The sequence below is a fragment of the Poecilia mexicana genome, unplaced genomic scaffold (genome assembly GCF_051168715.1).
Source record: "Poecilia mexicana isolate PSO_F unplaced genomic scaffold, ASM5116871v1 scaffold_4, whole genome shotgun sequence".
NCBI lineage: Eukaryota > Metazoa > Chordata > Actinopteri > Cyprinodontiformes > Poeciliidae > Poecilia > Poecilia mexicana.
This window is the reverse complement of record NW_028263373.1, coordinates 31412302-31533944: the sequence shown is the minus strand read 5'-3', so window position 1 is coordinate 31533944 and position 121643 is coordinate 31412302. Positions and strand designations below refer to the sequence as shown.

General features: G+C 41.0%; 3 protein-coding genes and 5 long non-coding RNA genes across 8 annotated transcripts; 3 read left to right on the top strand and 5 right to left on the bottom strand.

The window, feature by feature from the left end:
• The first annotated feature begins 3726 nt into the window (after positions 1 to 3726).
• Positions 3727 to 87710, top strand: slc5a9 (solute carrier family 5 member 9). Its single transcript, XM_088005205.1, has 14 exons — positions 3727 to 5552; positions 7057 to 7175; positions 27104 to 27175; positions 29003 to 29107; positions 34064 to 34228; positions 34325 to 34430; positions 52357 to 52437; positions 52621 to 52826; positions 56871 to 57006; positions 57258 to 57365; positions 66016 to 66166; positions 66599 to 66767; positions 83469 to 83684; positions 86643 to 87710. The coding sequence occupies exons 1-14, from the start codon at positions 5531 to 5533 to the stop codon at positions 86949 to 86951; spliced, it is 1965 nt and encodes a 654-aa protein (XP_087861331.1). The 5' UTR covers positions 3727 to 5530; the 3' UTR covers positions 86952 to 87710.
• On the bottom strand, positions 17124 to 18089 carry LOC148160048 (uncharacterized). Its single transcript, XR_015762779.1, has 2 exons — positions 17528 to 18089; positions 17124 to 17431 (listed from the first exon to the last, which is right to left on the bottom strand). It is a non-coding gene; the product is annotated as an uncharacterized LOC148160048 (long non-coding RNA).
• LOC148160047 (uncharacterized) lies at positions 19865 to 20382 on the bottom strand. Its single transcript, XR_015762741.1, has 2 exons — positions 20247 to 20382; positions 19865 to 20172 (listed from the first exon to the last, which is right to left on the bottom strand). It is a non-coding gene; the product is annotated as an uncharacterized LOC148160047 (long non-coding RNA).
• On the bottom strand, positions 24816 to 25341 carry LOC106914469 (uncharacterized). Its single transcript, XR_015762739.1, has 3 exons — positions 25200 to 25341; positions 24966 to 25125; positions 24816 to 24896 (listed from the first exon to the last, which is right to left on the bottom strand). It is a non-coding gene; the product is annotated as an uncharacterized LOC106914469 (long non-coding RNA).
• LOC148160046 (uncharacterized) lies at positions 70823 to 72260 on the top strand. Its single transcript, XR_015762742.1, has 3 exons — positions 70823 to 71166; positions 71259 to 71411; positions 71488 to 72260. It is a non-coding gene; the product is annotated as an uncharacterized LOC148160046 (long non-coding RNA).
• Positions 75170 to 76895, top strand: LOC148160045 (uncharacterized). Its single transcript, XR_015762740.1, has 3 exons — positions 75170 to 76146; positions 76239 to 76391; positions 76468 to 76895. It is a non-coding gene; the product is annotated as an uncharacterized LOC148160045 (long non-coding RNA).
• Positions 87711 to 88120: 410 nt separating the features above from the next.
• On the bottom strand, positions 88121 to 94140 carry LOC106916760 (uncharacterized). Its single transcript, XM_014985262.2, has 5 exons — positions 93599 to 94140; positions 92208 to 92447; positions 91021 to 91154; positions 90399 to 90722; positions 88121 to 90295 (listed from the first exon to the last, which is right to left on the bottom strand). The coding sequence occupies exons 1-5, from the start codon at positions 93816 to 93818 to the stop codon at positions 88862 to 88864; spliced, it is 2352 nt and encodes a 783-aa protein (XP_014840748.2). The 5' UTR covers positions 93819 to 94140; the 3' UTR covers positions 88121 to 88861.
• Positions 94141 to 95112: 972 nt separating this feature from the next.
• Positions 95113 to 110078, bottom strand: LOC106909340 (desmoglein-2-like protein). The gene is made up of 7 exons (XM_088005300.1): positions 109882 to 110078; positions 107068 to 107193; positions 105099 to 105254; positions 98503 to 98641; positions 97015 to 97184; positions 96577 to 96711; positions 95113 to 95238 (listed from the first exon to the last, which is right to left on the bottom strand). Exons 1-7 carry the CDS (start codon positions 109936 to 109938, stop codon positions 95113 to 95115), a joined length of 909 nt encoding a protein of 302 aa, XP_087861426.1. The 5' UTR covers positions 109939 to 110078.
• Between the last annotated feature and the right edge of the window lie 11565 nt (positions 110079 to 121643).

Genomic DNA, 121643 nt, shown 5'->3' with positions numbered 1-121643 from the left:
TTTAGGTTGTCTCGCTGCGTCTGGTGTTAAAGGTTTGTTTTGGTTTGCTGTGTCTTTCTCTGTCTCCATAGCGCCCCCTCTGACCGGTAACTTCAGCTACTGCACTTTGTTTTCCTTTTGATTTTCTTTGTTTTCCATAATAAAAAAAACTGGTTTTAAAAAGAATTTAATAAATGGTTTTTGTAAACTTTAAACTGTCTCAATCCTTCGCATAATCTAACCTGTGTGCCTTAAATAAAAGGTAATATTCTCTGGGTGAAATTCCCAGGGTGGTGGTGTTGAGCAATCTATTAAAACTAAAATTCCACAAAATCTGAGTTTCATCTAGTGTCGCCACAGTTGAATATAAAAAGAGGCTTTAATGTCAAAAAATGATCACCTGTTACAAGCTGCACAGGTCATGCAATGGCACAGATGCAGAGTTACATTCACCGTCCAGTGCTGGGTGACACTTGGTATACCTTACAAAGATTGTAGTGTGAGTTTAGCTTTTATTCTTCTCTGCAATCTGTACCCTCCCTAAAGGGTAGTCTAATCAGTTTCACTCTGACTGGCAGCAGTGGGATACATGGTTTTATAAGCTGCAGTGTGTATGCAGATAAAAGAGAGAGCAAAACACAGAATCCATAACACACAAATGCAAAAGATAGTTGTAAAGATTCTGAAGTTGTATTTCAGAATATTCAAAACCATCAGAAGTGACAGCCTCTTGTACACTCCTGTTCCCTTGGGACAGTGGCGCAAAAAGGGGGTATGCAACGCATAGGGGCGCAGCACCAGAGGGGGCGTCAAAACCCAGTCTGGAGGGGGCGGCGCGCCGATTATGTTTTCCCATACACTTCAGCGCGCCTTACGCTCCTTCACCTTGTGCACGTCACAAGGTAAAAGTATCGAGTTTTACCCTTCACGTAGCTTCATCTCGGGGGGGTGGGGGTTAGAGCGAGAGTATGTTTTCCACGCCCCTTCAACCTTCCTTCTGGGGAGAGGGGGATGGGGGGTGGGGGGGCGATTTATGTTTTCGCATCCTCCTGAATAATGTAGTTGCGCCACTGCCTTGGGAAGTTCTGTGAAAATGAGTGGTATGATGGACAGTGGATTTATGGCCTGTAGTGAATCTGCTGAAGTGGAGTAATAACTGTGACAAAATTGATGTTGATGTAGTTCTTGTGGGATGTGGAGGACTGCGTGTCAAAGCTAAGTGTGCACTCAATATAGAAATGGAAATATATGGCTGTAAAATTTTAGTTCCCACATTAATTGTACAGGGACAAAATGACGACCTGAGGACAAATGTCATTAATCACATCCTTCATCAGTCTAAACTGTGTGATCCATATTGGAAAACTATTTCCACTCCCTGCTCAGTGTTGGACCCTAACACAGAGTTTTCTGGCCATGCTCTCTGGTTTGAACCCTTAGAAGGGATCGAATAATCCTGACAAACTTGATACTGTGAGGTGCAACTCAGCTGTCTGTCTTGACCCAGGCCATGAATACTTTCTATGGGGAAAATTGCCTAAAAATGCCACAGTTTCCCCAGATAGTACAGTGATGACAGAACCTACCACCTCACATTCCGTTCCCTTGGTTGCAAAAATCACAACTTGTCTTTGGGGTGAGAGATGGGTCCCACTGAAACTCATTAATACCTCTGACGAACCTGTGTTCTTACATTGCAATGCAGAATTGACAGTTGTTTACTCCTGTTTAGTACTGAAGGACTTGGAAGGTTGCGACCATTCAGAGACGCTTCTTACGAGTTGTTGCCAGTCAACCTAGCAATGCTTCTCAGATGCTACTGCAAAAGCAAAGCTTGCTTCTGTTGGCTTAGTAATATTGATGTTCATTCGTGAGACATCTGAAATGGTAAAGTGAAAATGACTAGTCTTGTTTTGCAGTATGAGGACATCTTTTCATGCCATCGTCTTGACTGCAGAGAAGCTAAGAACTTTGTACACTGTATACACCTCTCAGAAAGAGATCATTCACACTACCTTACAGGCTTGTTCCACCAAGGCAGTGCCAAAAGTTAAAACAGGTTTTGAGTGAAATGGAGGAGAGAGAAATTATCCGGAAATCCACTAGTTAGTATCCTTTACCATTGGTGCTTGTGTGGAAAAAGAATGGAGGCTTCTGGATTTGCACAGATTTTCACTGGCTAAACAAGAGGACAGTGAAAGACGCTCACCTTCTCCCTCACCAAGCTGATTGTTTAGCGGCACTGAGGGATAATTGCCTCTTTTACACTATGGATTTGACATCTGACTTCTATAACATGCCGCTTCTTGAGAATGATAGGAAGTACTCTCCGTATACCGCAAAACACTTGCAACATTTCTGCAAGTGTTTTGCGAATTATGACCAACATTTTTGAAGACCAAAATTATTTGAATTTGCTGCTTTTTGGATTATCTTTTGATGTTTGCACCTGATAAAAACCCAGTTTTGCTGAGACTGCAAATGGTGTGAAGACTGTTCAGATGAGCATGTTAAAATTGTGACGCTTTTTATGGGTCAAATAGACTCAAAAATTGTAACAGCAGCTGCGTGGGGGGGCCCAAACAAATTTTTGTCAGGGGGCCCATGATTCCTGGCTGCACCAGTTGCTACATGCAGTTGGAGGTGCGAGTTTGACCTTTTGTTGGGTGAGTGTTGGTTCTGTGTTCATCAGGTTGATTCCTCCTAACATTTGTCCTAGCTTGTTGTATTTTATTGGGTTTTTAAAATAGAAGAATAAAATTTATTTTTAATGTTGTAAATAAATAAAATATATTTTGTATACAACTTCTGTTTTGTCATTTGAAGCCAGACCTACCTGGGTACTTTTAATATGGAGACCCTAAGTTATCTAACATAATTTGAGAAATCTACCAGTTGGCTATAAGGCCACGTCCTCGGTCACAATCTGGTTTCTTCCCCCGTGTTACACATGGTTGGTTTTAGACAAAACATTTTTTGAAAATGTGCATAGGGTGGCGGGTTTTGATATGGGCTTCATGGGCAGTTGTCCTTGGCGGTATCATAAAAGGGTGGGGCATCCAAGAACTCGAAATTAAAATAGATCTAATAAAATACATCTTATCAGTTGGCTCCTGAACAAGTTTGATACCACTTGTATGCATGCATAGTGGAGTAAATTTCTCTTAGTTGCTATTGAGTACAGGAGACTACAAATGCAAGATAATTGCTTGGATTTTAAATTGTTGGTGTGCAGCAAGAGGGGTTTGCACAGCTGTGTGCATATTTATATTTCAAGCTTACAAATTTAGGCATAGTGATTAATTGTGATTAATCAGCTAGTGCCAGATTCTGCCATGGGCGACCGCCCAGGGCGGCATCTTGTGAGTGGTAACAAGACCAACTCCTCACCTTTCTCACCGCCCCAGATATTCCAATTGTCTGTGTCTCACAGTAACTTCCATCCTTCTGTCCATAGACTAATGGATGAAAAACATAGTAAGATATTGCCATCTCACTGTATCTGCCATCCTTAGGGTCTACAGATGCAGGTACAGAAGGTACATTCTCTGTGTCTCTGTCTCCAAACATAGTATATGGATAGAGACAGCGGAATGTATCTGTCTATGGAAATGTCTCTCTGTACCTGAGTATTAAGTTAAAATTAACTCTAATATCACTGAACACTGTTATTTTTCAAGAAACTGCATCAAGTGCCCAAGCAGGTCCAGTAGCACCTTTTGCCACCTAGAGTATTTTTTCATAGGTGAGAAATATTTCAGTAATACCTTTACAAAACATATTTGGTAGTTCACAGGGATCTAATCTAAAAATGTAATATGTACTTAAAAAACCAAAAGGGTCATTTTAAATAGTCTCCCATCTCTTTCTAGGCGATTCATAGGCCTCAACCCAGAAAGCGTAACAAAAGCTGGATTTATGATAACAGGTTTTCTGCTCATTGGAATTGGCGGGTACCTGGCATATCGGAAATTTCGGAAGATGCTGGCTGCTGTTTTGGCAACTTCAAGGCTGAGGGTCCGGTTGATGGGATCTGCAGAGCGATCAACAATCAGACTGAGATGATACGGGACCTGAGCTGCAGACTGGGTGCAATCCTGGAACAGGACCGTGGCTGGGCAGCGGATCTCGGACTCAATGGATATGGTGTGACCTTGAAGAACATTGCTCGCACGGATCAGGCGGGAGACCCTAAATTTGACTGTTTGGATTTGCCATTGAGAAACACCAGCGAGACTTTCAAGGAAGGCAGAAAATTGATGTGAGCCTGACCTAAACAAATTATTGCTATTGGAATCCGGACCCCGGGCTGGCCTTGGCCAGCTGTCCTCCCCTGGTTGCTATATCTAAAGAAGATTCTGTTGCTGCTGTCAACCCAGTTGTCCTATGTAGTTGTAGCTCAATGTTGATACAGTTCATTGGGGGTGAGTGTAACAGAGTCAAAAATGCACTTTGTTAAATTACAACTTTACACCACTATTATTTATTTATCTATCTATCCATCTATTTATTTACTTAAAATAAATAGATAGTTTAGTTCAAGTTTTCTGTTCTACTTGTGTACTTAACTTCCTCTCTCTCACATTGTCGGTAAGCTTTGTGAGGGTAAGTTACATTGTAAAAAGTTACTAATATTTTGTTACGTCTTTTACAAATATTTCCTCTTTTGAAATAAACCAGATTGTAGATTGCTTAATAAATATTCTTAAATGTTACTATAATACTTTATTTATTTTTTAATGGTCGTTTTCTTACAGCCGTAGAAGACAACTACCACAAGACATGTGATTTGTGTCTTTCTTTACAGTCTTCTACAAGTATGTGTAACATTTTAAATGTGTTGATGTTCAGACATGAACGTTCTAGCTGTTTGTTTTTGTATATTTGTTTGTCCACTAGGTGGGTGGTACTGTTGTACTAAAAAGGCCAGTAATATTATTTTCTGTTTTTTGTGGTGGGGACAAAATAATTTCTTTCTGCTTCTAAGATTTTATTTGGGGATAGAAATTTGTATATTTTCATTTATTTATGTATTTGTTTGTATATATGTTTTTATATGTGTGTATGTATTTATTTACATATTTGTTATATCAGACATAAGAAGATAACACTTCTTACTTCACATTGCTGTTAAGCTTTGTGAAGCCATAGAAGACAACTACACAAAACCAGAACACATCTGATTTGTGTCTTTCTTTACTGTCTTGTTCTCAATGAATGAAGGCATCATTTGAAAACCATTCTACTTATTCAGAATATCCAATGTTAGCATTAGGTTAATGATCTAAAATTAATATACTGTTTGCCAAACATTCTTTAGTTGCCACTAATATTCAGAAAACATCTGCTGTGTGAAAGACACATTGTTAGATATCTTTGGGCTAATGGGTAACTTGTGACTTTTGACTCTCTCAATAAAAGCAAATTAATCATTGACTAGTTACACATAGTTGCATTTTACCAAGTTTGTCAGTTGAACAAAGCAAGTTTTTACTCAGACAGAAGCAGTGATACAACAAAAAAAGGATCTGCATCTACTGGAAACCTCAACATGGCAGCCAGTACAGCTACAGGTCTGAACATTTGTTTTTCCAATTTTATTATTATTATTATTATTATTATTATTATTATTATTACACAGCAATCCTAAACAATGAACCAGAGCTCTTTAACTGCACTGGATTTGTATGAACATTTTCATGTGTAATACACACTGCAGTAATTGTTCAGGGAGGGTTACTCTGGTGAAAAATGTGTATACTATAGTATACAATAGTATATTTTAAATATACTGTATTTTTCTGAAGTACATTTTTAGTATGCCATCAAGTGGGTATAGTTATTAAGATTACACGAGAAGTGTAAAAATAAATACATTCTTAACAACATGCTTCTAATACTCTAAAAATTTATATTTGGTACAATTTCTAAAAGTATATTTTTTCTACAATATACTTTAAATTCTACTGAAATATATTACTAAAATTATACTTTGGATAATAATTTTAAAAATAGACTTTGCATGTAGGCTATTTGTACAAATGTATATTTTAACTGTACATTTAAAAAATATATTGCAAATATATACAAACAATACTTTTCTGAAGTTCTACTTTTACTAAAATAGGTTTTGTGTATATTTTAGCAAACCTTAATAAATCTCAAAATAAATACATTTCAATAATATTTGTAAGTACTTTGTAAATAGTGTCTAATAATTAGACTCTAATTATATTTCAATTAAACACTTTCATTGTTTACATACATGGTACTCTATGCTATGAAAAGCAGGGGTCACCAACACGGTGCTCATGGGCACCTGGTAGCCCGAGGGGACCGTGTCAGTCACCCGGGGAGAAGTTCCAGAAATAGCCCTCGTCTTAAGGGAGCACTGACAAATAAATATTCAATTAAATGTTTTTACCTTGAAATAACATTTGTTTATTTTTAGAATTTTTTCCCCCTTTTTTTTAAGTGAATTATAATAACGTTTGAAGTAAATTGCTTTATGTACCCTGGTGAAAATTAATATACTAAGCATGTTAAATTTTTAACATACTTGAGCATACTTTAAGTCAGACTAATCATGAGTATACTTCAAGTTCACTTAGGATTAGTTAACTTAAAGTGTGACATTTTGGAACAACTAATTTTGTGCTTAGTGTATTTTAATAGTATTTGAATTGTATTAAAGCACAATTTAAAGTATACTAAGTGTACTTCAACATACTTTTTTGGACAACTTAAGTTACATGACATGTTCGCATACACCTGAGAAAGTATTTAGTTACGCCCCTGCACTGAGTGACTTGGCAACAGTTCACCTCACATAAGAAGCAACGTCCCTCTATAGATGCAGCAAAATGAAGCTGAAATCAAAGCAACATGGAGAAGAATTTGCCTTTGGGGTTGCCAAAGAATGTGTAACAGTTCTAATCATTTTAAAAGCTATACGCACAACCCAGGAGAATAAACAAGCCGTTTTCTTAAGCTTATTTTTTTAATAATTTATCAATATTTTAGTTATAACAAGGTATTACAAAGTGAAGTTATTTTTGTTTTTCTTTTAATATACAGCCTGGAATTCCATTGGATTTACCACAGATGCTCCCCCAAGCCACAGTCTCAGTGTGGATGCTGCAGACATTGCTGTTGTTGTCATTTACTTTATTATAGTCATGGTGACTGGAATATGGGTAAGATGAGCCACAGAACATTTACACACCTAAATTTAGTTTTTCTGTGTGTCATTCTGGCATTGTAATGGTTTTAATGGTTTTGTTGTTCCGATAACTTTGAGACTTTAAAATTGTCTTCCAGTTCTCACATGAAAACTAATTCTTTTGTCTTAAGAAACAAAAGCAATTGTGCTGACAAGTGTTCAGGTTTAATTCTGCTTAGCTCTTTAACATATGGTTCAAACACATGTTTATGATATAAACTAAGGTGAGTTAGTATTCAGATACTAAAACAAATCCCAAATTTATTGAATGTACTGATGAACATAGTATGCCAGTACATTATTTCTATGTGTTTAACTGTGTATTCACTCCTGACACTTTTGTTCTAGTTTGAATGGATCAGAGTTAGTCTGGGCCTTTTGTGCAGATGTGAATACACTCAAACAAACCCTGGTGCTGAAACCCACTTTTTGAGGTGATGTTGGTCCTCTTTCAAATTCTCATCCGCACGCAGAGCTCACAGCGAAAAATCTGGATTGAGTGAGCTATTATTAGCATTCAAAATGCACTTTCAAGCTTATTTTTTTCTGGGTCTGTGTTGTCTCATGCCCCCATCATTTATAGGAGCACTGATTATGCATTGTTCCTATAAATGACGTGCATTAGGGTTAGGGTATTAATTAGGACATTGGGGTAAAGCAAACCACAATGGATAAAAAGACTCTTCTGGTGTGAAGACACCCTAAGTGAGGGATAAAATTTGGTATTGATATCATTTGGTATCAATATCAAATGCCAAATTATATTGATAGTGATTTTGGGTCTAAACTGAGCTGCTGTAATAATTCATGTGTGACGGGGTTCTCTTATGCTTGGACAAACAAAAAATGACTGCCCAAGGCCAGAGATCACTTTAGTGAAATTTATTCAGTTCTTCAAGTGAGCAAAAAGGTGGCAGGTGAAGAATATATATACAGGGACGTCCAGGCAGGTTAAAAACAGACAAAACAACAGTACCTTCAAGAAAAGAGTCCATCACCTTCACTGTGATATGGCAGGAGTCTAGCCACAGACTGCCTCCCTGTGGCAGAGCCCTGCTTTTAAAGCCACAGGCTCCGCCCACAGAAAGACCAATCAAGCAAACAAAACAATTACTTCTAACTCAAATGAACTCTTAAAGAGTACAAAATTATAATAATAAAAACATACAATAATCAATTTAATAGAGAACACTCGGTATGTTCCGATGACGTCATCACCCGACTCCTGGCGCGCCACACCCGGAAATGACTCTGCTTGAAAACAAAACTAGTAAAATGTTTGGAAATGAAAACAAGTTAGGATGATGCCAACCGAAGCAGGAACACCACGTGTGCACCCACGATGAACCGCATCAGTCTAAGCTGGAACAGAAGTTGTTAGTGATTGTGTAGGTTTATGTATATATGTGTACGCATGTTGACACGGACTCATAATTAAGTCCCAGCTCGTGACGGCTCCTCCATCACATCATGGCTTGTATAATGTTGGAGGGATCAACATTTCCACTGATCTTTCAAGGGAAAAACCAGCAGACATTTACATTCCTATCAGTCCAAGTGTTCTGTATAGTGCGGAAAGAACGTCGGACCGTCAGGTGCAACTGGATCCATCCGGACCGAGGCATGCCCGAATGGCACTGCAACATGGCTTGCCGACCCCTGAAGTTGTTGCCGCTTCAAGGATACTGGGACAATGAGGTAATTTACTCGGCTCCGCATAGATCCTCAGGCTGCAAAGCTTGGCTCCCAAAAGGGGAGTTCTGGGGAGATTATCATTTAAATTGTGAAGAGGAGGTAGTGGACACCTCGACGCTGTTCAAGAACAGGAACGCCAGCAACGTCACTCGAACGCAACCGACAGTGCTGCCTGGGCTGGTCTGGACAAACATTACAGCCTTCTTAATTAGACAAGGACCCAGACGGTTCATGTATCAGCTCGATGAGCTAGAATGCTATAGAACTAAGTTTAATCTGTTGAGTCCATGCCTGTGGAACAAATATTACATTTGCAACAGCCAAAATTACATTGCTTTGGCGCTGAAAGAGTATTGGACACTTTCATGGGTTCGTCTGAGTGCAGTGCGCACGGAGATCGAAACTTGGCTGAATGACTCGTTCCCATGGACTTATGTAATCGATAAACAAGTATACTTCAAGGGAGATTTCCCAGAAGGAGCTGTCCGCTCCCCTGCCGGGTTGAAAGGACCACATGTGGCCGACATGCGTGTACAGCTTCTTCCAACTCCAGATGATCTGCTGAATGCTCCAAAAGATCACTTTGCAAAAATTGACAAGTGTGTAGCCAAACGAATTTTTGATAGCCTTAACGACACTGATTGGGTGAAGACTTTGTCCTCTCCGCGATGCGACCTTTGGCAAACCAGTAACACCTTTTACTCCACCTGGAAATATCATTGCCCCAATCCTAATACCTTCCCTACAGCCAAGTTGGTTCTCCGAGCTTGGTGGGAGGACTACTACCGTGCGTGGGATTGGGAATGGTGGGGACTCCAAGAAGAAGAACTACAAGCCTGGGTTATACCTTGTCTCACTGAATCCGACAACTATTGGATCAAATACCAGTACATTGCCACAGTCTATTCCAAAGACCGGGTGATTTGGCCGGGGATTTTTTGGAGACCCGACAACTACGTCGTCCCACGGCCTTGGCGCATGACGTGCACACGTAACAACACGGAGTGCATTATTGGGCTAGCCAGGGAATCCTGTCACCAGCTTCGAGGTTGGGGTGATTACTGCAAGGAACACTATGCAGAGGAGTATGCAACCCATGCTTCAGAGGTTACGTGGAGGAAAATTCAGGGCAAATGGCGGAGAGCACTCGTGAGCGGAAGAACCTGCACGGATGCAATTCTGGGATATCACCTCCAGAAGCGCAAAAGTATCCTCGACCTTCCAATTCCTTTTATCCCTGACACCCTCATCGCCCTAGCTGAAGGACATGCGTTCCGGCAGAGTCTGTGTGATGGGGTGGTGGATAATGGATTTGACTGGGTGGGACCTAACCTCCTTTATTCTAACCTTACATGTAATATCTCTAAGGAGATCTGGCAAAAGTGTGGGACAGGCCTCCAACGACATGACTGTCGCTGGTATGAAACCTTGGGCTCCACCTTAACAACCACCGTAACAACCGTAGTGGAGGAAGTCACGAGCGTGGTAGGTGGGGGCCTTGCCATTGTTGAGCACTGGTTGCTCAACGCTCTGAGTATGTTGTGGCCATATTTGTTGGGCCTCCTAGGCATAGCCGTAACCTTAATAGTAGGCAAGGTTGTCCTAGAGGTGTGGCTAAAAGCACTTTGTCGTTGCAAGGGGAGGGATCACAAGCCCCTCCCCCCAAAGGAGGAGCCTGAATCTGTATAAAGGGACGCTGCTGTGTGCCGACGAGCCAGTCATCGTTCGTCAGAGCTGCTGTCAAGACCGGATTCAAACCAAGAACTTACCAGGGGAACATCATGTCATCCAACTCTACGACCAACTCCTCTGCTACCACTCCAACCTTTGAGCCAATCCAAGTGAGTACCCTTGAACAAGTCGGGTTCATCCTCGCCTGGGTGGTCTACTGCCATACCGGGTCTTGGACCATTGGGCAACCTTTAAGAGTGCTCGTCGTGCTCCAAGGATATGCAAAGCTCCTTCTACGACCCATCCTCATGCGAAGATGGGAGCATGCCCCTTCCCTTTTTGTCTGTTATCTGATGGGGCGAACCCTCATCAACTGGCGCAGAGGAGCTGTGGCGTGTCTTTGGCTTACCATCGACACGACGGCCTTAATAATGGAGCTGGTCTGTGGAGGAACCCATGCTGACCGCGCTGCACCACTGAAAATTCTCACCGCCATCGTCGAGGGTCTTCTGGCGACGTCCATCCTCATCTACTTGGCGTACCAGGCTTTCTCCATCAAAGGTCAAGGCAAACGCCGTTGGCTCCGAAGATGGGCGATCTTAACCATTTGGGCGACAGGGTGGGGAGTTTTAGTGATTCTCTACTGGATGAAGAAGACGTCCACTCTACCCATCGTTGTATGGTTTATGACCCATGCGGCGATATTTCATGACACATCTTCTGGGCAGAATCAGGACTCACAAGTGTCGGAGAGTGTTCCCCCTGTGATACGTTCCCCATGGCTAGCAGCTCAAAGAGGCACACGAGTTTAGATCAGCTCCCTTTATATGCTCTTGCTATTGCTTTTTCACCCCTTTTCCCCATTATGAGTAAAAGCTAATCGATAACTACTAATTATAAAGTTACCTGGGTTGCTGTTTCTCTTCAGGCACCGATCTGCTGCGTGGGATGTGGAACGACCGCAGAATCCTCTGGATTCATATGGGTTGCATCGTCTACCCGTTGGTGTCACGACTGCGTACACCTTGAAAATGTAACGGCAATCCTCTGCCTCCATGGACGGGAGGACCTGCCTTACATTGCGGCTTCTACGTCTAGATCCCTGGAACGGGACCATAAAGTCGTGTGGACCTCTGCGTTGGGCCAGACCGATGACGCACTTCAGACGTCGCCTTTGGAGAGTGGCCGAGTGTTACCCATTGTTCAGAAGCTTTGGGAGAATCAGATCACCCGTCAGTGCCTTTTCACTCTGCACCTTATGGACGGCAAAGTAGTGGCGGTGGGTGATCCCATTCCACCAGTTTGCCCGGCATCTCCAGATACGTACGTGGACGTCGGATGTCAGACCAGCATTGCAACTCACGACCAGGGCACCCAAGCTGAGTTTCTCAGTTCATCTCACCAGGCATGCCAGACTGAGGATATACCTCTCGCCTCACACGCGGAACAAGGGAGTCAGACAGACTCCACCACCACCTGCATTTGTCAGATACAGTCTCCTTCGTTTGCTAAGGATTTTCAGGATCTGCTTGAGGAGTTGGAGGCATGCTGTGGTTTCCCAGCTGCCACACAGCCAGATTTGGAGGTGGGCGAATCCACTCCACCTCCACCACCACTGTTGGAGCAATGCGACTTATCTGAGCCGTGTAGCTCCACAGTGAATGAAGTGCTGGATGCAGAAACCTGGATCTCCCCGCCATCGAATCTGACGGAGTACGAGGTTGTTGACACGTGGACACCGTCATCTTCGCCCGTCACCTGCTACGAAAGAGACATTCTGACTATCCACAGTGGGGATGTGTTGGAATTATTTTGATCGGGCTTTTCATTTTCTGCGACGCACCGTTCGATCTCAAGGAGGGGGTGTCAAGAAAACTGGCATGGACTGGTGAGATCTCTCTAGGTACACGCAGAAAGCAGGGTAAAGGCCTGGGGAGTAACAGTAATCTTGTATTGATTTAAAGAATGATTAAAGAAATGAAATACAAAATACATAATTGTGTAATAGTTGAAATGATTGATGTATTGTAATCACAATGTCTGTAATGTATAATTGAAATGTGTAATCTGTATTCATGATCTGCAGTAACAGTAACAACTTAGTTGTTATATACGATTATATGTTTTGAGATGATTGTGTTTCATGGTACAGTATAAGGAGATTGTAGAGTTGAGCACAGGAAAATAGAAGAGTGAGTCATGTCACGAGCATTGAGCTGGCTGGGCGGAGGCCTCAGAACAAATAGCCAAAAAAGGTAATAACTGCCAGATGACCAACAGAAAAGAGAGAAGTGTTGCAAAGAGGTTGCAACAGCCAGACGCCAAAGAGGGAGGTTTGTGTATTACCAGATCCAGGGTGGAGCAAGGTTTGGGCAGGACGGGTACTTTTCGATGAGATAATCGGAAAGGGTGAGTCATAAGACCTCTCCCATATGCAACTGGGGACCAAGAGGGTTTAAAAGACAGCGAGCTGAGGAGGAAGGGGTTCTTAGTCCGCGGCGCTGAAGGAGAGTCAACAAGAAGACGCAGTCGAAAGATCAAGCAGAGGACCACACCCTGGGACCGAGGGAAAAGTTGAGACTTCTCGCCGCAAAGAAGGACAAGATCCGTCAGCCCCAGCCCTGGCCCCTGAAATCCGACCGTTTCCTCTGCCTCCACCCTACATTTCTATTCGACCGCAGCCGACTTGGGGAAAAGACAAAGGTCACCAAGTGATGAAGGTTCTGTTCGTCTGAAAGAAATTGGACAAATCTGCTTTGCTGTTTTTCCGAAGGAGCACTTTGCCCTATCAGGACAGAGACTCTGACCAAGGACGACTGAGAGTTTCGGCTGCCAAGATCAACCAACAACGGGTGTGAGTTGCCCTGCCCCTAAAAGCCTCGCTCAGTGAGAATAGTGACACAGGTTAGGGATAAGAAAGAAGATAGGAAATGATTAAAATTATGATTTGTGATTGTTATTAGTTAAAGTCTTATAATTTCTTCTTAACTGAGTTTGCTTGTCATTTACCCCTGCTAAAGCTTGCTTAATAAAATATATATAATAAAATAGCAATAGAAGTTGTGGACATTGAAATTAATTGAGTCATTAATTATTGAGAGTTCTCCTGGTTTTAAGTAAAATCTACATGCATGATTCTAGAAATATGGTGGCTTCGTACTTTCCTTTGGTGAGTAATAAATAATGGCCCTGGGACTTATGTCTAAGTCACTAAATCCAATCTAGCCGATAACAAGTGCACGTTATTTTAAGGAGAAAAGCTACCGTTAACAGGAGTGGTTGTTGAAACTAAGCGTCAGTGAGGGCTACTCTGGCGACTGTTTCTCAACTGAAGAGGGCCGCAACTTCTGGAACTGAAGGTAGTTAGAGCTAGACGAGTTTTCTCCGCCGCCAGTTTAAACAGAACTTCCCTAGTGGACCTATGAGAGGGTAAGACCCAGGTTTTTAGGGATTTTCCGGACCTGTTAGACAGAGAACTGGTCAGTAGTCAGTCAGTGGTGAGGATAGGGTGTGGCTGGCTATTGCAGCATAACGAACACATGCTGGCCATGGAAAAGACTTTGAACCTTTGAAGACAAATATTCAAGGAAAGTATGAACTGCAAACAATAAGTCTAAATTTTTAACCATTAAAACGAGAGAAAAATCACAGAATTAATAATTCAAAGTAGGTTTCTATCTAAGGAAGCCCAGCAGATTGCATCGAGTCATTGATTCACAGCATTCACTCCTCCTGGACTAGCATGTAGTTCTTGTGTTGTATCATTGACTTTACAGCAATCCCTCATACCAAGCATGAAGGATTGCTGTAAAATCAACAACACAATGCAAACAAACTTGAGAAATCATTATAACAGTGTGTGACTTCTCTGCAGCTTGAGAAGGAACATAAATCCAAATATCAGTGGGGTGAGAAAATCTACAGTAAAATGTTATTCTTAAGTTAATTTAAAATACCTGAAGTTATGTGTCACAGGTTTGAGTCCCGGCCGTTGACCTTTGCTGCATGTCTCAAAATACCAGTGCGTGTGCAACACTGGATTTATAATACATGTAAGAGTCTTTGTGTGTAACTTTAAGAAGTTGTATCTGTGAAACATGATTTGTAAACTGCACAGTAAAAATTGCTGGGTTATTTTCATAACCCAATTTCTGGGTTGAAGCTGATGGGCCATAGGTTGGGTTAGTTTGACCAAATATTGGATCAAAATTCATAACTCAAAAGTTGGGTCAGAAATTTACCGGAAGTCTACAGCTTGGACACTTCTGTTGGATCAGGGATTGGGTAGATTTACCCATCGGTTGGGTTAAAGACGAAACTTGGAAGAAACCACGCTCCTCTTCACAAGCCTCCATTTTCAACACGACTCTGAATGCTGCATATTGGACTTCTCCTTTACTTTGAAATAAGACATGGCAAGTAAAAAGAAGATAAAGTTTCAACGTGAACAGGATTTTATAAATAAATAGATTTTATTTTTATGGTTATTTAAAATGTTTATTACGGTAGGTTGCTCTGACAAAGAACTTAGGTCTTGCTACCACACGGCTGTTGAAAAAATAAAAAGATGAAGGGGAAGGCACAATTTGTCAACCTCAATCATATTTCTTCTTAACAGTCAAATTTTAAAAATCGATTTAATTTTAAAAGAAAAGATAGTTGACGGTTTGTCCCCTGACTTTTGCGGGCTTAGTTCACAAGCAGGATGCAATATGTGCACGCATCCTCACCCATCTCCTCTGGGTATATCACAAACAGCATTTTTTTGTGTGTAACTCCAGGTCCTTGTAAATATGTGGTCAAATGCATACACAAATATTAAGAAATTACAAATACAAGTACACACTGTTGTTGCGCAACACCCACCTGCCCTTCCCTCTCTCTACTTCCCCTTGTCAGAGGAGGGAGATGTGCTACCAGCTCTCCATCTAACGGGTGAATTTAGTTTCCTAAATCTGCCGAGATTTACCCTGTCCAGAACTGAAGTAAACTCTGATTAAGCTGGCGTCGAGAAAGACCAGCCTGGTTTTTGACGACCTTCATCCAGATGTCCCACCTTCTTCCCCCTGTGAATTAGCCAGACTGAGCAGCCTGCAGCCAGCTAGTTTCACAGAGCACACCTGTTAACGGTCGCTCTTTCTCTTTATTACAACTTGCACTTGTTACTGAACCAGGTTGGTTTTAGTGACTCGGGCGAGTCCCAAGGGTGTTGTTTTAGTTTTGGGCTAAAAGCAACCTATAAAACATTTTCCACCTTTTCCTCCCAGAATCAAACTTCATAGCTATTTTACAACCATCAAAGAACTTTAAGGTGACTCATTAATTGAATGTCCACAACATCTTTTAGATTTTCTTAATACTAATTATTTTATTAGTAAGGCAATTTTGCAAGGGTCAGGTCAGCTTAATTAACCTAATCCTATTCGCCTGATGATGAAGAAGGTGTTGCAGCAGCAGGAGGCTCACAGCGCTGATCATTGAGGACAAACGTCCCTACAGGTCTGATGAGCTTCCATCTCTGCTTCGATGGTGAGATCACACAGGACTTGGGTGCTGGCAGGAAGAGTACTGACTTAGAGCGGCAGGTCTGGGATCTTAGGGTGACTTCCTCATGCGCGTAGTGGTCCTCAGCTTCTTGTCCTACAGCTCTGTAGCTCCCTTCTCCTCGTCTTACAATCTTTCTGATTCGTTGAGATGTAGACGAGCTGGTCTCATGGAAGGAACACACCAGTTCTTCCTCTTTGCCTTTGTCTTTATCTTCATCTTTGCCTTGGTCTTTTTCTTTGGGGTCTCGAACCCAGCTGATGAGAGAAATACAATTTGAAGCCACATGTTGCGGGGCTAACGGGTTGGTCCCCATGTGCAGAACAGTCTTTGGCTCTGTGGCTCCGGCTCTTCTTCAGCTGCAGAGTTCTTTGTCCATCTCGATCTTGGCTCGAAGCTGCCTGGAGGATCCAACCAAAGATTCCTCTTTTGCACTCACCTTATAAAGGGTTTATCCACCCTTTTGGTGCATTTACATTGGCTAGCTTTGTTGCTGTGCCTGTCTCATTGGCTGACTGCTTGGACAGATGATCTCATATCCATCACTGTCTTGGAAACATGACATGATGTCTGTTCTAATGACCCCGGGTTCCTCAACAGTCCTACGTCTGTTGCCTGCCCAACCTTTTCTTAGGAAAGTTAAAGTTCAACAATAAGGCCTTGGTCACCTCTGCTCTCCCATCAGTTCCTCTTTTCCCCTGACCTTACACCTACACAGTAAAAACTGCTGGGTTAAAAATAACCCAATACGTAACCCAGCACTGGGTCAAATATGGACCGACCCAACGCTGGGTTGTTTTAACCCAACTGGGTTGGGTTGAGGGTTTGACCCAGCACATTGGGTCATGGCAACTAACCAAACGTTGGGTTAAATTGACTTGTTTAAATTGGTTAAACTGACCCAAAATTGGGTTGAAATTCATAACCCAACACAAGGGTTATTATACCACTATAGTTGGGTTAAAAAAAATATTTTAAATTTCACTATATAAAAAATGATTAAAAGGCATATGAATTTAAAGCTTCTTTTATTTCCACATGATACAAATATAGAGCCAGCAGATTTCATTTACAAAAGTTACAAAACATAAGTAGTTAAATCACTTCAATTCATTTGGCTACAACTCCAGAAGTATCTGTTACTCCACATTAGAAAACATTTAATGCAAAAAAAGTCTGTCTTAAAGCAAACTACAAGTAAACCTTTCAGCCATTAAACAAGGAGCATTTTTAACGACACTTTAGCATTTTGCCTGTCTCCCTGCATGAGGACATACAGGTTGTCACATTTTGTAGATGCACCACCAGGTTTGTCCCAACCTGATGGAGAGAAGACAGAAAAAACAGGCCATTAGTGATGAACTTATATAAACAGCAAACAATTTGAGCATGATTCAGAGATGAATGTTGACTTACAGGCTGGATATCAATGAAACCTTCTGAACTTCCAGGTTGATGGGTCTGAAACTCTACTCCCAAATGTGTAAGTAGGGAGGAGTACTGGCAGCAGCGTCAGGGCTACATCATCTTCTGTATCAAACATAAGTTAGTGTTAAAATGTTGCAGTAACTAGAAAGCATGAAAACATTTTAGAGAACATTTCTTCTGAGCTTCAATACCTTGAGGGAGCAGACTCATGTTCTTGGTGATGCAGAAGGTCTTCGTTGAGAACAATGAGTTTGGGTTTCGCTTAATTCTCCTGAAGATCCTGGATGTAAAATTACAAAATCTATCAGAAAAGACAAAATCACAAATCAAACTTTAAGAATGACTGAATTCAATCTTATAGCTGTCTCAACTGCAAATAACTTGTAATTAGCCAGCAATTTCAAATGTTCAGAGTAATTTTATGTTCCTAAAAATAAATATAGCACTTAATAAAATAAAATGACACATATAATTTAATTTAGAAGTAAAACTTAACACAAACTAACTTTCAGCACCAACTTTAAATAAATGTATTTGTAATTAATAGTAACAATAATAATAAAATGAGCAAACATTAACATTAGATATTGTCTTAGTTTTGCTTTTAATTCGTTGCCGAAAACCAGCGGGAGTTTGAAAGCAATGTGCCGGAGACGGTCGTTCTCTCTCGGCTTAACGAGCCGCTCCGCCCGGTCAACTGACGGAGCGGGCGAGACGAGCCGGCGGCTGGAGGGGAGCGCTAAGTCCGAACACGTCCGAGAATGTTTGTAATTAAGCTATATGTTAATAAACCGAGCGCATAATTCAGGTTTACACAACTAATTTATCGCCTAATAACTTTGCAAAAGTTATTTTATTTTCAAAAAGCATAATTATACCCACATTTACCACCATCTACCTCCAACACAACATCAGTGATCTTTAATTACAGTTACACATTTTACACCATTTCCAGTTCAATGTCAAAATTACATTTATAACCTTTTAGTTTCTCTGAATCAGCATTCATTTATTATAATAACCATAACTTATTAGTTACTCTTAATCATAATGTGAGTTAATACTGACACTTCTGAAAAGAAACCAGGAATAATCTATTATTCTAATTATTTGATACCAAGTTACAGTTACTTCTTCCACCTGTAAGTACTTCCACAAGTGTAAGAGTAAGTATAAATATTCTTATAATCAAACCAATATCAACCATTGGTTAAACCAATATTAATTATTGGCTTAACTATAAGTTATTAAAGTATTTTCCTCCAGGTTTTATCCAGTTACTCAAAATGTTTAGATTTTATTCTTTAAACCTTTAATGCTTTGAAATAAGGAGTAGTCTGAACTATTTTTATACATATGCAGGCTGAAAACTTATTTCCTCTTTCTTCAGGAAGCCTGCTCTTCCTGTTTCATGACTATGAATTTTTATGATTAAGTAGAAAAAAGTAGAATTAAAGTGAAGTTTAAAGGACACAATAACAACCAGATTAATTTTATTACCGTCTGACTCTACTGTTGGGTCTTGATGTTACCTACCTGTGTAATCAATTTTAAAGGTAACTTTATTTATTGTTACTATTAAACTAAAATCTCCAGCATGGGGAAGTGGGCTGATCTCGACTTTTCTCGACAACACACACAATTACAATTTCTACAAACATAACATTTTTACACACAGATTTTTTTAACTTCAACCTCACAAATCTGATAATTATGAATTCAAACTTTCTCCTACACATGTTAAATAAGTATGCACGAGTTCCCTGATACACACAGACAAAACTACATTTACACACAGATCCGGTTACGAGTGCAGGAGGATTTTTGAGACTCATTTCATGCTTCCAACCGCCTCAGATTTGTGCGTAAGTGGTGTGTTTGAATGCTGGTGGAAAGCTGGGTCATCTGATATTTGCTTGGAGTCTAGTGTTTTTATCCTTTAATATTTTTATATGTATTTCACCACATATTTACAAGTACCCAGAGTCACGCACAATTTTTTTGCAGTTTACAAATTATGTTTCAAAGATACAACTATCTAAAGTTACACACAAAGATGCTTACATGGATTACAAATCCAGTATTACACATTCACAAGTATTTTGAGACTATGGCTACGTTCACACTGCAGCCTTAAGTGACCCAATTCCAATTTTGTTGACATAATGCAATCTGTATCTAATCTTTTCATGAAAGTCTGAACAACACATGTTGGATTTTTTTCGAATGCGACCCAGGATATCTGATACATATCCGATTTAAAGGTGTCATGTTGGTGTCGAGTTTTCTAACCCACATGCAGAAACACTCCAGAGACAGGGAATACAAATGTGAGATTTATTTACAGTGAATGTTTAAACAACAAAAATGGAATCCAGGGTTCGTCTGGCTGGTCACAGGGAAACTAGGGAAGGACAGAGATGATTAGTCCTGATCCAGGGAATAGTGGTTTGGTGGAGATCGAGGGTTCTACCTGTTCCAGGAGAGTTTTGGGCCCGGAGAGGATCTTGAGGATCCAGAGGCTGGTCAGCGGGTTGAGGACTGAGGACAGTGGAGGCGGCGGCAGAGGACGGACAGGCAGACTTTGGGCGACTCGAGGGTGGTCGTAGGCCTGGAAACTCAGTCCAGGGTAGCTGCGAACACAGAGACAGGAGGTGGTCAGAATCGGAACAGGTCTAGGGTCAAATTGCTCACGGTAAGCCGGTACCATTACTGGCTAACACTCTGGCAGAGAAGTGTCAGCATCCTCCTCCACTTATACTCCTCTAGATGAGTGATGGAGAACAGGTGTGCAGCCGCTGACTCATCTCAGGCTCCCTCTGGTGGAGAAAAGCTGACAAAACCTCAGGATCCCGACAGTACCCCCCCCTCAACGACCGCCACCCGGCGGTCCAGACGAACAGGAGGGCAGAGAAGAACGGTAGTCAGAGACCAAGGAGGAATCCAAAATAAAAGAACCCGGAACCCACATCCGGTCCTCCGGGCCGTAGCCCTCCCAGTCGACCAGGTACTGCCAGCCTCGGCCCCGACGACGGGAGTCCACGACCCGGCGGACAGTGTAGGCCGGGTGCCCATCTATCTCACGGGGGGGAGGAGGGGGGTCGGAAGGAGGGCACAACGGGCTGGACAGAACGGGCTTAATCTGAGAGACGTGGAATGTGGGATGAATACGGAGAGAGGGTGGCAGATGTAAACGCACCGCAGAGGGACTGATAACAGACTCAATCTTGTACGGGCCAATGAAACGAGGAGACAGTTTTCGTGACATAGATTTCAATGGAATGTCTCTGGTGGACAGCCAAACCTGCTGTCCCGGCGTGTAGGTGGGTGCTGGGCGTCTTCTCCGGTCTGCAAATCGGCGGTTTAGGTCGGATGAACGATTCAGAGCCGCTACTGTCTTGTTCCAGATCGAGCGGCACCGGCGGATGTGGTGCTGGACTGAAGTGACCGAAATCTCCTTCTCGTCGGCCGGAAACAGGGGAGGCTGGTATCCTAGCGAGACTTCAAATGGGGACAGACCAGTAGCAGATGAAACATGCGCATTATGTGCATACTCCACCCAATGCAAAAACTGACTCCAGTCAGAAGGGTTGGTGGAAGAGATGCACCTGAGCGTTGACTCCAGCTCTTGATTCATACGCTCAGTTTGACCGTTAGACTGGGGGTGGTAACCAGAAGTTAAACAAACCTTTGCATCTAGGGCAGCACAAAAATGTTTCCATACCTGGGCAGTGAACTGAGGCCCTCTGTCGGAAAGTATCTCTTGTGGGATACCGTGCAGTTTGAAAACGTGCTTAACCAGAAGCCGAGCGGTCTGAAGAGCAGTGGGAAGTTTCCTAAGAGGAATAAGGTGACAGGCCTTAGAAAATCGATCAATGACCGTGAGTATGGTGGTCATGCCCTTGGACGCAGGTAACCCAGTCACAAAATCTATAGCGATATGTGACCATGGCCGTTTGGGAATGGGTAAAGGATGCAGCAGACCTGAGGGAGGTTGATGAGATGCTTTATTCCGGGCGCAAACAGGGCAGGCCAGGACAAACTCCTTAATGTCTTTATGAAGTGATGGCCACCAGAACCGACGGGAAATCAGGGCCACAGTTCTACTGACCCCAGGATGAGCGGAGAATTTTGTGGTATGCATCCAATGAATTAATCTCGCCCTCACCGAAGACGGAACGTATGTTTTATTAGGCGGGCCCGTGCCTGGATCTGGTTCGGAGGTCTGTGCTTGATTAATTAGGTCTGAAACTTCCCAGGTGACTGTGGCTACAGTACAACTAGCAGGTAAGATGGTGGCTGGTGTTTCAGGTTCATCAGAGGCGTGAAGTCGGGACAGAGCATCTGGTTTAATGTTCTTAGATCCTGGGCGGTATGAAATGATCAGGTTGAAGCGAGAAAAGAATAGAGACCAGCGGGACTGACGGGGATTTGATCTTTTGGCAGATTGAATGTAGGAGAGGTTTTTGTGATCTGTCCATACCAAAATGGGATGCTCGGCGGCCTCCAACCAATGCCGCCATTCCTCCAAAGCCAATTTAATGGCGAGAAGCTCTCTATCTCCAACGTCGTAGTTCCGTTCGGCTGGGGTGAGTCTGCGGGAGAAAAACGCACAAGGATGAGTTTTCTGGTCAGATTCAGAACGTTGAGATAGTACAGCTCCCACCCCGGAGTCGGATGCATCCACCTCCAGGATGAACTGTTTGGAGGGATCAGGTTGAATGAGGATAGGTGCGTTAGAAAACAGAGTTTTGAGTCTTTTGAATGCTGCATCAGCCTCCGGTGACCAGTAAAATGTCTTCTTAACTGAAGTTAACGCTGTCAGAGGTAGGGCCGTTTGACTGTAATTTCTGATGAACCTTCGATAGAAGTTGGCAAACCCCAGAAACCTCTGGAGTTGTTTCCTGTTTTCAGGAGTGGGCCAGTCTAAAACCGCCTTGATTTTATCCTCTGATGGTCTCACCTGCCCGCCCTCGAGCACAAATCCCAGAAAGGTAACAGATGAGCGATGAAATTCACATTTTTCAGCTTTGACAAACAGTTTATTTTCCAAAAGTCGCTGAAGAACTAAGCGAACGTGTCTCCGATGTTCAGACATGGTCCTGGAATAGATCAAGATGTCGTCAAGGTAGACGAACACAAACACGTTTAAAAAATCCCTCAAAACGTCATTCACTAGTGCCTGGAAACAAGCGGGTGCATTAGACAGACCGAAAGGCATGACTAGATATTCAAAATGTCCCAGGGGTGTTTTAAATGCCGTTTTCCACTCGTCTCCTTCACGGATTCTGAGGAGGTGGTAAGCGTTTCTTAAGTCTAATTTGGTGAAAACTGTGGCATCCTGAACCGGTTCAAAAGCCGAAGCTAACAAGGGCAACGGATATTTGTTCTTGATGGTTATTTGATTTAACCCCCGGTAATCGATACAGGGTCTCAGAGAACCGTCTTTCTTACTTACAAAGAAAAAACCTGATCCAAGTGGAGAAGAAGATGGTCGGATGATTCCTGCCGCGAGAGACTCGTTGATGTAATTTTCCATGGTCTCCCTCTCCGGTTTAGAAATATTATAAAGCCGACTGTTAGGCAGTGGCGCTCCCGGGAGGAGATCGATGGCGCAGTCATAAGGGCGGTGCGGAGGGAGAGATAGAGCACTAGATTTACTGAACACCGGAGCCAGATCATGATAGTCTGGTGGAATGGTAGAGAGGTCGGGCGGGTCAGCCTCCTGACGATTTGCCGGCGACCGACTCGGAGGGGCGGCTGAACGGAGGCAGGAGCTATGACAAGGAATGGACCAGGACTCTACATGTTTCTTAGACCAGTTGATATGTGGATTGTGGAGTTGAAGCCAATCAAATCCCAGCACTACAGGTGAGCTAGCAGCAGGAAAAACAAAAAATGATATAGTTTCTCTATGATTTCCAGAAATTAAAAGATCTAGAGGTCTGGTCTGGTGCGTTATGTGGGGTAGTCGTTTACCATCCAACGCCGAAACTCTCAGGGGATTAGTCAGGGGAGAAGTTTCAATGGCTAGTTGTTTGACCAGATTGGAGTCGATTAGATTTCTCTCACAACCTGAGTCAATCATGGCTGACAAAGTGAGGGACTGATCTTTATTAAACAGAGTTGCAGGTAACAGTAGACGAGGAGGATTTTTAGTTTTAAGATGGTCCGCCAGTCTCCTCACTTCCTCTGGCGGACCCCTGCTTTTACCTTAATGGGACAAGTGGACACAAAATGTCCAGGTTCGCCACAGTATAAGCAGAGGTTTTCTTTGAACCTCCTCTGTTTTTCTTCGGGCGAGAGTCGGGTGTGACCGATCTGCATCGGCTCTGCTTCAGCGAGATCTGTAGACGAGGAAACAGCTTCATTAGATTTCTCAGGTAGCATTGTGACTGGGAAAACGCGGCTCTTGGATTTAGCCTTGGATCTGGCACGCAGCCGATTGTCTAAGCGGATAGTCAGTCGAATCAGATCTTCCAAAGTGTTCGGCTCATCTAATGTTGCCAACTCATCTTTTATAGATTCATTTAGGGAATGAAAATAAGCGCTCTTAAGCGCCGTTTGTCCCCAGCCTGAAGCAGCCGCTTTAATCCGGAACTCAATAGCGAAGTCAGCCACCGTCCGGTTACCTTGCTTGATTTCTAACAACCCACGGGAATCTGCTGTCTTATCAGTATCTTGGTTGAACGCTTGTTTAAACTCCTTTATGAAATCATCAAACGTACAACCATAATCCACTGTGGATGAATATTTAGCTTCCGCCCACTCCAATGCTTTACCGGACAGGTGAGATAGGATAAAAGAAATCTTTCTTCCATCCTGAGAAAAGCTCTGAGGAGAGTGATTGAAAATTATGGAGCATTGAAACAAAAAGCCTCTGAACTTACTTGCTTCACCTGAGAATCTCTCGGGCAGGGATGGGCGGAAATCAGAAACTGTGGAGTGGACTGTGTTCTCTGACCTGGAAGGAGGATTCGGATCCAAGGCAGGAGCCGGAGTGGCAGCAGGCGCAGCCGGATCAGCGGGAACGGCAGCGGCAGCCTGTGAACTGGATCTTTGCAAAAAACCTGCGATCTCATGCAGAGTGCGATTTGTCTCGGCTTGGCGTTTACTTAGCTCTTGTAAGGCGGCATCATGATTTTGAATGAGAGCATGCTGCTGCTCCAAAGCCCTCCGGAGTGAATCTGCGGGGCTAGGCTGTTGGCCAGAGTGTTCTGTCATGTTGGTGTCGAGTTTTCTAACCCACATGCAGAAACACTCCAGAGACAGGGAATACAAATGTGAGATTTATTTACAGTGAATGTTTAAACAACAAAAATGGAATCCAGGGTTCGTCTGGCTGGTCACAGGGAAACTAGGGAAGGACAGAGATGATTAGTCCTGATCCAGGGAATAGTGGTTTGGTGGAGATCGAGGGTTCTACCTGTTCCGGGAGAGTTTTGGGCCCGGAGAGGATCTTGAGGATCCAGAGGCTGGTCAGCGGGTTGAGGACTGAGGACAGTGGAGGCGGCGGCAGAGGACGGACAGGCAGACTTTGGGCGACTCGAGGGTGGTCGTAGGCCTGGAAACTCAGTCCAGGGTAGCTGCGAACACAGAGACAGGAGGTGGTCAGAATCGGAACAGGTCTAGGGTCAAATTGCTCACGGTAAGCCGGTACCATTACTGGCTAACACTCTGGCAGAGAAGTGTCAGCATCCTCCTCCACTTATACTCCTCTAGATGAGTGATGGAGAACAGGTGTGCAGCCGCTGACTCATCTCAGGCTCCCTCTGGTGGAGAAAAGCTGACAAAACCTCAGGATCCCGACAAAAGGGATCCACGATTAGTTATAAAAATAGACCTCATTTGGGAAATATTTATTTTAGATGTAAAAACAATACAATAATAATGCTGTACATTATTTAGTTTTTATAAATTTTAATAAAATATTTTCACAGGAATGTCATCATGTTGTTCACACTGCAATGCATTCTGGGTAAATGACATGTAACGGTCCAATTGCCTAGGTCCTCCAGCCAAAACAGTGATTATTAAGCCTTTTTAATTTGAACCGGAGCACACTGAAATCAATCAGAATGTAGAAATCACAAGAGGTGATGAAGATGAGGAGGACCAAACAGAAGAGGACAGAGTTGGTCTTAGGAGCTGGTGTTTGCTGCTGCTGCCTTCAGCTTCGGAAATGAAACAATGAAAAAAAAGAAGGGAAAAACAGCTGATCTTAGTAGATGAGAGCTTTCCCATGTCCTCTGAGCATATCACAAACAGCAATATTTTAGGTGATAGGAAAACTGCAACATATTTAGGCCAACATGTTCAACTAGTCCTGGATCCTTTCAAATGTGACCTAAAGTCCAGGTCACATTCATCTGACCTGAATGTGAGTGATACGTGTGGCACCCGAGTGGTGTACCAATAAATGACTTCAGGAATTGTGAACAGTTTCTAAACAAACCCGTAAAGTTACAATAATTTATTTAAAAAACAATAATCCAAGAGAAGGAGGTGCAGGCAGTCCTTGACAATCAGTCAATAAACAAGTCTATAATTGTCCTTAGCTGGATAAAGAAGGAAGGGCACGGTCCTCCACCACGTTCAGCCCCCTCTTGGCTCGACCCGGCCAATCCTCCGATTCCTGGCGGACCTCGTCTAGGATCCAGCCGCCCGCTCCTCAACGGCGACCAGTCTCTCCGTATAGTCCGCCGATCTGCATGTACTGTCCTCCAGCTCCAACAAAACCCGCTCACCCAAATCCGTCTACTCCTTTTCTAGCCGCGTCTCGTCTCCTTCCTGTCCTTCCCAATCTCCATGCTAGTTAAGCCGATGCATAGCACCTGCGCCGGTGCAGTGGGCCTCTCTGGGTATCCGGGCACGTGACCTCAAAAATAACCAATCAGAAAAACATGCAAAACAGTAACTCAAAAGTTTAACTCAACTAAACCTAAAAAAATACAAAACTTCAAAATATAAGCAATCAAAACAATATAAAAGAAAACATAGAACTCCAAAAAAGGAAAACCGAGGTCACATTCCCACATACGCTACAAATGTCACTATTCTGTGTCCTCATATGCCCAAGCAGGGAGAAAAACAACCATGGCGGACTGTAATAAGTGTTGAGTTGTTCATGTGCTTACTCTGGCCAGATAACTTCAAAATCGTAAGATACGTTGCTCCACCATAAGCATCCATGCTTACTTCCGCAAACACTGGGCACTACTTTTTTATGGCAGTTGCCAAAACACTGAGAATGCTCTCTGTGTGTGACATTATTGCATCCTCTACTGTATATGCAGGAAACTTTCAGGTTGTTTGCAGTTCACGTTGCAGATCGCATACAAGTCGCATATATTTGGAAATATGAAGGGCAACGGCATAAAAAAATCTGATTTGACAAAAAAATCGGAATTGGGTCACTTCAGGCTACAGTGTGAACGTAGCCTATTTTTTTTTCATGTTCCCCCCCTCTCACAACCCACTTCCCTCTCACACCACTCTCAAATAAAGGCCACGAGAACTGGAAAAATGTATTACTAATCTAATGTATATCTTTTTGTTTAACAGTCATCAGTGCGAGCTAATCGGACCACGGTGGGGGGATATTTTTTGGCTGGTCGTTCCATGACCTGGTGGCCAGTAAGTACAAACATTTTCATGCAGAGATAGTAAGTGTTCCCTCCTGGCTTGCTCATATTGTAAAAAAATTTAAAACATGGAAGTTTCTATTTTCCTCTTTTGCTTATGATATTAAATTCAAGTATTATTTTCACACCCCCGACTACTTCCATACAAGCCTGGTACATTTTGCTTCAGGCTTCTGTGGAACCTCTGGAGATGATGGTACAAAAAGGTTTTTATATAAAATCTATGGACATATGGACAACTCTAACCATCCTCTTCATCAGACTGTCTTAGAAAAACAAAGTGTCTTCAGTCAGAGGCTTTTACAAATTTGCTGTAATACAGACTGCTACATAAGACCCTTCCTGCCCACAGCAATCGCCATCTTCAATAACTCTTTAAGACTCTTGAAGAATCTTGAATAAATCTTAATTACAACAATTAATTTAACTCTGAGATCAATAAAATATTTGAATTTGAAAAACGGAGAAATCACAGACAACACTGCCTATGAAATGCAAATTTGCTCTTTTATTAACAGCATTTAAACTAAACATTTATCAATCACATTTTATTTGTATAGCACCTTTCAGCAACAAGACAGTTCAAGGTAGTTTACATAATTAAAAACACAAAAATACAAAGTCATAGAACACACATTCAACAATTGAAACATTACATGTTGTCAAGTGTCAGCATTACACATCAGAATATTAATTAAAGTTTCATTGATTATGTTTCAAATGCAACTTTTACGATGGCCGACAGGTGCAAATGCGCAGCAAAAGAGAAAACATGCAAACAAAAGAAAAGACACCCCCCGAATGAAATGCAGCAAACAAAAAAGAAAACACCCCCGAATTAAATGCGGCAAACAAAAAGTGTTGAAAACGGAAGTGCTCCAGACCACTAGGGGGAGTCTAACAAAAAATAGCTGTGTCCGAATTCAGGCTCTGCATCCTTTAAAGCGGGTGTTCAGAAAAGCAGCAATGGCGACAAAATAATTTTTGCTGTATTACACTTAAAATTACACAAAATTATTTTTTACAATGTTTTTAGGCGAGAATGTAGATGTATAGATCTGAAATATCTGCTCGGTTCATTAATAAATCACCTACTTCCAATATTGCTCCGACGTTTTCGGAGATGTCTTCTCCCGCTGCATTAACAGCCAGCTTCACTCGCAAGCTGTCAGCTGACCGGGCGCTCCATGTAGATATTAAGTTAGGTTAAGTAAAGTATTTAATTTATTCCTGAGCAAATGGGTTTGACTGATTAAAGTTAAGCCTTCAAACATAGTTTATTTAACTGTAATGTCTTACTACCTGAGATCTGGAGAGTATTTGAAAATGAATAATATCCCTTGTATACATTAAACATTTTAGAATCAGACAGATTTTCTCTTTACTATGGAACAACCTTTATTACAAAAGGTGAAGAATAATACAGAAATAAAGAGTAAAAAACAACTGAGTCCGTTTTTTTTCCTTCGCACGGTTGCTGCATTTAATTCGGGGGTGTTTTCTTTTTTGTTTGCTGCATTTAATTCGGGGGTGTTTTCTTTTTTGTTTGCTGCATTTAATTCGGGGGTGTGTCTTTTCTTTTGTTTGCATGTTTTCTCTTTTGCTGCGCATTTGCACCTGTCGGCCACTTTAGACATGTTCTACCTCCAGCAGACCCAAGTTTTTTCCAGGTTCTACTTAAAAGCCTTGACATTGACTGTGCATGGAGAATATATCCACCAATAAAATACAATCAACCTGATTAGACTGGCAACCAATATATTCAATTAAGCTAACTAAAATGTTCTTGTTCCTCTTTATTGTATGATTTTACTAACAGATTGGAGCCTCCCTGATGTCAAGTAATGTTGGGAGCGGTTTGTTCATTGGACTTGCAGGAACAGGAGCAGCTGGAGGCATTGCTGTGGGAGGATTTGAATGGAATGTAAGTGTCATAAAATGCGGAGGCGATGTGGTGAGGTAGATGCAGCGGACCCAGGTTTAGGAAATGAAATGATAATTTTAATAATAATCCAGAAATACAAGGTCCAAAAACCAGGCAGCACAGAGAGAGCGGAAGGCTAAGGCTCAAAAACTGGTAGCAACTGGAATCACCATAGACAAAGCAACTAGACAGCCAGACTAGATACGACTGACAAGACAAGGACCCGACAAAGAACAAGGAACACAGGTGGGTTTAAATACACAGGGAGACAATCAAGAGAAACAAGGCACAGCTGGGAACAATCAAGAGGGAAACAGGACAACATGGAGACTCCACAGAACACAGAAACCTAAATAAACACAGAAAAAACTCAAAACCTCACAGTAAGAAGCACAACTCATAAAAACATAAAACAGGGGAGGCAGGTGAGGCAGAGCCTCAAGTCTCATCATGGAAAAATAATATATAATAATAAAATCATTTATTGCTATTTTCACCCTGTGGTTTGTACTATAAAGTATCTATTTTTTACTTAGCTTAACCAATTCTGATTAGTTTTTTCTTAAAAATCGCTGGATTTTCGTATTTTCCCATTCAAATGCTCAGAAGCGAAGCCGGTGAGGCAGCAGGAAGCTGAGCCTCACCTGGGATTGATCAACCTCTAGCTAACTGCACTGGCTGCCATTCTATGAGAGCAAGTTCGTCCTGTCTGTACGCCAGCAATAAAATGGCTAAGAAACATTTAATATATGGACTGATTTTCCATAATTTCGCTTATGTATATAATGTACAGTGTTTTTTTTTGTCACTAACTGTGCGTGTATTGTGTTTTGTGTGCTGAGGAGCGATCAGAAACGGCAGAGAACAGACTCGAGGTGAGGCAGGCAGTTCTCTTGCCTCATCGCTGGGGGCGCTCATGATCCCAGATATTGTGACTCCACAACTGCAGAGTAAGACACAGTGAGCTAGCTATGGAGCTAGCCACACAGTAAATAAGTAAAGTACAGCGATATATTTGTTTTCTCATCTCTTCTACGGAGGCCTCCAGGGGACATGGGAAATTTTTTTTTCTTTTGTTCCCTCGCAATAATCTATTGATCAGTTCATGCGGCATAACTGAATACTGTAAGCCTTTTTACAGTGGTCGCTGTACTTTCTGCTTTAAGGTTTTTCCATGGACTATTGAGTTATTATCGCGGGGTAATAAGTCATCTGATTGTGTCTCTGTTGTGTTTGTAGTCCTGAATGGTTTAAAGGGCTGCTTTCAGTGCCGTTCCATCTGAGCCTTAACAGACATAAACATGCAGTAAATAATCGATTTTCAATCAGCTTTTTGCACAAAAGCGTTAATAATAATAAACACGTTTTATTATTATAAAACACAGCAAACTAATGGTGGTAGACGGCCGCACTGGGTTAACTCGGGGAATCTCATCTGTCCGTGTATCAATCAACTCCTAACCTCTTCTTTGTTCTGTCACAATTATCGATTTATTTAATTTTTATTATCATGCTCCAAACTTTGCGAGGACTGACCACCCAGCTCACCCGCTTCCTCATACACACAGAGCCAGCAGCGTCACCTTCCCAATAATACTTCATGACAGTCACGCCCACATCGACACGCCCACCACCAGTTGTCAAAGCCGCTGTTCCTGTCATATCAATAATTACTTATTTCATTCATATTGCTCTTACAGAAGAGCCTCAGTGAAAACGTGTTTATTATTATTAACACTTTGGTGCAAAAAACTGATTGCAAATCATTTTATTTACTGCATGTTTATGTCTGTTAAGGCTCAGATGGAACGGCACTGAAAGCAGCGCTTTAAACCATTCAGACACGAACACAATGGAGACAGAATCAGATGGCTGATTACCCCGCGATAATAACTCAATAGTCCATGGAAAAACCTTATAAGCTTGTATTAAAGCAGAAAGTACGGCGGCCACTGTAAAAAAGGCTTACAGTATTCAAGTATGTCGCATGAACTGATCAGTAGATTATTGCGAGGGAACGCAAAAGAAAAAAAATTCCCCATGTCCCCTGGAGGGCTCCGTAGTACTCTTCCGACGTCAACATGAAAGACATTTCTACACTTAAACAGTTTTCTAAAGTGGATTTTCAATTGAAGCAGGAAATAATAACTAAAGGAAGACCAACACCGGAGCTGAAAGTTTTGCTTTGAGACAGTTTGATGATTCTCAAACGGAGTAGAAAAGACATGCCGAGGATAGACTTGGCTTTGGATGAACGGATATTTTTGTGCAGAATTAGCGGTGCATGGATTTCATTGATACAAAAAGGTAAGGCAGTAATAAAATGTTTTTGTTTAGTGTTTTAATGAAATGTGCGTTTTGTGGGCTACAGTTTATGTTTAAATAATTCAGTAAAGTAGAAGCGGTAGCTAATCTACCACAGCAATTATTTATTAATAAAACATTAAGCCTAAAACGTACTACAACAACATACTGAATGTTCTGTTCTGTGTACAAAATTCTTGAATGTTTTTTGGTGTTAAATCCTAAAACATGAAGTGGTATTGTTGTCAGTTGCTATGGCAACGAGTCTGCGTAGCTTGACGAATACAGATCACTTTGCTGTGGATCATAGCACGAAATCAATACCTACATTTCTAAGTTTCACTGAGTTAACGCGGCTATGGATGACATGTAAAAGGTTAGTCTTTTTGCCCTCCAGCGTTGTTTGCTTGCGCTAAATTTCCGTACGTCCAATAACATGGATGGTGTATAAGTCATAAGTCAGTGGCTCACCAGCAATGAACCTCACCGCACGTCACTGATACAAACACAGTTGGTGACAAAAAAAAACAAACAAAAAAAAAAACACTGTACATTATATACATAAGCGAAATTATGGAAAATCAGTCCATATATGAAATGTTTTTTAGCCATTTTATTACCGGCGTACAGACAGGACGAACTTGCTCTCATAGAATGGCAGCCAGTGCAGTTAGTGAGAGGTTGATCAATCCCAGGTGAGGCTCAGCTTCCTGCTGCCTTACCGGCTTTGCTTCAGAGCATTTGAATGGGAAAATGCGAAAATCCAGCGATTTTGAAGAAAAAACTAATCAGAATTGGTTAAGCTAAGTAAAAAATAGATACTTTATAGTACAAACCACAGGGTGAAAATAGCAATATAAATGGTTTTATTATTATATATTATTTTTCCATGATGACAGGTGAGGCTCTGCCTCTCCTGACCGCACATCACTTATATATATAATATATATATGGGTGATTCTATAGTTGGAGATACATTTGGAACTTCAAGAAATTTATTTTAATATACCACACCAAAAATAATGACTCTGGACTTCAAATGTATCTGCAATTATAGAATCACCCATATATATATAAAACTAACAGCAGTATTTTAAAGTCTATTCTCTGGGCTACAGGGAATCAGTGTAGGGACTTTAGAACTGGTGTGATGTGGTCATCTGTCTTACCCCAATGACTCTGCAAGATCCATATGGCCACTCAGCATGATGGTGTATTGCAATAGATTGAGTTTCATCAGGAACGGATGGCTGCCCAAAACAGTGATGGACCCGTCTCTTCATTGTCATTATTCTGCAAGAGCACATCTCTCTGAAACGGATGGATTGGTTTTATATCAGGACTGACTGGTGATTCCTGCTGCACAGAAGGCTGAGGTATTTTCATATCTGCATAAAGGACACCAAGGACTAACAAGGTGCTGGGCATTCACTAGGAGGTGTGTGGTGACCAGTCATAAGTCCTGAGATTAAACATATGTGTTATCATGCAAATTCTGCATTTAAAAGAAACCAACCCACAGGCGTGAACCTCTCCTGACCTCAACCCTACTAGAGGGCCTCTGGCAGCGTATAGCTGCAGATCTGTGTGAGTTAGAGAGATAGAATTATCTCATTGTGATCTACTATTACTGCAGAGACATTGAAAAAGCTCACCTACCTTCTGTATCTAGCCATGATGTCATCAGTTAACTCAAGGGCATGTTTGTGAGGTGGGAAATTCCACTGGAACTGGTCAGTGATAATGTAAAAGTAAATAAAAGACTTTTAGATTTGTTTTATTTGATTGATAGGAACAGCAACTATGGAGGGCAGAATAATCCCGACGTTGCTGTAGACTGAAGGCAGTTTACCCCTAGCTTAAGTATTTCTACAAGGTATCCATGAAATGTTAAGCATGCATGTTTCGCTGCTGGAAGGGGAAGATGTAGCGATATGTCAAAAATAGGCTTCTGTAGCCTAAGTGTACAGCACTTATGAGCATGTGCTGTACATCCAGACACGCCATTAAAAAAAAGCAGAATTCTACAAGCTGCACGAGTTGTCCATGTTTACGTCTTCATAAAGATAGTCATCTATGACAGGTCTAATTGATTTAAAATTTAAAAATTTGTCATGTTTGGTATAAATTATCGGTAACACTTTATTTGAAGGGGTGTGCATAAAACTGACATGACACTGTCATAATCATGACATAACATCTATCATGAACATGAAGAAGTCTTTATGAATGTTTATGACAGTTGTCATGAAGTGTCATTCGGTAAATAATGACACTTTTAATGCAAAGTTGCTCTAAAAGTTGCATTGAAAGTCCATTAAAAATGCCAACTTTGCATTAAATAATCAGAATTTACAAAAATCATGCAAAGTTGGCACTTTTAATGGACTTTTAATGCAACTTTTAGAGCAACTTTGCATTAAAAGTGTCATTATTTACCGAATGACACTTCATGACAACAGTCATAGACATTCAAAAAGACTTCTTTATGTTCATGACAGATGTTATGTCATGATTATGACAGTGTCATGTCAGTTTTATGCACACCCCTTCAAATAAAGTGTTACCAATTTATCTTTTATCTCTGGTACTGATTTGAGTTAATTGAATGCAGTAGTGATTAAACATATCAAAATGATATTATCTTAATAGGCAGCATGGGTTCTGGTGGCTCTTGGTTGGATCTTTATCCCTGTCTACATCTCTGCTGGTGTGCTGACCATGCCTGAATACCTGGCCTTCCGTTTTGGAGGCCGTAGGATCCGCATATACATGTCTATTTTATCCCTGATTCTCTACATCTTCACAAAAATATCAGTAAGACATCTATTTACTTAACATATGCTTACATGGCTGATCTTTTGTCAGAGGTTACAGTGTTGTAGTGTCTTTGATCATATGTGTGTTTGTCAGACAGACATGTTTTCAGGGGCGCTGTTCATCCAGGTGTCACTGGGCTGGAATCTCTATCTGTCTACAGCCATATTGTTGTTGGTTACAGCTGCTTACACTGTGGCAGGTACACACACACACACACACACACACACACACACACACACACACACACACACACACTGATTAAGATGTCAATTTCAAGTCCTGTATGTCATGATATTGGTTAGTGAAAAGCAGTGATGGGCCAGATGACACCGAAACCTCGACACGTGCTGAGCAAACGAGATGAATCCGTGTCGGTGCGCGTATCATTTAAGGAAAACCACGTGACCGATACAGTTCCCGTGTCGTTTGGATGTGACTGCGCCAAATTGTACTGATGAGGGAGAAACTGTGTAAATACATTTGTGGGTTTTGTTGGATGGAGATACTTTGTGTTCTTTGCTTTGTGTTGGTTTTTGGCTCGTATTTGACTACCGGCATGGATCAACAGAGGAAGAAGAAGTTTTCTCCCGTGTGAGATCATTTTGATCTTATAATTTAAAACAATTATTCCGTTTTTATTTCACTTTTCATCATTTTTCTTTCGGATTATTCAAATTCCTTTCCATGGGATATTTGAGTTAGTTTACATGAATTAACTTTTATTTATATTGTAGGTGAAAATTGTAGGATTTGCTCCCAAGATTTGTCTTACTGTAAGCAGAGCACTTCCACAATGCTGAGGCATCAACATGCCCAGCATGAGGAGGATGAACTGGTTAACACTCCCTTTATTGAATTTGCCTGCAATAACTTTCTAAATCCAGCGGGTGTCACTGTAACACAGTCTCAGCACACTGTGGACACAGTTTGGTAAATGTGCCACAGACCCAGTGAGGCCTCATCTGCCCATCACTAGTGAAAAGTTGGACCCCGAAGTGGTAGAGTTTATAGATTTAATGGAAAAATGATGAAAATAAGAACAAAACCAAATCCAAAAACATCCCACCAAGAATCACAAGGGAACACAGAAAATCACAAAGGACTGACAGGAGTAGACGTGAAAATCTGATGAATAATGGGAGAAAATAAGGCTTAAATACTGGGAGGTAGAAAGCTAGACAAAACCAGGGCTAATGAGCTAATTGACTGCAGGTGAGAGTGGTGAGCAGGAGTCAGGCTGAGGGGTGGGGCGAAGGTGGCACAGGAAACTACATAGCTGTGACGTGCTGTGAGGTTGATGGCTAGTGAGGCACTGACTTAATCAAAATCATAAGACCACCTACAAGTTATTGTTTACATACACAAATTTTTTGCATGCGGATAACATTGAAGGGCAAAAAGACTATACTTTCACATACCATCCATAGGATTTGGATGGTATCCATGGATACCATCCATCCATCCTATTCTATTATTTCTATTATTTATAATTCCGTTAACTCAATGAAACTTGGAAATATAGATGTGGCAGACCCCCACCCCAAATGAAGGATTTTGGCTTTACTGATGAACAGTGAGGTTTATTGTGAGTAAACCCTGAGTTTCACCATAAGAGCTGTTTAAACACACAAAAAAAGACAGCGTAAGCTACAAACCACGCTCTAAAACAGTAACGTTTGAAAACTAAAAATAACGTTCACTATTACCAATATGAACTGATTCAAAACTATACCGTATTTGATTACAATAAAGCAAAAATCACAACTCCAATTGATCAATATTAGAAATATCCTATTTACAAAATAAACATACCTTGTGCCTCTGTCAAGGGGGCAAAAAAAAAGATACATTTTATAACAGTGTCGTAACTTATCTTCCGTTCCTTCTATTGCCAAGCTGCCGCTGCACAGCATAAACAGCTGAAGTTCTCTTATCAAAATAAAAGCATTAAATTCAAAAACCGGAAGTCAACTAACAAAATAAAGACAACGAGCAGTAAAAAGGAACACAACAAATAAGGAGCTTAACCTGAGGTTATTTAAAATAGATATTATTAACTTAGTGCTATGCTTTACAGCAAAGGGGAAGAAAACCCGTTGAAGTACAACTCAAAACCACTTCTTTCTCGCTCAAGCTATACGTAGACTCATTGTGTGTAGCTTCACTTATTTACTATATGGCTAGCTCGCTGTCTCTTATCCTGCAGACGCTGAGACACAACACCAATGTCTGGGGTCATAAGCGCCCCCTGCCATGAGATAAGAGAACTGCCTGCATCACCCCGAGTCTGTTCTCTCCCATTTCTGATTGCTGTGTGTATAACACGAATCACGTTATACACACAGTTGTATAACGTGATTTGTATAGATAAGCTAAATGATGGAAAATCAGTTTATGTATTAAATATTTTTTAACCACTGTATTGGCGACGTACAGACAGGAAGAACATGCTCTGAGTGGCAGCCAGCACAGTTAGCGAGAGGTTGTGCAATCCAAGGTGAGGCTCAGCTCACTGCTGCCTCACCAGCTTCGCTTCTGAGCATTTGAATGGGAAATTGTGAAAATTCAGTGATTTTGAAGAAAAAAATAATCAAAATTGGTAAAGCTAAATTAAATATAAATACTGTTCGTTATTCTGCAATAGCCAGCCACGCCCTAATCTCACCACTGACTGACTATTGACCAGTTCTCTGTCTAACAGGTCCGGAAAATCCCTGAAACTTGGGTCTTACCCTATCATAGGTTCACTAGGGAAATTCTGTTTAAACTGGCGGCGGAGAAAACTCGTCTAGCTCTAACTACCTTCAGATCCAGAAGTTACGGCCCTTTTCAGTTGAGAAACAGTCGGCAGAGTAGCCCTCACTGCCGCATAGCTTCAGCAACCACTCCTGTTAACGGTAGCTTTCCTCCTGAAAATAATGTGCACTTGTTATCGGCTAGATTGGATTTAGTGACTTAGATATAAGTCCCAGGGCCATTATTTTTATTACTCACCAAAGGAAAGTATGAAGCCACCAAATTTCTAGAATCATGTGTGAAGATTTTACTTAAACCAGAAGAACTCTCAACAATCGGTGACTTAATTGAATTCAATGTCCACAACCTCTATTAGTATTTTTATTATATATTTTATTAAGCAAGCTTTAGCAGGGGTAAATGACAAGCAGATTTAGTCAAAGGAATTATAAAATTGTAACAAGTAATAATCTCGAATTATAAAATTAACCATACCCTATCCTCTTTCTAATCCCTAACCTGTGTCACTAATCTCACTGAGCGAGGCTTTAGGGGCAGGGCAACTCACACCCGTTGTTAGTCGATCTTGGCAGCCGAAACCTTTAAACGTCCTTGGTCAGAGTCTCTGTCCTGGCGGGGCAAAGTCCTCTTTCAGAAAAGCAACAAAGTCAATCTGTCCGATATCTTTTAGACGAACAGAATCTTCATCACTTAGTGACCTTTGTCTTTTCCCCAAGTCTGCTGCAGTTGAACAGTGATCGTAGGGTGGAGGCAGAGGAGACGGTCGGATTCAGGGGCCAGGGCTGGGGCTGACGGATCTTGTCCTTTCTTGCGGCGTGAAGTCTCAACTTTTCCCTTGGTCCCAGGGTGTGGTCCTCTGCTGATCTTTCGTCTGCGTCCTCTTGTTGACTCTCCTTCAGCGCCGCGGACTAAGAACGGTTTCCTCCCCAGCTCGCTGGCTTTTAAACCCTTTTGGCCCATAGTTGTGTATGGGAGAGGTCTCATGACTCATCCTTCCCGAGTATCTCATCGGAAAGTACCCGTCCTCCCCAAACCTCGCTCCACCCTGAATTTGGTAATACACAAACCTCCCTCTTTTCTTGTCTGAGTGCTGCAACTCCTTTCCAGTACTTCTCTTTTTTCTGTTGTTGGCCATCTGTCAGTTATTGCCTTTTTTGGATTTGTTCTTGGACCTCCGCCCAGCTCAGTGTATTACTTTGTGACACGACTCCTTTCTCCTTCTCATGTACTCAAATCTACAGTCCTCTTATAATGTACCATGAAACACAATCAACTCAAAGCATATGATGTACCATGAAACATAATCAATTTGTTTTGTCATTATCTGAAATTATTGGCAATATACAACAATTAAGTTGTTACTGTTATTACAGATCATGAATATAGATTATATATTTCAAGTATACATTACAGACATTGTAATCACATAACATCAATCATTCCAACTATTACACACATATGTATTTTGTAATTCATTTCTTTAATCATCCTTAAATCAATATACAAGATCACTGTTATTCCTCAGGCCTTTACCCTGCTCACTGCGTGTACCTAGAGAGATCTCACAAGTTCATGCCAGTTTTCTTGACAATACTTTATAGTACAAAACACAGGGTGAACATAGCAATATAAATTATCTTATCATTATTTTATTCTTTCATGATGACAGGTGAGGCTCTGCCTCAACTTCCTTCCCTGACCGCACGTCACTGCTACATAGATATACAGGGGAGCACAGAGGGAGTCAACATAAGGGAGCTGATAATAATTCTAACACTAAAAGAAACATAATAAAGTAGAAAAAGACAAAGACGAAGGGAACTATAAAAGAACCAAAATAGAAACAAGGTAACTCTAAAAATAAGAACTAAGGAACACAGAGCTAGAGCAACTAGAGCAGGGTTGCCCAAAGTTGGTCCTCGAGGGCCGGTGTTCTGTCAGATCAGCATACATTGTCAGATAGTCATATGCTTAACTCAGACATGTATACGCAGTCATTACCATATGATTTTATTTAATCTGCAACATAGAATCATGACGTAGATCATCATACACTTTATTAACAGCTGTATGGCATCCTGACTTAGCGGTTAAGTAGGTGTTGAGATGCTTTACCAAGGCCGAGAAAGAGTCACACGTTGTTAGACAAAGGGCCCATAGTAAAGAGTTACATTTTTGATTCTGTTAGACACCAAGGTCCATTTCTCACGAGAAACAGAAACTTATCAGGCCACAGAGACATGGTGTGATTTCAGGGAGTGTCTTCAGTTCATATAATCAGCTGCCCTCCTCCTTCTCCTCAGACGCTGCACAGACTTTTTTAGAAACTCTTCTCGGATGTAATGGTAAAGCGTCTCCTTTCTGTCATGGTGTGTTGAGGAGAGCGGTGAGAGAGACGCCGGGGAACCCAGGTAGTCATGATGATAAGATGATTTAATGTCAAACCAGGAGAAACAACTGAAAATCACTGGCAGCACACGGAACAGGACACAGACGTGAGACGAGGGTGATACACGACGAGGATCCGACAAGGAACACTGACAACAGGTGGGACTAAATACACTGGGAGGGTAATCACAGGAACGACACACAGCTGGGATCAATCAAGACAGAGACTCAGGGGAAAACAGGACTAGACAGACAGAAACTACACAGAAAACACAGATCCTAACAGTACCCCCCCCTCAAGGGCAGCTACCAGATGCCCAACAGAAAACAACAAAAAAACAACCCATCAGGGAGGGCGGAGGGGCGACGGAAGGAGGGCCAGAGTCCAGAAACCAAACCAAAAACAACCCAACAGGGTGGGCGGGGGGGCGACAAGGCTAGAGTCCAAAACTAAATCCTCACAGGAACAGAAAACAGTCCGGTGCAGGAAGCGGACCCCCTTGGGCGGGTCCGGCGGTCTCCTCCGCCGACGCAGGAAGCGAGGAGGCGGGTCCGGCGGTCTCCTCCGCCGGCGCAGGAAGCGAGGAGGCGGGTCCGGCGGTCTCCTCCGCCGGCGCAGGAAGCGAGGAGGCGGGTCCGGCGGTCTCCTCCGCCGGCGCAGGAAGCGGACCCCCTTGGGCGGGTCCGGCGGGCGTCGTCGGCGCAGGAGGCGGACCCTCGGAGGCTCCGGTGGGCCGGCTGGAGGGCCGGCTGCAGGCTCCGGTGGGCCGGCTGGTGGGCCGGCTGCAGGCTCCGGTGGGCCGGCTGGTGGGCCGGCTGCAGGCTCCGGAGGGCCGGCTGGTGGGCCGGCTGCAGGCTCCGGTGGGCCGGCTGGTGGGCCGGCTGCAGGCTCCGGTGGGCCGGCTGGTGGGCCGGCTGCAGGCTCCGGAGACTCGGGAGGAGGGCTCGGAGGCACAAGGAGCTCGGAAGAAGGGACCGAATCAGCAAACTCGGGAGGAGGGGGCACTAGAAACTCTGCAGGCTCAGGGGGCGGTGTCTCGGGGGGAGCAGGCTCAGGAAACTCGGGGGGAGCAGACTCAGGAAACTCGGGGGGAGCAGACTCAGGAAACTCGGGGGGAGCAGACTCAGGAAACTCGGGGGGAGCAGACTCGGGAAACACTGGAGGCTCGCACGGAGCAGACTCGGGAAACACTGGGGGCTGAAGCAAACGCCGCCTCGGCGCGGGAACCGGAGGCAGCGGGGACAGACGCTGCCTCGGTGCGGGGACCGGAGGCAGCTGCAGGCGGGGCCCAGGGGCTGGGACCTCCGGCGGCTCAGGGCTGCGGCTACGGCTTTGCCCAGGGGCCGGGACCTCCGGCGGCTCAGGGCTGCGTTGACGGCGTGACCCCGGGGCCGGGATCTCCGGCGGCTCAGGACGGCGTTGACGGCGTGACCGCGGGGCCGGGATCTCCGGTGGCTCAGGGCGGCGGAAATGGCGTGACCCAGGGGCCGGGATCTCCGGCGGCTCAGGGCAGCAGTAACGGCGGGGTCCGACTCCAGGCGGACAAAATGCCAGCCGAGTTCCCACCCAGGGATTCTGGCTGGCTGGAGCTCCGCCACAGAACTCCTCCGCTCTAGGTCCCCGCCGCCGCCTCCGTCGCGGCCCGCGTTGCCTGGGTGCGTCGAGGTCAGAGGCGAGACCAAGTTCCTCCAGCAGCAGCGGAGAAGGCAAGATCTCTACGTCCTTGTAGAGATCCCGTTGAGCCAACTCCAACTGCTGCTGGAACCAAGCCTCGCTACCCCACACGCTGGCGTCCTCACCTCTTTTGGGGTCGGATCCTACTGTCATGGTGTGTTGAGGAGAGCGGTGAGAGAGACGCCGGGGAACCCAGGTAGTCATGATGATAAGATGATTTCATGTCAAACCAGGAGAAACAACTGAAAATCACTGGCAGCACACGGAACAGGACACAGACGTGAGACGAGGGTGATACACGACGAGGATCCGACAAGGAACACTGACAACAGGTGGGACTAAATACACTGGGAGGGTAATCACAGGAACGACACACAGCTGGGATCAATCAAGACAGAGACTCAGGGGAAAACAGGACTAGACAGACAGAAACTACACAGAAAACACAGATCCTAACACTTTCAGCGCTGAAAGTGAATAAAATAAGTAAAGTCTGAATGCTTTTCTTGGCTGATTTTATGCTCCGTGTGTCGATACAAATTATGATTCATCGATTGAGATTCTCATTCTCAACATAGGTTAATGAGTTTTATACGGGGGTGTGTTGTAGTTGACTGCAGCTGCAGCCAGAGTGGCTTTAAATACACTTTGAAACCACGACAACGCATGTATATCTATATAGTTATCATATTATATGATATTATAAACAATTTAATGACTTATTTTCGTCATAACTTGTTGCGTATGCTGAACTGACAACTCCACTGATGGGCATGCGTACTCACTGCATGTATGCTATCCTGACAGCGTATGGCTATCTGATAGAACACCGGCATCCTGCATGTTTTAGTTCTCTCCTTGGTGGTAGTAACAACCTTCTCAGCATGTGAGTGTGAGTTCTTAGGCCATCATTTGATCCAGGTGCATTAAACCAGGGAGAGAACTAAAACACGCAGGATGCCGGCCCTCAGGACCGACTTTGGACACCCCTGAACTAGAGGGACTAAACAAAGAAATAACCTAACTAGAGTCATTAAAGAAAAATGGACATAGATTCAGACATAATAGAAGAACTAAACCCAAAGCAGTGGTGCCCAAAGTGGGACCTGGAGGGCCGGTGTTCTGATTATCTGTCATATCCATAAATCCAAATTTGGTCGGGATATTTTGTACCTATAGCTAATCTACCTTTTTAATATCTTAATACTTCTTTAGAAAACTGCACGGAATAGGTCCTAAAAAAGCACATGAATAACGCTGGATGCTGTGTTAGGCAACAAGCAGAACAACACCTCTTTCGGGACACTGCATGGAAATAACTAGATTTTTCTTATTTTATTTTTTTTATTTAACGTAAACTCCTGAGAAATAAAACACACAAAATGAAACTTCTACAGGTATGATGGATTTATAAGAAACGTAACATTGATGTGCGCATGCACATTGCCACAAGGTATGCTGAATTTACGAGGTATGACAGTCAGAACACCGGCATCCTGCATGTTTTAGTTCTTTCCCTGGTGGTAGGCCGTCTAACGAGCCATCATTGGATCCAGGTGTGTTAAACCAGGGAGCGAACTAAAACGTGCAGGTAGCAGGCCCTCCAGGACCCATTTTGGGCACCAAAGTGGATTCTTAACTTGTGACCTAAAGTAACAAGATAAGAAAACTAGAAACACTACGACAGAGGCTGAAATAAGGAATAACTAGAAAGACTAAACAAATAAATAATCTAACTAGAATCGCTAAAGAAAGATACCCAAGTAAAAAAAAAGAAGTATACTTTAGTATATTAAATTTTAACATACTTTAGCATACTGTATGTGAATGGACTTAAACTGTGCTATTTTGGAACAACTTTTTTTGTGCTTAGTATATTTTAATAGTATTTAAATAGTATTAATTTACAATTTTTAGTATACTTCAATGTACTTTTTTGGAACAACTTCAAGTAGTACTTAGTATACTTTAGTGTTCAAGAGCTTGATTAGTATATTTTGAGTGTACTAATTCTGTCATAGAATTATATTAAAAATATACTTTGAAGATACTTTATATATATTTTAAATACGCTACTAATATATTATTAATGTATTTAAATTACACTTAATTTTTATTTTTGATTTACTGCTATTGCTAATAAAGTACAATTTTAATTACTCATAACTACACTACAGTAGTTACATTGTTTTAGGCTTCAATTACATGGAAAGATTAATTATACAAGATGTTCAAGGTAATTCAAATATTTTGTTTTATTACCAACATTTTAAAATTGTCCAATTTTACTCACAACTTTATGAACTTTACATAAATTATCAGTTTACAAGTCAGAAGTGAACAAAATGAACATGAAAATTTAAGTGTGACTAAAAAACAAAGTTATTACTTTAAAGAACAAAAATCAAAGAACTTTTAAAATTCAAAAGCAGAGAATTAAAATAAAGGAACATTTTAATGTGAACATCTCATTTCTATTTTTGTTTCTCAATGAAGTGTTCGTTGTTACATTTGCGACGGACAGCTATGTGCACCTCAGAAGCTGTAGAATTTGGATATTCCAGTAGAGCATCATCTGCAGAACAGAACAAAAACATTTTCATCAATATTGACTGTGTTAGACTATCTAGCAATGAACCAAAAAACCAACATGTTACATTTTGTATTTCAACAATATATATATATAAATTCTTTGAGTGACATTATATTAGAGTACATTTTTTTAAGTTTAATTACCACCCATTGGTGCATGTGTTAGTAATGTAATTCAGTGCCAACAAATAAACCTACCATTCTCTGACTGGATGTTGATTGCAAAGCTTGGTCACCAACATTAGCAATATTGACAAAAAGCAAAAACAATACTACAGTTTAATAATTTAAAATAGAAATTAATATTGTTAGAGATAACAATGAACAAAAATGTAAAAATTAAGATTATTATTTATGAAACCAATGTAAGTTTGTATATTTACTGCACTGTATATAATTGCTTATTTAATTATAGCAAACTTACCATCAACTAGCAACACGTTAGCAGCCTTCGTCCCTTCGGGCTCCTTTTGTGACCCACATTTCATTTCCATCGGTTGTTGTCCAGTTGTGTTGTTGTCTAACTCGGACTAGGACGTCACCAGCTTGAATTAACCAAAATTACTAACTATTATCAAGGCCCTCTCTACTTTTAAGGAAATATTATGCAAATAAAAATGGCGAATTTGAACAGCGTCTGTTATCCTAGGAGTAGCATAGACATAATATAAGGATAGACCCTCATGCACTGCTCTCGCCTATTGTCGCTGATGAGATTTAGGGCGGCCATCTTGGAGCGGTCCACCATTCCACTCAGCCTTATGTGTTTAGCAGCACAATGACGTATCAGCGGATTTAATCGATCATAACACACTTTTTTGTTACTGTAAACCATATTCAAACATCTATCAAAGCAACATTTATAAACAATTGTATTTTTTAAGTATGTTTTTAATACATAGTTCATCATATTTAAATATGCTTAGTGGCTATAACAATAGAATAGGAATGGAATATTCTGATATCGATGTATGAAGAGCATATTACAAAGCACACAGCCGTTCATAATTTATTTAATAAATTATTTAGTAATATCAATACATATTTATATAACTATACAAACACTAATAAATAAAGATTAATAATGGCACAAATAAATAATGATTAATACTGATATATATATATATATATATATATATATATATATATATATATATATTGTTGTTGCACAACACCCCCCCCCCCTTCTCTCTCTCTACTTCCTCTTCTGAGAGGAGGGAGATGTTGCTCCCAGCTCTCCGTCTAATGGGTGAATTGAGTTTCCTAAATCTGCCGAGATTTACCCTACCCAGAACTGAAGTAAACTCTGTTTAAACTGGGTGCGAGAAAGACTAGCCTGGTTTCCAACGACCTTTGCCTCCAGATGTCCCACCCTTTTTCACCCTGTGAATTAGCCAGATTGAGCAGCCCGGAATCAGCTAGTTTCACAGAGCACACCTGTTAACGGTCGCTCTTTCTCTTATTAAAACTTGCACTTGTTACTGAACCAGGTTGGTTTTAGTGACTCGGGCGAGTCCCAAGGACTCGCCCGAGTCCATAGGTTGCTTTTGGGCCAAAAGCAACCTATAAAACATTTACCACTTTTTCCTCCCAGAATCAAACTTCATAGTTATTTTACAACCATCAAAGAACTTTAAGGTGACTCATTAACTGAATGTCCACAACATCTTTTAGATTTTCTTAATGCTAAGTATTTTATTAGTAAGGCAATTTTGCAAGGGTCAGTACAGCTTAAATCAGTAGCAGAAATAATCAAATAAGTAAAATCAATAATCTAGTCTATCTTTCCCTAATGCTGACACTGTGAACTAAAAAAGGAAAACTTTGAGAGAGACGGACGGTGTTTGGCATTTTGAACCCCAGAACTGGCCTGATGATGGAAAAGGTGTTGCAGCAGCAGGAGTCTCCCAGTACAGGAAGAGTACTGAGTCAGAGCGGCAGATCTCGGGCCTCAGGGTGACTTCCTCATGCGCGTAGCGGACCTCTCCTTCTTGTCTTGCAGCTCTGTAGCTCCTTTTTCTTCGTCTCACGATCTTTCTGGTCCTTCGAGATGTAGAAGAGCTGGTCTCATGGAAGGAACACACCAGTTCTTCATCTTTGCCTTTGTTCTTTGCCTTTGTCTTTATCTTCATCTTTGCCTTGGTCTTTTTCTTTGGGGTCCCGAACCCAGCTGGTGAGAGAAATGCAATTTGAAGCCACATGTTGCGGGGCTAACGGGTTGGTCCCCATGTGCAGAACAGTCTTCGGCTCTGTGGCTCCGGCTCTTCTTTAGCTGCAGAGTTCTTTGTCCATCTCGATCTTGGCTCGAAGCTGCCTGAAGGATCCAACCAAAGATTCCTCTTTTGCACTCACCTTATATAGGGTTTATCCACCCTTTTAGTGCATTTACATTGGCTAGCTTTGTTGCTGTGCCTGTTTTATTGGCTGACTGCTTGGACCGATAATCTCATATCCATCACCATCTTTGGACATGACCTGATGTCTGTTCTAATGTCCCCGAGTTGCTCAACAGCCCTCTTGTGTCTAACCTTCTCTTAGGTACGTTTAAAGTTTAGCAATAAGGCCTTGGTCACCTCTGCTCTCCTATCAGTTCCTCTTTTTCCCTGACCTTTCACCTACCATCTACCTCCAACACAACATCAGTGACCTTTAGTTACAGTTACACATTTTACACCATTTCAAGTTCAATGTCAAAATCACATTTATAACCTTTTGGTTGCTCTGATTTAGCATTCACTTATAATATTATAATAACCATTACTTATTAGTTACCCTTATTATAATCATGATGCGAGTTATTACACACATTTCTGAAAAGAAACCAAGAATAATTCATTATTCTAATTATTTGACACCATGTTACAGTTACTTCTTTCACCTGTAAGTACTTCCATAAGTATAAGAGTAAGTGTAAATATTCTTATAATCAAACCAACATCAACCACCGGTTAAACCAATATTGATTATTGGCTTAATTATAAGTTATCATTATTAATTCAAGTATTTTACTCTGGGTTTTATCCAATTACTCAAAATGTCTAGATTTTATTCCTTAAACCTTTAATGCTCAAAATGAGCAATCTGAACTATTTTTAAACACTGCAGGCTGGAAACTTCCTCTTTCTCCAGGAAACCTGCTTTTCCTGTTTCATAACTCTCTTTCTGCCTGACTATGATTTTTTATGATTAAATAGAAAAAAGTAGAATTAAAGCAAAGTTTGCAGGACACAATAACAACACACACAACCAGACTGATTTTATTACCATCCGACTCTACTGTTGGGTCTTGATGTCACCTGTGTAATCAGTTTTAAAGATAACTTTATTTATTGTTATTATTAAACTAAAATCTCCAGCATGGGGAAGTGGGCTGAGCTCGACTTTTCTCGACTATATATATATATATATATATATAGATATAGATATAGATATAGATATATATAGATATAGATATATATATATATCTATATCTATATATATATATATATATATATATATATATATATATATATATATATATATATATATATATAGATATATATATATAAATTCCCTTCTCACCCTCTGCAGGTGGTCTCTTTCATCCTCTGAGCTCGGGTCCTCTACCAGAGGCCTGGGAGCTTGAGGGTTCTGCGCAGTATCTTGGCTGTGCCTAGTACTGCACATTTCTGTTGTTCCTGGGATCTGTTTCAGCCACTGCTCCAGTTTGGGGGTGACTGCCCCGAGGGCCCCGATGACCACAGGCACCACTGTGGTCTTCACCTTCCAGGCCTTCTCCAGTTCCTCTCTGAAGCCCTGGTATTTCTCCAGTTTCTCGTGCTCCTTTGTCCTGATGTTGTAGTCCAGGGGTCCCCAAACTTTTTCCTGCGAGGGCCACATAACTGTTCTCTTTTCTGGTCGGGGGCCGGTCTTAGTTTTTCGAGAAAGAAACCTTAGAAAACTTTTGTTGATGGGGGGGGCTGGATTACTGCCAACAACATTTTCGCGTTTGTAGATAGATTTTTACCCAGAATGCAAATGGAAAAAAAACGTGAGCGAAACGGTGACTGGTACTGACTAGTATATATTCCATTGAGGGAAACTAAGTTTCATATCTGCTCAAGAGGCCCCCTGGTGGTTGAAGAAAAATCCACATATATATGAAAAAAAAAACACTGAATGCTCTCTGGTATTGTTCAGGGGGCTGGACCAAATGAGGAGGCGGGCCGGATCCGGTATTGTTCAGGGGGCCGGACCAAATGAGGAGGCAGGCCGGATCCGGTATTGTTCAGGGGGCCGGACCAAATGAGGAGGCGGGCCGGATTCGGCCTGCGGGGCGTAGTTTGGGGACCCCTGTTGTAGTCACTTGGTATTGCTACATCCACCACAACGGCTTTCCTCTGTTCTTTATCCACCACCACAATGTCCGGTTGGTTCGCCATTACCATCTTGTCTGTCTGGATCTGGAAGTCCCACAGGATCTTAGCTTGGTCATTCTCCACCACCTTTGGGGGTGTTCCCCACTTTGATCTCGGGGCTTCCAGTCCATATTCTGCACAGATGTTCCTGTACACTATGCCCGCCACTTGGTTATGTCGTTCCATGTACGCTTTCCCTGCCAGCATCTTGCACCCTGCTGTTATGTGCTGGACTGTCTCAGAGGCCTCCTTGCACAACCTACACCTTGAGTCTTGTCTGGTGTGGTAGATCTGAGCCTCTATTGCTCTGGTGTTTAGGGTCTGTTCCTGGGCAGCCAGGATGAGGGCCTCTGTGCTGTCCTTGAGTCCAGCTTTTTTCAGCCATTGGTAGGATTTCCTGATATCAGCCACTTCAGTTATTTGTCGGTGGTACATCCCATGTAGAGGCTTGTCCTCCCATGATGGTTCCTCCAGCACCTCGTCCTCTGTTCCCCATTGTCTGAGACATTCGCTGAGCACATCGTCCATTGAGGTTTTCTCCTTGATGTATTTATGGATCTTGGATGTTTCATCCTGGACAGTGGCTCTCACACTCACTAGTCCTCTGCCTCCTTCCTTACGGCTTGTGTACAGTCTCAGGGTGCTGGATTTGGGGTGGAACCCTCCATGCATGGTTAGTAGCTTCCGAGTCTTAACATCCGTGGCCTTTATCTGTTCCATTGGCCAGCTAATTATTCCGGCAGGGTATCTGATTACTGGTAAGTCATAGCTGTTTATTGCATGGATCTTGTTCTTGCCATTGAGCTGGCTTCTCAGGACTTGCCTTATTCGTTGGAGGTATTTGGCTGTGGCTCCTTTCCTTGTGACCTCATCGAGGTTGCCATTTGCTTGTGGTATTCCCAGGTGCTTGTAGCTGTGCTCTATGTCTGCTATTGTTCCCTCTGGGAGACAGACCCCTTCTGTGCGGACGAAATTCCCTCTCTTTGTAACCATCTGGCCACACTTTTCTAGTCCGAATGATATCCCAATGTCAGTGCTGTAGATCCTGGTGGTGTGGATCAGTGAGTCGATGTCTCGCTCGCTCTTGGCGTACAGCTTGATGTCATCCATGTAGAGGAGGTGACTGATTGTGGCCCCATTCTTGAGTCGGTATCCGTAGCCAGTCTTGTTGATGATTTGGCTGAGGGGGTTCAGGCCTATGCAGAACAGCAGTGGGGACAGAGCATCTCCTTGGTATATGCCACATTTGATGGACACTTGTGCAAGTGGTTTGCAGTTGGCTTCAAGGGTGGTTTTCCACAGCCCCATCAAGCTTGCAATGAAGGGTCTTAGAGTACTATTGATGTTGTACATCTCTAAGCATTCAATGATACAGGTATGTGGCATTGAGTCATAGGCTTTCTTGTAATCAATCCAAGCGGTGCACAGGTTGGTGTGTCGGGTTTTACAGTCTCGGGCGACTGTGTGGTCTACAAGGAGTTGGTGTTTGGCTCCTCTGCTGTTTATCCCGATGCCCTTCTGTGCCGTGCTCATGTATTTATCCATATGTCCTCTTATCTTAGCCGCTATGATGCCTGATATGAGCTTCCATGTTGTAGAGAGACAGGTTATTGGCCGATAGTTAGATGGGACTGAACCCTTTGAGGGATCCATCTGTATCAGGATTGTGCGCCCTTCAGTTAACCATTCAGGGTGAGTCCCATTTTGTAGCAGCTGGTTCAGTTGAGCTGCCAGTCGCTCATGGAGGGCAGTGAGTTTCTTCAGCCAGTAGGCATGGATCATGTCAGGTCCTGGTGCTGTCCAGTTTTCATACCTGAGATTCTTTCTTGAACATCTGCCACAGTGATGGTTACTGGGGCTTGTTCAGGGAGGTTGCTGTGGTCCTCTCGTAGAGAGGTTAGCCAAAATCAAAGGTCAGATGCCGGCTATAAAATGTATTATTCCCAGAATTAAATAATTTCTCTCAGTCCTTCATACCCACGGCAACTCGATTTTAGAGTGCTAGAGTAGGGTGATTCAACCCGTACCAAAGTAAATAAGTATTCTCAGTCCTTCAAGGTGATTCAACCTGTACTAAATTAAGTATTCCCAGTCCTTTATACTCTTTGGCAACTCGATTCAGGGTCCCAGAGAAAGACGATACATCCAGTAACAGACTTCTACTTACGGCGACCCGGTTCAGAGAGCCAGTAAAGGTGATTCAACCTGCTATCAGTCCTTTTTCCACGAGTGATGCAACTCGATCCAATTAACTCAAATATATCCAATTAACCCCAAACCAGTCCAATTATTAGTCCACTGGAGATGAGTCGTAATCTCCGGGTTGATACAAACCCATGCTAAGTAATACACAGACACCCAAATTCTTTTAAAGAGGTACGGGACGACTCTCAGGGCAAAGAATTCAAAAGAAACCCAGCTTTAGCAGAGGGAGCGCAAAGTCCTGCTGCTTGGAACAGCCACGAACCCCCGTATATGTGTATTTATTCAAATCCTTAAACTACAGAGTCTTTTAGGAGGGATTTTATATACCGCTGCAGTTTCCAAACTCTGTGAGGCCGCACACACCAAGAGCAACCAGCCCCGGTCCGACCTCACAGCGCTTCAGACAACCAAAACAATTAAACAGTGTCTTACCACACCGAAGCGTCGGGCCGAAACGGATCAATCAGGACCAAACAGCCGCCCGCCGAGACTCCAGAACCGGCACGAGCCCCCAAATGTTAAGGAAGAATTTTCTAAAATAGTTTAACTTTGGTAAACAGTTTGGCTCTCTCTCTTCCTCTGGATCCCAGGTCCTCTCGGCAGGCCACGTGTGGCCACAAGAAAAACAACAATGCGTGTTGACGTCACAGAATTACAGAATTTAATCCAATAAGAAACAACTCATGAATTAACAACAAAACTGCAGAACAACAGAAACATACATTGATTACCTGAGACAAAAAGATAGAAAAGATAAGGCAAAGAGTCTTTGGAGAGAGCTGGTGCAAAAAAGGCAAAATAGTAGCAGCTATCTGACTCATTACTCCCTGGGCACGAACTTTAATAATGTAGGTGTGTCTTTCTTTTTTAATATATTCAATTAAGGCGTACCTCCGCTTGACCAACTGGAAGCTACCTTGGACACTCAGAAAAACTTAGAACTTCCCCTAATTTACTGCTGTGAACAAAGGCCATTTGCTCTTTTGTTTAACAAACGAAGAGGAGAGCCTCATCCTGAACTCCTGCGGTTTTAAAACCATCTAAATAAAAGATATACAGAGAAAAGGATTTCACAGATATGTGTGAAAGCCGGAATCTCTCCCGCTATCTCTCCCTACATAGATTCTCAGGAACAGACTTAAATTCTGTAATTAGTTTAAGGAAAGTTTATGTTAACAAACCCAGTTTTGCTCCTCTGCACTCAGCACCCCAAAAGATTGAGTCCTGCCTTAAACCAAAAATAACACATAAAATCAACAGAACAAAATGAGGTACAATTCCTTTTACTAACCTATGAAACATAATATTCAATCCTAAGTATACAGGTTAACACAATCATTTTCCAAAACCCCATTTAGCATAAATCCTGAGTAATTTTCTAATACTAAACAAAACATTTTCATTTAATTCTAACATTCAGAAATAATACAGTTTTCAAATCCATTTATCATCGTCTAAATTAATTCTAAAACTAAGTAATACAATTTTCAGTCAGAGCATACCATCAATAACTAAGAAAAATATCTTGTAAATAAATGTTAGTGGTTCAAAATCTTCACACAACCCAGATGTTCACAGAAGAATTCTGGTCTCCTGTGAACTCTGCAAGTTCCTGTTTCCCAAGGTAATTTAAATGATACTGGCCTCTACCTTCCTGCATATGTTAATCCATGGCCTCCTGTCCTATGTGTTACAACCACAGGGGTCCAGGGAGAAGCTCTACAGATCACCCCATTTTCCTTGGTATTTTTGAATACTTACCCAGCCATAGTTTAATTTTAAATCACTAACAGAAACCTGTTCATAGTTTAAAAATTTGTTCAAAAAAGATTAAACTGTATTAAACACTAAAAATAATCATATTTTCTCAACACTATATAGCTCCAAGGGTCTTGCCTAAGGACCCACACTGGATAGCTCAATTTCACTGTTGTAACTTTTTGCCCCAGCCTGGATATATATATATATATATAAGTCGACTCAACATAGTTTTTATTTACTGATGATGGAGACCCAACTGCAATTGCTTTTATAAGGTTGCATAATGATTAAATTATTTTCACAAAATGTATTATACAGTGCGATACAAACTCATATCTGTATATCTGTAGGTGGTTTGGCAGCGGTCATCTACACTGATGCACTCCAGACTTTGATCATGGTTGGCGGAGCCCTTTCGTTGATGTTTATGGGTAAGGCGGGCACTGCTGCCTCTCGCTACATGCTTTTTTAAATAATAGTTATAGTGCAAAATAATACATGCAAAAGATAAGCTCATTTAGCAGATGTCTTATGTGAAGACATGGTAATTTTTAGAGAGTACTGTACAGTATGCGATTCAGAAAAGTTATTGTCTTTGGTATCTGTTTTTTTAGCTTTCGCTAAGGTGGGCTGGTATCAGGGCCTTGTGGATCGCTACATGTCAAGCATTCCCACAGTGACGGTTGAAAACACGACTTGCCATATTCCTCGTCCTGATGCGTTCCACATGTTCAGAGATCCTGTGTCAGGAGATTTACCTTGGCCAGGGTTAATCTTTGGCCTTACCGTGTTGGCTACATGGGTCTGGTGTACTGATCAGGTAACAGCTACATCCCTACATAGCTGAAGTTCATAGAGACGGCTTGCTAAGGGACGCTTTAATGAGTAGCAGGTGGTGTCATAGTGTGCAGATGGTTGTTGTAGGACCCAAACGCAGGGGACAGAGGTGTCCAGTGAATTAGAACATTTAATAAAAGAACATGGAGAAACAAACTTACAAAAATCCAAGGGAGCCACGTCAAAAACCCATGGAAAGAAAAGTAGCGGGGGGAACACAACATGAAGCAGAACTAGAAAGTGACAGAAGACAAAGATCTGGCAAGTAATGGCTGAAAATAAGCAGCTTAAATACCGAGATTGAATGTTGAACAAAATAGGGCTGTAGTGATACAATATTCTGCTCACGATACATATTGCGATATTCAGGAACGATGCAATTCAATACACTTGCAATTTTCTGAAAGATTTTATAGGGACAGAGTGATTTTAGTGATATTTTGTGACTGAGACTTGGATTTAATTAATTTAACTGATTAAAAACACCAACTACACAATACCTGGCTCTGGTTGGACATGGACGCAGACTTGAAGTCGACAGCTGGCCAAAATGAATCAAAGTGGTGAGAAAACATGTTTTTTAGTTGAAACAGTACAAACTGTAGCTTATATGCATTTGTAAAGTAAATGAAGTGCACCAAGTACCCTGCTCTGAATAGTTTGATACCTTTTTAACCTTAACACTTAACATCTGAAGGAACCACTCTAAGCACTTTGTAAGTAAACAGTAATACTTCTCCAAAACAGTCTATAATTCAAGTAATGAAGAACGTTTAACTTCAAATGCACCCATCTTAGAGCAGCTTATGGGCTGTAGATAGACCCTGACTAATAAGTGAACTCTAAACAGAAAGTCTACTCTGCAGACCAAGTGAGCTACATTCTCCTCAGATTTGTTTAGAAATAGAATCTGATCGACGTGCTCTGGGAGAAGTGCACTTCTCTGCGCAGTGATGATATCTCCAGCTGTGGAGAAGACTGAGGATACACTGGTGCCAGGGATGCAGAGGTACCTTTTAGCAAGGTGTGACAGGAGTGGATAATCATATTGGTGCTCCTCCCACCAAACCAGTGGATCCTCTTACTTCCAAGAGATCTGCCTCCCTGTAGCGGGTCATCTGCTCTTTAGCCTCATCCTCTTGTCTTGGTCGTGCTGCACCACAATATTCGCCACCATTACACTGCCCGCACTTCTGTGTAAATCAAGCATCTGCTAGGCAGGTAGCTTGGCAGAAATGCTCTACAGCAACACTAGTGGCTGGATGAGCCACTCACTCGCCCGGCAATGCAAGCAGCGAGTGTCCAGGGTGACAGTTGGATATTACGATACATGCGGATGAATATCTATTTTTCTAAGAAAATATCGACATTGCAAAATCAATATTACACAGCCCTACAAAAGAACTTAGCTGATAAGCCATCTGATTGCAGGTGCAAGTAGAGGAAGGAGGAGGCAGACCAGGGAGAGAAAGTGACGAGACAAGAGTACATAGGGGATCAGAAAATTAATCCAACACTGAAGATTCTTCAATTTCAGCTTGTCTTTCCTAATTTAATTAGGAAACAAATTAGAGTGATAGAAAAATCAGAAACAAGAAATAAACATAACTAGAATCACTAAGAACTACAGTGAAAACAAGGTAGAACCATTAAGAAAAAAAAAAAAAAAAATCCAAAACCAAACAACCCCAGATCCTAACAGGTGGAAACTAAATCTGAATTCTCAAGGTCCCAACTTATGAGTAATTTCCCCCCCACCGAGTTAGTCACCTCATTCATCACTTGAAACCTAGTATCTGGCAAAGCTCCCATTAACAAGCTGCCAAACACCCTCACTCTGTTCTTTTACTGCTCTATATATAAAACAAAAACCCACCTTATAATGCATCTGACCAAGCTTGAAATCCTAAATAAATTTTTACTTTAAGTAACTGACCCAACTGAAAAAAGATTCACAAGTTTGAAAAGAGAAAGCATCTTAATAGTTGGCTCACTGTCGCCACGTTGTAATTTCATCAATACAATTGTGACAAAGCTTTCCGTAAAAAAATGAGTTCCTAACTCACTTAATATCTGAACTACTTTTTGTTCAGCTTCTGTCTGGTAGTCTGTCAAAGAAATTAAGCAATGACTAGAAAAATAACTAAAACACTATAACAGCTTAGTGTGGCACCACAAGGGTATGAATTTTGATACTCAGCCCCTCAAAGCAGGGCAAGCAGGAGGCGTCAACAACGCCACCTTGGGAATTGCACCTAAGGAAATAGATCACCAGTAAAGCACTTGAGGTTCGTTACAATGAGAACAAGACTTTATTCCACAAAATAATGCACTTTATTGTTCCATGGTTTTAAAAGACAATTAAAATTTCAGGAACCACAATGGGAAGGGAAGTGAACAGTACTGAGGCTTACCAGCAGGGGGAGGAGCGTCCAAATGTGGGGAACTGGTATTTAAAACAAATAAATCAGCTGTGAACAGACAATCGTGAAGAAATCCCAACACCGGTCACTCATACAGCACACAGGTCCAGTCCCCCTCCCCTAACCCCCAACCTTCAGCCTGAAGACAAGTGTGGGATTAAACAAAGCAAAAGCCAAACACTACAATTTAGACATGGACAAGAGTTAGAACGAGGTTACCCCCAACCTTGGGCATAACCAAACATTAAAAATCAATACTTTAATTGAGCAATTTAAAAGAGAACCCAAAGCTGCCAATCGCAGCAAGGCCAGAGGTCACACAATAGAATAATCCAAAACAAACAAAAGCACAAAACTAAGAAACCAAACTGAATATTTAGGAAACAAAGCAAAAAAAAAAAAAGAAACAAAACAAAAAGACAAAACAAAGCAGCAGGGTCTCCAGCGAGCTGCAGCAGCTTTATGTCTGAAATTAAGTTGCAAGTTAGGAGGTGATCTTAGAAATGATAGAAGGCAGAGGAAGCCATTGTCACCTCCCACAGCTGGATGACTCCACCCCGACCAGAGAGCCCCTTCCGGCCCAACAGCAGGAGGATCCACTTGCCAGTACTTTCTATTCATAAATAGGTGTCATTTTTGTGTGCTATGGGTGCTGCATGGGTGTGATAAAATACATACCCGTTTTATGTTGCTAAACTGCACTGGGAGGTAGATTACAGCCACACCACAGTAATAAGCAAGAGACTCCAGGCAGTTTCTAAATTTAAACAATTTGAAACAACCACTAAAATTGCAGAACTTATACAGGAGGAGAAACATTACTTACTGATGGAGTTATGGCCACTGCAAGTGACCCAAACAACCTTCCCCCTGCAGCATGACCAAATGCAGGCATGAAGAAAACAGGTGAGAGAGTCTCTCTTTATACTCCACACCCATTAGGAGGTAATTAGGGGCCAGGTGTCCTCAGTCTTGGGGCAGGCTTCATCCTGCTACATTCGCATTAATGAAGTGAACTAGATCAGTGAAATAGATCAGGGACTGCAATCTGACAACAAAGGGTGAGGCAGCTGTAAGAAGGTTTTTGACAATTTTTGAGAAAAATCTACAGTGAATTCCCAGTTATGTAAAATGTGGCGATTTGGTGATTCTACATCAATTTCCACTGTATTTCTGAAGAAACTGGAGGGACTGATTGATACAATTTGGCAGTAAACAGATAAAAACTGCATTGACTTGATTGATAACATAATATTAAAGCACACTTAAGAGTTTAGACTAGAATCTAGAGGGCCACATAAAAAGTTTGGCCTGCCAAGAGGAAATACATTATAAACACCGTGTTTAACCTAAGGTGTTTATATAAGGTGGGAAAAAATCAGAACTGTGTGAATTATCTACTGTCTAAACTCTAAAAGGCTGCTTTTTATGACAGAAAAAGCAACAATAGAAATACAAAGATTAAAAAGTTTAAAACCTGGACATGAAAATAAGTAATCAGAAGATAAATGAAGTAAGGAAATAAAAATCTGAAGTTTAATGATTGCTTTATGGTGAAAGAAATATGATTCTAACTTTATGCTGATGCATGTTTGAATGTGTAGGTCATTGTTCAGAGGTCACTGTCAGCCAAATCCTTGTCTCATGCCAAAGGAGGCAGTGTTTTGGGAGGGTACCTAAAACTGCTGCCCATGTTCTTCATTGTGATGCCTGGCATGATAAGCCGAGCACTCTTCCCAGGTAATTCTGTCTGCTTCTCTGTGCTAAACTTTTATGCCATACACCTGTTTTCTTCTTCTGGTTAATAAGACTTGGCATTGGACAATTAGTTTTAGACATGAATGTGCTAAAAGTAGTTACTCAAAGATTAAATTGAATTCCATCAGTGGAAATGAAAGTTAATTTAGTTAAGTTGGAAAAAAATACCCTTAACAATTTATTTATTTATTGTTCATGCAAATATCACTATATTTCCTCTTCTCTGTTGGTAGATGAGGTTGGATGTGTGGATCCAGAACTGTGTCAGAAAATATGTGGAGCATCCGTTGGCTGCTCTAATATTGCTTACCCCAAACTAGTGGTAGAATTAATGCCTACAGGTGAGTCACAGAGAAACACATGCACCTCAGATACTGTCTATGACAGGGGTGTCCAAGGTCGGTCCTCGAGGGCCGGCATCCTGCATGTTTTAGTTCTCTCCCTGGTGGTAACAACCTTTTCAGCATGTCAATGTTCCTCTTAGGTCTTCTAACGAGCCGTCATTTGATCCAGGTGTGTTAAACCAGGGAGAGAACTAAAACATGCAGGATGCCGGCCCTCGAGGACCGACTTTGGACATCCCTGGTCTATGACTTCAAAATGTCACTTAGTAACAGAAAACTTAATTTTATCAAATGCTTTTGTGTTTAACAATCAAGAGTATAAAAAGTCAAACAGCTAGAGAATCTGTGTATGACTGTCAAGAGGAGGACGTGAGACACCAAATCCAACAATGTAAATGACCTAATGAATACTATTGAAGCCACCTGGGCTTCTATTACACCTCAGCAGAACAACTGGCTCATTGTGGATAGGACTGACTCCATGCTATGCCGCATGTTGCCAAGCTAACCCATTTAATACCAAGTTTTTCCCAGATATGAAAATATTCAGGTCAGATGTAACTGGTTGTCATTTGAATTAACCAATAGTAAATACTTTAAAAATTTTGAAAATATTGGTGTGTTTTATGCACCAATCACATTGTGACTGGTGGCATAATATGTGGTGCTCTCACTAAGATGAGCTAAAAGTGCTTTTTGTTAAATAATAAAGATAATATGTAAATATTGTTTCTTTGTTTGAATATACCTTGGCAAAGCATTACTTTAGAGCAACATTGATGATGCAGGACTACGAGCAGAGCGTGAAAGTTCCTACTGAACTGAACCTGCATGATGAGGTTAGCGCTGGTTCGTTAACCACTAATGCTCCGGTCAACCGGGAACACATACTTTGCAGGGAAGACAGAGCCACATGCTGGGCAGCGTGTTGAGACATAAATGCCGCATATAATTCTTTGTTCCCGAAGATAAATCATTCTCACCACTTGCTCAACGCACTCCTCTGAAAGGGCGACTAGAACTTATTCCTGTGGTTCACATAGAGCTGCGCAACCAGAGCTACGTTTCGTTCTTCTTAAATCTTTGGCAATTAATTTATGTAGTTTTTTCTCAATACATTCCTTGCAACCCTGTTGACTATTTGCAGCAAAACATTTGTTTCTGTGATCATGCCTCAATATCTTACCAATTTCAAGAGTATTGTGTCCCTCTGAAAGACTTTTTACAATTTTGGACTTTTCAGAGTCACTTAAATCTCTTTTTTTGGCCCATTTTAATGATGGACCATCTGAATCCAGGCTTCAGGCTTGTACCGAGTAAAAAGGGGGCGTGGCCGATGAAGCCCCGCTTCGAGGCTTGTGTTGTCTTGCTGAAAACCACGTGACTGACAACAAACGAGGCCTCGCATTGCATGGGTCACGTGACTGCTTCATTTTGCGTGTCGGTTTTCAAAATAAAAGCGCGATGAGCCTTGCTGTGTCATGGGTTGTTGTCCATTTGGTCACGCATCAGACGATGATATTTGTCTTCAGTGGCCAAATAAAATGAACATTGACCAACATAGTCGATGTGTATTCATGGCACTCATCAAAATGTATTGTTTGTTACTGGTTTTCTCTGGAGTGAAAATAGTCTCAAAATATCTGTGCGTGTGTAAAATGTTTTGTGCGTGCGTAACAGGATTTGTGCGTGTGTAAAAAGATTTGTGTGTGTGTAAAAATATCTATGTGTGTGTAATACTCGATTTGTAAAATTTAAAAATAAAATAAACCTTCTTCTACGCCTATACATGTTGAAAAAGTACACACAAATCACCTGGTACGCACACACAAAACTGCATTTACACACAAATCCGGTTACGAGTGCACAACTATTTTTGAGACTCATTTCACGCTTCTGGCTCCCAGATTTGTGTGTAGATGGTGCGTTTACATGCTAGTAAAAGCTGGGACATCTGAGTTTTGCTCGGAGTCTAGTCTTCTGACGTTTCTCACTGTGCTTGTGCCGAAGTGCCAAATACGATGGTTCGCTGGAAAACGGTATATCTCAGCACTTCCTTATAATATCCTAAAATTATTTATAGACATATTGTGCGTTTTGAACGGTACAGGAGACTAGGTGGTCTGAAAAAGGACCACTGGGTGGCGGAATGATTCGCTGGACGGAAAAATAGCCAGGCAAACCCAGAAGCAAGACGGAGCGTCCCGGTGGTCTGTCCTCTGAAGTAAGTAGGAGCTAAACCTGCAGGCTTTGCTCTCCGATTATAATGAGACATGGAGTAATTATAAACGATTTCAGATTACGTTTTATATATCTGGTATTTTGATACTCTGCCCTCCTCATGTGTTTCTGTTAGCGGGAGCTAAAGTTTATGTCAGCTATGCTACGTTAGCTGTTTCGAGCTAAGTGTGAATTTTTATTCTCTCACTCTGCACAGTTTGAGTCTTTAATGCATAAAAATTATCTGTGTGGTTCTTACAGTATCTGTTTTGCCCAAAAGGTTCCAATCAGATTCCTAAGTCATGTTGCTGACTGATATTTTTATCTATAGTTTGTGAGATATTCTGATTTGCCTTTTACTTTATTCACTAAGTGAATAAAATTTAATGAAATAAATTGCCTTTCGATTCTAGTTTATTGAGTTTCTATGTGTGTAAATAACATTTTATATTCATCTCTACACAGGACGAAACAGCTGACTGATTGATCGGGTTCTGGTGTTATTTCACTTTCTGGAGCATCAGGATCTTTCAGATCTGGTTCTGATCCGATGGAGCTGCTGCAGGAACACACTGATCCTCTAACACAGAGGTTCCCAAACTGTGGGGCGCGCCCTAGGGGGCGCCGTGTCATTGCAGGGGGGGCGCAGGAAGCCGTCTGGATGAAAATAAAACAAAACATGAACACTGTATGCGCTGGGTTTTTACCTTAGAATGGCCAGCTCTCTGTTATTCCTATGTCAATTTGATACAGTAGAGGCTTCCACACTTCCCATATTTGAGTCCTCTGTCACTTTTATCAGCAGTTAAAACTGTTTAATCCGTTGTTAACATGTTGTAAACTGTTTTTCCGAGCCGCCTTTAAACGCAACATGAGCGCCATTTGTAATCCATGGGGGGGCGCAGAAGAAAAAGTTTGGGAACCACTGCTCTAACAGGATCCTCAGATCCAGGCATCGATGTCTGGTGTCCTGCAACATTTAGATACGTCCTGGTCCAGCACGCCTGAAATAAGTGGCTGCTTAGGACAGTCAAGTTCTCCAGAGTCGTGCTAATGACCTCTGACCTCATGATTTGACTCAGGTGTGTTAAAGAAGAGAAATCTAAAGGTTGGAGGACACCGACCCTTATGAACTGGAGTTAAAGCCCTGCTGTACAATTGTCATTCAATCGTAATCACATTTACTTGTATACAGTGGAAACTTTACCCGTGTTGAGGTAGATGAGTTTACATAGCATCTTTACTTTAAAACCATTTTGGTTTCCATTTGTTGAAAGTAAATTACAAACATTTAGCCTGCTTTATGACAGAAACAAAGTTTGATGTCACAAATATATGATTTTAATAGAGGCATCATTCAATTTGTACTGTAGAAAGAAGATGACAAGTGTTTCCTGAATTAACTTTGATGTTCATTTCACTGCACACAAAGGACAGATTAAATATTTAAGAATACAACAAATCTGTTGAATCTTTAAAATAGGTTCAGATTAACATGGGTGGATTCACAGCTACCTAAAGTTAACAATGAAATGTCTTAAAACTTACATGGATGTTCAAATATTTACTATAATCAATTAACAAAGGAAAACACCATAAAGCTGTTTATTCAGATAAGACCAGTGTCAGTCTGTACAGATTAAGAATATACCATAACATCTACCAACAGAGCAGGTTAACTACTGTAGTTCTTTGAAAGGCATCTTGGTTCAGTTGACGGCTCAGTTTGAAGCTTCAGGTTTTGGTGTTGAACCTCCTAGAATCTCAGCTGCTGCAGATTGTCTGAAGATGCAGAGAAAAGTACAAACAGATAGTGTTAGAAAAATTATGTTGATTTTCCTGAACAGGTTATATAAATATATAGCAGGTTTGTCCTGGTTTGCAGACGAGGTATATATTTGTTTAAGGGCCGATGAAATGGGGTCCAGACACAAACACAGTTTAATCCGAAGATTCTGGAGGATGTATGAATAGGTCTGTCACCATGAAACATTTTACTGTATGATAAGTTGTTCCAAAGTTCTGAACAAACGATAATATAATTCTTTTGAGGCCATTTTTTAAGTTATACAATGGTAATGATGAAATAATAATGCAACACAATCTTGAATTCTAATGAACATGTTGGATCTGGAAGATATTTTTAATATCCAGAATAAATAAAACTAATGAATTTTGAAGTATTTTTAAACAAAATTCATTTTCAATATAAGGTCTAATCGAGACCAAAGTACCAAACTGAAGACTTTTATTATCCAGTTTTTGGTAGAGAGAAAAAAAAGAGAAACAATAAATCAGGCCAATGGAAATGGTTGACTTTGTTTTAATTTATCATTCGATTAATTGATTATTCTAACAGGCCTATGTGTGAACATTAGACTAAATCCTTAAGTATGTTGAAAAGTCAACATAAATGAAGTACCCATAGACATAATATAAGGATAGACCCTCATGGACCGCTCTCGCCTATTGTCGCTGACGAGATTTAGGGCGGCCATCTTGGAGCGTTCCACCACTCCACTCAGCGTTATGTGTTTAGCAGCACAATGACGTATCAGCGCATTTAATCGATCATAACACACTTTTTTGATACTGTAAACCATATTCAAACATCTATCAAAGCAACATTTATAAACAATTGTATTATTTAAATATGTTTTTAATACATAGTTCATCATATTTAAATATGCTTGGTGGCTATAACAATAGAATAGGAATGGGATATTCTGATATCGATGTATGAAGAGCATATTACAAAGCACACAGCTGTTCATACTTTATTTAATAAATTATTTAGTAATATCAATATATATTTATATAACTATACAAACACTAATAAATAAAGATTAATAATGGCACAAATAAATAATGTTTTTCAGCCGACGAATCCAAAATCCGATGTGAGATTCATCCGTGCTGCAGTGAATCCGTCTCTCTTTATAGATTTCTCCCTCTTCTTCCTCACATCGTGTCTTTAGGAAACTTTCAAAACAAAAACGGAGGATTTAGGATGTATCTTACTTTTGACAGAGTGAAAGAATATAAATAGTCTTTACCACCTGTGTAAACTTTGCCGGTGAATGTTATAACACATAATATAAGTTTTATAATATGTGTTATATTGTTTCATTTCTAATATAGGCTCTTGTGTCAGATAATCTAAGTCAATGTTAGAGAATAATTAATTTTTTTAGATTTACAGAATCTCAGTTAGCCTTCATAGCGGGGCTGAACCCGTATTACACCAAGCACTGTAGCTAATATTAGCTGGCATCTCACCGGTGGACATAAATACAGTAAAGTAATATTCTAATCACAAAATATACACAATAAAATGTCCATCTTACTTGTGAAATGTTGTCTGTGGAGCCCTCACATCAATAATCCATATATCCGAACAACAATATCCCTCAGTACTGAGGCATCTTCTGCTGTTTTGATTGAGCAAAGTAGGAGGGTATACCGCTCCAAGATGGCCGCCGTATTTCCTTCGCCGGAGCGGCCAATGCGGTGTCTACTCTTATATTATGTCTATGGAAGTACCTTTCAGTTTGTTCTGGTGAGTAAAGTCTAGCAGCAGATGATGTTCCTGCAGGTCCAGATCTACCTTCATTACTGCTGAAGCAACAAAATACGGTTTCAGTGATAGTGACCAGCATCCATAACTGCCATAATCTCCAGAAGATGCTTGCCGACTTCGGCATCATAAAACTTAATCAAACTTAAAGTTAAAACTGAAGACAGACGATCAAACTGCAGAGTTAGAGAATAAAAATCCACGCTTAGCTTGAAACAGCTAACGTAGCATAGCTGACATAAACTTTAGCTCCCGCTAACTACAGGGGTGTCAAACTCCAGTCCTCAAGGGCCGCTGTCCTGCAGTGTTTAGATGTGCCATAGGTAAAAAAACAGTGGAATGAAATGGCTTAATTACCTCCTCCCTGTGTAGATCGATTCTCCTGAGCCTTGCTAATGACCTAATTATTCTTTTCAGGTGTGGTGCAGCAGAGGCACATCTAAAAGTTGCAGGACAGCGGCACTTGAGGACTGGAGTTTGACACCCGTGCGCTAACAGAAACACATGAGGAGGGCAGAGTATCAAAATACCAGATATATAAAACGTAATCTGAAATCGTTTATAATTACTCCATGTCTCATTATAATCGGAGAGCAAAGCCTGCAGGTTTAGCTCCTACTTACTTCAGAGGACAGACCACCGGGACGCTCCGTCTTGCTTCTGGGTTTGCCTGGCTATTTTTCCGTCCAGCGAATCATTCCGCCACCCAGTGGTCCTTTTTCAGACCACCTAGTCTCCTGTACCGTTCAAAACGCACAATATGTCTATAAATAATTTTAGGATATTATAAGGAAGTGCTGAGATATACCGTTTTCCAGCGAACTAACGTATTTGGCACTTCGGCACAAGCACAGTGAGAAACGTCAGAAGACTAGACTCCGAGCAAAACTCAGATGTCCCAGCTTTTACTAGCATGTAAACGCACCATCTACACACAAATCTGGGAGCTCCCAGAAGCGTGAAATGAGTCTCAAAAATAGTTGTGCACTCATAACCGGATTTGTGTGTAAATGCAGTTTTGTGTGTGCGTACCAGGTGATTTGTGTGTACTTTTTCAACATGTATAGGCGTAGGAGAAGGTTTATTTTATTTTTAAATTTTACAAATCGAGTATTACACACACATAGATATTTTTACACACACAAATCTTTTTACACACGCCAAATCTTTTTACGCACACACAAATCTTTTTACATGCGCACAGATATTTTGAGACTATTTTCACTCCATAGTTTTCTCAATTGTAGATTATGTTGTTTTTTTAATAACTATATTTTTGTGATTTTATGATGTAAATCTCTTTGAACTGCATTGTTGCTGAAACGTGCTACACAAATAAACTTGATTGTCTGAAATGGAGCCAGCAAGAGGAAAATCTGACATCTGAGAATACTTTAACCTCATAATAAAATTCTTCTTAGATAACAATAATTAACCCTCCACCTCCCAATTTCTCACCTTCTGCAAAGTTCCACTATTATTTGTAGTCTGATTAGCAAAGATATATCAGTCTTGCACAGCAGAAACAGATTTAAATTTGTTGCAGAACTAAAATTCAACATGTCGCCAAATATGAGGGATCAGAGCCAATTAGAAATCCAAGAAAAAGTGAACGCCCCGACAGACACTGCACTCTCAAGACATTAAAACATCAATTGTCTTTATTGTCAAATCCATCTATGACATAAAAGAAAACCCGACACAACCACTAACGTTCAACATAAACCAGGATTAGATTGGCTACAAATAATTGTAATAATTAAAACATATGACAATTAAATATGGTTTCATTGATTATCCTGCTACTAAACATGAGTTTGATGAAAACTTTGTGACAATATTGCATTTAGTAATTTTTGGAAGTATGATCCAAGTGAGTGACAAGGCTGTTACAGTTTCACAAGCAGATGTCACTATAGAGCAATGAATGAAGCATCGAGTAACGAACCTTTTTGCAAAGCAAAGGGCTGGAAAGGTTCATTGCTTCATGAGGCTTCATTTGCCCATCACTAGCCCATTTTGCCTGAGGAAAAGAAGCTGCCTAATAATTTTGCACACCTTGATATAGGGTGTTGATCTCCTTAGGCCCCACCCTCCCTCATTAAACAAATACATATCAGCTGATATGTTTATATTCAATAAGCATTCAAGTTTATACAGCTTGGAGTTCAAAAATGTGCAAATATGAATACTATGTGGCATAAAAGTTACTAAATGTATTTATATATATACAACTTACTACACACGCACACACACACACACACACACACACACACACACACACACACACCCCTGCATACTGAGGAGGTAATTCAATCATTTGGCTGAGGTGGACAAAGGATTGTACTATGAAATGGTACTTTATGCCTTGAATGTGCCATGGGTCTATTTATCTGGGTCTATTTCTGAACATGTCAGTCTTAGTCTTTCTGTCTTTATTGGGTTTTCACAAAAATCCTTTTAACTGCAGAGAAGTAAATTATTTTTCTAGTAACCCCCAGTTATGAGATGCGTAAAACAGAAATCTTTACCTCTAACAGAAATGTAAGGTCATGTTGCACTAGTTGGATGGGCTCATATATCTGTAAACTCCAAAGTGGAAAATGGGCTCACGCTCATTTCAGGAATGCATAGTAAGTGATGGAGTCCTAGTAACAATCCTGTGGTAGATTTCAGCATGTTGACGTTTTCAACCTTCTTAAAAAGTGTTATTTATTAGTCAAAGGCTTTATTGTTTTTCATTATGTACCTTAAAAAATTGTGATGTAAATTTTGATGTGTGTTATATATGTGTGCTTCTCAATTCATTTTTAAATAGTTCATCTTGACAATGCAAATGTTTTTTTACAGGTTTACGTGGTCTGATGCTGGCTGTAATTTTGGCTGCCTTGATGTCATCTCTGACATCAATTTTTAATAGCAGCTCCACTATATTTACTCTGGATCTCTACCACAAAGCAAGACCAAGAGCTTCAGAGATGGAACTTATGATTGTTGGAAGGTAGGGATGAAAATTACACCTCAAATTCAGAAAGTAAATTTGGACAAAAGAGATGAAATGTCAGTGTCTAACTTTCTATCAGAAAACAAATTTTCTCCCTACATTCAATACTTTTGTGCTCCACAAATACAGTGGTAAATGTTTACTTATGCACCCCATGTCAGTGACATGTTGAATTGCATGATGAGGTGTATGTTGATATAGGAGTTATGGGAAATAACACACAGTTTATTATTTATTTATTTTACATTCTTCTATAGGCTTTTACTGATAAAGCTTAAATATATATTTAATAATCAGTACAACTAAAAGAAGTCAAATGGTTATTATCTGTCTGGTGCCCAGGAAGATTTTATGCATGCTGGATCACACCTCACTCTCATTTTGACTTCAACCGAAATGCCACAATAACAACATTATGTGTATGTTCAGGATTTTCGTCCTCGTCTTGATGTGTGTTAGTCTGTTGTGGATTCCAGTTGTCCAGACAGCCAACAGTGGACAGCTTTTTGAGTACATCCAGTCTGTGACCAGCTTTCTAGCCCCACCAATTACTGCTGTCTTCATAATGGCAATCTTCTGGCCTCGTGCCAATGAGCAGGTATGTCTCAGATAGATGTTCACATCAAACAAATAATCACAAACAGCACTGAAATGCTGTTACCTCAGGAATGTCCAGTCCAGTTCCCATGTACTGATACTTTGCATGCTTCCAAAGTGATTCTTTTGTAAATCCCTTAACTCAACATAGTACAGTCTAACTCAGTGTTTCCCAACCCTGGTCCTCAAGGCACACTGTCCTACGTGTTTTAGAGGTTTTTCTGCTTTAATGTGCCTAATTCAACTGATTGCAGTTCAACAAATGCCTGTCACTCATCGATTGAAATCAGCTGGACTGAAGCAAGGAAATACCTAAAACATGCAGGGCAGTGTGCCATGAGGATCAGAGTTGGAAAACACTGGTCTGACTCATCTAACCCCACACCAAACCTTTAATAGTGTTATCCTTGTAGGATTCTCCTCTTGTCCTGGCAGGGTTGCAGATGGGGGCTGGTGCCACAATCTCCAGCAGTCATGGGGTTATACTCTGGCAAAAGATTGAGCAGGGTTAGTTGGAGTAAGAGGGCTTTAAGTTAGCCCTGCTGAAAAGAATGTCTGTTATCAAGAAGAAACCATGTCATAAATTAACTCTGGCACACAGGCAGCGGAGGAGACTTCTCAAGTTATCTCCCACAGAGAAACACTAAAACTTAAGGAAAAACAAACTAACACATAATATTTTTAATAATTGCAATTTATTTAGTAGAATACCATTTAGTTAAAATTAACATGACTGGAACTAATTTAATTTGTAGTTTTATATTAACAACTACTTGGAGTCTCTAACCTAGGCCAAATGTAATATCAGTCAGTTAAATATAATCAAAAGTAGCATAACATTAATTAAAAAATGTTTAGAATGAATGTGTTTTTATTGAAACTGTTCTATAAGTGTTTTAATTTTTAAAATCTGCGCTTTGATCTGATGGAGAAGTTCTGAACCACCAGATCAGTATTTGTAGGAATTTGCCTGGCAGGGAAATAAAATAGGTTTAAAACAAGTTAACTTTTGGTTGAACTCTGGTAAAAGACTAGAGGCTTAGTTGTGAATTAGGAGTAACATCACATTTCAAACTGGCATGAGAAGAGCTTGCTCTAAAATGACCTTTGGTCTCCCTTGTCTAGATAGAGAAGAGCTGTAGCCCTGAAATTAAACAGTTCTCAGAAGGCAATAAAATTGCTTCAGATGTCCCAACTTAGTAATTTGAAACTGGTTGTAGCTGTACAAGGAAAACAACACGCCTTAATCGCATAATTGCATACATTAAAGAAATAAAACACCCTTTTTGAATAAAAGTATGGTCCCCAGAGGAACGAATAAGATTTGCTATTTGCAGCCGCATGACAATCTCCAAAAAACGCGTTTTTTGCCTTTTTCCTGTTTTCCTATTTTCCTACTTTTCTACTTGTCTCAGGAAAATGAATGTCTGTTTTAGTGTGTTTGAAGTGTCTGTGTTGTCGATGTGATTTTATACTTTTAAATGTTGGAATAAACTCTGAAAATGTATGACGTGGAGCGCTGATTATCTCTGTGTGGCTTTTGTTTCCACGCATGGCATCATTGAATCCGGGAGGACAAGAGAATATAACAAGCCAGAAGTTAGCTGATTTTATTCTCTACAGTTTAAACAATAAATTATTAAAATCATGAAAAAAACATCGGGTTTTTTCATGGTATAAAAAACACTGGAAGGAGTCAGATTTCAGTGTATTTATGTGAGATCGACACTTTGTAGATTGATATTGTTCACAGAAAAGGTTTGCGTGGTTGCTGCATATTTTCACACCCAGGGAAAAAGTGTGCGTATATTTATGCAACATGTGACGCAAAGTTAATTTTTATATATGCCGACTTGTGTGTAAAATATGGCGCCTCACATTTTTTGTGTGTACTCACGCTTTATACATGAGGCCCCAGGAGATTTGAGATAGCCAGCCAGCCAAGACAGACATAAGGGAACCAGATTAAGAATAAAGATTCTCTTTAGATTGGGCAGACTTAAATCTAGACTGTGGCGGCAGCATGTAAGTTAGTCTGTGTTACCCAGAAAGCAGTTGGTCACAATATCGCAACACCAACACCGTGAGTGAAACAATGACTGGGGCAGCCTACTATATTAAGTACTCGGGGACCACTTATTTGTTATTACGTACATACACATTTGTAGAATACGGAACAAATGGCATCATGTGTCAGTTCCATACGGGACGGTTCCATATTTTACGGTATGGGTACCAACCCTACAAATCCATCACAAATTTGTCAATATGCCAGGTATCCACAAGCTCCAAACAGCAGAAATCCAAATAAATATGAGTTCAAATAAATCCAGGCTATATCCCTGTGGGTGTGTTCCTGCAGGACAAGTGGGGTCTCCTCTGCCCATTCTCCTTGCTGAGAAAATTTGATCAATTGCGAGAGACCAGTTAACCAGATCCATAATTTATAGATTCGGAGGGAAAGAAAGAAAGGTTCCAAAAAAGCAGCACAAAAACAGAGCAAGCAAGGTGAGAATGAGTAGAGAACGGGACAGAGGAAAAAAGCATCTGCCTTCACCGAGAGCTAGAGACAAAAACCAAAAAAACTTCACCTTTGCCTCACCCAGACATTTTTCCTGACCCAAAAACAACACTTCTCCTTGTGGGGCTCAGGTTTTGCTTTGGTGCCTACACATGCTAAATATTAGGAAAATAGTCCTCACAATTTATCACACACACACACACCCCTAAGAACAACTTAGAGAGACCAATTAACCTAACCAGATCTAATCTAAAAACAAACAATCAAATGAAATGCTTTAGAGCAGGAACAAATGGGTACCAAAAGACCAGGCAGGGAGGGAGAGTTTGACAGTGTGAGGATTTGAGTTTTGTTTGTGTTTGTTTAGGTTTTCTGTGTCTATTGAAACTCCTTGTTGTCCTGTCTACCCCTTGATTGTCCCCCAGGGCCGGCCCAAGCCTCCGTGAGACCTAGAGTTTCCACCCGTCCCATAAAATATGGAATCGTCCCATATTTGGCTGTTAAATGTTGCATCCCGTATTGAACCGATACAGGACGCGATTTGTTCCGTATTTCTATAAATGTCCGATAGACACGCCTATCACACACATATCAACACTAAGTGTAACTGTTACCGGCACCAGATCTAGGGGAATCTGGAGCCAGTATCAAGTGGTGCACAGGCAGATGAATCCTGTGCAACCAGATCTGTGGATCACAGAGGAAGCGAGCTGTAACAGTGTATCTCCGGCAAGAGCTCGTTTATTCTGAGCCGCGCATACTCAGAGCCAGGAGACTCGTTCTCCCTGTAAGACCCATAGACATAATATAAGGACAGACGCCTCATGGACCGCTCTCGCCGGCCATCTTGGAGCGGTCCACCACTCCACTCAGCGTTATGTGTTTAGCAGCACAATGACGTATCAGCGCATTTAATCGATCATAACACACTTTTTGATACTGGAAACCATATTCAAACATCTATCAAAGCAACATTTATAAACATATTCTTTAAGTATGTTTTTAATACATAGTTCATCATATTTAAATATGATTAGTGGCTATAACAATAGAATAGGAATGGAATATTCTGATATCGATGTATGAAGAGCATATTACAAAGCACACAGCTGTTCATACTTTATTTAATAAATTATTTAGTAATATAAATACATATTTATATAACTATACAAACACTAATAAATAAAGATTAATAATGGCACAAATAAATAATGATTAATACAGAATAATATATATTGGATACATGAATATATATATATATATATATATATATATATATATATATATATATATATATATATATATATATATATATATATCATGGGCGTAGGTTTGGGTAGGGATGGTAGGGACATGTCCCGACCAATATTCACGGGATATGAAAAAGTCCCGACCAATTTTTGCCATATTGGCTCAAAGAACGTGGATCTACGATCTTTGATTAGCAGCAACAGGCGGTGCGCGGAACGGAAGCTTCTTAGTTTGACATTTATTATGAGCCTCCGAGACCGTGTCGGAACGGTGCTGTCGGGGGTGGGGGGGGGAGGGGGAGTCAGTTGAATCGTCGGACGTTCTTTGATTAGCTGCAAAAGGCGGCGGCTAGCTGGGCACACGCGTCTCCTTCCGAGTCTCCGAGATCATGTCGCCACCAAAAAAGAAAAGGACAGACATTAGAAGTTATTTCTGTTAGGTACCAGGCAGGTGGGTCCGCCATTTTCCTTTACAGATCATCCACCAGAGGGCGCCAGATGACAGCAGGTTCCTGGAGGCATGCCCGCAGGTCCTAATCAGACGCACCTGTAGGGAATTGCCTTCTCCTGGAGGTGTATATAAGCAGCTGGCTGCCAGCACGTCTTCGCCAGAGTGTTTGCCTTGACTGGTACACCGAGCCCTCAGAAGTCACGCTGAGTTTCATAGTTGTTCCTTCGAGTAATCTAGCGACCTAACTTACCTCTGTGATCCTTTTTCCAGGACGCCTTCAGAGCTTACCAGGAGATCTCGAGTTTCCCACCTCCAGGATATCCATGCTGTCTGGAATTACCTGTTCCGCCCTCCAACTCTCTCAGAATACCCACCGCCTGATGCCTGACTTACCCTTTCCTATCCAAATCTACACCACCTAAAGTAAGATCACCTGATTCATTATTCCTGAGCCGTACACCTGTCATCACCCAAGACTCATCATCTCTTTCTCATACAGTGAGCGGTAGCACCCGGATCCCTTTGTCGTGGAGGAGGACCTGACAAATCTGTTTAACTGAGTTTTGTGTTTAATAAACCTTTGGACTTTTCACTAGCCTCTCCGCGGGTGTTTCTGCATGTGGGCAAAGAGTATCAAACCCAACATGACAGAACACTCTGGCCAAACGGTTGACCCAGCAGAAACAGTCCGCAGAACACTACAACACCACGAGGCTGTACTTCAGGATCTGGGTAATCGGCAGGCAGATACAAATACTCGGTTGGCTGAACTAACCAGTTTTCTCCGCAGTCGCTTCCCTCCGACATCCGCCGCAGAGCCCGCTCCAGAGCCCGCACAGTCACCTTCGCAGACTCCAGATCCCATTCCCGGAGCCCAGTCCACGTTTTCCGACTGTCAATTGCCAAGTCCATCCAGGTTTGACGGAGATCCTCAGAAATGTAGAGGATTTTTGATGCAATGTAATATTCAATTCAATCACTCACCACACAGATTTTCCCAGGATTCAGCAAAGATATCTTACATTATTGCACATCTCACTGACCGCGCTCTAGACTGGGCAGAAGCCAAGTTTTCCTCTTCCTCTGAGTATGGCTGTTCTTTTGATGAATTCTTAACAGAGTTCAAACAAGCATTTAATCAAGAGACTGATAGATCCCTGAGTTCTCGAACTCTGTTGAAGATGAAACAAGGGCAAAGATCTGTGATAGATTTTTCCATTGATTTCCGCATCCAAGCGGCTGCCTCGGGGTGGAACGCCCCCGCACTAAAAAGCGTGTATTCGGATGCTTTAAATGATTCTCTAAAGGACGAACTGGCAACATTAGATGAGCCCGGTTCTCTTGAGGATTTAATAAAATTATCTATAAGATTAGATAATAGAATTCGTGCACGAGCTAAGGAAAGAAACAACCGAAGCACGGGACCCAGATCGTTTCCTGCTCCCCGCCTCTCGGTCCCGGTAGAGAGAGAGCAGAGCTCTCCTGATCCAGAACCAATGCAAATTGGCCAAGCCAGATTGACGCCTGAGGAGAGACAGCGAAGGATGCGGGCAAAACTATGTCTCTATTGTGGGGGGGCGGGACACTTCCTTGCCGACTGTCCCACACTGTTAAAAGCCAGGGTCCGCCAGTAACTACGAGGGAACTGGCGGACCATCAGATGAGAACAGACTCGCCTCGTTTATTGTTGCCCGCAACCATTCAATTTCAAGACCGTTCTTTAACCCTTTCAGCATTGTTGGATTCCGGCTGTGAACGCAACTTACTAGATATCAGTGTTGTTCAACAGATGGCCATAGAAATGGTTCCCCTACGCACCCCTCTTCGTGTTTCCGCTCTCGACGGTAAGGCTCTGCCGCAAATAACCCATCAGACAAGACCCATGCAATTAACAGTTTCTGGCAACCATTCGGAATCCATTTCTTTTTACGTCTTTCCCATGGCTAACTCACCATTAGTGTTGGGTTCGAATGGTTGCAGCAGCATAATCCGGAAATAAACTGGTCCGACAGACACATTGAATCCTGGTCTGTTTCGTGTCATTCTATCTGTCTCCGCTCTGCCGTCCCTCCAGGTCCTCCCCCCGCTAACGGCGATGAGGCGGATCCTCCTGATCTTTCTGGAGTTCCGGCAGAATATCACGATCTAGCGCAGGTGTTTAGCAAGGCTAAAGCTGCGTCCTTACCACCTCACAGACCATACGATTGTGCAATCGATCTCCTGCCTGGAGCTCCGTTACCCAACAGTCGTCTTTATAGTATTTCTAAACCTGAGCGTGAAACTATGGAGAAGTACATAAAGGAGTCGTCAGCAGCGGGCATAATCCGACCGTCGTCTTCACCTCTGGGCGCCGGGTTTTTTTTGTCAGCAAGAAGGATGGTTCTCTGAGACCTTGTATTGATTACAGGGGATTAAACCAGATAACGATAAAGAATAAATATCCTTTACCATTACTCTCCTCTGCTTTTGAACCCCTCCACGGAGCAACCATTTTCACCAAGTTAGACCTAAGGAACGCTTATCATCTGCTCCGAATTAGAGAAGGAGATGAATGGAAGACGGGATTTAAGACTCCCTTAGGCCACTTCGAGTACTTGGTAATGCCTTTCGGCTTGTGTAACGCTCCGGCTTTTTTCCAGGCTCTCGTTAATGATGTACTGAGAGATTACTTGAATGTCTTTGTGTTTGTCTACTTGGACGACATCCTGATCTACTCCAAGAACTTACCTGAACACAAGAACCATGTCCGTCAGGTTCTCCAACGTCTCTTGGAGAATAAACTGTTTGTTAAAGCAGAGAAGTGTGAATTTCACCAACAGTCAGTCACTTTTCTGGGTTACCTTCTTGAGGGCGGACAGGTCAGGCCAACTGATGAAAAGATTAGAGCGGTCCTGGAATGGCCCACCCCAGAGAACCGTAAACAACTACAAAGGTTCCTTGGCTTTGCCAATTTCTACCGCCGTTTTATTCGAAATTACAGCCAAACTGCCCAACCTTTAACCGCCTTGACCTCCACCAAGGTCCCGTTTAGCTGGTCCCCTGAGGCGGAGGCAGCCTTCTCACAGCTTAAGACTCTGTTCGCTAATGCTCCCGTTCTCATCCAACCAGACCCCACCAAGCAGTTCATCCTTGAGGTGGATGCCTCTGAGACGGGGGTGGGGGCGGTTCTATCTCAGTTCACAGCGACCGATCACAAGACCCATCCTTGTGCATTTTTCTCCCGTAGACTTTCTCCGGCTGAGAGGAATTATGATGTGGGCGATAGAGAGTTGCTAGCCATTAAATTGGCATTGGAAGAATGGAGACACTGGTTGGAGGGCGCCGAACATCCCATTCTAGTTTGGACTGATCATAAGAATTTATCCTACCTAAAGTCTGCTAAGAGACTTAATCCCCGTCAGTCACGATGGTCACTATTCTTCTCTCGTTTTAATCTCTGCATTTCTTATCGCCCAGGTTCCAGGAACCTTAAGCCTGATGCACTCTCCAGGTTGTATTCACCTACCGATTCTGAGAAGCAGCCAGCTCCCATCCTGCCATCTAGCTGCTCTGTCGCCATGGTTACCTGGGAGATTGAGGATTTGGTGAAGCAGGCCCAGCAAACTGAACCCGACCCTGGCACGGGCCCAGACAACCGGGTCTATGTTCCCACGTCATTGCGAGCACGCCTGATCACCTGGATGCACTCCTCTAAGTTCTCTGGTCATCCAGGTATTAGCAGGACTATTGCCCTGATTAATCGACGGTTCTGGTGGCCGTCCATTCAAAAGGATGTCAAGGAATATGTGCTAGCCTGTCCAACTTGCGCTAGAAACAAGGCATCTCATCAGCTTCCATCTGGTCTCCTGCAACCTCTGCCCACACCAACACGCCCCTGGTCCCACATCGCCATCGACTTTGTGACTGGTTTGCCAGCCTCTAAAGGTATGACCACAATCCTAACCATAATCGACCGTTTTTCTAAAGCCTGCCATCTGATTCCTCTGAGGAGACTCCCATCAGCTTTCCAGACTGCACAGCTACTAGTGAAACATGTTTTCAGACTGCATGGGATTCCGCAAGAGATCCTCTCGGATCGGGGTCCACAGTTTGCTTCCCAGGTGTGGAAGCATTTTTGCTCGGCCCTAGGGGCCAAATGTTCTCTAACCTCTGGCTATCACCCTCAGTCTAATGGTCAGGTGGAGCGGATGAATCAGGAGTTGGAGACCACCCTTAGATGTCTCTCATCCTCGAATCAGACTGACTGGAGCCTCTACTTACCATGGGTTGAGTATGCGCACAATTCTCACCTCTCGTCTGCGATAGGTCTGTCTCCATTCGAAGCCTCATTGGGCTACCAGCCCCCACTTTTCCCTGCGGAAGAGAGGGAGATTGCGGTTCCCTCCGTTCAACGCCATATCCGCCGTTGTAAGACCATCTGGGACCGAACGGCTTCCGCACTCAACCGGACGGCTGAACTGAATCGTCGCTGGGCCGACCGTAAGAGGCGACGGGCCCCCACTTTTGCTCCGGGCCAAAAGGTTTGGCTATCGACTAAAGATATTCCGTTAAAGTCTGTTTCTAGAAAACTGTCCCCCCGTTACATTGGCCCCTATGAGATTGAGAGGCTGGTCGGCCTTTCTGCCGTCCGTTTGCGTCTGCCGCCCTCTTTTCGTGTCCACCCCACCTTTCATGTGTCCCAAGTCAAACCAGTCCACTCCAGTCCCTTGTGCCCTCCCGCTGAACCCCCACCCCCTCGTGTTATTGGTGGCCATCCTGCCTACACGGTCCGCCGTATTGTGGATTCACGCAGGCGAGGGCGGGGTTGGCAGTACTTGGTGGACTGGGAGGGTTACGGTCCAGAGGACCGCATGTGGGTGCCTGGTGCTTTTATTTTGGATCCTTCCCTCATTGATGATTTCCGTTCTTCCCTGCCTTCTACATCTTCTGGACCGCCTGGTGGCGATCATTGAGGGGGGGGTACTGTTAGGTACCAGGCTGGTGGGTCCGCCATTTTCCTTTACAGATCATCCACCAGAGGGCGCCAGATGACAGCAGGTTCCTGGAGGCATGCCCGCAGGTCCTAATCAGACGCACCTGTAGGGAATTGCCTTCTCCTGGAGGTGTATATAAGCAGCTGGCTGCCAGCACGTCTTCGCCAGAGTGTTTGCCTTGACTGGTACACCGAGCCCTCAGAAGTCACGCTGAGTTTCATAGTTGTTCCTTCGAGTAATCTAGCGACCTAACTTACCTCTGTGATCCTTTTTCCAGGACGCCTTCAGAGCTTACCAGGAGATCTCGAGTTTCCCACCTCCAGGATATCCATGCTGTCTGGAATTACCTGTTCCGCCCTCCAACTCTCTCAGAATACCCACCGCCTGATGCCTGACTTACCCTTTCCTATCCAAATCTACACCACCTAAAGTAAGATCACCTGATTCATTATTCCTGAGCCGTACACCTGTCATCACCCAAGACTCATCATCTCTTTCTCATACAGTGAGCGGTAGCACCCGGATCCCTTTGTCGTGGAGGAGGACCTGACAAATCTGTTTAACTGAGTTTTGTGTTTAATAAACCTTTGGACTTTTCACTAGCCTCTCCGCGGGTGTTTCTGCATGTGGGCAAAGAGTATCAAACCCAACATGACAATTTCGCTACGTCGGCTGTAAGTACAGTGAGTGGACCCATAAGTTAGATATCTATCACGCAACGCATTTGTTGTAAAGTCCGGTGTTTAGTAAGGTCAGCACTGAATGTGAGGTAGAATAGGTCTGTTAATTATGTAATATTTTTTCTTTTTTATTTTATTATTGATTTCTTCTTATCTGCAATTGTGTTTGCTGTATCCAGAGGATATTTCTTTTGATCTTACTTGTAACGTTTGCTGAATTTTGTAAAGGAAAAAGTAAAGTGTTCTTGAACTGATCTGCTGAGTATGACTGTATCTGGTTGTATACACAAGATGTATGATATGGTTATGGTTGGGGGGAGGGGGTTATTAAGCCAGTGTGGTTTCCCCCCCTTCTCAAAAATGTTCGGTGCTCTTGGGCATTTCACTGTGCTGCCGGGGGTGGGGGGGGGGGTGTCAAGGTCCCCACCAAAACTTAGACCGAACCTACGCCCTTGATATATATATATATATATATATATATATATATATATATATATATATATATATATATATAATTTTTTTTTTCAGCAATCTCAGATTCAACAGCTGAGATTGAGTCCAAAATCCGATGTGAGATTCATCCGTGCCAGTGGTGCAACTGCACATTATTCAGGTGGATGCGAAAACATAAATCGGCGACCCCCCCCCCCCTCCCACCAGGTAAGGGTGAAGGAGCGACGCTGACCAACCCCTAAGGCGATGATACGTGAAGTGTAAAAATCGCTACATTTACCTCGTTATGTGCGAGAGGTGAAGGAGCGTGAGGCGCGCTCATGGGAAAACATAATCGGCGCGTCGCCCCCTCCAAACGGGGTTTTGGCGCCCCCCTCTGGTGTTGCGCCCCTATGCGTTGCATACGCTGCATACCCACTTTTTGCGCCTCTGGTTATAACACATAATATAAGTTTTATATGTGTTATATTGTTTCATTTCTAATATAGGCCCTTGTGTCAGATAATCTAAGTCAATGTTAGAGAATAATTAATTTTTTTAGATTTACAGAATCTCAGTTAGCCTTCATAGCGGGGCTGAACCCGTATTACACCAAGCACTGTAGCTAATATTAGCTGGTATCTCACCGGTGGACATAAATACAGTAAAGTAATATTCTAATCACAATATACACACAATAATATGTCCATCTTACTTGTGAAATGTTGTCTGTGGAGCCCTCACATCAATAATCCATAGATCCGAACAACAATATCCCTCAGTACTGAGGCATCTTCTGCTGTTTTGATTGAGCAAAGTAGGAGGGTATACCGCTCCAAGATGGCCGCCGTATTTCCTTCGCCGGAGCGGCCAATGCGGTGTCTACTCTTATATTATGTCTATGATTAGACCCACAGCGGCACGAGAGCGCCCCCACTGGCAAGACACATGCACATGACAAATACGTCTACAATGAACAATAATAATAATAATAATAATAATAATAATAATAATAAACCAAAAGACAAGACCAATTCTGATTGAAAAAAAGGGTATATTCATCTCTCTCTTTTTTTTTTACTGTTTCTCAACACACTACATAACAATAATGACCAAAATAAAACATAGGAAATATTAAGGTCAACTAAATTCTCGTTGCGGGCATGTCTATGGTTGCGGGAGCTAAAGGACCCCAGAACACTACGGATCATGGTTGCCTAGAGACGGACACTACGCAGCCGCGGTGAGCTGCTATCAGCCCGCATCTTTTTAAAACGTCCTCGATCCGATTCTCCACCGTCCTTAGAAGTAAACCTCTCGTAAAGACACAGACGTGAGAAGGAAAACGCAAATCCCAGGCTGAATAATGTTAGTGAGGATAAACACAGGCATTTAAAAAAAAAAAACAAAAAAAAAAAACTGTCCATCATGGCAAGTGCGTTACTAGACAGAATCAGGAGAGGAACACAGCAGACCCTGATATGGTAGCATTTTGCTAAGATTAAGTTTCTTATTGTGCTTTTAGGTAGACTATTTTGGTTTGATTATTTGCTTATTTAATATATAATATCAGCCAAAATAATACAAATAATCATTTAAAGAACAAATCATACATTAGATCAACAGTAAATGCATAAATACTTCCTACTTTAAAAAGGTTTGTTAGGGCTTTCTGTATGTTTTATTTTGAAATGTTTATATATTTTATGAATTTATTGTTCAGTGGTCATTAATGCACCAGACCCAGACCTGTAGCCATGGGTGGTTCTAGATGGGGGCCAACGGTGAACCAAAGAAGTTATAATAAATAAATGTCTTATGTTAATACTCAGTGGATTTTTTTAACCTTCACAATTTTACCTTAACAATGAATTAAAAATTACAGTGCTGCACTTTTAGCTGCTGTATAGGATCACGCTTTCTATCTGCCAGAGATTTGCAACCTGAATCTCTGGAGACACAAGTGGGTCTTTGGCTCACTTATATCAAATGATGAAATATTGCTGGTTTTTTTGTTGCTGTTGCCATGGAGAAACACTGACTACCCTGGCCTCTGTGGTAAATCTGATCTAGAACCAGCCTCCAAATCTAACTCATTATTTATATAAATATTTTGGTAATATTCTGTAAAATACCAGAATGCTCACATAACTTTTATACTTTTAGTTGTCCGAGGACACATTTTGATCATTAAATCAGGTGTTATTGTCAGTTACTAGGTGGTTTACCAAATACTTTTTACACTTGCTCAATTAAACATATTTAAAGTATACATGTGATTGGAGTACAGTTTTGGGATACTCTAACCAACCTCTATGCATGAATGATTGCTCTATGGATCACTTTTTAAAAGACAAAAAACATTGCCATAAAATATTGTCTATCACTCCTTGAGAGTAGGACGACACACGCTGTGGTGGGCGTCCCTTATTTGGATTTCTGAAAAGGTGCAAACCTAATGGGGCTCTGGTTTTGGGGCCCTCTAGTTCTGCTAACAATGTGGACTGGCTGCAATCAGCAGTCCGATCATCAGATCATTCACACACCTGCTATAAACTTATTGCATCTCTGGCAATGCTGTTTACATTATATTCATGTATAATATAGGACACATTTATTGGCCAACTGATGTGATGGTTCGTTCATTACTGGGGCTGCATACCCAGTCTCTGGGGTAGTTGTAGTTAACTCCCCCCTGTACTGACATCCAGGCTCCTCCCCCTTGCCGTAGCATTTGTGTTGTACCTCGTCAATCTCAAGTTGTGATAGCAGTTGCCGTTTGCGGATGTTGGAACACTGAGCTACTAGTTGTTTAGCAGTCATTGTAGACTGGGGATGTCGAACTAACCATTTTTCCCTCATACTTTGCATGTAGCCCCTCTGACTAGGGTTACTTGAGTAGTAACTTTCCAATAGATCCAGGTTTTCACCTCTCGCCCATTTCCGTCTTATTCCAGTAGCCCATTTGTCATCAAGGTGCTCTGGTTCCCCAGTACCTGACACAGACCTTGTTTGGCCGGGCGACGTCTGAGCCGGCATATTATGCATGTCAATGTCTCTCATGGTATGAGGTAGGCTATATAGCTCCAAGGGTCTTGCCTAAGGACCCACACTGGATAGCTCAATTTCACTGTTGTAACTTTTTGCCCCAGCCTGGAGATATATATACCTATATATAAAAAAAAATTCCCTTCTCACCCTCCGCGGGTGGTCTCTTTCATCCTCTGAGCTCGGGTCCTCTACCAGAGGCCTGGGAGCTTGAGGGTTCTGCGCAGTATCTTGGCTGTGCCTAGAACTGCACATTTCTGGACTGAGATGTCTGATGTTGTTCCTGGGATCTGTTTGAGCCACTGCTCCAGTTTGGGGGTGACTGCCCCGAGGGCCCCGATGACCACAGGCACCACTGTGGTCTTCACCTTCCAGGCCTTCTCCAGTTCCTCTCTGAGGCCCTGGTATTTCTCCAGTTTCTCATGCTCCTTTTTCCTGATGTTGTGGTCACTTGGTATTGCTACATCCACCACAACGGCTTTCCTCTGTTCTTTATCCACCACCACAATGTCCGGTTGGTTCGCCATTACCATCTTGTCTGTCTGGATCTGGAAGTCCCACAGGATCTTAGCTCGGTCATTCTCCACCACCTTTGGGGGTGTTCCCCACTTTGACCTCGGGGCTTCCAGTCCATATTCGGCACAGATGTTCCTGTACACTATGCCCGCCACTTGGTTATGTCGTTCCATGTATGCTTTCCCTGCCAGCATCTTGCACCCTGCTGTTATGTGCTGGACTGTCTCAGAGGCCTCCTTGCACAACCTACACCTTGGGTCTTGTCTGGTGTGGTAGATCTGAGCCTCTATTGCTCTGGTGTTTAGGGCCTGTTCCTGGGCGGCCAGGATGAGGGCCTCTGTGCTGTCCTTGAGTCCAGCTTTCTCCAGCCATTGGTAGGATTTCCTGATATCAGCCACTTCAGTTATTTGTCGGTGGTACATCCCATGTAGGGGCTTGTCTTCCCATGATGGTTCCTCCAGCACCTCGTCCTCTGTTCCCCATTGTCTGAGACATTCGCTGAGCACATCGTCCATTGAGGCTTTGTCCTTGATGTATTTATGGATCTTGGATGTTTCATCCTGGACAGTGGCTCTCACACTCACTAGTCCTCTGCCTCCTTCCTTACGGCTTGTGTACAGTCTCAGGGTGCTGGATTTGGGGTGGAACCCTCCAACAAGGAGTTGGTGTTTGGCTCCTCTGCTATTTATGCCGATGCCCTTCTGTGCCGTGCTCATGTATTTATCCATGTGCCCGCTTATCTTAGCTGCTATGATGCCTGACATGAGCTTCCATGTTGTAGAGAGACAGGTTATCGGCCGATAGTTGGATGGGACTGAACCCTTTGAGGGATCCTTCTGGATCAGGATTGTGCGCCCTTCAGTTAGCCATTCAGGGTGAGTCCCATTCTGTAGCAGCTGGTTCAGTTGAGCTGCCAGTCGCTCATGGAGGGCAGTGAGTCAGGTCCCTTTCCCATATGCCTTTCCAGTATTGTTCAGTCTCCAGCCTTGGTGGGTCTGCTCTGTTGTTATTACCCTGCCATTGAGAGTACACTTTAGCTGGTTGGGTGGAGAAGAGCCGGTTAATCCTCCTGGCTTCATTCTCTCTTGTGTATCTCTGTAGGCGGCTGGCCAAGGTTTCGAGTGCTTCAGGTATGGGCATCTGGCTATATCAGCTATATATATATATATATATATATATATATATATATATATATATATATATATATATATATATCGCTGTATTTCCCTCAGCCCACTGGCTGCAATGTTAACACCTTGAGATGCCATGAGACCTAAATTCTGAACATCATGGCATGGAGTGCATCCCAGTTTTCCATGTCTGGCGCCTCCTCACCCTGACTCTCATACTGACAGGAGGAACCACAGAGCTCTGTTAAGTTAAAGCTGATCTTCTGAAGTTGGGATATTCACTATTAATTCATTTGGAGTACAAATATCTAAATTGACAGAGGTGCGTCAACTGTCGTAAGTGGATAATATAATCCACAACCGCTCTTCTTTTTACCAATACTTAAGTAAAATTATTATTCCCACGTATTCGACCATTTACCACGCAGCACTTTTGTTTACTGTCTCATCTAAACACGTTCTGACACGAATATCCACATCAATTTCATTAATACATTCTTCTAAACGTCCAATTCGACTGTTAACTCCCCACAAACATAGATGCCAACAATTTTAACCTGACTGTAGATTTTAACCACAAGATCATTATATAATCTATGTGGATAAGAGCAGTTAGAACCCTCCGGAGGAAGATAACATAAAATCAAAGCTAAAGAGTATTTTGTCTTTACATGCTTTAACTGAATGCAAACAATACCTGTGAGTATTTGAGTTTTCTGTGTTTATTTTTGGTTTCTTTGTCCAGTGTGTTTTCCTGTCTTCCCCCTTGATTGTTCCCAGCTGTGTCTCGTTCCCTGTGATTACCTCCTGTGTATTTAAGTCCACCTGTTGTCCTTGTCTCTTGTCGGTCCGTGTCTATTGTTGTTTGTATCTTGTCAGTTGTCTTAGTAGAACTGTCAAGTCCTGAGTCGACTAGCTTGCATTTATTCAGTGCTGTTTCTGTTGCTACCGGTGCTGAGCCCTAGCCTTCCACTCTGCCGTGCTGAATTGTGTACAAGCTGATATTCTTCATTAAATCTTCATTTATCTTCTACAAGCTGGGTCTGCCTGCGTTCTCCCTCACCATCATCCACCCACACATCATGACAATACCATCAATACATTTATCAACAGAAAAACCATGACATTGCAATATGTCACCAGCCCACCAGAAGCCTTCTTGGCTCTAATATGCATCTACATACTTCCTCAGTATTAACTAAGTTCTGAGTTCGTTTCAGTCCACCCATTTACATTCCAATGTACAAGAGTATATTGAACATAACTTACAGGCTGAGCTGGGGAACTTCAAACCTCATCTGACTGTGACGATTCCATGTTGTTACCAACAGCAGCAGTTCAACCATCAGCTCCATTGCCAGCTCTTGTTCGGCTCTCACCCATTCCAGACTGTCCTCAGTCATTTTGTTGCTTTCTGACTCTGCTGTTTCCGGAAATGTAGAACTGATGGCTACAGGGTAGCTGATCCAGTAGCGTTTTAAAGTTCAGTAAGCTGTTCAGTGTGCATCTTAGCTGAACGAATGTAAACATATTTGTATTTACCCTTCCCTCTAAGCAACTGTTTCTTCTGTAACTATCCAAGTTCAATATTTAAGGAGGACAGATAGAGCAAAATGTGAATACATTTCCAATTCAGTTGAATTTTTTTTTTTGTCAGATTGGTATCTAATGTATTTGTTGATCTGCACATTTGTTTCCTAGGGGGCATTTTGGGGTCTGATGACAGGCCTGGTGATGGGACTGGTCCGCATGATTCTGGAGTTCTCCTATACAGCACCTTCCTGTGGTCAGCCTGATCATCGGCCCTCTGTTTTAACTGATGTCCATTACCTTTACTTTGCTCTCATCCTACTGGCTCTTACATGCCTAGTAATTGTTGCTGTCAGCTTGTTGACTGCTCCAATACCAAAAGAAAGTGTAAGCTGCATTCATTAATTTTATTTTTAGATGTGAAAACTGAAGATACAAACAAACAACATTAAACAAGACATGTACATCCAGTGATTTTCAATGTTCTTCTGGGTGGAAGAACATTGAAAATCCAACAAGCACTGTCTCCAACAGTGCTTGTTGGAGACAAGCACTGTTGGTGCTTGTCTCCAACAGTTAGCGCAGTGGTTCTTAACTTGGGTTCGATCGAACTCCAGGGACACTTATGTAAAGTCGTGATGACGCCCCGCTTTGCCATCACTTGCTGCAGAGAATCACGTTACATTGTTTAGCCAATCAGTGCTGCGGAGGAGCAGTGATTGAAGGAGCTCCACTCTCAGCATGGATTTGAACTTGTGTCTTTAATTACTTCAGCAAAGCTCACAGTTTTTACCAAATTCTGTAGCTTTCAGTGTACAGTGATCCCTCACTATAACGCCTTTCACCTTTCGCGGTCTCGCTGCTTCGCGGATTTTTTTGTGCAGTTTTTTCACCGCATTGTGTTCTGCGTCCTGATTGGATAAACAGTCTCCGAGCCCGAATGACCTCGGAGACTGTCTACCTGTTTGCCAATAACGTTACGGTATTTAAATATAAGTAATACAGCTTGGCCATTCAGGAGATGAAAGCTGAAAACTTTGAATGCCTGCTGGAAAAATCTGTGACCAGAATCAGCGCAAAACCCGACCGGAGGCTCGCTTGACGAGATCCATCGCTCTGCCGTAGATACAGCTGTGAATCTCGCAGGGCAAGTTGGAAGAGACGCTTTAATGACTCGACTCCGGATCACATTAAGGCCCGATTGAGGAACAGGTTTTGTTCTTTGTTTCAATGTAGAGTATTTAATTATGCTGTATAATAGCAAAAACTAAAGGTAACTACTTCGCGGATTTCACTTATCGCGGGTTATTTTCGGAACGCAACCACCACAAAAAACGAGGGATCGCTGTACTTCTAAATCTGCTCCTTAGTCGCATCTTTTCGGGGTTGCTACTGCCTCTGGTGGCGTGGGGTGGTAACACAACTAATATAATTACTACATTTTTATTATTAATTTTTCATTCTCTTAAGAATGTAGAGCTAATTAATTGGTCTAAACAAGACCTTAAAGTGGTTCCAGTTTCTCTCAATGGCCAACTTGTTGAAACTGTGGCAAATTTTAAATACCTTGGGTCGTTCCTGGACAGTCAGCTCAACTTTGCTGAAAACACTGACTATATCTTTAAGAACTGTTCTCAGAGACTCTACCTTTTAAGAAGACTTAGTGATCTTGGGGTGACCCAACTAGACTCTAGTTGGGTCACCCCTATGTCTTGAATTTGGAGAAAAAAAATCATATTTTATTTATCAATACAGAAGGGTTCAGTGAATGCGCATATGAAACTGGTGGGTTCAGTACCTCAAAAAAGGTTAAGAACCACTGAGTTAGCGGCAGAGAGTTGGAACTGAAATGTCCCCAGCTGATGACAGGGAGATGCACAGGACAAACAGTCATGAGTGCACACACCATCATCAGACAGAATAAGCCACTGGCTCAAATGACCCCTGGTCAAATTGCTCAACTTATCCCAAACCTGCCATTTCAACTTTATGTCCAGAGCTAAAATAGTGTTTATGAACTCATGTTGTAGCTCATACATAGTACAATTGATATATAAAACATTTTTTTAAATATCTATTATAATCTAAACACAATTCTTACAAAACTCATGAAACACTAAATGTACTTTCAAGAGTGAAAGAGAATTTTTAAGAAATAAAAGTCTAACCACTTTATTCATGAGGTTCTTTCCTTCACAAGATTCATTAAAAGATGCCTTCCTCCTAACTATTTGGAAACTGTAAAAGCATCCCCAATGTTGAATGTTAGAAGCAAGGGATGGCTCAACTTACCACCTACCCCCCTACATCTCAGTTAATCCTAGTTATCAAAAAGTGCATTAAGCTCAGTTTAATACTCAAATTAGTTTCAAAAGTTTCTATCGAAGATCATCTGCATTGTTGGTTGTGGTCTCTCATCTTTCTCTTGACAATACTGCATAGATTCTCTACGGGGTTCAGGTCAGACCAGTCTGCTGGCCAGTAAAGCACTCTAACACCAGGGTTATTCAATCAGCTATTGATGCCTTTGGCAGTTGGGCCAGTACCAAGACCTGATGAAAAATTAAATCAGCATCTCCATAAAGCTTGTCAGCAGAGCGAATCATGAAAATGTCCCAGCATTCGGCTGCATTGCCTGTGGACTTTAAAAAACACCGTGAACCAACACCAGCAGATGGCATGGCACCTCAAATCAAGGCCACAGGTTCTGGAGGTGGGACCCACAACTGGATGCTCCAACCATTAAATTGTGGACATAATATTTTTTTCAAAATGGGACCTGTTTATGTGGTAAAATATAAGCCTTTTTTCTTTCAGACTCAACTTCTGACTTTGAGTTTATTGTGCCATTCCATTAAAGGATAAAATGCTGCAGACAAATAGAGGAAATTACACAGCTTCAGTCTGTCCCTATTCACTGGCTCAAGCAGACTCCAGCACTTTGATGTAAAGAAATGTCAGCACAACATTTTTGTGATGTTCATATTTTTTGAACAATACTTGTAGAATGAAATCTTCCAAAAATGTTCATGTAAAAATATATAGAAATTGCTAGTGTTGTAATCTCCTCAAAAATACAGAGAAGTGTGAAAAACATGCCACACTATTTGCTTAAGAACAAAGTCTGACTGATAACTTGATTATGTACCAAAAGGTCTCTTCTATTTGTTGAAGTTAAGGTATTATTGGTTGGATCAATCCCCGCCTAAAGATGGATAACTTTGTCCTGAATATCTCAAACTTCTTAATGATACATGTTTTAATTTATTATAAGCATTAAAACAGAAACCTGCTCTAAATGTCTTTGGTTCTGCTCATTTCTCACTGTGCACCTTTCCTGTGCAGCTCCACAGACTAACCTGGTGGTCCAGATTTAATCTTGAGCCTCGCATCGACCTCACAACTCCTCAAAGGTCACCTGATCCAGAGAACTCTGTTAGCTCAGAGACTGAACAGTCTCAACCACCTACATGGAAAAGAGTTGATATGTGGCTCTGTGGCCTGAGTAGTCCAAGCTCACAATCTGCACCACCAAATACGCAAAGCAATGATCTGAACTTTCTGCATGAGAAACCTGTTTGGAGGAAAGTCTGCAATTATAACGCTGTGCTGCTTCTGGCTTTTAATGTGTTTCTCTGGGGATACTTTGCATAAAGTTGTGCTTAGAACTTGTAGCATTTATCTCAGTATCTGCAGAGGAGTGCTCTCTAATGTAAAGATACATTGTAAGGTGGAACTAAAATTATTGTCTTATGTCAGCAAACTAATATGTGAATATGATGTTTCAGTATTCAAACACTTGAAAAGCTGAAATGTATGATTAATAAATTCAGTGTATACAGACATTATGAATAAAATCAATTCTATAGATGTATAATAACAGTATAATTTACATGCTCATCAGAAGTGGTACTGCTCATTTTTGGTTTGAAAGTTCACCTTGAAAATAGCTTTTAATAAATTGTGAGACCAAATCAAGTTCCCCTTCTCCGTCTGCCATTGTGGGCATAATATAAAAATTAATTTGCAAGTATTAATGTGTGCAGAGCAGATTGCTCAGGACTTCAGACGTCATTGTGGACCTTTTAGCCACTAGTCTAGGAGAATTGGACAGCTGATTGATTAAAAAAGACTGTTCCATTGCCATGTAGTTTAATAAATGTAGTCTTACTTTACTTGATTTAGAAAATGTGAGCATATTAGATTACTCCTGTCAACACATAGACATCTAATTTTATGAAACATAGACGTGTATGGGAATTTTTGCAGCCAAGAGAAACATTACAAACAAAGAGAATAGACTATTGGAACAGTTTTTTTATTGGTCTGGAGTAATATTCTAATTCTAAATGCCATGTTTTTAGAAGCTGTAAGCACAAACTCAATGAACAAGAATAAAGGCTTTCAAACACCCATCCGTGTGGAATTCATCTATATAATCTGTTTCAATTAAAGTTCCTGAAATAAATGGATATTGCAAAATTATCCAAATTTATTGAATGGGACTGTATTATTGTTCCAGAAATTTCACATAAAAGCCAACTAAATGATGATAATGCAATTTATTTAAAAAGGAAAAATGTCAAACTCAAATATCACTATTTGATGCGCAGTACCAGATTTTAGCAAAAAAAAAGAAGCTCATTTGCATCTGCAAGCTATTTTTTTGGGAACAGCATTTTAAAATACACCATGTTTAGTTGCTTTCTTTTGTAGTCAGTCCACAAATTCGTGAAGGTGCTGAAGCTCTGCCTAAAGTGTTTTTTTGTTGTTGTATTTTTAAGATACTATTTTATTTGTATGTAAAATGAGATAAAACAGAATCGAAAGTAATTGTTTATTGGAAACAATATAGATGTGATAAACATTTCATACACCACTCTGTCTCATGTTAGTTTCCAATGAGCCTATTATAATGCATATAAACTTCAGACAGCATAGGATAGTGCACACTACAGCTAAGATGTTGTCATCCACAGAAAATAGCATTAAGAAACAAGAAGCAGCTCTAAGTCCACATAATAATAAAAATAGATCAGTAAAATTTTAATTCCAAACAGGACCAGGATCCTGGTCCAGGATCACCACCTGGACCAGCACTGCTGTACTTGCTTTAGTCAGATTATGTGCTCACCCAGTGATTTCAGGTGACTGCCATAATTTTGAGAAATTTTTTCACAGATAGTTCTTCTATCTGTGAAAAAGAACTATCTTTTTCTTCGGGCATAATTTGGCCATGGTCAAGATGAAAATGGTTTGAAGCACTCAAAGGAAGAACACAGACTCCACAGCTTAAATAGCCCATCTCCTTGACTGAGAGAAACAAAAAGTACACCATGCACATACCTGATAGTTTAAATTTAAATATTTAAACTATTAGAGTGCTGCTTGACACTGAGAGTCTAAAGCAGGTCTTCAGTTTAAACACTTGAATCAATTCTAAAAACAGAACCTTAATGATCAAAAATCTATTTTCTATGTCCAGAAGATAAAATTACTACAGCTCTAGACTGCCACCACCATTCTGGGGTCAGATTTTTCTTGTAGATTCATTTAATAAATTCTCAATATGTATAAACTGAAATTGCAACATGTAAAGAAATATAATAAAAAGATAAATGCATTCTAAATAAAGATATTTCTGATGCTTTTCGTTTAGAAGCTTTTGTACAGGTATTAGCAGCAATTTTAAACATGATTATCTCTTGAAGATTCTTCTTTTCTGGCAACTTCTTTTTAATTATTTCTTTATCTGCATTAGCAGTCTTTCTCTTATAAGGACAAAAAATAATGGTATTGTTTTGAACTTCTATTGACAGCTCTTGTCTATATGATAGGATACAAGAGGAAGGATTTGCTTGGTTAAGCTGACAGCTTCTATGGAAAATGTTAAAATTTAATTCATCAACTCTTACTTTACACAACCAAATCCACATTGTTTGCTGCTTAGTGAGATATTTCAAAACACTGAAAGACCCAAAGCTTATCTCCCCTTTCACAATAACACCACCACCACCATTAGCCTTCTTAACTAAAAAATGACAAAATGAACAAATAAACACTTTCTCCTGGGCTGCCAAGCCTAAAACCCCCTGAGGGGGAGCAGCCTTTTTTACCAGGATAGCATCTCCAGGCAAAATGCCTTGAGGTGAACCTGGGCCCCACTCCTGTACCTCATCCTTGAGTAACACATAATTTCCACCAAGATTTTGCCCATAGACTGTAGAGCCTTCCAAAGAGCCCTGAGAGAAAGATGGACTAGGCAGCAACACAGTGGTTTGAAGTGAACCTGTGGGGCTAACAGGACTTATAGGACTTCTAAGGCCCTCAGTGTCCTGGATAACAAGCCCTGAAAGGGAGCTTTGGGTTCTTCCATAAACCAATCCAGACGTACTCTTTGAATCATTGATAACATAGAGGCCTGGAAACGTGTTTGCATGGGTTCCATCCTCCAGCACAAATGTGTTCTGTACATTTGGTTGAACTATGTAATGCATTGGTTGTAGTACAGGGCTAGCGGTATAGTAAACTGGTGGCTGCTGTAATACAACTGTCTGAGCTGGGTAAGAAAGTTTAGCAGAATGACTAATGTTAGTACTACTAGAGTGAGGGAGAGTTGTGGTTGTCGACTGTTTGGTTGCTGTACTGACATGAGATTGAACAAACTTTGCAGATGATACTGTCTTTTCAGCTTTAACATCAACATGCTTTGCCTGAATTTCATGGTTAAATTTAGGTTTAAAGACAGGCTCAGCGATGTCAGTGGTGGTTTTGACAGATCCTGATGCCTTTTGTATCACCATAGTTTTTGATGTTAGTGTAGGAGGTGAACAGATCTCAGCAAGTGTCCTGAACTTTGGTCCAAGGTCAGTGAGAAAGTTCAGGTCATTGTCAGGTTCTAAGATGCTGCAGCTCCCCACCGAACCAGCAGAGGAGCCCTGGCCCTCAAAGTCATATTCCAAGAGGATGTCTTCAGATGGCACTGTAATTGTAGATTTCTGTTTGAGGAAGAGAAACAGAACAAGGATTACTGACAATGTTCTCAAATAAGTGTGTTTATTCAAGAGATCTAATGAGATCAAAATATAGTCAGTAAGTTACCTGGGAGAAGTAATCACTGAGAAAAACATCAGGAAGGCCTATGTCCTCAAAGCAACCTATTTGATGAATACTTTGTGTTTTTCGGCTGAATGAGTCAATTTCATTACTTGGATTGTAAAACTCAGTTGAAACCCTATAGTCTATGTCAGCGTTCACCATCTTTGTGGAGGTCGGCTGAAATATTTGGTCCGATTCATAGTAGGTTTCAGTCTTAAGTGTTTCTGTGAATGCTGCTGAAGAACCAGTATTGAAATTTGGTCCTGGTGCTGCCTCAGTTTTTTGTTGGGTACCATACATGACAGGCACCAAATGAACAGGAACATCCTAGAGAAATAAAACAACTCATGAACATACAAGATATTTTAACAAATTTTAAATTGAATAGCGTGATCACCAGTGTGTGGACCACAGTTTGAGAAAGACTGCTCTAAAAAATGAGAACAGATATACCTAATATTTTGGCAGATCTCCATAATATATTTAACTACAGGAGAATTAGTTAATGATACCAAACATTTGCATATCTTGTTTGTACAACTTACTGCCCCACAGTAGCAAATTATAAGTAGTGGTACATGTATCACTTGACATGGAAAGAGGATTAGTAATGATTCCAACACACCTTATCCTCTCCTATGCATTCAGTTTGATAGTTTATTAGGTGCTCTTTAGTGTCAAATGGCAGATCACTAAACTGGTCTGAGAAGATGGTGTTTGCCCCTCCACACTGACAAAACACCAGCAGCAGAGGGATCACTGCAAAGAGAAGAAAAAGCTTGTGATAAATGTAAAAACTTTCTTGATAGCCCATAGAAGAATGAAAATCAACAGATCAACAGTGCAGTATACTCAACAATCCCCATATGCTTTGATTTTGTGTGAAAAACTAAAGCTTTGAGTGGCACCGGTACAGTAATAGAGCGGCCCATCGGGGAATTCTCCGGTCGCCCCATGTGCCAGTCCGCCCCTGTGGGGGTCTGAGCCTCTCTACTTAGCTGCTGCCCCAATGACCTGATCCCAGATCAAATGGAAGATCATGGATTGATAATGAATATTTTTAGTCATATAACACGTTTTTGTGTTGAACCTGCAATGACAGAGCTGTGCTATTTATATTTTTTTGTAAAAACATTCAGCGTCTAATGAATAGACGTGACTTATGTCATGAAAGTTAAACAGGTATAATTCTGGCTTTATACCAGTCTTTCATGCTACTGAAGAGACAGGAGCTAAATGGCTTTTTGAGTATTTCTTTAATTCATTCAGTAAGTTCCAGGATTGAGCCTGTTTTCAATTCTGAGCTTTGAGAGCCTATGCATTTGTAACTGATTTTGGGTCAATGTGTGCAGAAAGAGTTCAGGAAAATAACTTACTGTAACTGATATTATGAAATTTCAACCCCAACACAATAAAATAAAAATGAGTAAATAAGTTTAACAGCATTGGTAACTTTAACATCAAGTCTCTTTAAAAAATTCTTGATTTTGACTAGTTTAATTTTTATACCAGATATGCGTCCATCACTTTTTAAAGACGATTTTAGAACTCCTGACCCTGACTTCTGATAATGATTGAGTTTGATGCTCTAAACTCAATCATCAAGGTCAAACCCACGGTTTCCAGAAAAAGCCATTTCCAGCAGCCTTTTGAGTGTTTTTATTAATAAACTATTACTTTGACACCTTGTAAATCAGTCTATTCTTTATTTTTCAAAAATATTTATTAATTTATTTGCTGTATCCCTTGAATCTGCCTGTTGCCCTTGTATTTGTTCATATAATTTTAGTGTTAGTATTGAACCAAACTTACACATCAATAAGAACATAGCTGTTACGACTGGACCAATGGCACGTCTAGAAAAGTCAGATGAACGGGCGTCTCCCCTAGATGCCTTTAATCTGCAGTCTTCTTTTCCCACACAAGTACAGACATCCACAGTAAACACCTGTTCCTCTTCACAGGACAGACCCTGAGCATCTTTCACCTCTACTTGCAGTTCATATCTGCCAGGCCACAGTGCTTTGGCTGAATGAAGAGCAGCTGTTGTATCTGGAGACAAGAATGTCAAACACACAATTTGTTTTCTTTATCGAACTTCTACCACCAAGTTTGATCACAAGGTCATCTCATTTCACCTAAAACAGTAACCTACTTGGTAAGAGAGGCTTTTAAATTATATTCTGGATTAGGACATGTTAGTATGTATGACAGGGGTCCCCAAACTTTTTCCTGCGAGGGCCACATAGCTGTTCCTTTCTCTGGTTGGGGGCCGGTCTCAGTTTTTGGAAAAAGAAACCTTAGAAAATTCTTGTCGACGGGGGGGTTTGAACGACACATTCGCGCTTTTAGATAGATTTTTACCCAGAATGCAAATGGAAAATACCGTGAGTGAAACGGTGACTGGGACTGACTAGTATATATTCCATTGAGGGAAAATTAGTTTCACATCTGCTCAAGCCCCCTGGTGGTTGAAGAAAAATCCACATATAAACCAGAAAATACAATAAATGAAAAAAAACACTGAATGCTCTCTGGTATGAGGAGGCGGGCCGGATCCGGCATTGTTCAGGGGGCCAGACCAAATGACGTGGCGGGCCGGATCCGGCCCGCGGGCCGTAGCTTGGGGACCCCTGATGTATGACAAGCTATAAGAAAATATATGTTAGTGTTAATATTTATTTCATCTAAGTTCTTTGCCACTATTCATTAAGTTAATAGCATCAGGCGTGTACTTTTGGCCAAAATTATTTTATGTATGGTACATTTATGCAGCCGCCACAGCTTTTATTTCTGATGCAGTTATATGTTCTAATGTGATGACAATTGTTAATTAGGGTTATCTGAATGAATTGCAAGACTCCTGGAAGAAAAAGTATATGTGTATAAAAAACTTCTGCCAAATATTTAGGCTAGTTTTGCAACAAGCAGAAATGAGCACTGTGCAACCGTTGAGTTGACCATGATTTATAATGTTTTTCAAAATATTCAAGAGTTAAAGCAGCAGTATGCAACTTTTATTTAAAAATATTTTAAAACTGTCACTATGTTGTGACAGTATAACATGAGACATCTTCGAAAATATCAAGCTCCTCCACTGAAAAACTGTGTACTATATGTTTTATGTCTACATGCATTTCCTTGATGATTTGACACACATTTTTTGTTGTTATTTTCTAAATTTAATTATTTTGTTTACTTACCATTGATGACTTCTATTTCCCAGTTGCCTCGAGTACCTTCTGGTATAATTTGAAAAGTGAATGGAGCAGCATTTGGACTGACATCTTCATCAAATGCAGTAACATACACAGTCTTCTTATCAGAGCACAGACTGTTGTAAGTAGTGGTCAAAGTGGGACAGTGGTCATTGGAGTCAGTGACTTGAATGGCTATTGTTCCAGTGGCTGTCTTTGCTGGCATGTCTGTGGATGACAAGAGCTTAGTGTAATATTACAAAGAAGAACTGATCACTGTTCAGGACTTGCTTTCAGAACAGCATTTTGTACACAATGTGCCACTTCTCTTTATAACATCTTAACATATGATGAACAAAGCAAATGGCATCAGTAATATGTTGAGAACTGACTGCTGCCCATCAACACAAGCAAGATCTGGGACTTCAATGGACCTCTGCAACATAAGTGCCAATGTAGTTTCAAGACACTTTTTTAAAAAAAATTGCATGAAATGAAAGAAAATTCCACTTAAAGGAAATTTATTTTTTTTAATGTATTTTTTTTTTACCAAGTAGATGCACTCACAGGAAATGACAAAGGACTTTCAAAAAAGACACATTAAAAGGAAAATATTAGTCGATTTAGGAATACAGACCGTTATCCCCTTCGCAGTACAGACAACTCATAGAGTTCAGTTAAAAACACAGTACAACAAAATGAACAGGCACAAGCATTTTGTTTTTGCTCTTTTTGTGACACTGAAATGTTTAAAGAGGTTCAAACAGAACTTTATATCAGACAAGATGAAGAGTAAATACAAACTTGTCATTCATGTCTCTCACTTATTGTATCATGAACCCTGACCTTAGCTGTGGCACGTAAGACCTATAGAGGCACACAGGGGCGCGGTAAAGGGGTGAAAAGTGATGACGATTCTAGGGGCCCTGACCAGCAGGGGGCCCTCCACAATTTAAATATTTAGATTTTGTTCATAGACATAAAATAAAAAATTTGGGGTTCTGTCAAATACCAAATTAATCATATTGTATTTTCAAAGATTGTTTTTAGCAGTAAAAATCTAATGTTGCCCCTCCCAGACCAAAAAACACACATCCGTTTTTGCCCTGAACCCCCTATCTGTGTTAAATGGTTCGTTCCTGCTTGGAGCCCTTAACAGTGATGTATGGAGCGACTGTCAGTAGAAGCTGCAGCTGAATGCAGCAGCGACTGTGGCAGTTACCACGTTGCTAAGAAAAGTTATAAAATCAGGTTTTCAAAAACAAAGTAGAGAGGGAAAGATAGAAAAAGTACTAGTGTTAATTTATAACCCAGTTTTTCTCCAAAAGAGGTGGGTAATCTGTGTGAGATTATCAACCATTTAGCATAATTAGCTTAGCTATACACTACTGTTTGCCTCATTTTCACTAGCATTTAATGAGTTATGGAAAAAAATTACCAACATATTCATATATTTAACTTGTTCCCTGTGCCTTTTACCACTTAACAGGTGAATGAGTGAGCAGAAGCTCTAACCCACGTCAATGGGTTCCTTGGGCAATGGTAAATACAGTCAGCCAGTTGTTTGTGTGTGGAAGGTCTTTGTCCAAAGCTTTGATTCTCATCACAATTACATCAGCAACATTTTCATCCACAGAGCCGGCGTACTGCCAAACAACCAGAACTTTGTTATGAACAATTTTGGTTGAATCTATTATTGTGACAACAAATTAAAACTACTTTATTTATAAAACACATTTAAAACAAACAGGATTGACCAAATGATGCGCAACAAATCCCAATGTAATAACAAACCATTAAAATCATTTACAAAACATAATAAAAAAAGATTAATATAAATATGAAACATAAGATGCCAGCGGTACTAGATACCAATAGATACATTTCTTTAAAAGCTAGAACTATGAACTCTGATCAGGTGTTCTGCTCATGATCATGGGAAAGTTGTGAACAAATACCATCTTGCCTGTAATGGGTAACGCTCTTAAAGTTTTCATCTGATTAGTTTCCATGGAGGCTAATGCTAACTGCTAGTCAGAGTGAGCCCAATATTAATGGAGAGCTGCCATCTTAAAGTGGCTCCAATCTCAAATCTGATTTCATGTGAATGCTGTTTTGTAAATCTTCAAATTGATCACAGTGATGAAGGCCGATCACCGATACTGATCACATGGATTACCTGTTAATGTTTTGATTTAGGTATAAACGTCCAGGTTTTAAGTGTCTACGTATATTAGTTTTTAAAGTAGAACAGATTAAAGACACCCAAGGTAGTGAAAATTAGGTGGAATCAACATTTAGTCATTTCCTAAATCGGAAGCTGCAATCGGAAGCCAACTTCAGCTTTGTTCCAGACAGGTAGTTAGGAATGCTGCCACAGCTAGAGGATCGGCCTGACGTTTCCTTCTGTGCAGACTAATTCTGTTTAGGATCCTACTCAGAGTGCAGATACTATTAATGGTTTCATCCACAATGCCTTGTAGCATCAGTATGTCCTCATGTTTTAGACCAACAATGAAGGAAAACTTCATTCTTGGTTATTGCAGGAAGGCAATCACCGTCTTCCTGCACTACAAGCATACTACTGCCACCTTCTGGATCTACAGAATCATCTTGTTTATACAAAATAATTGTCACGTTTATATAATATATTATCATATTGGTAATTATCACACTATAATGTGACTTCAGTACGTTTCCATAGTAAACTAACATTTAGAGGAGGATGGGTTCACATTAGCTGGTTAATTAGCCTGACATGGTTAATTCATCTCACCAGAGGCACGATATCAGGCTGTTGATTAGAACTAAATACTGTTGTGATTGTTTATCACACTTTTTTTTTATATTTTCATTGGCAGAAGTTGGGGGTATATGAAATAGGTTATACTTCATACTAAAACATAAACAAGAGTTGTTTCTTGTTCCACAAAATCAACAATTTATTTGATTTGGTCTGGCTTAGTTTCAAAAATATTTGTTACCTCTGATTTTTCTAGAGTGGGGATGTTGTCATTGATATCCGTGACTTTGATTTCCACAGTTCCTGTCCCTGTTTTCCCTGATGGTGCACCTCCCATATCAGTTCCTTTAACAATAAGCTTGTAGGAGTCATGTGTCTGTCAGAAAAAAACAGAACATTAAATATATGAAAGTTTATATAGTTTTTATTTGAAGCATTTACAGACCATAAACATTTTCTTATTATTTGTCATAATAAAGTAACGTTTATTGACCAAAATATTTCTAAAAGGTTTATGATGTAGATCACAAAGACTGATCATAACTTGTAGTCAGTATAAATGTTGCTTTACACATTTACATGTTATACAGTTATAGATGTTTTCAAATTATGTTGTTTTAAAACATAAAACTGAAGCAAGGGTACAACTGTGTTTTACAAAGTGAAAAGTAAGTGTTACCTCTCTGTCCAGAGTGGACTCTTTAACAAATAATTTTCCTGTCTCTTTGTCTATAGAGAACATGTGACCTTTGCCAGCTGGTTCTTGACTGATAATGGTGTAGACGATCTTTGAATTTATTGTATCAGCCTGATCATCATCCTTACCTTCGATTTGCATAACAAATGTTCCTGCAGAGTCACAAATGCACAACAGATTACATGATGTAAAATGAGCAATTTTGGGTGAAGGTAAGACAGGAGCAGGGAAGCAAAGATAAACCATGCAGGAGAAAGTTAGCAGATACTGTAGATGACCAGCAAAGAGTATTCAAAAGTTAATAACTGGGACCAATCAGAGAGCACACTGAAATATGTATTTTGTAGTAAAGCAAACATATTGGTCCTAGGGAGTTGGTTTCTACCTAAACTATGAGTTATACAAGCAAGCTTCCAATATAACAAATAACACTTATTTTACAAGAGTTTAATTTAATTTTGTTATTCAGCATTCTTTAAGTATAAAAGATTTATTTTATTGCTTTGGTAGAGCTGATTTATTTTCTACTCTGTTTTTTGGCTGACATGAGTAGCCCTTTATATATATATATATATATATATATATATATATATATATATATATATATCCTGGCCGCCCAGGAACAGGCCCTAAACACCAGAGCAATAGAGGCTCAGATCTACCACACCAGACAAGACCCAAGGTGTAGGTTGTGCAAGGAGGCCTCTGAGACAGTCCAGCACATAACAGCAGGGTGCAAGATGCTGGCAGGGAAAGCGTACATGGAACGACATAACCAAGTGGCGGGCATAGTGTACAGGAACATCTGTGCAGAATATGGACTGGAAGCCCCGAGGTCAAAGTGGGGAACACCCCCAAAGGTGGTGGAGAATGACCGAGCTAAGATCCTGTGGGACTTCCAGATCCAGACAGACAAGATGGTAATGGAGAACCAACCGGACATTGTGGTGGTGGATAAAGAACAGAGGAAAGCCGTTGTGGTGGATGTAGCAATACCAAGTGACCACAACATCAGGAAAAAGGAGCATGAGAAACTGGAGAAATACCAGGGCCTCAGAGAGGAACTGGAAAAGACCTGGAACTGGAGCAGTGGCTAAAACAGATCCCAGGAACAACATCAGACATCTCAGTCTAGAAATATGCAGTTCTAGGCACAGCCAAGATACTGGACAGAATCCTCAAGCTCCCAGGCCTGAGAGAGAGAGAGAGAGAGAGAGCATGCGGAGGGTGAGAAGGGAATTTTATATATATGAACGCCCTGCGACAGACTGGGGTGTACCCCGCCTCTCGCTCGAAACGTTTCGCTGCAGATAGGCATCAGCACCCATCCTGACCCCACTAGGGACAAAGGTGTACAGAAAATGGATGGATGGTTTTATATGACCTAGTTGTACATCTGGAGATGGATAACTAGGTCAGTTGTCCATCTGCAGAGTAAGGAGAAGAACTGACATTAGAGGAAATAATTACCTTTTTTGCTTTTCTCTGTGACATTGCCTTTGTGGAGAACAAAATAAGGAGGATTATCATTTTCATCCAGTACAGTAACAGTCAGGGGAATATTTTCCTCAGCTGAATCTCCATCCTTGAATTTTGCAATGCCTGTTAGCTGCAGGAACCAGAAGACAGGACAGAATTAGACCTTGTGCTTCTGGCCCTGCAAAACAGAACTTCAGAATTAGTGTTTTCTGTTGTTAAATGTATGATTTCAGGATCTTCTTTCTTTTGCACTGCATGCTGGGGGTTGGTGGAGGAGCGTGTGGTGAGTGGACTGAGAGATTGAGAATTTCTAACTTGGTTTTTCTATGTCTATTGGGCTTTTTTCTTGGTATTATTGCGGTTGTTAAGTTAGATTAAGTGTAATTGGTTACTTTTTTGGCCGTAACACCGGCATTTTGCCTTTTGGCGCAAAATGCCAGAAATGGATTTGACCAAACTTACAAGACAACATGGTTTGAAGATCAAACCCAATAGTCCCACTTTGACAGTGGAGGAATGTAGTTTGGCGGTGGGAGAAGTTGTAGGTTGTAGCATTAAATCTGCTGCTCGGATGAAAAGCGCTATGGTCATTTTTGTCGACAGTGTGGAGAAGGCAAACAAAGTGATTGAAAAAGGCATTGTTGTGAATGATGTTTTGTCTGTTTCCCCTTTGAGTACTCCTGCTAAAAAAGTCATGATTGCAAATATACCTCCGTTCATCAGCGATGAATTGTTGGTGAGAAAGTTGTCGTGGCATGGAAAAATTGTTTCCGCGATTAGGAAAATGCCGTCGGGTTGCAAATCACCGCAGTTAAAGCACCTTGTTTCACACAGAAGACAGGTTCTTATGATTTTGAATAAAAAGAATGAGGATCTGAACTTAGTTCTTAATGTGCGACTGGACGAGTTTGATTATGCTATTTATGTAAAGTTGAGCACTTTGGTGTGTTTTGGTTGCGGGGAAGTCGGTCACTTGGTGCTTTCGTGTCCTGGAAAAAATCTCTCTACTGATAATTTGGCACAAGCTCGAGATAAGGAAAGTGAAATATTGCCGACTCAAGTTCAGGCTTCAGATTCAGGGAGCGCAGTGACAAAAAAACCAGAAGAGCAAACATCTGAGAAAAATGTTCACAGTAAATGTGTTCACATGAAATGTGTGCTGGAAGATGAAGAGCAAATGTTGAAAAGTCAAACGGTAAATGATTCACAGGAAAGGCAGGAAGATACCAGTGTGGAAGGACAGAGTCAGAGTTTACTAAAGTCTCTCCACAGAAAAATAAATACTGAGGAAATAGAGGATGTGGGAAGTAGTCAAATACTGGAGGAAGACGGGTTTGAATTTTCCTCAAAAAAGAAAATTTCTGAAGGCATTATTGGTTCTCAGTTTGAAAAAGAAGAAAGAGTTACAGAAATGGAATGTTAAGGAAAAGTTCTAGAGTCAGAAAGTAATATGGATGAGGAGGAGGAGGAAGGTTGGACTGAAGATAGTTTGGTCAGTTCTTCTTCCAAACCTCTTGTTCAAAGTCGACACAGGAAAGGTTATTGTGTGCAAAGTGTTAAACATTTTTTGAAAGTTACAAAGAACATGAAAAATGTAATAATAGAGAATTTTTTTCCTGACAGAAGCTTTTTTTCGTGCTTGTGAGATCTCAGTTGAACAATCAAAGAAAAGGTGGATATAACGACAAAGAAGTTTACTGGTTAAAAAAGTTGATCAGAAAACTTAAGCAAGATTTCAACAATGACGATGGTTCTGAAGTTTGATGAATGTCTGTATTTTCTTTTACTGTTTCTTCTTCCATCTTTGGTAATGAGCCTCTTCGGAGTTTCTAGTTAAATCTGAATGGAGCCAGGGATGTGAAGAAGAGAATTAGTGTGTTTGATTTAATTAATTTTAAACATATAAATGTGTTGATGGTGCAAGAAACACAAAGCGATTGTTTAAATGAGAGATTGGAGGAGAGAATGGAGAGGAGAAATTATTTTGAGTCATTTAAATCAGGCCAGTGGGGGAGTTCCAATTTTGTTTTCAGAACATTTTCTACTGATGTCTTACGAGTTTGAGGAAGTGATCAAGGGCAGATTAATGGTAGTGAAAGCAAAATACGAGTGTTTTAATATTGTTTTTATAAATGTATATGTTCCAAATATAACGAGAGAGGGTTCTTCTTTTTACATAAACTTAAAGATGTTTTATGTAAGTGTGACACGGATTATTTTCTATTTTTGGGCGGAGATTTTAACTGTACAGAAAATGATCAGTTGGATAGGAATCATTTTGAACCTCATCCTGTTTCAACAACCTTTTAAAACATTTGATATTTTTTCTTTGGTTGATGTTTGGAGAGAAATGCAAATATACATGTATGTATCAAAAAATACAATATACATGGGCTAGAAACACAGATATTTCTTTTTCTGCCTCCAGTTTGGATAGAATATATAGTTTTAGACAAAATCTTGGAATTTTTCAAAAGTGTAATATTCATCCTGTTAGTTTTTCAGACTGCTTTGGTTTCTTGTAGTGCTTTTATTGCCAATATCAAACATACGTCTGCTTATTGGCATTTCAGCACTGCTTTGTTATTAGACACTAATTTTAAGGAGGCATTTATTTTGTTCTGGAGGGTGCACAGAACTAAAAAAGAGGATTTTATATCTTTAGGGCAGTGATGGGATCGTGGAAAATTGAAATTAAAGAATTATGTCAACAATACACTGTTAATGTTTCATCTGATTTAACCAAGTCTATTAGAGATCTGGAGGTTGAAATAGTGGAGTTACAGGTTTCTGCACAATCCAGAGGAGATCGAGGTTGTTTTGAGAACCTCAAGTCAAAAAACCTGCTTTGGCTGAGTTGTTGGGCTCGAGGACACAGGGAGTGCTGGTTCGATGCAGATTTCAGAAAATTGCTTTTACGGATGCTCCGACAAAGTTTTTCATCTTGTTGGAAAAAAAGCAGGGACAAAACAAGTTGATGCATGGTTTGAAATCTACTGCGGATGTTCTTTTGACTGCAGATGGTGACATCAGGCGGAGAGCAGCTGATTTCTATGCAGATCTTTACAGCTCGGAATACATCGAGGATGAAGACAGCTTCAATGATTTTTGCAAGGATCTTCCAAGAGTTTCTCTGGATTTTGCCAAGGTGTTGGGGGAGCCTATGACTCTGGAGGAGATTCATGCTGCACTGCAAAGTATGGAAGGAGGGAAAGGACCTGGTATTGATGGACTTCCCAGTGAATTCTACAGAGCTTTATGGTCTGACCTCTGTGTTGACCTTTTGGAGGTTTTTGAAGAGAGTTTTGCTGAAGAATTTCTTCCTCAAAGCTGCAGGAGAGCAGTTCTCACATTGCTACCAAAGAAAGGTGATCTCCAAGAGATTAAAAACTGGCGACCTGTTTCTCTGTTATGTACAGACTATAAACTGTTGTCAAAGGTGCTGGCAAATAGACTGAAAAAGGTGATGGATCAGGTTGTTCACCAGACACAAACTTACTGCATCCCTGGCAGGTCAATGGTTGATAACATTTCCTTTATTAGAGATATTTTGGATGTCTCCAGATCATTGGGTTATAATGCCGGTTTGGTTTCTTTGGACCAGGAAAAGGCTTTTGACAGAGTTGAGCACCGTTACCTATGGAAGGTATTGGAAAAGTTTGGTCTCGGCTCTGAATTTATTGCCAAGATTATGGTTCTATGTAAAAACATTGAGAGTGTACTGAAAATTAATGGCTGTTTGTGTCAACCTTTTTAAGTTACAAGAGGTGTTCGACAAGGTTGTCTGGAATGGAACCACTGTTAAAGAAAATTAGGTCACATATTCAGAGACTGGTTTTATCAGGTTGTAATATGTCTTTTATTTTATCAGCTTATGCTGATGATGTCATTATTATTGTTAAAAATCAGGAAGAAGTGATTAATTTAGGTAGAATCGTTGATTTATTTTGTAAATTTTCAGCTGCTCGTGTCAATTGGGCTAAGAGAGAAGCTGTAGCAATAGGAAGTTGGCCTAATGGGCTTCCTCATCTTCCAGGTGGTTTAAAATGGAAAAGAGGGGATATGAAATATCTGGGTGTATATTTGGGAGACAAAGATACAGAAAAAAAGAACTGGGGGGAGTGATGGAGAAAGTGGAGAGTAGGTTAGAAATGGCTGTTACCACAGATGTCTTAGAGAGGGAGAATGCTCATTATTAATAATTTAATTGCTCCTTTATTGTGGCACAAGTTAGCATGTTTAGAACCACCTGCTGGATTACTTAACAGAATTCAGTCATGTATAATTATGTTTTTTTGGGATGACAAACATTGGGTATCCCAAGCTGTGCTTTTCTTACCTAAAGAGGAAGGTGGACAAGGATTGGTTCATCTAGAGAACAGAACTGCTGCGTTCAGGTTAATCTTTATTCAGAAATATCTTATAGGGACGGAGCAGGATGTTTTTTGGAAACCAGTAACAAATATTGTTTTGAAAAGAGTGGGAGGTTTTGGTTTAGATGTTTCTTTGTTTTTGTTAAATTGTAAACTGTTTTGTTTGTATGAAATGCCAATGTTTTATAAAAGTTTGTTTAGAACCAACTGTGTCTTTGTTTTGGCTTCTAGAAGAACCTTTAATTTTCGAGGCATGTTTGACGGTAGAAGATGGAGTTGGATTGTCAAGAAAACTGCTTGAGAAGAAAGTTCTAAAATTAAGACATTGTGGAGGGACCAGGACTTCAAAACACAGAGACAACAACTTCTTTGCTTGGATTTAAATCAATTCGAGTCATGAGGACTATTTTAGACTTCTGGCTGGAAAAATTGACTTTGAATGAAAAACAGTTGCTGGCGGACTTTTTTAATGGAGAAGAAATCCCTGATTCTACAGATCCATTTCCTGAAATGGGACTAAATATCGATTTCTCAGAAATGACGGGTCCTCTTTTGATCACTCAAAGAAATATTAATTTCTGTATGTTGAATGGAAAATTCTTGTATAAATTGGTTGTTCAAGGGTTGAATAAGAAACAGTTAAGTGGTAGAACTGATACTGTTTGAGAGACAGGTTTAAAGTTGGAGAAAATCAAAAACCTATATGGAGGCTTTTTTATAAACCCCCTTTGAGTAAGAGGGCAGGTGACTTACAGAGGAGGATTTTGCACGGTGCTGTGAGCATTAACAGTTTTGTGTCTAAATTTATAAAAGATACAAATGAATTATGTCCTTTTTGTGAAGAAACAGAAACTACTTTTCACATATTTCTTGAATGTAAACGACTTTTACCATTGTTTTTTTTTGTTGGAAGATGTTTTTAAAAATGTGGTGTTTATTGATCTGAAGTAACTTTTATATTAGGTGCACTCTATACAAAAAAGGAAGCTAGTAAGTGGAATTTGCTACATTTTCTTATAGGACAGGCAAAATTTTCAATTTATATTAGAAGAAATAAATTAAATGGTGTTCTGGGGGAAAAAGTTGACAAGATGTTTATTCTGATGGTAAAAACCAGAGTAAAAGCAGAATTTACATTTTTTTCAATGATGAATAACTTAGCTGATTTTTTATGTTTGTTGTGCTTTAATAATGTTGTGTGCTCTGTGGATGATGGAAAACTGGCTTTCAGTTCAGTGTTTTTGTGAATGTTGTGGTAAACTATGTTAAAATGTACTTTTATTGAAAAATAAATGTGCTGTTAAAATCCAAATCTTTTTCTTTCTTTCTTGGTTAGGGAGATTTTAACCCTAAACTGGCAAATTAAATGCCAATTCAACTGATTTTCATCAAATGTAATTTGGTGACAGATGTTTGGATCTTGAGATTTAAATATTAAAGTTCTTGTTTAAGTGGATGATAATTAGGTCAAAGCAATAACAGTTCACTATGCTAGGTCACTCAGGCATTTTGCACAGCTGAATGGTTGCCAAGGGAGATTAAAGGATTTGTTAAACATGCATGAAAAAATCAAGACAACACTCCAGGTATGGCTTTGATTAGAGAACAACATTATAAAGCTCATAAAAGTCATTTACATGATACGGGGCCTTTAAACATTTTCTCAACATTGCTTGTGTAAATTAAGGTGTTCAGTCCATCAGATAAATTATTACTATTGACACCACCTTGTCAATAAGCCACAAAATCTCTGTAATTTAATGTATTTTTTATTTTTATCTTTTTTATATTATTTTATATTATTCTATTATTTGCAAGTTTTAAAATTCAACACACCTGCACATGTGTATTTTTTAAAAAGTCATCCTATTCAGTTTCAAATCTCTTGTAAGTTATTTCTATTCTAATAACCGCACATGATTTTTTTGTATGTTATATCTTGTGCAGAATAGTATTATTTGTATTATTGTTATTGTTCTTAATAAAATAATACACTTTTGTCTGATGCTGCTGTTACACCTGACAAAGACTGTTTCTATTTTATTCTGTTCTATTAGGCACATGCCTCTCTCTGACCTGGAATTCTAATAGTAACCATTATTATCATCATTCCTATTCTTAGTTGTATCAATAGTGAAAAAACTGGATATGTTTCCAGTGTTTCAGTTGGACTAATGTGGTGCTTCAAAGACCTCATAGACAAAAATTACCTACATTGTATGAAGGACATTTTTCCCTGTCCAGAATATCAGTTACTCGTATAAATCCTGTGTTGTGGTCCACCACAAACAGATTGAAAGGGGGTTTGTCAGCTCCTGCTCCTGTCAGGGAGTATTCCACCTTCCTCTCTTTATCTCTGTCAGAGCGAATCTGAAAACAAAACAGACAACATATAAGGATCTCAGTCAGTGGTATTCAGTGTATGGGGGAATTTTACTGTCGGAAGTCAAGAGCACACATTTTCAGACTGAGAGGACTTCATGTCTTTTTAATCCCGGTGCAGATTTTATAATGCCCTTTATATCTTTAGCTCTCAAAGGGCATTATATATGTTATATTTGTCATGATTTGCGAGGTTGAGTGGTGAGAGAAACACCGATGAGCCCCGGTTGACATATTAGAACACATATGTCAGAGTCAAGGCCCGCGGGCCACATCCGGCCCGCGAGAAGGTTTTTTACGGCCCCTGGGATGATCTTGATTTATTATTAGAACCGGCCCGCAGACCGCAGCAAGCCGGCACCCCGTCTGAAAAAAAATATCTTCCTTATTTGAACTGTAAGTAGTTCTTTAAATGTTCTGTGAGATTATGTACTTACCCATGTATCCATAACAACCGGAACTTTCAATATCCACCAAGTTATTGCCGAAATATACCGTCTATTAAACGAGTGCCCCCCGGATTAATTACACTCTCTGCAGCTGCAGCTGCGAAGTTACCGTATTAACCCGATACTTGCTGGAAAGTGCAACGTCTCCCCTTTCAGAAACCGTTGGAATTTTTCCACTTAGCGCTACGTGTGGCGGAATTACGGTACTGCAAATTTAGATGTGTCGCCGGCGACACATCTAAATGGCTTGACTCTGACATATGTGGATTAATAGATTTTTGCACTTTATTTTATTGTATTTCAATCCAATTATATTTTAAAAATATTTCAGTTGTGTCTGTTGAAAATTAAACATTACTGACAGAGCCATAAGAAAATATTGCTTTATCTATCTGATCATATTGGAATATATTTGTTAGGTTTTCAGTAGGTTCAATTAGGTTCACTAGACTATATGCGTCATTTAAAAAAATTTCAATGAACATTCGATCAGTCCGGCCCTCAGCTTGTAGCTAAATTTTTTATTTGGCCCTCCATCCATTTGACTTTGACACCCCTGTATTAGAAGATGATTTAATGACGAACACACGATACAAACTCATAGATCACTGGTAGCATTGGGAACAGGCAGACGACGTAGCATGGACGAACGACAAGGACCCGACAAGAGACAAAGACAACAGGTGGGTTTAAATACACAAGGAGGGCAATCAGGGAACAAGAAACACCTGGGAACAATCAGGGAAGACAGGACATCACAGAGACTCAGGGGAACAGGACACAGAAAAAAACCAAGAAACAAATACACAGAAACACAGAACCCAACAATATTGAGGTCAAGAATATTTGTTCAAGATACAAGACATTGTAATATTTTTCAGAAAATAAATTGTTTAAATAGTAAGACTGTTTCTTTTTAAGTTCATTCATACAACAAAGAACAATCTTATCTTTATTGTGTTTCACTTGGTATTACAAAACACCAACTACTACCCAAAAGCCATCAGAGTTCCCAAGCACCAGCACACCAGCAGTGATTTGAAGTACACTATAATTAAAATATTCTGTTCTATCTACTTAAAAAACATACATTAATGCTTAACGTTCAGGACATATTCAGGTCTTGCATGCTTCTTCCAGGTACTGCTAAAACTGGGTTTTGAAAATAAGAGAAACCTTTTGCCACCCACTGCAAGACTATCAAAAAATGGTTGGAGGTTGGGGGAGGGGGATTTGTTTTATGATTAAAAGCATCAAGAATCTCAATTTCTAAAGCTTTTTCTGACATATTTCCTTTGGGTTTCTCTCACCACCATGAGTTAGTAGTATGATGTTGAATAATAGAAAAGGACCTTTGCAATGTATTCCAGATGGGTGTAGTTATGGTTCTCCTTCAGCTTGGCAGGAGGAAGGATCCATTCTCTTTTTGTTCTTTTCAGTGTTTTTAACCCCTTCTCTTTTGCATCAGCACTGATCATCTGAAACCAGAAAACAGATTATTGGGATTAGAATAAAATCATTGCAATTGAAAAAGTTTGGCTCAGATTTAAACTTGAAACTTGATAACATTCAGAGAGAAAGCAGAATGATATCGCCTTTATCATTAAAAGAGTTAATTTTAATTGTTACTAACAGCAAAATAATTGTTTTTACATTTTCTCCTCATTGAATATTCCTTTACTATTATTGTAATACACTGCTGTTATGTAAAGTTCCATCCAACAGGCTTCACTCATACAGGGAGAACTCCAATATGAAGATGTGAGATATTCTGACCTTTTAATGTACAAGGGTTAACATTAAAGGTACCGTAAGTTATAAGCTATAACCTTTTTCACATACTGAATTAAGCATTTTTATGGAGTTTTAACAACACAACTATTGTCATGAACCTAAGCTGAAAACAGTTTTAATGTTGCCATTGATTCTCCTGCTTGAGTCACAGTGTCACGCTTTTATTGTGTCACACACACACACTCTTCTTAAAACATATACCGTAGACCATGGTTAAAGGAAAATTTATCTTTTATTTTCTCATTGCTGCTGAAGACCAGCTCACTTGCTTCAAGACCTCTTGGGATTTGTCTTTATAAGCAAAAATGAAGCAAAGATAAAGTTAGAAACATAATAATTCACTTATAACAAAAATAACATCTCTTTTTATTGAATGTTTGGTAACACTTTATTTAAAGGGGGGTGAATAAGACTGTCATGACACTTTCATAAACATGACATAACACCTGTCATGAACATGAATAAGCCTTCATGAATATTTATGACTGTTGTCATAAAGTGTCATTCAGTAAATTATGACACTTTTAATACAAAGTTGACATTATTCAACATGTCTTTGTTATGACAACTTGACATTAACCAAGAAATCATTACTGATATAAATTTGTTATAAACGTATTACTGATTGCACTTTAAAAATGAGGTAACTTTATGTTATTAAAGGTAAAGTTTAAACAGTAATGATTTCTTGGTTAATGTCAAGTTGTCATAACAAAGACATTTTGAATAATGTCAACTTTGTATTAAAAGTGTCACAATTTACCGAATGACACTTTATGACAACAGTCATAAATATTCATGAAGGTTTATTCATGTTCATGACAGGTGTTATGTCATGTTTATGACAGTGTCATGACAGTCTTATTCACCCCCTTCAAATAAAGTGTTACCAAATGTTTTTTATTTATTTTAAGAAAAGCACTGGCATCAAAATATGGGCAATGCTACATTTATCAACTTTTTCTTCAGGAAGGATAAAAACATTGACAGGTTATCAGTCCACCAGGGAGTGAACACTGAGTGAGACAAAGACAGCCAGTCGTGGACTCACCAACACACTCCTAAGACAGTTTACGTTCGCAACTTTTTAAACTGCAAGAGGAAGCAATGGTTCTGAATAAAGCCACACAAATGGAGAGAATCTAGAAGTCTACACCACAAAGGCCTTCGCTGTGTAGACTTGTACTTATTACCTTGAGCTTGTTTTTCTCTGTTTACATCATTTTTTTTTTTTTTTTTAGAATTAAACACCAGTAGAGTGCAACAAAGTCTACGTGTGTGGATGTGTTGCACCACCAGTTTTCATATTTTATGACCACAGTCCTGGTCTGTTTTCAGTAAAACCCAAATTTGGTTGTTCACACCACTTGGAGTTTTTAACTAGCTTGAGACTGAAAAGAGAGTTAAGCTGAAAATACCAAAGAACTGCTGAGTTTTGAAAGAGTACTTGTCTTTAACAAATGTGCTTGATTTTATGTGAAATTAGAGCTTTTACTTCAAAAACAATAGAGCAGCAGGGCCAGATCACCAGTCCATCACTGAGATGGACAGTGCTAAGAACCTCAGTGGTCCTTAATTACAAATGAGGGTCATGTAGACTGACCTGTTAACATGCAAGTGTTTGGTGTGAGTTAGAAAGCCATGCAAATTCCACACAGAAGGACCTACTGACTGGAGTTTGATAAAAAGGTGATCATGATTTTCTGCAACCTGTGGTTTAAGCTGTTTCTAATAATTCAGATGGAAACTTGCACCTAACATTGCTTGATTACCTCAACATCTGAAAAATATGTTAAGATAAATTAAGATAAAACTTATCTTAAAACTTAAGATAAGTTTTAAGGCCTTATCTTAAACTTATATCAAGAACAACACTCTTTATGTAATGTGCTTTGTTCTATAATAGACTTCTTTTTACTGTATTTGCATGATCACTACCATAGACATCCTATCCACCATTTTGTCCTGAAGTTCACATTTCACTACCATTTTGTGCAACATGGCCACTATTTAAGATCTTGAATGCATCACATCCTGCACATAGACTTCCTACATATCATAGCGGTAAGATCAAAGGACAACGTTGCCTTTTTCCATTTACTAAAGTCTTTTCATTTTTGTATATTTGTATTTAATTAAAGAAAACATCAACAAAATGAATGGTTGTTCATAAATTGCACCATTCAAATAGATTTAAATACCCCAATAAAGAAAAATACCATCCCCAATGTTTGACAGATCGAGTTAAATGTGGGATGCATGAATCTAGTCAGCTGAAAAATCAACTTATGATTTGTAACAGACAATCTAAAACTGCAGCAAGTCATACTTTCTCAAACTAAAAATATTAAATGACTGGATTATTTACTCACCAAAAACAACACCGTGAAGAGAATCAGCTTCACTTCTGGAGAAGACAGTGCAGCCATGAGCACAGTTGAGGCACTAGACCATCCTTTCACAGCAGCCTAAAAAATGGCTGCTAAGCCACTGTTCTTCTTTAAAAGCTATCACTTTTACCCCATCCTGTCACAACCTGCACACTACTGATTGTTGGGCAAACCGGTTTCACTCCCACGATTCAGTTGTCCTCTGATCTAACTGTCATATCCCTGGATGTTTCTAAAAGGTGTGTCTGTTGTAAACTTTTAAAAAAGTACAGGTATGCCCTGAGGGTTAAACACCTGGCAAGTTTAAAACCGCTGAAGCATAAAAGGGCAGAAAAACAGTGCATAATCTGAAAAGTCCTCCATGTTTTGGTTCCTGATTTTAGTTGTTTTTAGAGTCAACAGCATAGCTAGACTGACTGTTGAGTCATTTATGTATAAAAAGCAAAAATAAGAAGGAAAATCTTGAACTAAAGCCCAACCACATTACCTCCCTGTGCAATCTCCATTTGACAGTTTTCCTCAATTGCTTTGGTGCATTTCTCAGAACTAAATTTACATTTTCAAAACTTCTGGTTCAATCTTGAAATCATTGTGTCTCTTGTGCACATAAAAAAACAGTTTCTCATTCCTTTGAAGTTGCTTATGTACAGTGTTTATTTACATGAGTAATATGTACAGCTATGTTTCATTGTTGCTAAAAAGGTTTTATTTTGACATTTTTGTTTAAAAGGTACTATTAATCTGGCAAGCCTCATCAGGACGTAAATCCGAATTTATTGAATAAGACTGTATGGCATTCACATTTAAGTTTTGGCTTTATTCTTGGCACAAAAAAAGGCCTTCCAATTGCATAACTGTGGGTACACCAGACTCCTATTCTCCACAATGCGTCTCCACCAATGCTTCTCCCTAACCTAACCCCAACCCTTACACCTTTGAATGAGATTGATTTTTTAAGGCAAAAAATGCAGAACTACAGTCTACATGAAAATGTCTGAGGTGTACATGGACACATCATACTCCTCCTACAGCGGTTTTCATTATGCAGGTGTATAAATATGATATAGTCATGGATAAAATACAAGATTTCACAATCCAAATTTAAAATATTCCACACCAGCACATTGTCAAAGGACGCGGACTTGAGTGCCTGTGTGTGTATGTGGGAGAAGACAGAAGCCTAATCAGTGCCATGCCTCTTTTATTGATTACATTATTTACCCATACAAGAACAAGAGTTGAATACAGAAAATGCCTACTAGAAAAAAATTTTCCACGATCATTTTGGCGCCCTCTCCAGTACAGCACCCCTATGTGTCATATATTGTGGATTCCTAGTGCTGCACAGCAAGTCATTAATTAATCTCAACAGAAAATACACCCCATACTGTGAAATGTCATTTGGAATGGATTGAGCCAAGGAGACATGAAGATAACAATAACAAAGTGACAACATCAAAAAGAATGGCACAATACATATATACACATCCATTATCATACATGCTTATCCCTGGTGAGATCACAGGTCAGCAGTCAACAGGCAAGAGGTTCACCCTGTACAGGCTGCCAGTCCATCGCAGGGCAACACAGAGACAGACAGGACAAATAACCATGCACACACACCCACACCTAAGCAGATTTAGAGAGACCAATTAACCTGACAAACATGTTTTTGAACTGTAGGAGGAAGCCAGAGTACCTGGAAAGAACCCACACATGCACAGAGAGAACATGCAAACTCCATACAGAAAGACCCGGGCACCTTCTTACTGCAAGGCAACAGTGCAACCCAAGCTCAGATTTTAGCATGGGCTTACCGGGGCTGCAGCCCAGGGCCCCGGTGTTTTAGGGGCCCCCAAAGATGCTTTGTATTTCTGTGAATGAATAAAGTCAACATGCCTTAATTTTATCACTGACAAGTCACTATTGCAGAATTACAGGCCGATCTCCAACCTCCCATTCATCAGCAAAGTTATTGAAAAAGTTGTTTTTAAAAAATTAAATAGCTTCCTAACAATAACCAACCGCTTTGACTCTTTCCAGTCTGGTTTCCTATCTCACCACAGCATAGAGACGGGCCTTGTAAAAGTGTTCAATGACATCCACATAAATACGGACTGTGGGAGAACCACAGTGCTGGTTCTGTTGGACCTCAGTGCAGCTTTTGACACTGTTGACCACGACATTTTACTGAATCAACTGGAGAGTTGGGTTGAGTCTCCGGTCCAGTGCTCAACTGGTTTGAACCTTACATAAAGAACAGGGATTTCTTTGTTTCAATTGGAAACTTCTCATCAGAGAGGTCAAAGGTGACATGTGGGGTACCCCAAGGTTCAATCCTAGGACCCCTTATTCAATATTCATATGCTCCCACTGGCTCAGGTTATAACAAGAAATAAGATCAGTTACCATAACTATACGGATGATACACAGCTCTACATCATGATGTCACCAGGTGACTCTGAACCCATCCAGTCACTGAATCAATGCTTAGAACAGATAAATGTGTGGATGTGCCAAAACTTTCTCCAGCTGAACAGAAACAAATCTGAAGTTATTATCTTTGGACCTAAAGAGGAGCGAACTAGAGTCAATGCACAGCTTCAGTTATTTCAACTGAAAACCAGAGATCAGGCCTGAAACCTGGGAGTAGTGATGGACTCTGACCTGAACCTTCAGAGCCACATTAAAACAGTCACAAAGTTGGCCTTCTATCATCTGAAGAACATTTCCAGGATTAGAGGACTGATGTCTCAGCGCGATCTAGAGAAACTCATCCATGCGTTTATCTTTAGTCACATTGATTATTGGAGCAGCGTCTTCACAGGTCTGTCCAACAAATCAATCAAACAGCTGCAGCTGATCCAGAACGCTGCTGCTCGCATTCTGACTAAAACCAGGAAGATAGAGCACATAACACCAGTTTTAAAGTCCCTACATTGGCTCCCTGTAGCTCAGAGAATAGACTTTAAAATACTGTTGTTAGTTTATAAATCACTGAACGGTTTAGCACCTGTTAAGGAAGAATATCTAAATTAATTAACTTTGGAAAAAGTTTGGCTCTCTCTTCCTCTTGGATCCCAGGTCCTCTTGGCGGGTCACGTGTGGCCACAAGGAAAACAACAATGCGTGTTGACGTCACAGAATTACAGAGTTTTATCCAATATAAGACAATGCATAAAATTACAACAGAAACTGCAGAACAACGGAGACATACATTCATTTACCTGACATAAATGGAAAGAAGAATGAAAGAAAAGCAAAGACGTGCAATGACGTCTTTGGAGAATTGCAAGAGCAAATCTGATCTGTTACTTCTGTGTAGAAAGTTTTATAGTAAAGGCGTATTCTTATCTTTAATTTATTCAAATAAGGCGTATCTTTGCTCATCCAACCAGGAGCTGTCTCTGACCCTCTCTCAAGCCAGAAACCCCTGCCGTGTTTGCGGCTTTTCACAGATGAGTGTGAAAAGCTACAACTTCTACTGTACTGTTTTCCCACACAGACAAAAGGAAGTTCAAACGATCCTAGCAAACCATCTGCTGTAACTACAGCAGATGGTTAAAGGTCAAAGAGCCAGAATACGTTACTGATTTTAAAAACACAATTAGGCCATTTGAATCAAGACATGTTAAGTTTTAAAACTAGCTTATTTTAGATTGATTTTCTCAACACACCACAATATATTAAAGAGCTGTTGTTTTATCAGCCTTCCAGACCCCTCAGGTTTTCTGGTTCTGGTTCTGCTCTGCATCCCCAGAACCAGAACCAAACGAGGAGAAGCAGCATTCAGCTTCTATGCACCACAAATTTGGAAAACTTCCAGAAAACTGTAAAAAAGCTGAAACACAGAGAGCCTTTAAATCTCGACTTAAAACCCACCTGTTTAGAGTTGCTTATGGAACATAAACAACAATTGGGATTTGAATCCCAACCCGGGTTCAAGCACTGGGGAGAAAAGGGGAACAGGTTTAGAGTCCCCCCATTGTTGAAAAGGGGTGCGGGTTGGAGTCCCCCCGAGAGGTCGTGATAACAGAATATTTTCCCTATTTGACCAGTTATTTTCTTAAATGACAAGAAAAAAAATTAAAGCCCGTCGGTCATTTGACAGGTCATAATTAATACCCTTGACTGGTGCAGATGCGAGGACATGATGGACTTTATGTGAAGAGTTCATCGCAGAGCCAATTAAAATCAATCAATAAAAGATCCTTTCTGAATATCATCTCATGGACTCTGAACTAAATGCGTCTTTCTGACTGGGAGCTGATAGCGTGTTGAAGAGTTATAGACCAGACGCTTTGGAGCGTTAGGAAGCCCATTCAAAACCTTTGGTAGAAATGACGCATTTAATTTCAGTCTCCATTACATACAGAATAGAGAAAACTAAAGAGAATGCAATGTTGAATCCAATTATAGTCTAAACAGAGGAGCCAGCAATTTATCTTGAGGAAATAAATAAAGGTGCACAAGTTAATTAGATCGTAACATGTGCAGTGCACTGCGGCTGCACAACCAATGCGGACACAGCTCTGCTGCTGCAAGAATTAAACTTAACTCATCCTGCGGTTTTAACAAATGGAGTTACCAAATGTTACCCTCCTGCGTCTAGAAGGAGAGTGGCACTCAGAAGTGCGGCAGACGTAACATCTGTCTGTTTCGAGGAAGTGAAACCACGCAAAAAAGAAAAAAAAGTCTTCGTAAAGGGCCCAGCACCCCATACTCCCGGAGAACCCCCCACAGTATTCCTCAAGTGACTCAGTCGAACACCTTCTCCAAGTCCACAAAGCACATGTAGACCGGTTGGGCAAACTCCCATGCACCCTCCAGGACCCTGCTGAGGGAGTAGAGCTGGTCCAGTGTTCCACAACCAGGACGAAAACCACCCTACTCTTCCTGAATCTGAGGTTCGACTATCTGATGGACCCTCCTTCTCCAAGACCCCTGAATAGACTTTGCCAGGGAGGTTTAAGAGTGTGATCCCTCTGTAATTAGAGCACACTCTCCGGTCCCCCTTTTTGAACAGGGGTACCACCACCCCAGTCTGCCAATCCAGGGGAACTGCCTCCGATGTCCATGCAATATTGTAGAGTCGCGTCAGCCAACACAACTCTAAAACATCCAATGATGAACTCTGAGCAGATCTCATCCACCCCTGGGACCCTGCCACCAAGGAGCTCTTTAACCACCTCGGCGACCTCGTTCCCAAAGATTGGAGAGCCCGACCCAGAGTCCCCAGGCTCAGGTTCCTCAATGGAAGGCATGTTGGTGGGATTGAGGAGGTCTTCAAAGTATTCTGCCCACCGACCCTCAACATCCCTAGTCGAGGTCAGCAGAACACCACCCCCACTATAAACAGTGTTGGTGCTGTACTGCTTCCCCCTCCTGAGACACCAGATGGTGGCCTCGAATTGCCTCAAAGCCTTAAGGAAGTCTTTCTCCATGGCCTCTCCAAACTCCTCCCATGCCCAAGTTTTTGCCTCAGCAACCACCCGAGCCACATGCTGCTTGGACTGCTGGTACCCATCAGCTACCTCAGGGGTCCCACAGGCCAAGAAGGACGGATAGGACTCCTTCTTCAGCCTGACAGCATCCCTCACCGAAGATGTCCACCAACGGGTTTGAGGGTTGCCGCCACGACTGGCACTGACAACCTTGCGGCCACAGCTGCAATGAGCCACATCGACAATGAAGGTACAGAACATGGTTCACTCAGACTCGATGTCCCCCACCTCCCCTGGAACATGTTCAAAGTTCTGCCGGAGATGGGAGTTAAAGTTCCGTCTCACAGGAGACTCTGCCAGACGTTCCCAGTAGACCCTCACAACACGTTTGGGCCTGCCAGGTCTGACTAGCATCCTCCCCCACCAACAGAGCCAACTCACCACCAGGTAGTGGTCAGTGGACAGCTCTGTATCTCTCTTCACCCGAGTGTCCAAGACATGTGGTCGCAGATCCGATGAAATGACAACAGATCATCAAGCTACGGCCTAGGTTGTGCTGTTGCCAAGTGCACATATGGACACCCTTATGCCGGATCATGGTGCTCGTTATGGACAATCCATGACGAGCACAGAAGTCCAACAACAGAACATCACTCGAGCTCAGATCGGGAGGGCCATTCCTCCCATCCACGCCCCTCCAGGTCTCACTTTCATTGTCCATGTGAGCATTGAATTCCCCCAGTAGAACAAGGGAGTCCCCAGAAGGGGCATTCTCCAGTCCCTCCTCCAAGGACTCCAAAAAGGGTGGGTAATCCAAACTACTGTTTGGCACGTAAACACAAACAACAATCAGAACCCGTCCCCCCACCAGTAAGTGGAGGGAGGCTACCCTCTCGTTCACCCAGGTAAACCCCAAAGTACAGGCACCGAGATGGGGGGCAACGAATATGCCCACTCCTGCCTGGCATATTTGCTCACCATGGGCAACTCCAGAGTGGAAGCATGTCCAGCCCCTCCGAAGGACACTGCTTCCAGAACCAGAGCCATACGTTGAGGTGAGACCGATTGTTTCTAGCCAGAACCTCTCAACCTCACACACCAGCTCCGGCTCCTTCCCCACCAGAGAGGTGACATTCCACGTCCCAAGAGCCAGTTTCTTCAACCGAGGATCAGATCACCAGGGCCCCCATCCCCAGCTCCAAGGTGGGGCCCCAGTGACCCAAGGCAAGGGAACGCTCAGTCCAGCATTGTTTTTCATCATTAGGAGTCTTCAGGCTGCACTTTGTCTGGTTCCTCACCTAGGATCTGTCTGCCTTGGGTGACCCTACAAGGGGCATGAATCCCCAGACAGCATAGGCCCTAGGATCACTGGGGCACTCAAACCCCTTCACCACAATAAGGTGGCAGCCCATAGAGAGTACACCACTATGTACATCTATATCAGGGGTGGCCAAGTCCAGTCCTCGAGAGCCACCATCCTGCAAGTTTTAGAAGTATCCTTACTCCAACAGACCGGGATCAGCTCTACAAAGGCCTGATAACGAGCCATTCATTTGATTCAGGTGTGTTGAAGCAGGGATGCATCTGAAAGTTGCAGGATGGTGGCTCTCGAGGACTGGACTTGGCCACCCCTGATCTATATACTAGTGATGGGCCAGATGACACCGAAACCTTGACACATGCACCAAGCAAACAAGATGAAACCCTGTGTCGGTGCGCGTATCACTTTAAGGAAAACCACGTGACCGATACAGTTCCCGTGTCGTTTGGATGTGACTGCGCCAAATTGTACTGATGAGGGAGAAACTGTGTAAATACATTTGTGGGTTTTGTTGGATGGAGATACTTTGTGTTCCCTGCTTTGCGTTAGTTTTTGGTCGTGTTTGACTACCGGCATGGATCAACAGAGGAAGAGGAAGTTTTCTCCCGTGTGAGATCATTTTGATGTTATAAAGGAAAATAATTATCCTGTTCTCATTTCACTTTTGAAAATTTTTCTTTCAGATTATTCAAATTCCTTTCCATGGGATATTTGAGTTAGTTTACATGGATTAACTTTTATTTATATTGTAGGTGAAAATTGTAGGATTTGCTCCCAAGATTTGTCTTACTGTAAGCAGAGCACTTCCACAATGCTGAGGCATCAACATGCCCAGCATGAGGAGGATGAACTGGTTAACACTCCCTTTATTGAATTTGCCTGCAATAACTTTTTAAATCCAGCGGGTGTCACTGTAAGTGACAAAGCAACACAGTCTCAGCACACTGTGGACACAGTTTGGTAAATGTGCCTCACTGTGGACACACCCAGTGAGGCCTCATCTGCCCATCGCTACTATATACATACACATATCTCTCTTTCTCTCTAGCCATGCAGAAAAGCTAGAGATATAAATATAGTAATATATAGATATAAATCTAGATATATATCGATATAGCTCTACATATGTCTATAACAACCATGTCACGTTAAACATGGTATGGTTGTTGGTGCCAGACAGGCTGGTCTGTGTATGTCAGAAATTCCTGATCTACTGGGATTTTCACGCACAACCATCTCTAGGGTTTATAGAGAATGGGCCGAAAAAGAGAAAATATCCAGTGAGCGGCAGTTCTGTAGGCACAAATGTCTTGTTGATACCAGAGGTCAGAGGAGAATGGCCAGACTGGTGTGAGCTGATAAAACGGCAACAGTAACTCAAATAACCACTCATTACAACTAAGGTATGCAGAAGAGCATCTCTGAACGCACAACATGCCAAACCTTGAGGCGGATGAGCTACAGCAGCAGAAGACCACACCGGGTGCCACTCCTGTCAGCTAAGAACAGGAAACTGAGGCTACAATTCAAACAGACTCACCAAAATTGGACAATAGAAGATTGGAAAACATTGTCTGGTCTTATGAGTCTCGATTTCTGCTGCAACAGTCGGATTGTAGGGCCGGAAAATGGTGTCAACAATATGAAAGCATGGATCCATCCTGCCTTGTATCAGTGGTTCAGGCTGCTGGTGGTGGTGCAATGGTGTGGGGGATATTTTCCTGGCACACTTTGGGTCCATTAGTACTAATTGAGCAGTGTGTCAATGCCACAGCCTACCTGATTGTTGCTGACCATGCCCATCCCTTTATGACCACAGTGTATCCATCTTCTGATGGATACTTCCATAGGATAATGCACCATGTCATAAAGCGCCAATCGTCTCAGACTGGTTTCTTGAACACGACAATGAGTTCACTGAACTCAAATGGCCTCCAAAGTCATCAGATCTCAATCCAATAGAGAATCTTTGGGATGTGGTGGAACAACAGATTCACATCATGGATGTGCAGCCGACAAATCTTGAGCAACTGTGGAATGTTATGTTAATATGGACCAGACTCTCTGAGGAATATTTCCAGTACCTTGTTGAATCTATGCCACGAAGGATTAAAGGAGTCCTAGAGGCACAAGGGGGTCTGACCCGGTTCTAAGGTGTATCTAAGGTGTATGTGGCTTTAAATATATATATTTTTGTTCACACTTTCACTACTGCTTTATCCATTTTCCATGTGCCTATTTTTTCTTTTTTTATTTGGGGAAAGATATGCTGGGTTGGGTTATGTTTGATGCCAGACTTGATTTCTATATGTTCTTGTGAGTTAAAATATGCATGATTCACTTGTCATTTAAATGAAATAATTATAAACTATAATTTTTAAGAATAACTGAAGAACAGGCATGGGACTGCGAGTGCAGCTCAGGTAGCTCTCAAAAGTTTAACATACTTCCAAAATTGTTAAGAAAGATTTATAAATGACTCATTAAGTGTGTTTGGCATGGGGTGCAGATGACAGTTTTATGAATTGCAGGTTTTCACTTTGAGAAAACATGAAAGAAATCATGCTACAAAATTTCTTGCAGAGCTTCTTGTCTAGTTGGGACAAGTAGCCTATCTCAGTAAAACAAACACCTGACTTAATCCTCAATCTTAAACTGGTGACTTAAATTATGTAAATTATATAAAAAGGACAATTATATGCATTTGTGTATGATTTGCTAAATAACATTACCCAAATTGAGAATATGTCACAACAGTTTATTTTTCTATAATGTTGTGTGTTTCAATCTCCTTACAGAGTCACGTTGTAATTTAACTTTTTTTTATCCCTTTACAGCAATGGAGGTTGTCCTTGTCCTAGAAAAAAGTTAATCTGCAAACCTTTTTGTTTTATCAATTTTAGTGGAAAGAGGATATGATGTGGAGCATCAGTGAGATTGAAACTTTTAGTCTGACGTGATCTTTAAAACACCAAGCCTTTTTAGACAGGCTACCACATGTCTGTTCATTGGATCATTTATTTTCTTGCCAGAGCCCAAGTTTTGATTGACTCCAATAATAATCACTCTGAAGAATATCAAAATAGCATATTTATTAAGAGGAGCCATTTCAGTTTTGCTTCTTGCTTCAGGGCAAGTAAACAAAACAAGTGAGAACGTGATTTAAGGCTGTGGAGCTCAAAACCATGTGGAGCTCATTTTTATGTGATAGACACCTTCCAAATAGATCAGTCTACAGGGAAAACTTATTCACGAAGAGTGTGTGCCGCAGTTCACAAAAACACTGAGTAAAATTCCAATAGGGAGTTCAATAACATATTTAGCCAAATACATCATGTCTTTTGTTTATTACTGCCATGGTATGTTGAATGATGTGGACCCAAATGAAGCAGGGAAAGGCGTAGGTTCTGAGATGATGTATTCGATAATAATAAAATGAAGCAAACTTACAACAATTGCAAAGTCCAGGGGAATAAAAATCAAACAACAAACCAAACTGGAGACAAGGAGAATAACAAGAAAACAATGGAGAATGATGAGACGAACCAGCGAGTTGTGACTGAGAAAAAGGAGCTTAAATACTGGGAGGTGGAGCCAATAACAGACCAGGGCTGATGAGCTAATTGATTGCAGTGTTAGTAGTTGGAGCAGGAGCCAGGCTGGAGGGGAAGAGAGAGTGTGGCACCGGAAAACTGGGAAGATTCACAGGGGGAACACAGGAGAGTGAGGAAGAGAACAAAGGAAATCATCTTGACCCCTAGAGTAACAACAATAAGCATAGCTAAAAAACACTATGCGGGGCTGAAATAAAGAATCTAACCAAACCAAAATAAGTGACAACTAATAAAACTAGAATGGCCAAGAAGGGTTCAACAAAAGAGAACTAGAACCTAACTGATAAAACTAAAAGAGGAACAGAAAATCACAGAAATAAACAAAACCCAAGCCAAGAATCCAGAGTCCTGACAACTATCTAGCTTATTTTCTGACTTTGTTGATAATAAACATACTGTATATGCTGGTCACTAAAGACTCTTTCCTGTTATCTCTATTTCATTCATTAGCAATCTATTTTTAGAAGATTAAAACATGTTCTGATTTTAAAGCTCAGAAAAGGTCTAAACACTTGTGTTTTAGTTTTAAAATGCACTGATCAACTGAATCAAACATCATATTTTTAACCTGTAGCTTAACTTTGTTCTCTAAAACCCTTATTTGCTCTTTTCTCAAAGATTGTTTGCCCCTGCCAATGCCAAATAGGCTGGTCTGGAGAAAAGAAACTGTGATTATGTATTTTTGCTGTGTACGAAGTGGAAGCTCATAGAAGCTCTTGGAGTCATGCAGAAAAACTGGAGGTTTGGGATCTGTTTCAAGAGACCTCCTGAAGCAAACCCAACCGGTTTCCAACCTGCATCAGCTTGCCTCTGGAGCAGCACAGCTATTATTACACATGAGGGTGACTCACCTGACATCCATGTTTCTGCATTAGGATTTTACAGGGGGGTCCTGAGGTGTCATCAGCTCTTTTTTGATCATGGTAAAGGCTTGCTGCACTTGCTGTCCCGCAACCACAGATAAGACATCCTTGGATCTCTTAAGGGTCATGTTTTCTCCAATAGAGAAAGGAGACACTTCCCAAGCAATTTACTTACCCAGTTTATTTATTTATTTATTTATTTATTTATTTATTTATTGCTAGGTTCCTCCATGCATAAAGCACAATTCAGTCCAGTGTATTTACAACATAAATAAATTAATTTATCACTTTATCAAGACAAAAGAATATCACATATACACCTTATTAGGATTTGCATTAATGTCCGATGCTTGAATGATCTGCACTGTTCCTGTTCTTTGAGAACTCTCATGTCATGAATTAGTGTTAATCCAGCCTCCAGCTGTCTTACAGTCCTTTCCTCAGTCTTTCATCATTTTTTTCATGTGACCTCCCCTAGATGAGCTGGAGGAAACATAGTCCC

Excerpts from the sequence above, each read along its gene's own strand:
- slc5a9 (XM_088005205.1), top strand. The coding sequence starts at position 5,531 with ATGGCAGCCAGTACAGCTACAG. Across the intron at positions 66,768-83,468 it reads GGCCTCGTGCCAATGAGCAG|GGGGCATTTTGGGGTCTGAT; the intron begins GTATGTCTCAGA and ends TTTGTTTCCTAG. Across the intron at positions 83,685-86,642 it reads CTCCAATACCAAAAGAAAGT|CTCCACAGACTAACCTGGTG; the intron begins GTAAGCTGCATT and ends TTTCCTGTGCAG.
- LOC106916760 (XM_014985262.2), bottom strand. The coding sequence starts at position 93,818 with ATGCCAGCAAAGACAGCCACTGGAACAATAGCCATTCAAGTCACTGAC. Across the intron at positions 92,448-93,598 it reads GGAAATAGAAGTCATCAATG|ATACAACAGCTGCTCTTCAT; the intron begins GTAAGTAAACAA and ends TCTTGTCTCCAG. Across the intron at positions 90,723-91,020 it reads AATGCATAGGAGAGGATAAG|GATGTTCCTGTTCATTTGGT; the intron begins GTGTGTTGGAAT and ends TTATTTCTCTAG.
- LOC106909340 (XM_088005300.1), bottom strand. The coding sequence starts at position 109,938 with ATGGCTGCACTGTCTTCTCCAGAAGTGAAGCTGATTCTCTTCACGGTG. Across the intron at positions 105,255-107,067 it reads ATCTGGAATACATTGCAAAG|ATTCGCTCTGACAGAGATAA; the intron begins GTCCTTTTCTAT and ends TTTTGTTTTCAG. Across the intron at positions 95,239-96,576 it reads CCACTCTAGAAAAATCAGAG|TACGCCGGCTCTGTGGATGA; the intron begins GTAACAAATATT and ends GTTGTTTGGCAG.